At 42.0% G+C, this 142825-nt stretch overlaps 9 protein-coding genes and 1 pseudogene across 15 annotated transcripts; 5 read left to right on the top strand and 5 right to left on the bottom strand.

Annotated features, from left to right (window-relative positions):
- Positions 1–7758: 7758 nt before the first annotated feature.
- On the bottom strand, positions 7759–19361 carry slc22a17 (solute carrier family 22 member 17). Its single transcript, XM_029755674.1, has 10 exons — positions 18830–19361; positions 17404–17925; positions 15161–15264; positions 14544–14698; positions 12511–12676; positions 11747–11862; positions 11514–11619; positions 10665–10888; positions 10041–10152; positions 7759–9835 (listed from the first exon to the last, which is right to left on the bottom strand). The coding sequence occupies exons 2-10, from the start codon at positions 17863–17865 to the stop codon at positions 9559–9561; spliced, it is 1722 nt and encodes a 573-aa protein (XP_029611534.1). The 5' UTR covers positions 17866–17925; positions 18830–19361; the 3' UTR covers positions 7759–9558.
- Positions 19362–25662: 6301 nt separating this feature from the next.
- Positions 25663–27297, bottom strand: cebp1 (CCAAT/enhancer binding protein (C/EBP) 1). 2 transcript variants are annotated; one of them, XM_029755672.1, is made up of 3 exons: positions 27177–27297; positions 26616–26933; positions 25663–26450 (listed from the first exon to the last, which is right to left on the bottom strand). In XM_029755672.1, the coding sequence occupies exons 2-3, from the start codon at positions 26931–26933 to the stop codon at positions 26133–26135; spliced, it is 636 nt and encodes a 211-aa protein (XP_029611532.1). In that variant the 5' UTR covers positions 27177–27297; the 3' UTR covers positions 25663–26132. The 2 variants fall into 2 exon arrangements, with proteins under 2 accessions (XP_029611532.1, XP_029611533.1); XM_029755673.1 differs by having other exon boundaries at positions 26616–26908; positions 27177–27296.
- Positions 27298–33120: 5823 nt separating this feature from the next.
- On the top strand, positions 33121–39452 carry ngdn (neuroguidin, EIF4E binding protein). Its single transcript, XM_029755667.1, has 11 exons — positions 33121–33197; positions 33497–33556; positions 34267–34338; positions 34462–34599; positions 34801–34885; positions 34994–35046; positions 35545–35665; positions 35847–36021; positions 36166–36316; positions 36578–36644; positions 38293–39452. Exons 1-11 carry the CDS (start codon positions 33174–33176, stop codon positions 38304–38306), a joined length of 960 nt encoding a protein of 319 aa, XP_029611527.1. The 5' UTR covers positions 33121–33173; the 3' UTR covers positions 38307–39452.
- Positions 39453–42840: 3388 nt separating this feature from the next.
- Positions 42841–61507, bottom strand: LOC115195616 (polyadenylate-binding protein 2-B). Of its 3 annotated transcripts, none has more exons than XM_029755668.1 (7): positions 61011–61507; positions 59230–59338; positions 57433–57500; positions 57072–57178; positions 56116–56203; positions 55354–55508; positions 42841–43403 (listed from the first exon to the last, which is right to left on the bottom strand). In XM_029755668.1, exons 1-7 carry the CDS (start codon positions 61155–61157, stop codon positions 43217–43219), a joined length of 861 nt encoding a protein of 286 aa, XP_029611528.1. In that variant the 5' UTR covers positions 61158–61507; the 3' UTR covers positions 42841–43216. The 3 variants fall into 3 exon arrangements, with proteins under 3 accessions (XP_029611528.1, XP_029611530.1, XP_029611531.1); XM_029755670.1 differs by having other exon boundaries at positions 42841–44305; positions 61011–61500; XM_029755671.1 differs by lacking the exon at positions 61011–61507 and adding an exon at positions 60630–60761.
- Positions 61508–68748: 7241 nt separating this feature from the next.
- zfhx2 (zinc finger homeobox 2) lies at positions 68749–81884 on the bottom strand. Its single transcript, XM_029755665.1, has 5 exons — positions 81742–81884; positions 79665–79823; positions 76383–76437; positions 71908–76106; positions 68749–71613 (listed from the first exon to the last, which is right to left on the bottom strand). The coding sequence occupies exons 1-5, from the start codon at positions 81745–81747 to the stop codon at positions 71212–71214; spliced, it is 4821 nt and encodes a 1606-aa protein (XP_029611525.1). The 5' UTR covers positions 81748–81884; the 3' UTR covers positions 68749–71211.
- A 752-nt stretch (positions 81885–82636) lies between these two features.
- Positions 82637–84760, top strand: thtpa (thiamine triphosphatase). The gene is made up of 4 exons (XM_029755666.1): positions 82637–82762; positions 82987–83062; positions 83454–84008; positions 84530–84760. Exons 1-4 carry the CDS (start codon positions 82757–82759, stop codon positions 84628–84630), a joined length of 738 nt encoding a protein of 245 aa, XP_029611526.1. The 5' UTR covers positions 82637–82756; the 3' UTR covers positions 84631–84760.
- A 4738-nt stretch (positions 84761–89498) lies between these two features.
- On the top strand, positions 89499–106445 carry dcaf11 (ddb1 and cul4 associated factor 11). Of its 4 annotated transcripts, none has more exons than XM_029755661.1 (15): positions 89499–89656; positions 91961–92183; positions 92498–92625; positions 92894–93012; positions 93101–93165; positions 93380–93480; positions 93641–93787; positions 94145–94199; positions 94742–94810; positions 94943–95000; positions 95240–95425; positions 98653–98806; positions 104472–104624; positions 104839–104945; positions 105169–106445. In XM_029755661.1, exons 2-15 carry the CDS (start codon positions 91972–91974, stop codon positions 105238–105240), a joined length of 1626 nt encoding a protein of 541 aa, XP_029611521.1. In that variant the 5' UTR covers positions 89499–89656; positions 91961–91971; the 3' UTR covers positions 105241–106445. The 4 variants fall into 4 exon arrangements, with proteins under 4 accessions (XP_029611521.1, XP_029611522.1, XP_029611524.1 ...); XM_029755662.1 differs by having other exon boundaries at positions 91936–92183; XM_029755664.1 differs by lacking the exon at positions 89499–89656 and adding an exon at positions 89677–89949.
- A 1344-nt stretch (positions 106446–107789) lies between these two features.
- Positions 107790–108916, top strand: LOC115195280 (fat storage-inducing transmembrane protein 1-like; annotated as a pseudogene).
- Positions 108917–109189: 273 nt separating this feature from the next.
- On the bottom strand, positions 109190–113233 carry LOC115195611 (proteasome activator complex subunit 1). Its single transcript, XM_029755659.1, has 11 exons — positions 112988–113233; positions 112654–112686; positions 112490–112552; positions 112233–112334; positions 112033–112090; positions 110686–110783; positions 110453–110521; positions 110240–110307; positions 110046–110100; positions 109848–109934; positions 109190–109511 (listed from the first exon to the last, which is right to left on the bottom strand). The coding sequence occupies exons 1-11, from the start codon at positions 113024–113026 to the stop codon at positions 109431–109433; spliced, it is 753 nt and encodes a 250-aa protein (XP_029611519.1). The 5' UTR covers positions 113027–113233; the 3' UTR covers positions 109190–109430.
- An 11162-nt stretch (positions 113234–124395) lies between these two features.
- LOC115195610 (phosphoenolpyruvate carboxykinase, cytosolic [GTP]) lies at positions 124396–139197 on the top strand. Its single transcript, XM_029755658.1, has 10 exons — positions 124396–124427; positions 131807–132019; positions 132371–132555; positions 133046–133252; positions 134920–135107; positions 135487–135649; positions 136226–136441; positions 137261–137398; positions 137695–137790; positions 138007–139197. Exons 1-10 carry the CDS (start codon positions 124396–124398, stop codon positions 138483–138485), a joined length of 1917 nt encoding a protein of 638 aa, XP_029611518.1. The 3' UTR covers positions 138486–139197.
- Positions 139198–142825: the final 3628 nt, after the last annotated feature.

Raw genomic sequence — 142825 nt, 5'->3', positions numbered from 1 at the left:
TCGAGTCTCATAGCAAAGGATCTGAATACTTATGTAAATAAGGTATCTCTGTTTTTTATCTTTAATACATTTCTAAAATTTAGAAATACCTGTTTTTGCTTTGTCATTATGGGGTATTGTGAGGGGGAAAAAAACGTTCATTTAATCCATTTTAGAATAAGGCTGTAACTTAACAATAGAATTGAGACGAAATATAGAACAGAGAAAAAAATATTTTTTTCCTACATATACATTACCGTTCAAAAGTTTGGGGTCACTTAGAAATGTCCTTGTTTTTGAAAGAAAAACAAATTTTTTTGTCCTTTAAAATAACATCAAATTGATCAGAAATACAGTGTAGACATTGTTAATGTTGTAAATGACTATTGTAGCTGGAAACAGCTGATTTTTAAAGGAATATCTACATAGGCGTACAGAGGCCCATTATAAGTAACCATCACTCCTGTGTTCCAATGGCAAGTTGTGTTAGCTAATCCAAGTTTATCATTTTAAAAGGCTAATTGATCATTAGAAAACCCTTTTGCAATTATGTTAGCACATCTGAAAACTGTTGTTTTGATTGAAGAAGCAATAAAACTGGCCTTCTTTAGACTAGTTGAGTATCTAGAGCATCAGCATTTGTGGGTTCGATTACAGGCTCAAAATGGCCAGAAACAAAGAACTTTCTTCTGAAACTTGTCAGTCGAATCTTGTTCTGAAAAATTGCGAGAAATTGTCAAGAAACTGAAGATCTCGTCCACGCTGTGTACTACTCCCTTCAAGGACAAAGCAAACTGGTTCTAATCAGAATAGAAAGAGGAGTGGGAGGCCCCGGTGCACAACTGAGCAAGAATACAAGTACATTAGAGTATCTAGTTTGAGAAACAGATGCTTCACAAGTACTCAACTGGCAGCTTCATTAAATAGTACCCGCAAAACATCAGTATCATCGTCAACAGTGAAGAGGCGACTCCGGGATGCTGGCCTTCTTGGCAGAGTTCCTCTGTCCAGTGTCTGTGTTCTTTTGCCCATCTTAATCTTTTCTTTTTATTGGCCAGTCTGCCTAGGCCAGCATCTTCACTGTTGATGTTGAGAGTGGTGTTTTGCGGGTACTATTTAATGAAGCTGCCAGTTGAGGACTTGTGAGGCGTCTGTTTCTCAAACAAGACACTCTAATGTACTTGTCCTCTTGCTCAGTTGTGCACCGTGGCCTCCCACTCCTCTTTCTATTCTGGTTATAGCCAGTTTGCACTGTTCTGTGAAGGGAGTAGTACACAGTGTTGTACGAGATATTCAGTTTCTTTGCAATTTCTTGCATGGAATAGCCTTAATTTCTCAGAACAAGAGTAGACTGACGAGTTTCAGAAGAAAGTTCTTTGTTTTTGGCCATTTTGAGCCTGTAATCGAACCCACAAATGTTTAAAAAATATATATTTCACCTTTATTTAACCAGGTAGGCTAGTTGAGAACAAGTTCTCATTTACAACTGCGACCTGGCCAAGATAAAACAAAGCAGTGCGACACAAACAACAACACAGAGTTACACATGGAGTAAACAAACATACAGTCAATAACACAATAGAGAAAAAGTATATATACAGTGTGTGCAAATGAGGCAAGATAAGGGAGGTAAGGCAATAAATAGGCCATAGTGGCGAAATAATTACAATTTAGCAATTAAACACTGGAGTGATAGATGTGCAGAAGATGAATGTGCAAGTAGTGATGCTGGGGTGCAAAGGAGCAACTAAAAAGGAATAACAGTATGGGGATGAGGTAGTTGGATGGGCTATTTACGGATGGGCTATGTACAGGTGCAGTGATCTGTGAGCTGCTCTGACAGCTGGTGCTTAAAGTTAGTGAGGGAGATATGGGTCTCCAGCTTCAGTGATTTTTGCAATTCGTTCCAGTCATTGGCAGCAGAGAACTGGAAGGAAAGGCGGCCAAAGGAGGAATTGGCTTTGGGGGTGACCAGTGAAATATACCTGCTGGAGCGTGAGCTACGGGTGGGTGTTGCTATGGTGACAAGTGAGCTGAGATAAGGCGGGGCTTCACCTAGCAAAGTCTTATAGATGACCTGGAGCCAGTGGGTTTGGCGACGAATATGAAGCGAGGGCCAGCCAACGAGAGCATACAGGTCGCAGTGGTGGGTAGTATATAGGGCTTTGGTGACAAAACGGATGGCACTGTGGTAGACTGCATCCAATTTGCTGAGTAGAGTGTTGAAGGCTATTTTGTAAATGACATCGCCGAAGTCAAGGATCGGCAGGATAGTCAGTTTTACGAGGGTAAGTTTGGCAGCATGAGTGAAGGATGCTTTGTTACAAAATAGGAAGCCGATTCTAGATTTAATTTTGGATTGGAGATGCTTAATGTGAGTCTGAAAGGAGAGTTTACAGTCTAACCAGACCTAGGTATTTGTAGTTGTCCACATATTCTAAGTCAGAACCGTCCATAGTAGTGATGCTGGACGGGCGGGCAGGTGCGGGCAGCGATCGGTTGAAGAGCATGCGTTTAGTTTTACTTGCATTTAAGAACAGTTTGAGGCCACGGAAGGAGAGTTGTATGGCATTGAAGCAGGTCTGGAGGTTAGTTAACACAGTGTCCAAAGAAGGGCCAGAAGTATACAGAATGGTGTCATCTGCGTAGAGGTGGATCAGAGAATCACCAGCAGCAAGAGCAACATCATTGATGTATACAGAGAAAAGAGTCGGCCCAAGAATTGAATCCTGTGGCACCCCCATAGAGACTGCACCCCCATCTGATTTGACACACTAAACTGTCTGAGAAGTAGTTGGTGAACCAGGCGAGGCAGTCATTTGAGAAACCAAGGCTGTTGAGTCTGCCGATAAGAATGTGGTGATTGACAGAGTCGAAAGCCTTGGCCAGGTTGATGAAAACAGCTGCACAGTATTGTCTCTTATTGATGGCGGTTATGATATCCTTTAGGACCTTGAGTGTGGCTGAGGTGCACCCATGACCAGCTCGGAAACCAGATTGCATAGCGGAGAAGGTACGGTGGGATTCGAAATGGTCGGTGATCTGCCTTAGAAAGGCAGGGTAGGATAGATATAGGTCTGTAGCAGTTTGGGTCTAGAGTGTCTCCCCCTTTGAAGAGGGGGGTGACCCCGGCAGCTTTCCAATCTTTGGGGATCTCAGACGATATGAAAGAGAGGTTGAACAGGCTAGTAATAGGGTTTGCAGCAATTTGGGCTGATAATTTTAGAAAGAGAGGGTCCAGATTGTCTAGCCCTGCTGATTTGTAGGGGTCCAGATTTTGCAGCTCTTTCAGAACATCAGCTATCTAGATTTGGGTAAAGGAGAAATGGGGGAGGCTTGGGCAAGTTTCTGTGGGGGGTGGAGGGCTGTTGACCAGGGTAGGGGTGGCCAGGTGGAAACCATGGCCAGCCGTAGAGAAATGCTTATTGAAATTCTCAATTATAGTGGATTTATCGGTGGTGACAGTGTTTCCTAGCCTCAATGCAGTGGGCAGCTGAGAGGAGGTGCTCTTATTCTCCATGGACTTTACAGTGTCCCAGAACTTTTTGGAGTTTGTGCTGCAGGATGCAAATTTCTGTTTGAAAAAGCTAGACTTTTCTTTCCTAACTTCCTGTGTATATTTGTTCCTAACTTCCCTGAAAAGTTGCATATCGTGGGGGCTATTTGATGCTAATGCCATACGCCACAGGATGATTTTGTGCTGGTCAAGGGCAGTCAGGTCTGGAGTGAACCACGGGCTATATCTGTTCCTGGTTCTTCATTTTTTAAATGGGGCATGCTTATTTAAGATTGTGAGGAAAGCACTTTTAAAGAATAACCAAGCATCTTCTACTGACGGAATGAGGTCAATATCCTTCCAGGATACCAGGTCGATTAGAAAGGCCTGCTCGCTGAAGTGTTTTAGGGAGCATTTGACAGTGATGAGGGGTGGTCGTTTGACCCGAAGACCCATTACGTACGCAAGTAATGAGGCAGTGATCACTGAGATCCTGGTTGAAGACAGCAGAGGTGTATTTGGAGGGCAGGTTGGTTAGGATGATATCTATGAGGGTGCCTGAGTTTATGGATTTGGGGTTGTACCTGGTAGGTTCATTAATAATTTGTGTGAGATTGAGGGCATCAAGCTTAGGTCACCTAACAGCACGAGCGTTGAAGACAGATGGGGGGCAATCAATTCACATATGGTGTTCAGGGCACAGCTGGGGACAGAAGGTGACGGTAAGAGACTTGTTTCTGAAAAGGTGGATTTTTAAAAGTAGAAGCTCAAATTGTTTGGGCACAAATACTCATGCTCCAGATACTCAACTAGTCTAAAGAAGGCCAGTTTTATTGGTTCTTTAATCAATACAACAGTTTTCAGCTGTGCTAACATAATTGCAAAAGGGTTTTCTAATGAACAATTAGCCTTTTAAAATGATCAACTTGGATTAGCTAACACAACGTGCCATTGGATCACAGGAGTGATGGTTGCTGATAATGGGTCTCTGTTCGCCTATGTAGATATTCCATTAAAAAATCTGCCGTTTCCTGCTTCAATAGTCATTTACAACATTAACAATGTCTACACTGTATTTCTGATCAATTTGATGTTATTTTAATGGGCAAAAAATGTGCTTTTCTTTCAAAAACAAGGAAATGTCTAAGTGACCCCAAACTTTAAAACGGTAGTGTACATACAACATTCCATACCCCTAGACACCCAGTAACAGTTAACAATGCAATTACAACACAATATGAGCCCCATACACTCTTAGAAAATAAGGTGGTAACTAGAACCATAAATGGTTCTTCAATTGTCCCCATAAGATAACCCTCTGAAAATAATTACTTTTGTTCCATGTAGAATCCTTTCACTAATAAAAGGTTTAACATGGAACTGTTTCACCACTAAAGGATTTTAAGTAGAATATTGTTAAGTACCAAAGGCTTCTACCTGGAATCAAAAAGGGTTCTCCTAGGGGAACAAACGAAGAACCCTTTTGTTCTAAGAGTGTGTTACAGGAATTACTCCATATGAAAGACACAGATGCTGAACCACTGACCTTTCCATTCTGTCTCTGTCCTCACAGTGTTCCCATGGTAGTAGAGCCCAGACGTACTGGAACTCCCGAGTCAGCAGGAGATCCACACAACAGGTTACGGGATGATGTTTACATTTCAGCTAGTATTACTCCAAATAAAGAAACGCTAACTGGGAAGTTCTCTTGTTGAAGTAGCTTTAGGTTACCCTGTTTAAACCATAGAGCCTGATCCATATGTTTTGTCAGGGCTTTCTCTGGAAAACACGACAGACGTAGCAATACATGCTAGATGACAGTAATGTGCCAGTGATTGACTAGTAGATGGATGGATGAAGGGAGAGTTTGACAGACATAGCGTTGAGTGACCTCTGTAAAGGGAGGGAGATAAGGGCAAATAATGAGACAGTGATGAAGGTGAAATGATAGGCACATGCAATGGGGCAGGCAAGACATGCTAACATCCAGTACTCATCCCAGATCCAGAGGAGGCTGTTAGATGTGACACATGGTAGAGGTCAGATTTATACCCCTAGCTGCCCAGCCCTACAAGGCCAAGGACACAGTAGCCATTGCCCCTGCCTAACCCCTAAATCCATTGGATTACCCTTTCATCCATCCATTCATCCATTAGCCAAAGGGGCCATTCCTGGGCCATGGACTGACTATTCCCAAAGTGTGTTGTGACTAGTATCTGGGACAGTGTCCAGGAATGCAGGATATTTTCTGTGTCATTTGCCTTATCTGGGTCGGATGTAGACCACAGGACATTGGTGGCACCTGAATTGGGGAGGACGAGCTCGTGGTAATGGCTGGAGCGGAATAGGTGGAATGGTATCAATTAAAGTCAAAGAAAAAGCAGAACATGTTTTACCCAATACTCATCATTGGGGAAGGCATTTAAGGATATTATTAGGAAGCACTGGTACATTATTGATACTGACCCACAATTGAAACCCATTTTTAAATATCCCCCATGTATGGTATTTAAAAGACCCCCAAACAAGGGAGATATTGTGGTTAAATCTGATTACCCACCAGAGAAAAGGGAAACTTTTTTTGGACAAGGTTCCAGAGGGTAATTACAAATGTGGCCAATGTGCTCAATGCAGATTCACGTACAAATGCAACTAATTTACCCACCCCCACACAGGACAAAGATTTAAGATCAAAGGCATGATTACCTGCATGTCTACCAATGTTATTTACATTTCGAAATGTCTTACATAGGGAAAATCCGTAGAAGCCTTAAGACACGGATCAGTGAGCACCGCTGCAATATAAGGACAGGTGAGACAAAACATCTGGTTGTTGTTCATTTTGTACAAGCTGGACATCCCATTAGTTCTCTGAGATACATTGGATTAGAAATGGTCAAGATGTCATGCATGGGAGAGGACATTGAGAGGAAACTTCTTCAAAGGGAATCTTTCTGGATCCACAGGCTCAACACACACTCTCCTCTTGGCCTTAATGGGAAGTTTGACTTGAAACCATTTTATAGTTTCAATATGTCCAAATTGTGTTTTTTTTTTATATCGTAATTGAATATTGTATGTGTATGTATAATACGGTAAAGGTTGATCACATTTCCTGTGTATATATATTTTGATACATTGAATGTTAATATTGTGAAACTATGTTATACATTTTTTACTTCCTGTTTCAAGAAGTGATGTCACTGAGTACTGCCCCTATATATAGGACCTTCCACCCCCGCCTGGGATATGGATGCCTGATGAAGACCTAAGGGTGGAAATGTTGTTGTAAATAAATATCACCTGGGAGCATGAGCAGCAGTGTGCAGCGTTTTCCTTTCTGTTTTCCATGAGTTTGCCTACAACTCCAGCACATACGGAAAGTACCTGGATGTGTGTATGTTCTTCAGCTTTTGTACACCAAATACATCAAACACACGGTTTGATTCCATTCACCCCATTCCAGCCATTATAATGAGCTGTCCTCCCCTCAGCAGCCTCCACTGATTGTAGACAAATAAAAGTCTCTACTTTTATCCAATGTAAAAAACACAATTTCAAATGTTGCTACATAAGACCGATTTGAGCTGGTCGTCACATATTTTATTTACGTTTTCCTTTTTTTAGTGCAAGAAAAAAATTAAACATGCCACCTGGTGGCAGACAAGCCACACAACATCCATAAACAACAGATTCATACAATAAGAAGTAAAACGCTAACATACAATTGACAGCTTAAGAAGGAGCAATAATAGTGATACAGTTGATTCGGGTCCTTTACGACACCAGCTAGGTTGTGATTGTGAGCTTGGGTTAGGACACAAGTGTGACGCATATGCTGTATATATTAGAAGCCTGTACACGTCCGGAACGATGCACCCATTTAATTTAGTTTTCCTAACCCAAGCTCACAATCACAACCTAGCTGGTGTCGTAAAGTACCCGAATCAACTGTATCACTATTATTGCTCCTTCTTAAGCTGTCAATTGTATGTTAGCGTTTTACTTCTTATTGTATGAATATGTTGTTTATGGATGTTGTGTGGCTTGTCTGCCACCAGGTGGCATGTTTAATTTTTTTCTTGCACTAAAAAAAGGAAAACGTAAATAAAATATGTGACGACCAGCTCAAATCGGTCTTATGTAGCAACATTTGAAATTGTGTTTTTTACAAAACAAAAAGTCAATGATACAATGTTAAAGGCCATGTACAAGATCAATATGATGTGGGGCTGTTAGCTTTCTGACGACATCAATACACAGACAAGACACATAACAGCCCATTGTTTACTTAACATTTTATTTTCAATTAAATCAGGTTAAAGTTATTTACATAATTACATTGCTGGATTACTTAACAGATAATCTTAAGCAAACAGCATTGTCTAACATTTTATTACTATTGTCAAGTTATTAATAGTTATTTTCATCATCAATAATATCAATATTAATAATCTAATTGTGGTGTGCATTGTAAAGAAACTACCCATGACCGGCAGAGGGAGGTGTTTCGGTAGGTAAGTGTATTTTTCCCTCCCTAACTTCAAACCCCATCCTGCCTAGCCCACACCTCTGCCCTCCGCTCAGAGAAGGCTGTGGAATAGATCCAGCGAAAGTCACTATACATTATCTACCATTCATTTCTATTGGGTACAACATAATCCGAAAACACAACCAAAACAAACTGCAAATGCATCCAACAAGTTTGTATAGTTATCAGCTCGATGTATTCATTGCGTGCTACAAATATGGGGTCAAATACTAAACCTTTGACTAAATGTAATGCACTATAAGTTAATTTGTCCAAATACCTATGACACCTTCATATGGGGGGGACTAGTTTTAATTTCTAAACGGTAAAACAGACATGTATGAAAATAACCTTAAATAAAAGGTGACATTATCTACTATCGCCTCATATGAAACATTTGATCTCAAAATTCTGGAGTATAAAGCCAATTGAAAAGTTTTAGCTTCACTGTCTAAATAAAAACATAGGGGAGTGTAAAGGTGTGTCCATCCATTCTCTACCATACATGTCTATTTACACAAGGTTTTCAGCTCTGAATGCACAGGCACTCTTTCTATCATCTCTTCCTATGTCTTCAGAGGAGCCTACAGTAAGGTGGGTCTGAGAGCCCAGACCAGACCATCAAGATTAATGACCCATAAACAGTATTGGCTCCAGGCCACATCTGAAAATGTCATTCATATAATTTTAGCACATCCAATCAAGTTTGAGGAACTACAGTACATTAAAATGTAATTTTCTCTCTTTTTTATCAACTGATTGTAGGAGGGCAACTATTACAATTTATTTGATGCAAGCTCACAAAGTTTCCTCTAACTACCCTCAATTATAACGTTACTCAATTCATCTTTAATCAATCAATGTTATTTCCCCAATTGCCTTTAAGAGCAGTAGACAGATGTGCTCTATCATCTTGGCTAAGTGCCATGCTTTTGCACAGTACAAAAGCACTCTTCCAAGATCCAGCACTATGTAACAAAACTCCTGTTTTTTATCAACAGATAAGCCAGCATTCATTAAGTTAAAGAAACTAGGTTTATGGTATTTACAGGACAGTAGATCTGCCTCTGTGAGCTGTGTGTGATGCCATGCTCTGTCAGATCATACACACATCAAAGGTGGGTGTTCTGGAGCATGAGCACGAAGCAGCTGATGCCCTTCCCTGACACAGGCCTTATAGGAACGGTGGAGGGGACAGGTCACTGCATGACGAGCACTCTCCACGCCGCCATCCGACCAGGGCCACACATACGCGTGCGCATACACACATTCACGTACACACACACACACTCACTTCATTGGCAGAAATGGAGACAGACGAACAACGTATGGCCGCCCCACCCACACTCCTGTGTTAGGAATGAGTAGAAAATGATATGTTAGGAAGAGTAGAGTGTGTGGTTGATTCTACCATCTCCCTTCACTGGCTCTACACAACCATCTTAACCAGACAGCACTTCTCCCTCTTCATTTTCACCCATCTTCCTTTCTGCAGCATGGACCTGGTGACACTCTGGGCTGGCGTTATGACTGATGTGTGACGTTTGGGCGGCTAGGTCTCTGGGTTGGGGGTGGCCAGCAGGGGAACGTTGTCCCTCCTCCTCCGGCCCAGCGGGGGGCGTCGGTACTGCTCCCCATCGGCCAGCGTTTGGGGCAGCGCTTTCCTCTTGCTCTCGGGCAGCAGCAGGATGGAGAGCACGGCCAGCAGGGCCAGGGAGGAGTACACCACGTGGTGCAGGAAGTAGCCGTAGTGGTTGCGCAGGTCCATGAGGGGCGAGGTGAGGCGGCCCACGCAGCCCAGGGCCAACACCATGCCCACGCCACTGCCCCTGGACAAGAGGGTAAGGTCAAAGGTCAGTGATCTCCAAAAGAGGAAGGGCCAGGGAAGAGAGATAATACGAGAACCAAGCCTGAAATGACACCCATTGACATTGAAGTCTAGCATGCCTTTAAGGCCTAATAATACGCCTAATACAAAGAACAAGCCTAGATCAGGAAGACTCATATGACAGTCAATGAGTTGTTGGTCCTTACCTGATGATGGTGGGCATAATCTCTGCAGTGAAGAGGACACAGAGAGAGGCAGCCGCCTGGGAGGAGAAAAGTCCCATCACTGAGAACACAGTGATGGCTGCCTCACTTAGATCTAATAGAGAGACAGGAGGGAGAGTTAACTTAGCACTGAACTCCCCAGACTCTGACTGGCTTGTGATTACAGCTGAAACTGAGACATGGCTTTGACTTTACTGCCATTGCAGTGTCCTACATGAACTGATATACCACCATTCAGCCACAAGGTGACACCATGCAAAGAGGATCTGTGCTTCCAGTAATGAATTTCCATTGAAAACTTACGGAGTCGTAACTATACTGAACAAAAATATAAACGCAAGATGTAAAGTGTTGGTCCCATGTTTCATGAGCTGAAATAAAAGAGCCCAGAAATATTACATACGCACAAAAAGCTTATTTCTCTCAAATTTTGTGCACACATTTTTTCCATCCCTGTTAGTGAGCATTTTTCTTTTGCCAAAATAATCCATCCACCTGACAGATGTGGCATATCAAGAAGCTGATTAAACAGCATGATCATTACACTGGTGCTCCTTGGTGCTGGGGAATTATTAAAGGCAACTTCCACCTTGAGCACCAACTTACACTCCATCAGTCCGAGGAGAATCAGAGATGCCAGCCCTGTCATTGTCATGGCGAGGAGCAGGATACCACGGCGACCACACCTGTTCACGGTTGCCCATAACAACAGCCAGGCCCCTCCTCCCGCACAGACGGACAGCAGATAGGTCCAATAGAAGCTGGGGGCAGTGCCTCTGACATCACCCCGAAATGAGCTGTAACAATGACTAATGCCATGGGAAATGAACCTGACAGACAACAGGAGAGAGATGGAGATGGAAAATCATGGTCTGTTTGGCAACTACTATAATCCTATGTGTGCTTACCAGTACAATGTTGATAGAAGCAAGGGCAAACCTTTACATTAGGTTGTTTGTATGTAATACATACGCTATATGTGGCATACATACTGATACTACTATGTTTGGTTACCAGAATGTTGTTACTACTTGAAATGAGTTACCGGTGCAGTTACTGAGTAGTTACATGTAATTAAACAAAGAAGTTAAACTTTCATGTAACACCTGTAGTACTACTAATACTACTATGCGTGCAACTATTTAAGGCTAAAATCATAAATTGAAACAATAACAAAGCAGCATGTGTGTTGGTAAAAAGCTAAGGGATGTGCCTGGGGAAATGTAACCACTCTCAAATTCATAGACGGAGCTATGGATGCAAGGACTGACCATCCATGACATCAAAATTATAGTTGGAACCATCTTTTGAGACTACACCATGTTTGTTTACATACATTTTGTTTGCAATTAATTTATAAGTCCTAAAATGGACGTTGCAACTAAGGATTCCAGCTTTAAAGTGTGACCAAACAGTGTGAGGGCTAACTTCAAACGACACAGTTAGGTGACTTACGAGGTGAAGCCGAGCACACACATGTTTTTCCAGATGTTCCTGCTGTGTACAAGCTCTGCGAAGGACAGGTGGGGGTAAGTAGAGGGAGACGGCTCCGAGTCCAACTCTGCAATAATGACAACAATGTCACACCACCATGTCACATTGGAGGCATCAGCGGAGACGTTTTCAAACAACAGAAAGCAAATCTCATGAAAAGACTGATGCAGAAAGAGAAAATGGTTCCCACACACCCGTGAAGCTCTCGTCATCTCTCTCTCTATCTCTTCTTTCACTGAAGGAATTCAGATCAGCTGATCTCTCAGAGAGAAGGAGCCAGCGAGGAGACTCAGGAAATACTCCTGGAATACTGAAACAAAACAGACATATTCATGTAAATTCCTAGCTTACATATTACTATATTCTCTCTCCTGAAACGGCAATGTTGTTATATTACAATGAAAAAAAAAAGAATATGCCACTTAAAGGACGCTTTTATCTGACTTTTACAGTCACGCGTGCCCACTACAGAATCGAACCCACTATCCTGGCGTTGCAAGCACCATGCTCTACCAACTGACAGACTGCATTTTATTTTCTCTGTGTTAAATTTGCTATTCGCAATAAAAAGAAATGCTGTTAAACAAAAGGTGGCAGGTAGCCTAGTGGTTAAGAGCGTTGAGCTAGTAACAGAAAGGTTGCTGGTTTGAATCCCCGAGCCAACTAGGTGAAAAATCTGCCGAAATGCCCTTAAGCAAGGCAATTAACCCTAATTGCTCCTGTAAGTCACTCTGGATAAGAGTGTCTGCTAAAATGTAAATGTAAGGAACACTGCACCTTGAAGACAAATGCTAATGTATTCTGACTTGAGCTAATTGCTGAATGAAACATGGGGCTTTAAATCAATACAATTCTCTCAACAAGTTAGTTTGCATTTAGGTCTTTAATCAAATTACTACCATATTCCCCATTCCCTTGTGCATAGGGTTCTGTCCTCCAACACAGCACACACACTCACCCATAGGTGAGGAACAGAGAGAGTGGTGCAGCCCCAGCTCCGAGTAAGCCCCTCCAGGACTGGCAAGACAGAGCAACACCCAGCAACAGCAGCTCCCCAGAAACCGTAGTGAGTCCTGCCACCATGGTGACTAGCAGACGTAGTGAGGGATCACAGAGTTCAAGACCTGTCAATCAAACAAACAGAACAATGAATGATTACAGACACAACAATGTTGTACAATTAGTAGGTTTGACCTTTGGTCAATTCTCAAAATAGTGTACTATGGCAGGGGTTCCCAAACATTCACTCGCGGGCCCCCCCATGGGGTGCAAATACAATTTTGCAGTTTTAAAGCTCATTTTCTTGCAATTCTATACATTTCAACATGTCTAATGTGTAGTCGTGATATTTGAGTGACAAAAAAATGATCTACGGGCTAAAAAAACGAGCTGACATGGGCTAGTTGATCTGGATATTTCTGACAAGTTATGAATAGCTCTCTAAGGTACAGTGCCTTTGGAAAGTATTCAGACCTCTTGACTTTTCCACATTTTGTTATGTAACAGTGTTATTCTAAAATGGATTAAATAAAAACCTCAGTAATCTACACACAATACCCGATAATAACAAAGCGAAAACGTATTTATTAAAAATAAAACACAGAAATACCTTATTTACATACGTCTCGAAATTGAGTTCAGGTGCATCCTGTTTCCATTGATCATACTTGAGATGTTTTTACAAATTGATTGGACATGATTTGGAAAGGCACACACCTGTCAAAATAAGGTCCCACAGTTGACAGTGCATGTCAGAGCAAAAACCAAGCCATGAGGTCGAAAGAATTGTCCGTAAAGCTCAGAGACAGGATTGTATCAAGGCACAGATCTGGGGAAGGTTACCAAAACATTTCTGCAGCATTGAAGATCCCCAAGAACACAGTGGCCTCCATCATTCTTAAATGGAAGAAGTTTGGAACCACCAAGACTCTTCCTAGAGCTGGCCACCCGGCCAACCTGAGCAATCGGGGAGAAGGGCCTTGGTCAGGGAGGTGACCAAGAACCTGATGGTCACTCTGACAGAGCTCTAGAGTTCCTCTGTGGAGATGGGAGAACCTTCCTGGAAGGACAACCATCTCTGCAGCACTCCACCAATCAGGCCTTTATGGTAGAATGGCCAGACAGAAGCCACTCCTCAGTAAAAGGCACATGACAGCCCGCTTGGAGTTTGCCAAAAGGCACCTAAAGACTCTCAGATGATGAGACGCAAGATTCTCTGTTCTGATGAAACCAAGATTGAACTCTTTGGCCTGAATGCCAAGCGTCACTTCTGGAGGAAACCTGGCACCATCCCCACAGCATCCCCCATGCTGTGGGGATGTTTTTCAGCGGCGGGAACTGGAAGACTAGTCAGGATCGAGGCAAAGATGAACAGAGCAAAGTACAGAGAGATCCTTGATGAAAACCTGCTCCAGACCGCTCGGGACCTCAGACTGGGGCGAAGGTTCACCTTCCAACAGGACAACAACCCTAAGCACACAGCCAAGACAACACAGGAGTGGCTTCGGGACAAATCTCATACCCAAGAAGACTCGAGGCTGTAATCGCTGCCAAAGGTGCTTCAACAAAGTACTGAGTAAAGGGTCTGAATACTTATGTAAATGTGATATTTCCTTATTTATTTATTATTATTATTTATTTTTAATTCTAAATCCAGTTTTTTCTTTGTCATTATAGAGTATGGTGTGTAGATTGATGAGGGGGAAAAAATTATTTAATACATTTTAGATTAAGGCTGTACTGTAACAAAATGTGGAAAAAGTCAAGGGGTCTGAATACTTTGTGAAGGCACTGAATGCAATGACTTACATGACAAGAAGAACTATCCAATTTTGAAATCGCACCTTGTGCATTCTACTACTCCAACTTTCAAGAGTACATTTAAAGCCGGACTGAGTTCCTTTGGGGGGGAGGCCCGCACCCCCCTCTTCCGACCCTTCGCGCAGTTTGGGAACCACTGTACTATGGCATCAGTATCTGGATAGTACTCACGTGTGATGTAAAGCGTGAGGTAGACACCAGCACTAGCGGCAGCCAGGCAAAAGCGCATGACAATAAAGATAGGGGGGGAGGTAGAGACGCACACAAGCACGCCAAATACCACCGAGAGGGTTAGCGAGGTGAGCAGTGTCTTCAACCTGCCCAGTCTGAGAAAAAAACAAAGAAGAGAAAATACAAAGATCTTAGGGCATAAGCAGAGGCCTCCGAACACCATGGGCCGGTTTCATTTAAATTAAAGCCAGGAGTAGGCCTCGTAAACATTCCTGGATTAAGCTAGTAATGAACCAGGGTCATTTTAGATGAAATGTTTTGTAATGACCATGTAAAAACATAGTAAAATACATATTATGGACACCTATTGTATATTCCCAGACTTTATCATGACTGAGACTACAAATATCCTCAAACCATGTTCATTCCACCACATTTTCAAGGTTCATTGTCTGGATTCAAGTGCAGTCTAGGCCTGAGTCGGTGAAACTGTCGCCGAAAGCGTCATTCTTGTTTTTTTTTATTCAATTGGCTTCATCTGACTCTCAATCCTCAAGAGGTCTCACCCCCCTAGTCTAACCCTCACCTTTTCCTCTGTATTTCTAGTATCATCTTACCTGTCAGCAGCAAAGCCCAGTCCCAGGCATCCTGTCAGAACACCCAGGATGAAGGACACCTCCTCGACTGGGACCAGCCAGTACTGACCACACACCAAATCCCACTGGGAGAGGAGAGAGAAGGAAGGAGGTGGAGAACCAACAAAAGATTACAGAAAGAGAAGAGAGGGAGGTAGACATATGTTTTGTTACGCACAATCATTCCATCAATAGGACACTGTTCCAGGTAATACAAAACAACTAATTTCAACCAAACTACACTATATTGAAATGTTATTTCAATCATTTCCATTTTGTTAGAAATAACTTGAGCATGGCTTTGTTATTACATCTGAAGTGCTCCGTTGGTGCATTTGCTACTGTTGAAAGTTAAGTGATTACAATGAGATAGCATCGTTTCTGGGCAGAGTCAGGAAGCTGCTGCTAACAATACCTTATGTAATAGGACCCTATGCAGGGACGCATGAAGAGCCTGTCACATACTATCACTCATCCTATCCCTGGTTCGGCATGGCTGAACTATATACACTGAACAAAAATATAAACGCAACACGTAAAGTTCTGGTCCCTTGTTTCAAGACCCCAGAAATGTTCCATACGCACAAAAAGCTTATTTTTCTCAAATGTTGTGCACAAATTTGTTTACATCCCTGTTAGTGAGCATTTTATCCTTTGTCAAGATAATCTATCCACCTGACAGGTGTGGTATATCAAGAAGCTGATTAAACGGCATGATTATTACACAGGTGCACTTTGTGCTGGGGACAATAAAATGGCACTCTAAAATATGCAGTTTTGTCACACAACACAATTCCACAGATGTCTCAAGTTTTGAGGGAGTGTGCAATTAGCATGCTGACTGCAGGAATGTCCACCAGAGCTGTTTCCAGTTAATTTAATGTTAATTTCTCTACCATAAGCCGCCTCCAACATCGTTTTAGAGAATTTGTCAGTATGTCCAACCGGCCTCACAACCGCAGACCACGTGTAACCATGCCAGCCCAGGACTATTTCTGTCTGCAATAAAGCCCTTTTTTGGGAAAAACTCATTCTGATTGGCTGGGCCTATGCCCTCCCAGGCCCACCCATGACTGCACCCCTGCCCAGTCATATGAAATCCATAGAGGGGCATAATTTATTTATTTAAATTGACTGATTTCCTATTATGAACTGTAATTTAGCAAAATCTTTGAAAATGTTGCATGTTGCATTTATATTTTTGTTCAGTATAGTTACCTCACAAATGAGAGCACGGTCGGTAGCATTCATATGGATGACGTGCTTGGAAAAAATAAGAAATGCCAAACTTGCACACAAACAAGTTCATAAACTGCCCAAACCAGTTAGGAACATGAATCAAAAGCATTATAATACCCTTGGCCCGAGACCTATGCCTTCCATTTCTTCCCTCTTATACTAAAACCTCAATGTCAAAGGAGCATATAGACGTCTGCCCTGACAATTCTACTACAAAATGGTGTTACAAGGCATTTGCTTAAAGATGTTTAGTTCAGTATTTCTACTGAAGCCTTATTGATTAATGGTGGAGACTGGTCAGGGCTGTTCTGGCTTCTGTGAGAAGTTGCTGAAGCAGCATAGTGGCGTTATACTGGTCGATCATGACTAAAGGTAAAAATACACTCTGAAATCAACCGCTGAATCGAGCCTTCTGTCTATGAACAGAGAGACTGGATGATATTCCTGCTGTCTACAAGCACATGGTAAAACCGCTGCAGTAGTCTGCCTCTTAAATTACAATGACTCCTTGAGACCGGTGTATGTCTAGCTAACCACAGAGGGCAACAGGCCGACAGAACAGCTTACAGAAGCACCAGGTTTCCCACCCACGTCACGCATGGAATTCAAAACAAATAGAGAGAGAGTCCACAGTGAGCCAAGTGAGAGCTAAAGCCCTCCATGGACAATTGTGGGTGTGGTGGACAACAGTTCTGCTAAAGACATTAGGCCTGAAGCGTCATAAGACATTTTATAATAAGTACACACATCATTACTGCTGCAAAGCATTGGATCATGTTTTCTGACACTGAGAGTGCTGTGACTGTTTATGACATTTTTAATCAAAGCAGTGGTAATGGCGAAGGCATGTTTTACCGTGTAAGGGTAGCAGTGCTTCACTTCTTATCAGAATCTACTCAGTAATGCATTATGTCATTTGGATTCTGAGACCGGGAAATACAAACTAATCAAGAAAACAATGAGACCGACAAAGTTCCTTGAGGTACCTCAGTAACAATGTTAATTCTCAATCCTTCTGTGACATTGTAGTCCCAGCCAGCCTCACAGTTCTCCACCTCGGACTGGGTACCGTTGATATACTGCTTGCACTGAGACAGCCCCCCGCTGTCCCCAACTCTGCCCCCTTTCTCCCAGGGCAGGGAGGCGTTGAGGACCTGCGGGGCAGGCGAAGGTCCCGGGAGGCGGCAGTGGTGGGGCGAGGCGAGGGTGAGCAGGGGATCCGAGGAGAGAAGGAAGGCCAGGAAGAGATTGGGCAAGAGGGAGAGACAGATGAGCATCCTCTGTTTCTTCCTCCCTAGGGCCAGGACCATCACCTCCCCCGTGGGAGGCAGGGAAGGGGGAAGCGGGAGGGAGGAGGAGGGAGCGGGAGATGAGGGAGTGGGAGAAGAGGGGAGGGGGGGAGGCGGACAGGGGGAAGGGGAGGGTAGGGGGGACTCAGGGGATGTCATGACTGAGGGTCAGAGAGGTTGTGGTCAATCCTCAGATGGAGTGGGAAATATGGGAAATATCTGTGGAGGGAAAACATTTAAAAAATAATGACACTGACCATGACTACTTTCTCCCAAATATATTATTAGCTACCGTGCTGCAGAATATGATGAAATAACAACAATTGTTCAGTGAGTGAATGGATCTTCATTCTTATTTATTTACAGACTTAAACAGTCCTTTTTTTTTTTTTTTACTTTTATAGTGCATAATCATAAACCCTGGCAAATTACATCTCCAATCCCATAATAGAGGGAGCACATTAAATCATGTTAAGCTTATTATTACATTGGTGGATATACACATTCTATTGCTGGGTGAATCACACAGGTAGTGTTTATTTGTAGCATGGCTATACACGTGTAGGGAATAGTTATACAGCTGTATCCTATTGCCCAAGATCTAAACAAGGTATTTGGACATGTTGTTTGATGACAGCACTATCAGCCACAAGTGCACATGGTCCATTATGTTAATGTTCTAGGCTGCTACAAGGCCAGGAAGTTCTGCTAAAGGAATTCCAGTTACATAAGAGGCTTTTCAGACAGGGAACAGTACTGCATGGAAGGAAAAGAGCAAACGCATATTTTAATAGAGGTAACATAGAGCAACACACAAACCACCAGAAAAATAACATTCAGGTAACAATGTACGATCCCACTGGGCAAAGACGTCAATTCAACGTCTATTACACGTTGGTTCAACGTAATTTCATTAAAATGAGGTGGAAACAACGTTGATTCAACCTGTGGGATGAATAAATGACAAGCCTACACTGAAATGGTGGTGTCACATTAGGTCACTGACACAAGTGCACGCACGCACCTGCCTAGGGGAGACAGACAGCAAAACACATTATTCTGTAAATATACAATATTGTCACAGTTTGTGTGGCATGGGGACAGTAGCAGCAAAATGACTTACCCCTTTCCAGTATTATTATAGTCGTCAGATATTATAACACATCCGGTAGGTTAACGATTGCCTACTGTCACTTTCAAACGTCCGTTTTGGTAAAGCCAAAACATTGCAGGGGATAAAGGGAACAGTGTTCCGAATTGAGTTGGATTTTCACCGCATTCCCTTTACTCTTCCTATGCGTCTTCTCTCTGTCGGCTGTCGATTATTCCATCCTCCTGTGGCATAGGCTACTGTCCCAGGGTAGTATTGTATGAAGAAGCACTGGAAACTAAAGTCATGTCAGAGAAGAAAACGCAGTTTCAACATAGACACCTAATGAAGCAATTTTTGGGCTATATTGTCATGCTCGACTTCTATGGTCCCTGATTTCTAATGTTGTTGCGCGACCCAAGTGTATGTCCGCCGACATGAAAGAAAGTGTTAAGTAATTAAATAATACATTATTATTTCCGACACCATCTTAAAGGGGAAGGGTGACAGCCATAGTCGAACCGATCCTCTCTGGGACAAAGGGGGTGGAAAACTGCAATGGGGAAGCGACATTCAGACTCGTGAGAAATCGGGTGAAATCGTTGAGGAGACGTCCCCTCTTTCACTGTAAATTAAGCCATCTGCCGCATGGTGGGGCCATAAATCATAGATTATTCTCAAGGTTGAAAAAGCGCACATTATGAGTTGTACTACACTGAATAAAAATATAAACGCAACATGTAAAGTGTTGGTCCCATGTTTCATGAGCTGAAATTAAAAATCCCAGAAATGTTTCATAAGCACAAAAATACTCTAAAATGTTGAGCACAAAATTGTTTCCATCCCTGTTAGTGAACATTTCTCATTTGCCAAGATAATCCATCCACTTGACAGGTTTGGCATATCAAGAAGCTGATTAAACAGCATGATCATTACACAGATGCTGGGGACAATAAAAGGCCACTTTAAAATGTGCAGTTTTGTCACACAACACAATTCCAGAATGTAATCTTGTTTTAAAGAATTTGGCAGTACATCCAACCGGCCTCAAAACCGCAGACCAGTGGTGTAAAGTACTTAAGGAAAAATACTTGAAAGTACTACTTAAAACGTTTTTTGGGGGTATCTGTACTTTACTTTACTATTTATATATTCGACGACTTTTACTTTCACTTCACTACATTCCTAAAGAAAATTATGTACTTTTTACTCCATATATTTTCCCTGACACCCAAAAGTATTCGTTACATTTTGAATGCTTAGCAGGACAGGAAAATTGTCTAATTCACACACTTATCAAGTGCACATTCCCGGTCATCCCTACTGCCTCTGATCTGGCGGACTCACTAAACACATGCTTCATTCGTAGATGATGTCTGAGTGTTGGAGCGTGCCCATGGCTATTCGTAAATTTAAAAAATACAAAAATGTATGGTGACGTCTGGTTTGCTTAATATAAGGAATTTGAAATGATTTATACTTTTACTTTTGATACTTAAGTATATTTTAGCAATTACATTTACTTTTGATACTTAAGTATATGTAAAACCAAATCCTTTTAGACTTCTACTCAAGTAGGATTTTACTGGGCGACTTTCACTTTAGTCATTTTCTATGAAGGTATCTTTACTTTTACTCAAGTATGACACAATTGGGTACTTTTTCCACCACTGCCTCAGACCACGTGTATGGTGTCATATGGGCGAGCTGTTTGCCGATGTCAACATTGTAAACAGAGTGCCCCATGGTGGCGGTCGGGTTATGGTATGCGCAGGCATGCATTTCGAACAATGAACACAACTGTATTTTATCAATGTCAATTTGAAACCACAGAGATACCGTGCCATTCATCTGCCACAATCACCTGATGTTTCACCATGATAATGCACGGCCCCATGTCGCAAGGATCTGTAAACAATTACTGGATGCTGAAAATATCCCAGTTCTTCCATGGCCTGCATACTCTGTAACAGGCTGCAGGGTTAAATATAACACTGGTCATAGTCCCCTGCTCAGTCGTTTGCATGCATCAACTAATGGTTGCGTGCCACATCATCAACTGTGCCATTGGTTACCAGATTGCGGTTAGCTGATATGTAAAATACCTATCCAGGCATTTTAAGATCTGGCAGGGGTCAGCAACATCTAAGCAGAGGAACACGCCAAAAGTCTTCACTGGTAAAGATGAGGGGTAACTGAAAATTATTTGAATCTGATATTTGGATGAAAATACACTACATTAGGGCCCTCGCTAGTGGTGCAGCTGTCTAAGGCACTGCATCGCAGTGTTGCGGCATCACTACAGCCTGGGGTTCAATCTTGGGCTGTGTCACAACCGTCCGTGACCGGGAGTCCCATAGGGCGGTGCACAATTGGCCCAGCATCATCCGGGTTAGGGGAAGGTTTGGCCGTGGGGGCTTTACTTGGCTCATCGCGCTCTAGCGATTCCTTGTGGTGGGCCTGGCACCTGCAGGCTGACTCTGGTCATCAGTTGAACAGTGTTTCCTCTGACACATTGGTGAAGCTGGCTTCTGGGTTAAGCGAGTGGGTGTTAAGAAGCGCGGCTTCATGTTTCGGGAGGACACATGACTCGACCTTCGCCTCTCCCGAGCCCGTTGGGGAGTTGCAGCGATGAGACAAGATTGTAATCACGAAATTCGTGGGAAAAAGGGGTAAAATAAAATAAAAGCAATACTCTAAATTATCCAAAAATGTTTTCATTTGCATGCCCCCAAAAGTGTTGGAAAACAATTGGTGACATAAAGTGGTTTAACATTATTATTCAGAAAAAAATTGATCTAATATTTCATAATTTAAAAAAAGTGATGTATATTATAATCTAATTAAGTTAGATCTATAATTTTTTCAATATATACAATTAGGGGAGCCTAAAGAAAAATAATACACTTGTTTAGAGATAGAATTTGAAAACAGTCTTTACAGTTTTTCTAATTGCTGAGGCACTATCTTTGAAACTAGGATATTTTTGCAAAACTCTACACACCTTAACCAAACCTTAACCAAACCAGCAAAACATTATATATCTCTTGCAAAAGCAAATAATTCTTGCAAAACTCTTCAAACTATTTAAAAAAATTGTGTTTTTGTGTCAATACAGTACACACAAACTATCATTTGAATAAGCACACGAAGCACCAACTACGCACTGATAGTATAAATGAAAAACATTTGTGGCTTTTGCTTGTTCTGTGTGCAGGGCATAGCAGTTTGCAATAAAGTTGTGTCATACATGTAGTAAACACACATACACACAAGTATCCAAATGTGTAAAGTATGGATGTGTATTCCCGAACATAACACACTATCAATACAAATAAGGGGGGGGAAGTTTTTTGTTTTTTCTCAAAATGTTCTAACACTCCTCAAACAACAAAAGCGCAGTAGAAGAAAATCAAAACGGTGCTAGAAAAAAAATGAACAGATTTTTTTTGGGGCTACATCTCGCCTTCTTTGTGTCTATTAGACTTCATCCAAATCACATGCTATGTTGTCTTGAACTAGGCAGCGTGGAAAGTATCGCCTGGAGTGCCGTATCCAGGCCTGGCATGACCCCTGATCGATGTCTCCACAAGCCTCATCTATTGCCTGTAGAAGGGGTATGCGTTGGTGGGGCTGGCGATCATACATCTTCCAAAGCCATGCAGAGAATAATTCTTCAATAGGATTTAAGTACGGAGAGTATGAGGGAGATTGATTACAATGAAAAGTGGGTGACCTGTGAACCAATTGCTTACCACAGCAGCCCGGTGGAAACAAACATTGTCCCATAGCGGATCAGATTTGGTTGAACCCGTTGCCCAGCCTCCCTCATGCTCATCCCATGGTTGACAACATGGTCAACCACAGTCGCTCTGATTTCATCAGTTATTGTGTTCCTGACTCCTCTTCCTCTTCCACGTCCTCTCCTTCTCCCCGTCCTACTTCACCTCTTCCTCCTCCTCCTCCTCTTACTTATTCACTTCCTTGTCCTCGTCTTCCTTGTCCTCCTCGTCCTCCTCTAGTTCTCACCCCTCTTACTCTCTACAGTTTTGCTAGAAGTGTGTTATTAAATTGCAAACTGAGTGTAGAGCATTGAGTTGTGTTTACAGTTTTGCAAAAGTGTGTTATAAAATTACAACCTGAGTGTAAACCAGAGAACGGGCATTCAGTTTGGCACACTTGGTAAATGCATTGGCTACAAGTGTTAATGGTTTAGTGTTAAGATTTAAGGTGAGTGTGTTGGGGACAACTGAAAAGAAAAGTGACTAGGCAATCGGGATATATAATAAACAGAGTAGCAGCAGTGAAATTGTGTCAATGTGTGAGTGTGTGTGTGGCATCAATATATATATATATGTGTGTGTGTGTGTGTGTGTGTGTGTGTGTGTGTGTGTGTGTGTGTGTGTGTGTGTGTGTGTGTGTGTGTGTGTGTGTGTGTGTGTGTGTGTGTGTGTGTGTGTGTGTGTGTGTGTTGGAGTGTCAGTGTAGTATGGGTATAGTCTAGTGAGTGTGCATACAGCCAGTGCAAGGGAGTCAGTGCAAAATAATTAAGATAAATAAATAATAAAGGGGGTCAATGTCAATTTTACAGGTAGCCATTTGATTAACTGTTCAGCAGTCTTGTGGCTTGGGGATAGAAGCTGTTCAGGTGCCTTTTAAGTCACAGACTTGGCGCTTCTGTACCACTTGTCCTGCGGTAGCAGAGTCAGTCTATGACTTGGGTGGCTGGAGTTTTTTTCAATTTTTGGGGCCTTCCTCTGACACCGCCTGGTATAGAGGTCATGGGTGGCAGGGAGGTCGGCCCCAGTGACGTACTGGTCCGTAGTCATATGATTAGATGTGCATCTTTTAATCGTCTACACCTGTTTGAAAATGTGGGCACAATCAGAATATAGACAAGATCAGGACAAAGGATGCATGTTAGAACCGGGTATAAACAGGGCTTAAGAGGTCTGAACCTCTTGAAGATGTCGCAAGGTGTGTTCACTATGTCGCCTAATTACCCCGTTCCTTCGTGAAAGCATGTCCCCCGCTACATTCTAACAAGTGTCTTCTAACAAGTCGCTTTTAATGGATGCTCTGGGGCGCCATCCCAATTCTGACACCAATGTAGACTGTCAATACACCAAAAGGTTCGAACATCTTGACGTGGTTGCTAGGTATTGTAGGCCTACTAAGGTTGCTGCAATATATAGAAATATGGCAAATGAATTTGTGTGCCACTAATCAACCATTTTAAAACCTAATTCTGTTTTTTAAAGCCACACTAAGATGTACATTTTACAGCAAAGAGTACTGGGACACCAATACAAATGTAATGGAGCGATGCACATCGTGAGATTTTCACATGCAAATAGCACTTGGTTTTTGTTGACAACTCATGGGTCTGAATAACTTTGTAACAACAGGCTTTTTGAATGTTAAAGGGGAAATCAGTGATTCAAAGAAAAAAAACAAGCAGGTGCTTGCTTTGGTAAACAGCTGATGGAGGGGCTGGAGAAATGTAACCACTCAAATTCAGACAGAGCTATGGATGCAATGACTGGCCAACAGTGTGATAAAAATCTTAGTTTAAAACTACAACGACAATGACAAACGATATTAAAACAGGCTTATGGCCGTGATTCAATCAGAAAACGCATTGTGGTGCGCTTGACATTTAGAGGTATTTTCAGAGTAAGCTGATATCTGCAGAGTTTACCGTTTATTGAGATCTCCGCGAACGCGGGAATATTGCTTTTAAAAGCTGCATTGTCTGCAGCACTCTAACAATTGATTTATGGCCTTTATTCTGGGGCTTGATGTGGTACGACAGTTTAACTTAGTTCATGTGGCGATTATACGTGAAATTATTCAATAATCAATGGCTATTTCATTCATTTAAAAGTCAAGAAATGGATGTGCCAATCCCAGATTGCCCCTTTAAGCTTTGTCTATGATGTTCAATATGACAATAAGTGCTTGAAAATCGTCTGTTAATTTCCTGTTGCAAAATACCCCCTCCATTTATTTTCTAGTTGTGGGTTTATATATCTTTTTCTAACATGCTTGCTGTTGAGTAACTTGGGATGAGGTGAAATACTGTCTTTCCTCATTCTGTGGAGACATTGCAGCAGTCCTGGGACCACAGATTGCCCCACAGAGACATTGAGGGTAATTTCAACACACACATGCACTCTCATAGCCATTGCATGCACCAGCATCAGTATACAGCTAACTATGCATTGTCTTACTCCCTCTTTAACAAACATAACACTTCCTAGAGGTAAAAAAAAGAAGACTGTGAGCACATGTCATGGTACTTTATCAAAGATGTGTGGCCCCCCAAAAATTGTTCCTATCTATCTGTCCCTTGACTGCAATCGCTGCCACAGGAAGGCTCACTCCTGTGTGCTGATGCTATCTTTTTTGGTTTTCTGTCCTGTGCTGTGTTGAAATATTACCCGTCCCACAAAGGCCGGCCCAGCTTTCTACCCATAAAACGACCATGTCATTGTGTTTTTTTTAACGGCCTTTGTGAACAGAGTGAAGGGGGGGCATCTCTATATGTGCCCTTACATAAAATACTACACTGGAGAAGAAAAACAGCAGGAGATACCTGGGTTTAGGCAAAGCCATTACTATAGCCATTTTAGATGCAATACAATCACTTGGAGGAGATCTGGCTATAGTGGAATTGTTATTATATTGGGATGCGTTATGTTATATTATCAGCTATTAGGAGAAATGGCATATGCCTGGATTAATTTACTCATTTTCATTTCAAGCAGTAGTGGTCACAAATGTTTAGTGTTGTTCCCAAAATACTATTTTGGTCCCTTTTTGTACCTTAATTTTACTGTAAGTCAGCTAACACAGACAGTTGAGAAAGAGCTATAAAATATTTTTTATTAAAAAAATGTTTGAATTGCACAATTACATAACTTTTGCCTGATATCTAACATTTCTTGACAACTGCCTTATTCTTAGTGGTGCTTCATTCAATGAATCTTTTTGAAACCATAAAAGGTATTGGGTAATCAGATTGGGTAATCATTCTTGCCATGTAATTTCAGAGAAAAGGTAGTGGAGGTAGAAAGTGTACTGAAATCTGTGTCATCTAACTAAAGACAAAAGGCTTTTAAAGTACTTGGAACTTTGTGTTCTTTGACTCACAGCCTTTGTTGACTAAGGCACTAACCCTGCATTATATCAACATTTGGGATACTCCCAGATGAAAGCACTTATGTGATTGTTTTATAACAATGTACAATTTCCACCAATGTAACAAAAGAGCATATTTTCATACAGAACCACACATAGTTGCTGTCATTCTCTACAACACTCCCCAACACACTCAACAGCCATCTTCCCTGGCTGCATTCTCACCCCTGGGCTGTAGGTGACGCTGTGACAAGATGTGTTTGAGAGTGTCCAATTCATGTGTGAGTTGCCCTATGAGAATCTGCAGCCGGTGGTTCTCCTCATGCAGCTGCAGAGCCCTTTGGTGGGTGAGCTGTATGCGCCGCCTGGCCTTGTCTCGGCTCTTCCTCACGGCAATATTGTTCCTCTCCCGCCGCAGTCGATACTCCATGGTGTCCTTGGTCAGGCCCTTCTTCTGCAGGGGGCTTCGCAGGGGGCCGGGAGGAAGGGGGAGGAGGAAGGGAGAAAAATCCTGTAGGACAGGGAGGAGGGATGTAGAGGGTTTGGAAGGAAGAGATAACTTTGAAATTTAAAAAGACAAAATGGATGCAAGAAAGAAATGTAACATTGAACTACATGCTAATTGCAACATTATGCATTCTCATGAACACAGAACCCAAGCGGCATATCCATATACCTGTTGTAGCATGTGACTCTGTTGGCCGACATTCTCTGTGGAAGGTGTGCTGTGACAAGGTGCGTAGGACAGGTATGACAATCCCATCATCTGCTCTGTCATTCTGTTACTGCCCGTCCTGACCAATCCCTGAGCCCCCATCGACTGGCTGTATGGAATCCCGTCCATCTGAGTCATATCATTGGTAAAGGGTGCCGGGGTCGATGGGTCAGGGTTCAAGGCCACGGTTGTAGAAGCGTGGGTGGGAGTCTGACTGAAGGTTGTGAATGTGGCAGAAACTGGAGGGCTATACTCTTGAATCACAGAACACTGAGACATCTGTTAGGGTTCAGACACATTCATTATCACGTCCATTGTTAATTAATTACATGATAACTATAGGACTATTGTAGTGTTTTAAATTGTATAACAACATTCTAGTACTAACATTGTCAAGATTTATTTCCATCTATGATGAAATTCTCTTTTTGCACAACACGTAGCCTACAGTACATAACTGTCGGTTTGGTACGCGCTTCAATATATCATGAGCATTTCCCACCAGGATATTGACTGACTTACCTCTGAATTTGTTTATCGTCGTACTGCCTTTTCTGTTTTGTGAGTTCCTCCCTCAATGTTCTGCTCATAAACACTGTAAAGACAGGTACTCATCTGATTATCACACCATCACTTCCTCTAAGTTAAACACCACCTCTCTCTCGCTCTCGCTCTCTCTCTCTCTCTCTCTCTCTCTCTCTCTCATCACCCATGGGCTTGTTTTTTCTTATCTCCTTGTTTCTTGCCTTTAATTTACTTCTCCTTTTTTAGCATCGCATCCTGGCATTATTGGGGTTTTTTTACATTTAAAAAATGTATATGTGGCTGTACATGGGCATCTTTAAAGAAACATTCTGGGATATTTATTTACAGTTTTTTCTGAATGCTTAAACACTAACAGTGATTCTTGAAGTACTATCTCTGAAACCATTAACACTTGTAGCCAATGCATTTACCAAGTGTGCCAAACTGAATGCATGTTCTCTGGTTTACACTCATACTGCAATTTAATAACACACTTCTAGCAGAAATTTAAACATTGGTCTCTGCATTGCTACACTATTTCGCCAATTGATTTTCCACATTGACACTTTTAGATAATGAGTTCACTTACAAATCAGAGCTTGAGCACTATAAATAGGCCACAGGTAAACATTTGGTTTGGACAACAATGGAGGCCAATATTGGACAGAGAATAAGAGGGGTGAGAACTAGAGGAGGACGAGGAGGAGGAAGAGGAGGACGAGGAGGTGAAGAAGTAAGAGGAGGAGGAGAAGGAAGAGGTGAAGTAGGACGGGGAGAAGGAGAGGACGTGGAAGAGGAAGGGGAGTCAGGAACACAATAACTGATGAAATCAGAGCGACTGTGGTTGACCATGTTGTCAACCATGGGATGAGCATGAGGGAGGCTGGGCAACGGGTTCAACCAAATCTGAGCCGCTATACTGTTGCAGGTATCATCCGGATATTTCAAAATGAGAAACGGTAAGTAACTGCAAGTGCTGTAGTCTTACTGGTACAGTAATATGTTCTGTACTTTCATAATCACTAAAACCATTCATATGTTTTTACAGAACTGCAAGAAAACCAGTACTGTTCACCTCACAGCAGGAGACCTACATTGTAAATATAGTCACTTCAAATAACTGCATCACTCAGAACTGCAGGACCACATAATGGCAGATAACACCATCTTCCAAAACGTCTACAGAGTGAGTCTCTCTGCACTGTCTCGTCTACTGAAACACAATAGAATTTGGATGAAGCAGCTGTACAGAGTCCCTTTCGAAAGAAACTCAGACCGTGTAAAACAACTGCGATATGAATATGTGCAGGTAAGCTATACTATCCTATCATTGGTACTGGATCTGGAAGTGTATGGTGCTACATCATATTGACTGATCCCTGTCTTTTCCTACTGTGCTACATTGTTTTGTCTTGTCTCTTTGAGAGAGTCATGGAGCTAGAAGCAGATGCAGTGCATCATGAGCTAATATATGTGAACAAGGCAGGTTTCAACCTTGCAAAAACAAGGGGCCGCGGCAAAAATATCATCGGGCACCGTGCCATCATCAACGTCCCGGGGCAACGTGGTGGCAACATAACAATGTGTGTGGCTATTAGTCAAAACGGCGTCCTTCACCATCATGCAATCCTAGGCCCATACAACACTGCACACATTATCACATTTCTGGACACCCTCCACAACAGACTAATCCCTAATGACCAGGGGCCAGAGCAGCCCAGGTACGTTATCATCTGGGACAATGTTTGTTTCCACCGGGCTGCTGTGGTCCGCAATTGGTTCACAGGTCACCCAGTTTTCATTGCGCTCAAACTCCTCCCATACTCGCCGTTCTTGAATCCTATTGAAGAATTATTCTCTGCATGGCTTTGGAAGATGTATGATCGCCAGCCCCACCAACGCATACCCCTTCTACAGGCAATAGATGAGGCTTGTGGAGACATCGATCAGGGGTCATGCCAGGTCTGGATACGGCCCTCCAGGCGATACTTTCCACGCTGCCTAGCTCAAGACAACATCGCATGTGATGTGGATGAAGTCTTAAGGCCAGACCCACAAAGAAGGCGAGATGTAGCCTAATTTGTTTCTGTTCTTTTTTTTCTAGCACAAATGTTTTTGTTTTCTTCTACTGCGCTTTTGTTGTTTGAGGAGTGTTGGAACATTTTGAGAAAAAAACAAAAAAACTTTTCCCCCTTATTTGTATTGATAGTGTCCATACATCCATACTTTACACATTTGGATACCTGTGTGTATGTGTGTTTACTACATGTATGACACAACTTTCTTGCAAACTGCTATGCCCTGCACACTGAAAAAGAAAAAAACACAAGTGCTTTTCATTTATACTATCAGTGCGTAGTTGGTGCTTCGTGTGCTTATTCAAATGATAGTTTGTGTGAACTGTATTGACGCAAAAACACAATTTTTAAAAATAGTTTGAAGAGTTTTGAAAGAATTGTTTGCTTTGCAAGAGATGTATAATGTTTTGCTGGTTTGGTGTAAGGTTTTGTGGTTAGTGTGTAGAGTTCTGCAAAAATAGCCAAGTTTCAAAGATAGTGCCTCAGCAATCAGAAAATTTTTATGGTCAATAATATATAACCATTCATTATTTAAAAATATAACCTATAAATGCCGCATGAACTTAGTACATCTCAACTGTCTTATCTATAGAAGTACATCGCCTACAACATCATTGGTCTTGTACTACACCAGTGTACAAAATTGCAACAATTTCTAAAATCATGTTTTCACTTTGTCATTATGGGGTATTGTGTGTAGATGGGTGAGAATGTTTTTTAAATTCAGGCTGTAACACAACAAAATGTGTAATAAGTCAAGGGGTATGTATACTTTATGAAGGTACTGTATGTGTATTTGTGTGGATATACAGTATGTGTTATGCACAATGAATGTTCAAAACATTAGGAACCCTACTCTTTCCATGACATAGACTGACCAGGTGAAAGCTATGAACCCTTGTTGATGTCACTTGTTAAATCCACTTTAATCAGTGTAGATGAAGGGGATGAGACCGGTTAAAGAATGATTTTTAAGCTTTGATACAATTGAGAAATTAATTTTGTATGTACCATTCGGAGGGTGAATGGGCAAGACAAAATATTTAAATGCTTTTGAATGGGGTATGGTAGCAAGTGCCAGGCGCACCGGTATGACTGTGTCAAGAACTGCAATGCTGCTGGGTTTTTCACACTCAACAGTTTCCTGTGTGTATCAAGAATGGTCCACCACCCAAAGGTAATCCAGCCTACTTGACACAACTGTGGGAAGCATTGGAGTCAACATGGGCCAGCATCCCTGTGGAACGCTTTCGACACCTTGTAGAGTCCATGCCCGATGAATTGAGGCTGTTCTGAGGGCAAAAGGGGGTGTAACTCAATATTAGGAAGGTGTTCTTAATCTTTGTACACTCAGTGTATAAGTATACATTATACCCTTACCAAATCAAATCAAAGTTTATTGGTCGTGTACACATATATCAAATCAAACTTTATTTGTCACATGCGCCGAATACGACAAGTGTAGACCTTACTGTGAAATGCTTACTTACAAGCCCTTAACCAACAGTGCAGTTCAAGAAGAGTTAAGAAAATATTTACCAAATAAACTAAAGTAAAAACTTATGAAAAGTAACACAGTGTGCAGGTTAGAAGTAATTTGTACACGTAGGTAGGGGTGAAGTGACTATGCATAGATAGTAAACAGTGAGTAGAAGCAGAGTAGAAAGACAAATGGGGGGGGGGGGTCAGTGTAAGTACGGTGGCCATTTGATTAGTTGTTCAGCAGTCTTATGGCTTGAGGGTAGAAGCTGTTAAGGACCCTTCTGGTCCTAGACTTGGTGCTCCGGTACCGCTTGCCGTGCGGTAGCAGAGAAAGTCTATGTCTTGGGTGACTGGAGTCTCTGACAATTTAATGGACTTTCCTCTGACACTGCCTATTATATAGGTCCTGGATTGCAGGAAGCTTGACCCCAGTGATGTACTGGGCCGTACGCACTACCCTCTGTAGCGGCTTACGGTCAGATGCCGAGCAGTTGCCATACCAGGCAGTGATGCAACCGGTCAGGATGCTCTCGGTGGTGCTGCTGTAGAACTTTTTGAGGTTCTGGGGACCCATTCCAAATCTTTTCAGTCTCCTGAGGGTGAAAAGGTTTTGCAGTGCCCTCTTCACGACTGTCTTGATGTGTTTGGACCATGATAGATCGTTGGTGATGTGGACACCAAGGAACTTGAAACTCTTGACCCACTCCACTACAGCCCCGTTGATGTTAATGGGAGTCTGTTCGCCTTTTCCTGTAGTCCACAATCAGTTCCTTTGTCTTGCTCACATTGAGGGTGAGGTTGTTGTCCTAGCACCACACTGCCAGTTCTCCGACCTCCTCCCTATAGGCTGTCTCATCATTGTTGTCCTAGCAAACTTAATGATGGTGTTGGAGTCGTGTTTGGCCATGCAGTCGTGGATGAACAGGGAGTACAGGAGGGGACTAAGTACACACCCCTGAGGGGCCCCAGTGTTGAGGATGAGCGTGGCAGACGTGTTGTTGCCTACCCTTCCCACCTGGGTGCGGCCCGTCATGAAGTCCAGGATCCAGTTGCAGAGGGAGGTGTTTAGTCCCAGAGTCCTCAGCTTAGTGATGAGCTTCGTGGGCACTATGGTGTTGAACGCTGAGCTGTAATCAATGAACAGCATTCTCACATAGGTGTTCCTTTTGTCCAGGTGGGAAAGGGCAGTGTGGAGTGCAATTGAGATTGTGTCATCTGTGGATCTGTTGGGGCGGTATGCAAATTGGAGTGAGTCTAGGGTATCCGGGAGGATTCTGTTGATGTGAGCCATGACCAGCCTTTCAAAGCACTTCATGGCTACAGACATGAGTGCTACGGGGTGGTAATCATTTAGGCAGGTTAACTTCGCTTCCTTGGGCACAGGGACTATGGTAGTCTGCTTGAAACATGTAGGTCTTACAGACTCAGTCAAGGAGAGGTTGAAAATGTTAGTGAAGACACTTGCCAGTTGGTCCGCGCATGCTTTGAGTACACGTCCTGGTAATCCATCTGGCCCCGCGGCTTTGTGAGTGTTGACCTGTTTAAAGGTCTTGCTCACATGTTATTGCAGGTGCAGCGAAATGCTTATGTTTCTAGCTCCAATAGTGCAGCAATATCTAGCAACACAATAATAATACACACATAATCCAAAAAGTTTACAAATATTAGAAATATCAGAAGAGCAATATCAGAGTCCAGATATAGTTGTATAGGATGAGCCATGACTACAATACAGTATATACATATAAAGTGGGTAAAACAGTGTGTAAACATTGTTAAAGTGACTAGTGTTCAATGACTCTATATACAGTGCCTTCGAAAAATATTCAGACCCCTTGAGTTTTTCCAAATTTTGTTACGTTACAGCCTTATTCTAAACTTGATTTAATAAATAACAATCCTCAGTAATCCACACACGATACCCCATAATGACAAAGTGGAAACAGATTTTTACCCCGAGACTTGCTGTAATTGCTGTCAAAGGTGCTTCAACAAAGTACAGAGTAAAAGGTCTGAATACTTATGTAAATGTCATATCAGTTTTTTATTTTTAATAAATTAGCCCCAAAAAAAAGTAAAACCTGTTTTTGCTTTGTCATTATGGTGTAACGTGTGTAGACTGATGACGGGTAAAAACAATTTAATCAATTTTAGAATAAGGCTGTAATGTAACAAAATGTGGAAAAAGTCAAGGGGTCTGAATACTTCCCGAATGCACTGTACATGGGGCAGCACTCGTCCATAACCCAAAATATGAGGTTATTATGTTGTGTTAGTTGTTTATGTTTTTTAGTTTTATTCACCATGGGCATTTTGCATAAGTGCATTTTCCATAATTCTTTGGACATGTAGTCAACGTGATACGAATTACGAAACTCTTTCTTGCGATTCCACTGTCCCTTAGCAATTTCCGTACGTGCAACTTTCAATCAAAATGGCGGCTTCTTATAGCGAAAACGTGAGTTGAGCTTTATGTTTTTCGTTTTATGTCAAGATTTTGGATATTTCTTTAAACGTTTCAAGATTATTAACCTTATTGCTGCCATATCTCATGATTGAAAAGACCGCAATTATCCAGCCACTTCACACAGAGTGTTACATAGCTAACTAACTATTAGCTTAGCTAGTAACGTTAGCTAAATCCTGTAGCTAGCTAACGTTAGCTGTACTAGTTAACTATGGGACAGTGTTTGCCTGGGCTTACCAACTTTGAAAGCAGTACTTATTGTAATATTTTGATTTGCTATTTTCTTTCAGGATTTGATTGACAGTGATGGACCCAATGCTGTGCGGCTGTTGAACAGTCTTACTGAACAGGTTAGGTTCAGAATACAGTTAGCTACAGATTTGACACCAGATAATGAGATATAACCAAAGATTTGTGGCATCCATTACTGAGCGTTAACGTTACAGGTTTGCCTATGCCAAACGACCTATACTAAACGTCTAAAATGTCTGACCAGTTGCAGGTGGTTCTTTTACATTTCGAAAAGGCTCCATTATTAAAATGCAAATTTTGCTTCAAGAAATAATCCAACAATGTGTACACCGCCATCTTGTCTATTTCAAATCTTCTCTCATTGATTGAGGCAGTTGGGTCCACCCCAAAGTGCTGCATGTCATGATGACACTCCCCTGTCTCGATCAATGACAGATTTAAAATTGACAAGATGTCTGCGTACACGTTGGATTACTTCATGGAGCAAACATTTTTTTAAATTTTAAAACCACCTGCAACTGGACACAGACATTTTAGAAGATTCAGTTGAAAAATCTATGACAACGTTTTGTATAGGCAAACCTGTAACGTCCAGTAATTGATACCAAAAATATTTGCTTATATCACATTATCTGGTGTACGATCTGTAGTTAGAATTCAGCCAGCTGTTTGTCTTCTGTAGCTTCCTTGCTAATGATGTGACATAGCTATGGTTGTGTTGTTTATCAGTCATATCTATTACTACTTACTCAGATCTATTACCAGTCACTCAGATGTTTAAGGTCTGTCTGTACACATTCAATCCTAGGTGGCATCAGTTACAGGGCAGGTTCGAGATTTGTTAAAGAGGGTCCAAGGTGGAAAATTCCAAACATCCAAGGTAAGTACTATAATAGGATTCACACAAAGGGGTGTTGAGAGTTCACATTGGCATGGACTCAAACAGGCAGCATTGTCTCGCTCAAATTATTTATGCAAATGTACATTTCCCACTCTCTTGTAGGGTTTGTCTTTCCTTGACCTTAGATATCAGCTGCTGCTGTTTTACCTGCAAGATGTCACTCACCTGATCAGTCTTAAATCAGAGGGTGGTAGTGTGAAAGACAGTGGCGCCCTTCACAGACTGGTCACCGTCAGAACAGTAAGATGCCATTCATTGCTGGTCACTACATGTTGTACCACTCAGTGTGTGGGGCTGTACATGGTCAACCTCTCCCATTTTCATCATCCCAAATTCAAATTACTGTTGACTTCTTGCATAATCTTCTTGGTCTTGTTTGGGCTCATGAATGCCATCTTGGACCTCTGTTGCTATATTCTAACTATTGTGTTGCTCTACTAGGTTCTGGAGAAGATGCGCCCTCTGGACCAGAAACTGAGATATCAGATTGATAAATTGGTGCGCACAGCAGTGACTGGGAGCTTAGGTGAGATGTGATATTGAGGAAAGGAAGCAAGTCTTTAATTGTTATGAAAAATGTATGTGATATACATTCCTTGATTGTATTGTAAATTGTTTATTTTATATTTTGTAGGGGAAAATGACCCATTGCATTTCCGTCCCAATCCGGATAACCTTGTTAGCAAAGTAAGCACTTCTCATCTCTTGGCATCCCTCAATCTATGTAAGATGAATACAATTATAAACCGGGTAGTTTGACTCCTGGATGCTGATTGGCTGAAAGTCATGGTATATCAGACATAATAAACTAGGTGGTTCGAGCCCTGAATGCTGATTGGCTGACAGCCGTGGTATATCAGACCATATACCACAGGTATGACAAAAGATGTATTGTTACTGTTCTAATTACGTTGGTAACCAGTTCATAATAGCAATAAGGCACCTTGGGGGTTTGTGGTATATGGCCATTATTCCACTGCTAAGTGCTGTATCCAGGCACTCTGCGTTGTGCATAAGAGCAGCCCTTAGCCATGGTATGTTGGCCATATACCACATCCCCTCGGGCCTTATTGCTTAATTATATTATTATTATTCATTGTGTTCTTTGTTCCCTATCACAGAATGAAATCTGGTTTGCACAACAGCTTATGAATGTCTTTAAAAAATGTTTTTTAAATTCCATAGCTAAGTGAATCAGAAGACTCAGGGGATGAAGATGGTGGAGAGAAGGCTGAAGGCGCTGAGAAAAAAGTGCCATCTAGTGGCAAGAAATATGTTCCCCCCAAGATTGTCCCAATGCACTATGGTAATGTCAAATATAAGTTTTTTTTTTTTTTATCTTCCTCTCTGTTGAATCGTATGTACACATCTCCCCCCCCCCCCCCCCCCCCCCATTAAAAATGCACCCAAAGCTGTCTTATTTCTGTGATGGATGATTTTACAAAACCATGGCTGTGATATATAAGACCTCTTTACTTGATCAACAGAGGGAGACCTGACCGATGCAGACAAAAAGAAGGAGCTGGCGGACAAGCAGAGGCGTGCCGCCCTCCGCAGCTCTGTGATCCAGGAGCTCCGGCAGCAGTACAGCGACGCTCCCGAGGAGATCCGCGAGCACAGGGACTTCCAGACGGATAGACAGAGCCGAGAGCAGCTGCACAGGTCCGTGCTGTCATCATCAGACACATTGATCACACAATCATCAATTAGATTATTGATTTGTGACTCATTTAACTGTGTATTACTACAGCCGTTTGAGCCCTCATTTGGAGGGAGTCCCTTCATGTATTTATTTTCTTCCTTTAGGAAAAACTTTGAGGAGTCGATGATGGTGCGTCTGCAAGTGCCCCGAAATGAGAGAAGTGCAAAGAAGAGAGGAATGCTGGGAATGTCTGGTCAGCTGAGCGGCATCACACGGTTCAGTGACATCACAGCCCTGACGGGCGGAGAGGGACAGGTGAGTTGGACACATTTACGTGACACACACCAGTCTTCTACAGGTCACACTCCTTGCTGACATGCAGTGATTGATCATATAAGATACATATGCCATTTCGCAGCTGCTTTTATCCAAAGCGACTTAGTCACGCTTGCATAAGATTTTACATACAGGTGGTCCCAGGAATAATGGGCACACTTCAGATTTATTCTCCACTGCTGTGTTATGATATTAATATATGATAGTGTTGATATAAACATTCTCTGTCCCTCCCTTCAGGACACGGATAACCCGGGGCCCAAGAAGAAGAAGAAGAAACTAATGAAGAAGAAAACTAAAAGAAAAGGTGAGCCTGAGTTTTGTTGACATCATTGAATATGTTTACATGCACAGTAATAATTCAATATTAATATGACTATGGCAGTAGGCAGATTATGCAATAGTCATGTAAACACCTTACTCTGCTTATCTTAATATGTGTACGGTCAAAAACGAAGTAAGCATACACCGATTGTTTTAATCTTTCGAATTATTAAGACACGTAAACACCTTTATCGGCAGTCCAGCGGTGTATTTGATCTGCGCGTGTGCTAGCACTAGCTGAGCTAGCCTCCCTCTTTAGACGCGAGTGAAGTGTTTGGAACAATTGAATGCATGTGTTTTAGAAGTAGTTTTCGCATACAAACGTTATATGTCCGAACTCAGAATCAAATATGCTTCCCAAACATAACATGGACGCGGTGGTAGAACATTTATTTTGGTTGGCTATTTTATGCATTTATCAAGAGTGCCATCAAATTAAAATTGAAACATTTTTTATTGATTGCATACACATATTTAGCAGATATTGCGGGTGTAGTGAAATGCTTGTGTTCCTAGCTCCAACAGCGCAGTAGTATCTAACAATTCACAACAATACACACAAATATAAAAGTAAAAGAATGCAATTAAGAAATATATAAATATTAGGACAAGCAATGTCAGTGGAATGGACTTGTATACAGTATATACATATAAAATGAGTAAAACAGTATGTAAACACTTTAAGTGGCCAGTGTTCCATGTCTATGTACATAGGGCAGCAGTCTCGAAGGTGTAGAGTTGAGTAACCAGGTGGTAGCCGGCTACTGACAGTGACTAAGTTCAGGGCAGGGTACTGGGTGGAGGCTGGCTAGTGATGGCTGTTTTTCAGTCTCTCGGTCACAGCTTTGCTGCACTGACCTCGCCCTCTGGATGATTTTTATTTAACCGTTATTTTACCAGGTAAGTTGACTGAGAACACATTCTCATTTACAGCAACGACCTGGGGAATAGTTTCAGGGGAGAGGAGGGGATGAATGAGCCAAATATAAGCTGGGGATGATTAGGTGGCCGTGATGGTATGAGGGCCAGATTGGGAATTTAGCCAGGACACCAGGGTTAACACCCCTACTCTTACGATAAGTGCAATGGGATCTTTAATGACCTCATAGAGTCAGGACACCCGTTTAATGTCCCATCCAAAAGACGGCAGTGTCTGGGGCATTGGGATATTTTTTAGACCAGAGGAAAGAGTGCCTCCTACTGGGCCTCCAACACCACTCCCAGCAGCATCTGGTCTCCCATCCAGGGACTGACCAGGACCAACCCTGCTTAGCTTCAGAAGCAAGCCAGCAGTGGGATGCAGGGTGGTATGCTGCTGGCATGATATGGGGGTGTACAGGCCGTGGCTTGGGTGGTTGATGTCCTTGATGATCAGTAGCCTGATTTCAGACGTGTCCATGTAAACAGGATTATTAGGGAACTCGGTTTTTCTTGCAAAGCATGTAAACGTTAATTGAACTACTACTAATCTGACAATCAAATTGTGTGCATTGCATTTAACAGTACTCATTGTCAGGCCATCAGTGATTTATTTTGTATTCAATTGATTCTCAATGTTAGACCATTTTACAATGACTTGGAGTGCAGTGATTATGCATTGTTAGTTAATCAACATTGTTCTTTGCCTGCAGCTTTCAGAAGATAGGATCACGAATGGAATCCTAAAACCACAAAGCAGGATGATGGGACAATTCACTTGGAATAGCTTTTCAGGATTGTTTTGTGATTGTAGGTGCTCAAACCATGTGTATTATAAAGGAGAATTTCACCCAATGTTTATTTTTTTCTTCGATATTATCATTAGTCCTTGTTTGACAGTCAGTCCTGTGTGCATTTCAAGATGATGCTCCAAAACAATTTGAATATGCAAATTCCCCCTATTTGGAATTCACATGGCAGATATGTTTTCGTTATTGGGCATCAATGGTGACTGGTTAAGCCACACTTTCTGGACAAGGGATTTATATTTAAAACAATGCAATTTAAGGACAATCAAACATGGTCTAATAGAATATGGTTAAACATTTATCCATACTGAATTCACTCTTGCTCAAATTCAAGTGTATTGTTGAATTACATTAACTCATTGTCTACCGCCCATATTCTGTAATGTAAGGGCCTATTGGATAGATTGTTTTATTTTTTTCAATTTAAAATTGTTCATTTATTTAACAAACATAACACAATCCACAGTCACTGATGTGGCAGACAAAATACAAATAAAAAAGTTTCATTTTTTGCAGCAGCAGCACTATCAGTAATTGCATTAAATATTTCCAGTTTTAGCGGAGACAACTAGCAAATTAGTTTCACAGCACCTTACATGTATACATACACGTCCTTAGTCACCCTATTCACTCTGTCCAGTTTGAAATATAGTTGAGTAGTGGAGCCCATCGAACCTGGGCTTTCTGTTAGAGGTCATAGGTGAGCTTTTCACGAGGAAGAAAGTCAACCCACATTTTAAATGTAGGAGAGGAATTAAAGCCCACAGTAGGAGAATACATTTTTTGGCATAGTATGTGATAGTCAAACACTTTCTCCCACATTTTCATTAAGAAGATCGAGACACGGGATCATATCAAACTGTACATCAAAGTATTTTCTGTGCAGCAGTATGTATAGATTGCCAAAATTGGGTCATCTCTACAACTCAAATACATGCATATAAGTTCCACTTTGAGGTACGTAATTTACAATCATGAGAAATTTCGAATTTTATGGAGTCTTTACTTCCAAGTATTTCATTGTTTCTTCCTAAGCTAATAAAAACTCATTCACTGCTTTAATACATACAGCCAGGTTTATTTTACATATAACACGTACATGGTATGCTCCACAAATACATAAACGCAATTTGCCTTGAAGTAAAATGTGTAAATTGTCATTCCAACTCTGAGGGTGTTAGGCAGCTGCATCTTAATAAGAGCGCTGGAAAAGATCAAGGCCACTGTTTCTTGTCTGTCCTATCCATGTTCACGAAGCATAGTCCTGCCTTTTAGGAAGAAGCTAGCGATTTAAAAAACGGCAGCACGCCAACTTTACCTTCTCAAAAGAACTGTAATTGTAATGTCAAAATGAAGATTTCAGCCTAAATAGACATATGATAAATAATTAATATTGTATGAGGGCCATAAACAATACCTAGTAATGCTTATTTATACTGCCAGAAATATTAAAATAAGGGCACACGTACACAGTACAAATATAACTTTTTAAAAAAATGTTTTCCCCTTTTCAACAGAAGTGGTGGAATAGGGCTTGAAATGCTTTCCTAAATATAGTAAGCAAATTAAACAATTTACTATATTTAACCCTAACTGTAAAATACATCATACTGAATGACAGTACAAAATTGGCACCATTTCATAACAGAAGACTGATCATTTTTTATGGAGCTAGATAGCTGCCAAAAGGTTTAACGTACATATCGTTAGGATTGTAAGAAAAGCCATGCGTGAAACAGACGTGAAATGTAATCTGTGAACGTACAAACACCATGTTACGATTATGGACTAACATTTTAGGCTTGAACAAATCTTGTTGCAATTCTGACATATAATAATACCTAGTTTGGGAAGTTTCCTCTCGCCAACAACGTACACCAAACGGCCCGTGATGAGTGCTACTCGAGTGAGCATAACACGGAAGTCAAGGAAACAGGAAAGAGGTATCCTGCACGTTTTCAAGTTAAAAGTCTTGTTTCTCTAATAGTCCTCAGTTGAGTTTACTCCACATTTAGGTCACTAATGTAATAGATTTGTTTGCCAGCACAAGTCCAGATAGCGCTAGCTGTATTATGCCTACAACAGTGAAGTTCCAGTCCGCTAGGTGTATCTCTACAGCATGGTCATATCTCTGGGTGACGTAGACATCCCCATGCATGCGCTTTATCAAAATATGACAAATTCAATATCTCACCATCCCATTCTCTGGGCTCTGTCTGCAATCATAACCAGTAGTATATACCAGAAATAATGAAACATTCACTAAACATCCATTATTCATCTATGAATTATGACCACTGGCATCTTTGCCACTCAAAATATTTTTTAATAGAATATTTAAAAATGTATTTCATTGTTCAATCTTGCCAAAGCATATTAGGATAGGATTTAATATGAATTTAAAATATTTTGACTTATATGGATCAGGTCATGAACATCTGGACTTTGAAATGAGGGAGAGGTTAAACATAGGCTAAATCTGGCATAGGCTTATTCCCACACTTTACAATACCTCTGTTGCAGTGGTTTTAGGTAGTCTCCGTATTTGCTTTTTCCTCCATCGCAACACTGCTTCCCAGTTGAAGAGCTTGTGATTTCTATGCAGCAACATGCGCCTTCCAAAAAGCACCCCTCAGCTTCAGAAGATGCTCTTCTGGAGGCATGCAGCCAGAGTCATTACACTCTAGTTTAGGCCCATTTGCCTACTAGCCAAATAAAGTGCAGAGCATGCATGATGTGTGCAACATATCACTCCAACATATTTGAACATTTAATTATTCCTTCATTCAAGTCAGTCAGTATGGCATCCATTCTGTCATGTGTCTGAATGACAATAGGAACGAAATCAAAGAGAATGGAAGTTATTCATGTTTATTGAAATCCATGTATGTATTAAAAATTATCCAAAGTTCTTTAGTCTATCACTTTAATAATTCAATGTTTAATTTAGGCCTATTCAACAACAAAAAAGAATTGTAGGCATTGCAATTCTGCTATCATTTTGGGTACTGGTGTCTTGCTGAATAATTTTAGAACTCCATTCATGTTTAACTTATTATTATAGACCCTAGCTCACAGGCCTCTAAATACTTATGAAAAACAGTTGAAAAAGGCATATGCAGTGGCTGATAGGGAAAACAGATCTGGCAATAAGAATAGGTTATAGATCGTCTTGACCATTTGTGACCGCTTGGCTATTTAGCTCAGGTCAGGTTATAGCCAAGACTTAATATTTTGTTTTCTCATGTATTGATATAGCCTCTGCATGATGGGGTTGTGCAATGCAAGTGGCTATAACATGCCCACATAGTGGAATTCACAAATACAAAATGCCTAATTTAAGCCCTACAATTTTTGCTCCCAAATACTGGAAAACATGTGATTCATTAGGTTACATGATCACCACAGCAATAAAATGATGCAATTATATGGCCATTAACAGCATGGCATATTTATATAGTGGAATAGGTTTAGCCTAAATCATATTTACTTTCTATTTTGCAGCTCAGGCGGTTATTCTAGACAAGGCTCTTCTGTCTTAATAGTATCATTCTCATAGGTAACTTGCTTAAGACCCAAGCCTATACTACGCCATCTACTGGTATAACGTCGTTATTCAATGTCGTTCTAAAACAAGCTCTAGCCTTATTTTGAAAATGAAACCGGAAGCTGCAAAGCAACTAGCTTCTACGATAAAGTTTCTTGATTAGCTAACTTCGCCTAGCTACGTTCGGTTCATGTCATTTGCAGATGCCACATTCCTGACACGTTTGTACGTATAATAATTCTATAAACGAGTAAAGGGAGATGTAAAGTAATAATTGAACGTGTAAAACCAAAATGTTCATTCGTTTACAGATCCAATTTAACGGTTACGTTTCACGCATTGATTTTCTTACGCGCCTAACAATTTCGGTATTTTCAATTTTTGGCAGCTATCTGGCACCATCATGTTCTGCCCAAAGTCCTCTGAGCGATATATACGCTATTCAAATGCCTGGCGACTCGTTACGACTTCAGTTTTATGCACGAAATGATTATAATTCTTGTGTAACCAACAAAAGGCGGTATTATTGTATTTTTTTCATGTTGAGAGACCTAAATCCATCCGAGAACATCACAGCGAGATTATACTACTTTGGCTACAATCGCTAGGGTCTCCCGTTTCATATGCGGTATTGTAAACGGAGTGGCGAGGATCACAGACAGAGGAAATTGATCCTTTGTCTGGATACGACGTGACGCATTGCAAATGTAATTTCACATGCTGCATCTCAGATTAAAGCGGAGAACGGCATGTGAAGCGGAACAACCAGGGCCTTAACGGAGAGCACAGAAATTGATGTTGCGCCATTCAGATCGCCCTGTACACAAAAATGTTGCTCTGAACCGGTCTTGAACCGCTTAAGTTTACCAAAATGCTTTGCAACTCTTGGACAAAAATCAAACATGTCATTTTTTACAGTCTTTATTTTTTTTTTCTAATTACAGACTTATGGGTTAAAAATAAAAAAAGCTAAACTTTTTTTTTTAAACCCACTCCCGTTTCCAAAAACCAAACCCCTCCACACAAACCCACCCCCCTTAAAATAAAAGCTCCACTCTTTTTAATTAATTACTTTAGCCCCTGTGCCACTGTCTGAGACAGGGCCAGGGCCCTGGTACCCCCTCCCCCCCTTCTCTGGTCCCATCTTTCTCACTCTCCCAACTAAAACAGCTGCTGCCATCTTGACATTAGCTCTCTATAAATGTGTGTGGTGGTTGGTTGTGTAGTGTCTGCAAAGTGTGTTGGCCTAGTGTGTGTGTGTGTGTGTGTGTGTAAGACAGCTCAACGCTTGTTGTAGTAAATGCCCCCTGCGGTAGCCCTGTGATCGCCCTGACCCCCTCCCCCCCACACAGACAGGATGGGGTGAGTGTGCATAGCAGGAGCAGAGAGAGAGAGAGACCCTGCCGAGACATTGGGGGGCGCCGCGGCCACCGGAGCAGGGGTTGTCAGCCTCCACTGGTCCTGAAACCTGAAACGACAAGAAGTGGTCTAATATACAGAGAGAGGAGAAAGAAGAGAGGGACATGGAGAGGAAGTGAAGGACATGGAGATGACAGACAAATGGGAGGAGAAGCAGCACAGAAAGGCAGAGGGGTGCAAGGAGAAAAAAAAAGTACCAGACCCACAAAAAAAAAAAGTAAAGTTGGCAGAGCTCTGGCCATGCTTTCTTGGGATGAATGCCATGGGCTAAAAGGAGATTACATTTATTCACCCACTGAAAGGCAATCGCTGTCAGAATGACCAATGCTGGAAGATACTGAAAACAAGAGAGCATGGGATGGAACCAAAGGGAGATGGTAACAAAAGTGTTGAGTTAAAGGATGGGGCAGGGTAAGTGGCAACTGGTCAGAGAACAGAGAGACAAGGGAATATGAGAACTCCAATACTACAACCTAAAAAATAAACAACATTTTTGCTATTGGAAGTTTCACATGTACGGTACATAAAAAAAAGCAAAAAAGATTGACTTATCCTCGATGTTTGCTTTTCGAATGTAAGCATTTGGGGCTGTGTTGGCTGTGACCCTCACACCCAGACAAAGGAGGCACATCTGCAGCCTGAGATAACATCTTCTCAAAAGATATGCCACCAAATCTCCCCAACGGCCATCATATACCTTACCAGGGTGACCGCACCAACTCCGCACACGCACGCTCACACACAATCGCACACTGCGGCCAGTTTGTCTGTCCAGGATATATTTATATATATTTTTTTGTCTTTTTTTTGTCTTTTTTCTTCTCAGGGTTCCTTCCTTTATTGGGGGACTTTTTTTCATTCTTTTTTTTTGTATGGGGACAAGGAGGTGATAGTAAGGGGGTTTGGGGGTATTAGTAAGGGGAATACCACGATGTTGTTCGCCCTCGGCCCCTGGAAAAGAGAGAGAAAAAGAGGGTGAGTTTCTTGGCTTAAAAAGACAGACACTAATTTTTAGGTGTGAAGTGTGTATGTGTGCAGGTAGAAAGGGGGCCTGGTGAGATCTCAATCCTTCAGGTAGACTGGGGGGGGGTCATAAAGATTTTAATGTATACCATCTTAATGGCATTGTGCCTTTGATAAGGGTTGAATTACCACAATTTCAATTAAGAATAATTGACAGTACAGAAAGAAGCCGAAACCAGCTTTGTCAACAGTAAAATGTGTAATTCTCAGATTATACAGGACTATAAAAATAATAGTAGGGGTGTGGGGACAGTGAGGCACTCGCTCTCCCTCTTTCTCTCTCTCCTCTTTCTCTCTGTGAGAGCAGCTCCTGAGGTCGCTGTTGGGAGAGAACCTGAGAACAGCAGCCTCGAACCCACCCCACAAACCCTCCCAACAGAATGACAGACACACTTGAACAGTCATTCACATGCTATAGGACAGGACACATACATACATACAGCTCCAGCATGCAGACAAACAGACTTGACTGACCCATTCTCCTGACAACCTGAACTGGACCATCTCAAAACAGACACACAGCCAGCATCAAAATCAAATCACACATTGCTTTTCCATTCTCGCGCATCACCACCACCACCACCACCACCGTCAGACCCAGGCATCCAGTGCCCACAAACACAGGGGTCACACTAAAGCAGAAACCACTGGTTAGAATGCTGAAGTCAAAATCAGGCTGCAGGAATGAACCCTCCATTCCGGAAGTGAAGGCAGTGGGTGGGACTACCTGGCCAAGTGGCCATCTAGCCTATGTATTTGATGCACCAATGTGTAGATAACAATCAAGTTGGTTTTAGCAACAAGACAAAGCACCTGCACTCTCCCCATAGTAGGCAAACCACTCCTAGGTTAGCCCATCTCTGGGTAATATGTATGAGCCCAACCTGGTCTCAGAAAATTTCTTATTATTCTGTACATAAATTCAAGTTGCTCCATTTAGTATGATATGTTTCGTATATATTAAATTTGTGGATGTTCTTCACCCATTTCGTATGATGTAATTCGAAACATACAGTGCCAGTCGAAAGTTAACACCTACTCATTCCAGGGTTTTCCTTAAATTGTTTATTATTCTACAATGTAGAAAATAGTAAAGACATCAAAACTATAAAATAACACATGGAATCATGTAGTAACCAAAAAAAGTGTTAAATCAAAATATATTTTATATTTGAGATTCTTCAAAGTAGACACCCTTTGCCTTGACAGCCTCTCAACCAGCAAATATATGATATTACGAATTCTAGCTAGTGGCTAACGTTAGCTAGCTGGATACTGTTAGCTAGGCTAGGGGTTAAGTTTAGGAGTTAGGTTAAAGGGTTAAGGTCAGCTAAAACAGTTAAAGTTATAGCTAACATGCTAAGTAGTTGAAAAGTTGCTAATTAGCTAAAATGATCTGTGATGAGATTTGAACTCGCAACCTATGGGTTGCTAGACTTTTGCGATTTATGTATTATGTAACCATATTAAAAATGTAATATATCATACTAATTTGAGTGTCCCGGTTTTACATTTACTATATTATGTGTAGTCTATGAGACCAGGCTGATGAGCCATCCAGCAGTGTGCATGGGGCATGAGATTCTGACTAGACCAAAATCATTTCCAATCACGTCATTCTACTAATTGTCTTAAATAGGACTTTGCAGATAGCATATTTTAGCAGGGCAATTTTTTTTTAAATCAGTGATTGTTGATTGACAATCATATCAGCAGCTCCCACAGAGGGGCCAAATAAGGTACAACAGATGACCAACTGATACCATTAGTCTAGGTGAATGGAAAGGTTGGTCCATTGGTCAGAATCTCATTGCATGTCAGTTGGTAAGGATGCTCATTTTGATTGCTCTGCAGCACTCAGTCTCTCAGCAATACATATCGAACAGGACATGGGCCCAGAGACAGAGCTCCACCGTGAGGCCCACTGTGAGCGCTCAATGAGTCATCATGGGAACCCCCCTCTCACCTCACACTGAGAGACACAGCAGGACACACACTCCAGGGAGACACACCAGACTCCCAGTGCACAGCGCTTTGATCCACTCCAGGTTTTACATACATAGGGGGTAGGCTTTTGTATGGATTGAAAACAAATACAGATTGCAGGGATGTTGCTTTGGAAAGGTCACAGGCCAAAGACGGCTCTGGAGCAGCTGCACCAGGTGAACACACAGGATGGATATATTATATTACTCTTAACACAGTGCACCTGTCTCCTATCAGTGAATCATTAGAACAACATCTAGTTGAGCTGAGCGGAAGAGTACAGCAGGAAAACTAATACTATATAAATATACACACACACCAATTAATGTTTAAGCAACAATGCTAACATGTCTACCTAGAGAACTTATAGAAGCCATCCATGGTACACTAAAGACACCCAATTGCATTTAAAACTTACATGGCATCTTAACTGTCCTTATGGTCGAGTCAACATTCTAAAATGGAATCCAACCATTAACACTGAACAAATGAAAACTAAATCTGACAAGTCACTCTTTGCCTGTCACCTTTTTAAGCATTAATGACCAGCACTGTGGGAGAGATGCTCACTCACAGTCAGTATGTATACGTACGTAATGCATGTCCAAGTCGTACAAAGAGCCTGCCACTCATACATGTACAGCCTGGGAGGATCGCACTGCCGTGCACTGAGAGTTTGGCTGCCTCCTCTGAAACGGTTGTAAGTGGTGCATGCAACAAGACCGCTCCACACTGACTGACCCATCTGACTCCCTCCACCAGTCTCGCTTACCTTTCCACTCACCATAACCCCACTCTAAAAGGGAACCTCTCCTCCACTGTGCTCTGGATACACACCTTCACTGATATTGCTGGAATGTTGTTCAGCAGTGCTAGCCAACGCTTCAGTCCCCTCCCACTACAGGCAGGCTTATAGACGTTCAATGCCTATAGAAAAAGTCTATACCCCCCCTTGGATTTCTTCACATTTTATTGTGTTACAAAGTGGGATTAACATATTTTTGGATTATCATTTGTCAATCTACACAATATACCGTGTCAAAAAGCAAAATTATAACTTTTAAAAGATGAAAAATAAAACACTAATATACCTTGAAATGGACAACACCTTTGGCAGCGATTACAGCTGGGTACATTTTAGTCATTTAGCAGACACTTATCGAGAGTGACTTACAGGAGAAATTATGGTTGTGCCTTGCTCAAGGGCACAGATTTTTCACCTAGTCGGCTTGGGGATTCAAACCAGCAACCTTTCAGTTACTTGCCAACCCTCTTAATCACAAGGCTACCTGGTTAAGTCTCATAAGAGCTTTGCTGTATTGTGCAATATTTACCCATTATTCTTTTTTTTTTGATTCTTCAAGCTCAGTCAAGGTGTTGAGGATCATGGCTGGCCATAGACTTTCACAAGCAGATTTAAGTCTAACTCAGCTACTCAGGAAGAGTCACGCTTCTTGGTAAGCAACTCCAGTATAGATCTGGCTTTGTGTTGTAGGTTATGGTCATGCTGAAAGGTGAATTCCTCTCCCAGTGTCTGGTGTAAAACAGACTGAACCAGGTTTTCCTCTAGCATTTTGCCTGTGCTTACCTCCATTAGGTTTCTTTTCATTCTGCAAAACTCCCGTGTCTTTGCCAATGTCAAAATATCCATACCATGATGCAGCCACCACCATGTTTAAAAATAAGGCATTTACTCAGTGATGTGTTGCGTTGCATTTGCAGTTAAGCCAAAAAGTGTATTACTTTGCTGTGTTTCTGCAGTATTACTTTAGTGCCTAGTTGCAAACATATGCATGTTTTGGAATATTTCACTCTCATTTAGGTCATTATTGTGGAGTCACTACAATGTTGATTCATCCTCAGTTTTCTCCCATCACAGCCATTGAAATCTGTAGCTCTTAAAAATCAACAATGGCCTCATGGTGACAACCCTAAGCAGTTTCCTTCCTATCCTGCAGCTCAGTTTAGAAGAACGACTGTGTCTGGGTGGTTTAATACAGCTTAATGATTAACTTGACCATGCTTAAAGAGATAATAAATGTCTGATTTGTTATTGTTACCCATCTACCAATCACTGCCTTTCTTTAGGAGGCTTTCGAAAAAGCTCACTGCTCTTTGTAGTTAAATCTGTGCTTGAAATTCAATACTTGACATAAGCCTTACAGATTTATTGGGGACAGAGGAAGGGGTAGTCATTTAATTGTCAGCCCCTATTATTTCACAGTGAGTCCATCTAACTTATGTGATTTGTTAAAGGTGCTACATATGATCTATAATATTTTTTGTATTGTAATTTCAGAAAATTTCCATAATATACTGTATCTGCAATAATAGTGGAATGATAGACAATCACAACGCTGTGAATCACTGATGTTCTCCTATTGATTTCTCCCGCCGGAGCAGCGACAGTTGTCAAAATGTGAAAACTGACCCAACTTTATGTTATCTAGTGGAAATCGTCCTGTCATTTCCTGGTTGCAAAAATAAAATGCTCAAATTTATCCCGGCACTGAGTACATTTCAGGTCTGCTGAGCGCAAACTTGAACATTGTGAAAATTCTATGCAACTTCCGCTGTGCATTTACTGTGAAAACTTAGGCTGTACCCACTTTAAGTTACAGTTTTAACAGTGGCCAAGTAGTCTACTGGATCATAATGTAAGCCTACAAGAGTGGCCTACAATTTTAAAAAAAGAACAGAAAATTGCATCCCATAACATTTTAACACGGAAATAGCTGTTTTATCACTCAGCCTACAGTAGCAGCCAATGTGTGGTGTTCAATGTAGGCCCACATTCCATGAGATGTGGAAAACATTTTTAAAAAATGCAGGGCTTGATATTACCCTGTTTATCCACTTGTCCTTCAGACAAGGTGACTGAAAATGTGTTGTTTGAGGCAAGAAACCACTTTGCAAGGGCTCCAGTAGCGCAGCGGTCTAAGGCACTGCATCTCAGTGCAAGAGGTGTCACTACAGTCCCTGTTTCGAATCTAGGCTGAATCACATCCGGCCGTGATTGGGAGTCCCATAGGGCGGCACACAATCGGCCCGGGGTAGGCCGTGTTGTAAATAAGAATATTGTTAACTGACTTGCCTAGTTAAATAAATAAAATGCATTATTATTATTATTATTATTCCCATACCATTATTATAGAGAATCAGACAAACTATGCTACCCTTTGCCATTGGCTACTTCGCTTTTACAAGACAGTCTCAAAATACAACAGTGCCCTTTTAAGAGTTACAAAAAAGCTCTCTACCTGACTCGCTTCTCAAAGATGGCTAGAAATGTAAAAATGTTGTGCTCTTGAAGGAATCAACCATTCCCCATTGTTGACTAGAAATTGGCTATAACTGGGCTAATATCTCACTGACTAGTAAAGGATATGAACAAAACGTGCACAGGTGGCTACATGCAGCGCATGCTTTGATCTCAAAACAAGCGCATCAACTCATGACCGCTCATGCTGTAAACACAGTCCAGTTCAAAGTGAATGGGACAGGTCCATATATGGCCCTTTGCATATAGGCCTACTGCAGGTCTGGTTATGGCGCACCGGTCTGTGTAGAGTATGGGCCTGCGTCGAGCCTGTCCACTGGATATCATAAGGTGAATGCACCAATTTGTAAGTCGCTCTGGATAAGAGCGTCTGCTAAATGACTTAAATGTAAATGTAATGCAATAGAATCCATATATTAATTTAAATATATATTTTATTCACCCCAATTTTGTGATATCAAATTGGTAGTGAGTCTTGTCCCGTCGCTGCAACTCCCCTACGGGAGAGGTGAAGGTCGAGAGCCATGTGTCCTAAAACACAACCCTGCCAAGCTGCACTGCTTCTTGACACACTGCTCGCTTAACCCGGAAGCCAGCCACACCAATGTGTCGGAGGAAACATTATCCAGCTTGCAGGCGACCGGCCCGCCACAAGGAGTCGCTAGAGTGGCAAGCCTTTCTTTCCACAAGGAGTCGATAGAGTAGCAAGCCTTTCTAATCGACCTGGCCCTGGTATCCTGGAAGGATATGGACCTCATCCCGTCAGTAGAGGATGCCTGGTTATTTTTTAAAAATGCCTTCCTCTCCATCTTAAATAAGCATGCCCCTTTCAAGAAATTTAGAACCAGGAACAGATACAGTCCTTGGTTCTCCCCAGACCTGACTGCCCTTAACCAACACAAAAATATCCTGTGGCGTTCTGCATTAGCATCGAACTGCCCCCGCGATATGCAACTTTTTAGGGAAGTTAGAAACCAATACACACAGGCAGTTAGAAACGCCAAGGCTAGCTTTTTCAAACAGAAATTTGCTTCGTGCAACTCCAACTCTAAAAAGTTCTGGGACATTGTAAAGTCCATGGAGAATAAGAACACCTCCTCCCAACTGCCCACTGCACTGAGGATAGGAAACTCTGTCACCACCGATAAACCCACTATAATTGAGAATTTCAATAAGCATTTTTCTACGGCTGGCCATGCTTTCCACCTAACTACCCCTACTGCATTCAATAGCACTGCACCCCCCACAGCTACTCGCCCAAGCCTCCCCCATTTCTCCTTCTCCCAAATCCATTCAGCTGATGTTCTGAAAGAGCTGCAAAATCTGGACCCCTACAAATCAGCTGGGCTTGACAATCTGGACCCTTTCTTTCTAAAATTATCTGCCGAAATTATTGCAACCCCTATTACTAGCCTGTTCAACCTCTCTTTCGTGTCGTCTGAGATTCCCATAGATTGGAAAGCAGCTGCTGTCATCCCCCTCTTCAAAGGAGGTGACACTCTTGACCCAAATTGCTACAGACCTATATCCATCCTACCCTGCCTTTCTAAGGTCTTCGAAAGCCAAGTCAACAAACAGATTACCGACTATTTCAAATCCCACCGCACCCTCTCTGCTATGCAATCTGGTTTCAGAGCTGGTCATGGGTGCACCTCAGCCACGCTCAAGGTCCTAAACGACATCGTAACCGCCATCGATAAGAAACAATACTGTGCTGCCGTATTCATTGACCTGGCCAAAGCTTTTGACTCTGTTAATCACCACATCCTCATCGGCAGACTCAGTAGCCTTGGTTTCTCAAACGATTGCGTCGCCTGGTTCACCAACTACTTCTCTGACAGAGTTCAGTGTGTCAAATCGGAGGGCCTACTCTCTGGACCTCTGGCAGTCTCTATGGGGGTACTACAGGGTTCAATTCTTGGGCCAACTCTTTTCTCTGTATACATCAATGATGTCTCTCTTGCTGCTGGTGAATCTTTGATCCACCTCTACGCAGACGACACCATTCTGTATACTTCTGGCCCTTCTTTGGACACTGTGTTAACAACCCTCCAGACGAGCTTCAATGCCATACAATTCTCCTTCCGTGGTCTCCAACTGCTCCTAAACACAAGTAAAACTAAATGCATGCTCTTCAACCGATCGCTGCCTGCACCTGCCCGCCCGTCCAGCATAACTTCTCTGGACGGTTCTAACTTAGAATTTGTGGACAACTACAAATACCTAGGTGTCTGGTTAGACTGTAAACTCTCCTTCCAGACTCACATCAATCATCTCCAATCCAAAGTGAAATCTAGAATTGGCTTCCTATTTCGCAACAAAGCATCCTTCACTCATGCTGCCAAACATACCCTCGTAAAACTGACCATCCTACCCATCCTCGACTTCGGCGATGTCATTTACAAAATAGCCTCCAATACCCTACTCAACAAGCTGGATGCAGTCTATCACAGTGCCATTTGTTTTGTCACCAAAGCCCCATATACTACCCACCACTGCGACCTGTACGCTCTCGTTGGCTGGCCTTCGCTTCATAATCGTCGCCAAACACATTGGCTCCAGGTCATCTACAAGACCCTGCTAGGTAAAGTCCCCCCTTATCTCCGCTCACTGGTCACCATAGCAGCACCCACCTGTAACACGCGCTCCAGCAGGTATATCTCTCTGGTCACCCCTAAAGCCAACTCCTCCTTTGGTCGTCTCTCCTTCCAGTTCTCTGCTGCAAATGACTGGAACGAACTACAAAAATCTCTGAATCTGGAAACACTTATCTCCCTCACTAGCTTTAAGCACCAGCTGTCAGAGCAGCTCACAGATCACTGCACCTGTACATAGCCCATCTATAATTTAGCCCAAACTACTACCTCTTCCCCTACTGTATTTATTTATTTTGCTCCTTTGCACCATATTATTTATATTTTAACTTTGAACTTTCTTCAAACTACAAATCTACCATTCCAGTGTTTTCTTGCTATACTTTATTTACTTTGCCACCATGGCATTTTTTTGCCTTTACCTCCCTTATCTCACATCATTTGCTCACATTGTATATAGTCTTATTTTTTTCTACTGCATCATTGATTGTATGTTGTTTTACTCCATGTGTAACTCTGTGTTGTTGTATGTAGTCTAACTGCTTTGCTTTATCTTGGCCAGGTCGCAATTGTAAATGAGAACTTGTTCTTAACTTGCCTACCTGGTTAAATAAAGGTGAAATAAAAAAAAAAAATAAATAAAGAGTGCGATGGGACAAGTAAATCCCGGCAGGCCAAACCCTCCCCTAACCCGGACGAAGCTGAGCCAATTGTGCGCCACCTCATGGGTCTCCTGGTTACAGCTGGCTGTGACACAGCCTGGGATCAAACCCAGGTCTGTAGTGACGCCTCAAGCACTGCAGTGCCTAAGACCACTGCGCCACTTGGGAGTCCCTTGCAATAGAATCCTACTCCAATACACTCTACTTACAAGAAAATCTCTTGCACAGATAGTTTTGCATACTAACTCTTGCATAGTTCGTTTTGTTTCGGTATGTTAGATCGAAAGTGGCTAATATTGGGGCCTCCCGAGTCAAGCACAATTCCCACAGAGCAAAACGTTGATAGTGTTAAGGGTAAAACTCTAAAAAGTTGAGTAGTTCTATCTCGGGCTGATTACTTCTGCGCAGCAGTCTGTGGGGAGTTGCGCACCCATTGCTGTTTGCTCAATTTCAGTTTGTGACAAAACAAGCACTGAATAGTGTTGGGAATCATTGCACCATCTAATTCACTATGAAAAAAAATATATATATATTTTTTTTAAACAGCTCTCTGAAACTAGTGGCCCAAACAGCAATTTTTAGTTTTGTTCCACCAGCTTCAAAACACTAATAATTATATTTTTTGTCATTGAAAATATATTTCACAGCCATTCAGGGCTAGTTCTCTCACAATCTGAAATTGAGTGAACAGTGTAGAATTTTAGAAACCAGGAAATGACAGAGCCGTTTCCTCTAGATAACACAGCCACAAAGTCAGAACATCTTGACAACACCTGCTGCTCTGGCGGGAGAAATCAATAGCCGAATACCACAGCCAGTCACAACACTGGTGGGTAAGTAACACTATGAAACACTATCCTTCCACTATTAGCAGCAGATATTATGGAAATTTTCTGAAATTACAACGCAAAAATTCCAAAAGCCGTGTGGCTCAGTTGGTTGAGCATGGCGCTTGCAAAGCCAGGGTTGTGGGTTTGATTCCCACGGGGGCCAGTACAAAAAATAAATGTATGAAAAATGTATGCGCTCAATACTGTAACATGCTGACCACACCGCTCGTGTCGCGTGCGCTGCAAAATAAATGTACACATACATGTTATTCAATCATTGCACCCACACTGCTCACGAGCGTCTGCATGGCCAGGTGCTAAAATACAACTATGTTCTATTTGTTGCGCTTAGCAAGTCCTGCCTCTCCCATTTCCTCATTGGTTTTTAGGAGCATATACCCACATGGGTGATTGAAAGATGGACTGAAGTCCACATTCAGTTCATCTTTGTGGTAATGCGCCGTAAAGTTGGTTGCCAACCGCCATATAAAGTCCAAAGAAGAAAAAGAAGCCTGGAGGAGAGATGACAAAAAACTAAAAATTGGGTTTACCGTTTTATCTGTGGATGAATTGTCTGAGTAGAGGACCTTGTGCATTTCAGGTATAATAAAACAACCCAATGTTTATATCCTAGGACAAATTAGCTAGTAACAGCTAGCTAAATTGCCATAAATGTTTAATGCTTTTCGACCTGTCCCCAAATGAATACAATTGGTTCAGAGTTTGTTTTTATATTTCAACCTGCGTGTCCTGATTGCTTCTGGTGTGGTGGGACAAAATCACCATGCGGGTGTGCATGCGGTTTGGTCAGCATATAAGTCGCTCTTGATAAGCGCATCTGCTAAAGGACTAAAATATAAACATTTAAAAATGTTTATAAAAATCATGTGTAGCACCTTCAAGTAAAATTTTAATTCTGAACTAATTTAGGTTTGCCTAAACAAAGGGGGTGATTAGTTCTGCAATTACTATATTTTTGTCATTTAATTTTTATTCCTTTGTAAAAGTGAAGAATTTTATTTTCACTGACATTATGGAGTATTGTGTAGATCAATGAAATGTTTTTATTAAATCTATTTCAAACCCACTTTGTAACACAACAAAATGTGAAAAGATTAGACCGGTGTAGACTTTCTACAGGCACTGTACCTTCTCAATGATTCTCTACACGCCCAATTTCAACCACCAGCCCATAGACACCGGATGGCCCCACTGAGTCTAGGGCAGGAGCATGTTTAGAATTGAGCATACTCTCTCCTCAGTACTCTCTCCTCAGTACTCTCTCCTCAGTACTCTCTCTTCACTGCACATTCTGAAGCCAGGTCAGAAAACCTACACTAGCACCTGCCCCTTCAGTGTTTGCGCAACCAAATTGCTTACACCTATTCAGTGCTTTAAGATCTGCAAACAGTGTGGGGGGGGGGGGTTTGGCTTCAGGCTTTACGGTGTCCTCACTGCCCACCATCTCCCTCTCTGCTCATCCTCACTTCCTCCATAATCTCACTCAGCACTCATTCTACTGCCCTTCAACTCACTCTCCCTCACTTTTCCATACTATTCCCCTCCCCCAGGTAATGGCCAGCTGTCTCTCAGTCTCAGGGTATGAGTGTCCCGGGGTGCTCACCTGAAGGCCCGTCCTCTGCCTCTGGGCGGTGTGTAGCCACTGTAGTAACGTGCGCGCGACGGGTTAAAGTTCCCTCCTCGTGAGCGGAAGCGGGCCCGAGGAAACCCGCGGTCTGTGGTGCTGATACCTGGCCTGTTTGTTCTCTTCACACCCACCTGGCAGGATCAAGACAGGGGAAACAGGAAACCACAGGTTAGACAATAGCACAGGGGCCAGAGTTCAGAAGGGCACAGGGGTCAGTCCCATTTAACGCCCAGTTAATGTAGGAAATGAAACTGAAATTCGGTTCATACAGATAAATTGCTCAGAATTTAGATTTTCCCCATTTCTTTCGTTTATTTGAAACGGAATTGACTGTGACAGTAGCTAGGTTTCCATCCAATATTCTAAAATCTGCATAAAAACAATATACGCAAATCAGAGATTTGTTTCCATCAAACTGACTTGTTGCGGACAAAAAAGGCTGCGCGTGATGATGTCGTGCAAAGGCGCATCAAACTCCTCACCATGCACTTTCACCACCCTGGGAAGTTCATAACTTAATTCATCTGTAACCTAATAAACTGTAGTCAGAGGGAGGACCACACAGCATATCACGTGACTCCCAAGTTTACTTCAATATGATGGTTATTATATCAATATTTGCACATAAATATCTGTAGTTGCCATGGCAGGCGGAAATGTTTCCCCCAACATGTACTTTACTTGCATAAAAAAGGTTGGGATGGAAACCTGGTTTATGAAACAGTGTTGCGTCCTCACCTTAATCTGCCTTCCTCTGAACAGAGACTCGTCCAATGCCATGGCCGTCCTCACAGACTCCTTGTCTGAAAACTCAATATAGGCAAACCTGCAACAGCAGCAGAAATATAATATCGTCACGAAGCACTAAAATCACAGTGCACAATTCAAATGAGAATAAAATGTTTGATGAGCAACAGTTTAGCAACCTGATCATCATCATCATCCTCCTCCTCCTTACTGGTTTCTCTCATACACAAATACAAGCTTCAGAAAATAACTCCAGGCTATTAGAATAAGCAGTTACTTTCAATTAACACTACTGAGACCTGAATCAAACAGAATAATATTAGCTAGTTTTATTGCATTACTTCAAGTGGAAAGGGAATGATAAAAGCTTTTATACTAGTCATGAATTGTACACCTGTGCGCTTGGCTATAAAATGGACATGGGCACTTGAGTGAGCTAGACTACCATATCAGTGAAGAAATCCTCTGTGATGCAGTCCGAGTCATCTCTATAGAAAGTTAAGGCAATGCGGTTTCAGTCTTCCGAGAGTGCCACTTTCTCCTCCTTAGCTGTTGCTAAGTGATAGACACTTCTGCATTGTGCTGTTTATTTCTGATCGCTTTTCGAAAACCTATGAAGATGTCAAGTGAATGCAGATATGCAATTTGTTGACAACATCCCCCCTGCTGAAAGTCTTAACTCTAGATGACTAGGACAATGTATTTACGTACCTGTGAATAAAAGAGCACTACTTCTCTAACCCGCACATGGAATGTAGGCAATTACCCTCTGGGATGCCGAGAGGGTATAGCTAGTAAAATGGTGTCTACACAATCTTTAGGGTGGAGGCTGTAAACGTCTTATTTACTCTAGATGACTGATAGAAGAACGCTGCATAGTGTACTCACAGGTCTGTAAGTGAAAGAGCACTACTGCACATGGAGGGAATGAGGGTGTAGGCATTTACCCTTTGGGATGCCCTGTGAACTTGTCACACAGGATAGTGACTCTGTTGACGGAGCCGCAACCGTGGAAGTGGGCTTCTAGCTCCTCCGCCGTGGCGCCGTAATCAACCTGTCCAGAGAGGGAGAACGGTGAGATACCGCTGACACAGTGCCTAGTCAATTCCGCATACAGAATCAACTCAGAGCCAAACCCCAAATTGAGGTTTTTGCATTCAAAGTAGTGTGAAATCATGCATGATGTCAATTTGAAACTCTGCTACACTCGTCATATGATAGGTGTTCAAGGTGATTCTAACCAGGTGAATTCCACATACACCCAAAATAGAAACACCATCTGAGGTTAAGGAGGGGGTGAAGCCTTACGTTTCCAACATAGATAGATCTCGCGTCGGCTTCCATTTTCTCCTCGATGGACATGATGACGGGACCGGCTAGAGAGAGCAAAATTGAGACAAATTTATATACACTACTGTTCAAAAGTTTGGGGTCACTTAGAAATGTTCTTGTTTTCCATGAAAACATACATGAAATGAGTTGCAAAATGAATAGGAAATAGTCAAGACGTTGACAAGGTTATAAATAATGATTTTTAATTGAAATAATTGTGTCCTTCAAACTTTGCTTTCGTCAAAGAATCCTGCATTTGCAGCAATTACAGCCATGCAGACCTTTGGCATTCTAGTTGTCAATTTGTTGAGGTAATCTGAAGAGATTTCACCCTATACTTCTTGAAGCACCTCCCACAAGTTGGATTGGCATGATGGGCACTTCTTACATACCATACGGTCAAACTGCTCCCACAACAGCTCAATAGGGTTGAGATCCGGTGACTGTGCTGGCCAGTCCATTATAGACAGAATACCAGCTGACAGCTTCTTCCCCAAATAGTTCTTGCATAGTTTGGAGCTGTGCTTTGGGTCATTGTCCTGTCGTAGGAGGAAATTGTCTCCAATTAAGCACCATCCACAGGGTAAATGGAGTGATAGCCTTCCTTCTTCAAGACCCCTTTTATCCTGTACAAATCTCACACTGTACCACCACCAAAGCACCCCCAGACCATCACATTGCCTCCACCATGCTAGACAGATGGCATCAAGCACTCCTCCAGCATCTTTTCAATGTCTCACGAATGTTCTTTGTGATCCTAACACCTCAAACTTAGATTTGTCTGTCCATAACACTTTTCCCCCCAATTTTCCTCTGTCCAGTGTCTGTGTTCTTTTGCCCATCTTAATCTTTTCATTGGCCAGTCTGAGATATGGCTCTTTTTTTTTGCACCTCTGCCTAGAAGGCCAGCATCCCAGAGTCTCCTCTTCACTGTTGACGTTGAAACTGGTGTTTTGCGGGTTCTATTTAATGAAGCTGCCAGTTGAGGTCTTGTGAGGCATCTGTTTCTCAAACTACACACTAATGTACTTGTCCTCTTGCTCAGTTGTGCACCGGGGCCTCCCACTCTTTTTATTCTGGTTAGAGCCAGTTTGCGCTGTTCTGTGAAGGTAGTAGTACACAGCATTGTACGAGATCTTCAGTTTCTTGGCAATTTCTCGTATAGAATTGCCTTCATTTCTCAGAACAACAGACTGACGAGTTCCAGAAGAAAGTTCTTTGTTGTTGGCCATTTTGAGCCTGTAATCGAACCCACAAATGCTGATGCTCCAGATACTCAACTAGTCTATTGAAGGCCAGTTTTATTGCTTCTTTAAATCAGCACAACAGTTTTCAGCTGTGCCAACATAATTACAAAAGGGTTTTCTAATGATCAATTAGCCTTTTAAAATGATAAACTTGGATTAGCAAACACAACCGTGCCATTGGAACACAGGCGTGATGGTTACATAGGCCTCTGTAGATTTTCCTTTTTATTATTTTAACCTGCCGTTTCCAGCTACAATAGTCATTTACAACATTTAAACTGCATTTCTGATCAATATGATGTTATTTTAATAGGCAAAATTTTTAGCTTTTCTTTCAAAAACAAGTGACCCCAAACGTTTGAACAGTAGTGTATATTTGGCAGGGTCTGATATTAAATTAATCTCTGTCTTGTAGCTGCTCTGGAAACTTCTGTCAAATACAAAAATAATTCAGTCTTCTCAAACAGTCATTTTGGGAGACATGTTCCAAGGCACCTTATCACTCTTTCTTCCCAAATAAACTCACCTGGTGGAGGGCTAAGATTCATCTGTTTCTCCACCTCGTTCTGTAACTCCTTCAGCTTTTCTGCTTCCTCCTCCATCTCTCGCACCCGAGCTTTGATCGCCTCCAGCTCCTGAAAATAAATAAATAAATAATCAATACTCAGCAATTGAAACACACACCACACTAGTCGGCAGCCTTGACAGACATCATGGGAAGAAAACAAGAAAAATGTATCAAAGGAATGATTTCATTGTATTCATCCATGCCGTGCAAGCGCATGACACACGGCAGTTCAGTAGCCTAAGATGACCCTGTTCCTGCACTGGCTGCTGAGTGGAACAGGCTCGCAGCACATGACCATCGGCCCGGGGTCTTTGTATCAGGCTTCACCATTCATTTCACAGACTGCTCGCTCAGCAAGAATCCCCACCGCCCCAGTGATGGCCAATAAGACGGTGGTGCCATACATCCTGTTAGGTGGGATCCCTTATTGGGTTCTGGCCTCCTTGACATTGCTGCATTGCAGCGCAATGGGAGTTGCTCCAAATCCATCCTGGACTACTGACACTATTTGCATTGCAGGTTAATCCATTCCAGGTCTTGGGGATGTTTACATGGCCCCATTGATCATAACTAATAGACAAATTCAACAGCTTCGACAGGCTTCAAGAAGAAACCGTGAAATCCCTGGAAATACATGGCTTATTTGATTCGGTGATGACTGGCTGCATTTTGTCGCATATTTACTGTAGTCTCTTCCCTCCTGAAAATATCGAAGGATGCAAGCCCAGCCCTAAAAATACCGCACCCCCAGTCTCGTGCTGACAGAATTGCTTTCGAACACATTCTATGCCAAAAACCACGATCACACATGCATATACAAATCAGAAACATTGTAGATAACATTTAAATGCAAGCCAACAGCTTTAATTTGAATATTTTCAATCTGCATCTTTGCACACTACCACAGTAATATCCATAACCCACTCATTTAATCAAGCGATAATACCTAATCATAATACTCAAAATTACATGTTTAAAAATGCTTGCGTTTCGCAAGTCACTCAATGCCTTTAGTGGGAGAATAAACATGCCTGTCAGGTGCATGTCTGCAACATCCCAATTATTAGCTAGCTAACTAGCCAGCCAACTACCATTAACTCGTCGGCTCCCTCCCACTAACGTTATATCCAGCCCAAATATCAATATCCATTAATCCCTACTACAACAGAGCAAGTGCCGCATACTTTTCTGCTAGCATTTTAGCTATATAACAGTTAGATAGTAACTCAAAACATTAAAGCTTTTTTACTAGTCATCACTTAAATTTTCACGGAGTTGAGGATCATGTTCCGTATGCGCATCAGCGCTTCCATTACAGCAGCTGTCAGCGTATGAGAAAAGAAAGGAGGCGTGTTTACCGTGAGCTCTCGCAGTGTCTACGGATGGACTCGCAATCCGGCGGCTAATGGCGGCCTGTCCTACCCTCGCCCCTGTCTACATCTCCGTCTTGCATTTTTGCGACGAATATTTTTTCCCCACTAGGTCGACAGCACTGGCGCAGAGAAACTACCAACGCTGCTGCGCCAACATGGCCGCCAAAATCACGCATGTCACCACACATTTCTACTGAGCCTCAATGTCGGATACCAACCAAGAGATAAAACAATAAAAAAACACCACCGGGAATAAAAAAATATATAGCTGATTGCAGCTTAAAATAACCTGTTCACACCCGCAATCTCTATCGTATTGTTTCAACTTGAGTGAGGTTTTGGGCATAAACTATGCCCTTCACTTACCGGGTCCTCGATCGCGGCCTCTCCCTCCTCTAATCCAGGTTCCTCATCGCCAACACCCGGGTCTTCTAGTTCTGGGTGCCCTGGGTCTGAGTCCAGCAGGGATTCTTCCGTCATCCCGGAGTCCATTCCGTTACCGAACTCCGCCATCTCCCAATTCCGGTTTATCCGACGCGCCTCGTGGCTTAAACCAACGTTACAGGCCCCTACTCACACAGCGGGAGAGTGAGTGGGGCGAAAGAAAAAAAACGGCGGAAACCGCCGCTTAGGAAAGTTAAAACGTGAAATAAAAGGCCAGCTTCGACTCTAGCCACTGTCCGAACGGGTTCCTACTACAATTGCAAAGGCTACTTCAGTTGTGTGTGTGTATCGAAGTTTCAGCGGAGAGCCTAACGTTACAGTTTATTTACATTAAGAAATATACATAACATAAAAGAGTCTCTTCGCGAGTGCTGTGTCCTCAGTTCAGAAATGGAAGTCGGGGGTGGAGTTACGTACTGCGGGCGTAAACTCGCAATCTTATTACTCAATTAAGCATTGTAGACACACCTTCTACCGTCATTCGTTGTCGTCTATTGGATATATGGCAGCACATTTATGCCTTCTTACCAATTTCGCCTTACACTTCAAACTCGGATTCGATTAGAAGTATGTCAATCACAAAGCCCACCCAATTTGTCTTTCGACCTATGACTGTATTTTCATTAATTCTCCGCTACTCCACTAGCACAGATAGAACAATGAGACAGATATTTCACCGGATGTATACATGTGAAGCATCCGCTTGGCATTTGCACAAACTACCAAATCTGGTATTGAGGAAAAACCCAGTGGCCGGCAACGGGAAAGATGGAACATTCTGCAAAATTTCTCATCGATTAAACGTTTGATCTCAATACAGTTTTCTGTTACCAAAACTATAATATGTTATGAACAGAGTGGACAAAGTCTTGTACACTTTACCCTTTGCCAATATTTTGTTTTAAATCACGTTAATTAGAAGGAGTGCAAAGGCGAATTGAGTTATTGCACACGCGCACTTCACAGAGTAGGTGTTCCCTAACGGAAATAAACCGACGCATGCTAGAACGGGCCAAAAGGCTCTCGTTTGCTCGTGCTTGGCTCTTCCCACCTCCTTGCTTGTTCTGCCCACTGTGACTAATTCTTTCCCATTGGAAACGACAGGCTGTGGTCTATCTTGGTTTAGTTATATAAATATTTGCTGCTAGCGTGACACCTTCGAGTCAGGTAAATCCACCTCAATCAATGACCTATCTTTAACAGCAATACACACTTTCAATATTAAAATAATAAAAATGACAAAAATTCTCAGAAATGGTGGGGATTGATGTTACTGCAAGAAAAGTGTAGTGAGATAAAGTGTTGTGAATAAAGCACAGCTAAATGTTTACCATGTAATTTATACAGTTTGTTTTTATTAAACTACCAGATCAGGTTGGGTTACAGATTAGGTTGTAATCTAGAAAATAAATGGCTGGATGTGTAATAACTGTAAATATCTAACTGCTGACGACCAATGTATATTGAGAGCTCCTCACAGACGCAGTAGAACTATCATCAGTTTATGCTACTGCATCCATGTGCCCAGACCCCACAGGCCTATCCAAATTATTTTTCACAAAGGCCCTATAGGTATTTCACCTCTGCCACCAGTGTAGCCGACTGATGTACACATAAATACTGTAGTTGGGTGCTATCGTACTATCCTGCGGTCCAGAGAGGAGAGCTCTACCATCCACACCAACAGCCCAGGGGCCTCATTTATCAATCATGCGTAGACACAAATCTGTGCGTAAACCATGCGTGGGATAATTTCCAAGCAAAATGTGAGATTGATCAATATGACCGTTTGCTTGTGTGTGCATACATTTACGCACAGCCATGACCATGTGTATGCACAGTGCCAAGTGGTGAAACTGTTTGTCAAACATAGAATGGGGAAAAGGTGTTGAAAATGTGTGAAATTGTGAGAGTAGGCCTAATAATTAAATAATTTTTAGATTTGTGAATTCATGCAACATACTGTATCTTAACAGGCTATGTATAATTTGACCCCATCAGTACATTTGTTAAGATAATAATCCATATAAAGTAAAGTATTTTGTTCAATTAGAAAAGGTATTCCCAAACTGGGGTTCGCGTAACCCAGGGGTACGAGCAATGCCGTCAGGGGTACGCCAAATAAAAATGTTATTCAGAAAACTGACTTTTTTTCCCCCACATTTTCAAACTGTCTATTTATATTTTCCAACAGGGCTATACATTTGGGTGAGGTTTTTTTCTCGCCTGAATAGCCTCGTTTCACTGCCAAAAATAAAATGAAACCATCTAGCGTTCAGCGAAATAAAAACACAATGTTAAATACAGGTAGCCTAGTCAAATAATTAACATCCAATCACATTAACCGTTACTCTCTCGTGGGAATTCCACTAATGTATGTAGCCAAAAGTAGCTGCTGCTCATTCTGTTTGCTCTAAAATTGATAAATGGTTAAAAAAAGTAAGGCCCGCGTCCATAGAGACACATACCAGCTCTACTGATAGTACTGCTACTACCAGCAGTACTACTACACCTGCACCTGTTGACGACACAAGTTGTTCTGCTTCCATGAACACATCCAATGCTAGCATCAGTAATTCTACATTTGTTGTTAGCCCAGCTAGCATGGACACTGACAGTTGTGAATCTGATGCAGCCGAAGAGCTACTGCCCCCTTACCCGGGAAAGCACCGAACAACAGACAGGGACGTTGGATCATCGAAGAGGCGCAAATATGATGAGAACTACAATGATTTGGGGTTCACTTATATTGGGAGTAATGCCTTTCCTCAGTGCCAGTGTGTTATATGTGCAAAAGTACTATCTCACAACTCGATGAAACCTTCACTCTTGCGCAGACATTTAGAAACAAAACATGCCAATTTGAAAAATAAGCCACAGGAGTTTTTTGAGCAAGAATTAAGACGACTTTCAAGTAATTAGACAAATATAAAAGCAACAGATACCATTAATAAGAAGGGGCTAGAAGCGTCTTATATGGTGAGCTACCGAGTGGCTAGGACAGGCAAGCCCCATACTATTGTGGAGGACTTAATTTGTCCTGCTGCCACGGATATGGCTGGGACAATGCTGGGGGAAAAGGCCAAAAAAACTATACAGACAATGTCTTCATCAAATAAAACTGTTTCACGATGCATCAGTGACAAGGCAGGAGATGTTTCGAAACAATTACTGCTTCACATACAAGCCAGTGAATTCTATGCATTACAGCTGGATGAGTCAACAGACGTGGCGGGCCTGGCACAGCTCCTGATATACTCTATGTCTGTTACGTTTATGGGGGGTCAATTAAGGAAGACATCCTCTTCTGCAAACCACTGGAGAGGATATTTTTAAGGTACTGGACAGCTTTGTGACATAAAATGGACTTTGGTGGTCAAGATGTGTTGGTATCTGTACTGATGGCGCAAAACCCATGACAGGGAGACATAGTGGAGTGGTAACACCTATGCAAGCAGTTGCTTCTGACGCCACTTGGGTACATTGCAGCATCCACCAAGAGGCTGTTGCTGCCAGGGGAATGCCTGACAGCTTGAAAGACGTTTTAGACATGACAGTGAAAATGGCAAACTTTGTTAAAGCAAGGCCCCTGAACTCTCGTGTATTTTCTGCACTATGCAATGATATGGGCAGCGACCATGTAACGCTTTTACAACATACAGAAGTGCGCTGGTTATCAAGAGGCAAAGTATTGACATGTTTTTTTTAACTGAGGAACGAGCTTAAAGTTTTCTTTACTGACCATCATTTTCACTTGTCTGACTGCTTGCATGATGACGAGTTTCTCACACGACTGGCCTATCTGGGTGATTTTTTCTCTCGCCTGAATGATTTAAATCTAGGATTACAGGGACTCACCACATTTATATTCAATTTGAGGGACAAAATTGAGGCTATGATTAAGAAGTTGGAGCTCTTCTCTGTTTTCACTAACAGAGACAACACACAGGTCTTTTATGATTTTTTGTGTGCAAATTAATTTACGGACAATGTCAAATGTGATATAGCGAAGCACCTGAGGTACTTTCCAGAAACATATGACACAAACAACTAGATTCATTATCCCTTTCATGCACTGCCTCCAGTCCACTTATCGATATCTGAACAAGAGAGGCTCATCGAAATTGCAACAAGCAGTTCTGTGAAAATGTAATTGAATCAGAAGCCACTGCCAGATTTCTGGATTGGGCTGCGCTAAGAGTATCCTGCCTTGGCAAATCGTGCTGTTAAAACACTCATGAACTTTTGCAACCACGTACCTATGTGAGAATCGTACCTATGTGAGAGTGGATTATCGGCCCTCACAAGCATGAAAACGAAATACAGGCACAGACTGTGTGTGGAAAATTATTTAAGACTGATACTCTCCAATACAACCCAACATTGCAGATGTATGTGCATCCTTTCAAGCACACCCTTCTCATTAACCTGTGGTGAGTTATTCACAATTTTTGATGAACAAATAAGGTTTTATATAAAAAGATGGTTAAATAAAGATTGAGTATTATTATATTGTTATTTGTGCCCTGGTCCTATAAGAGCTCTTTGTCACTTCCTACGAGCCGGGTTGTAACAAAAACTCATTATTGTGTTTAATACATTTATCGTATGTGGCAGGCTTACAATGATGGCAAAAAAAACATTTGAGAGTGCACTGACCCTGGTGTTAGAGGGGGTACGCAGCTGGAGGTTGAATGTTTGAAGGGGTACGGAACTATAAAAAGTTTGGGAACCACTGAATTAGAGGCATGTGTGAAAGTGAAACCATTTTTAAAGACTGAGATAATGGGAAATAGAATGCGAGATGGCTGGATCTTGCTTTCTTGGAAGATTTGGCACACGCTACATTTAGCAGAGAGCGCGTTTTTGGAGACAGGTGGGGCTTTTTTTGTAGTACAGATTGGCTCATCAGATATCGTTTGCCAAAACCAATCTTATAAGATATTTCCGAAGATTTAAGACCTACTATAGACAGGCAAACACATGCCATTCCGGTGCACATTAAAGTGCTATCCAGTGGTGGAAAAAGTACCCAATTGTCATACTTGAGTAAAAGTAAAGATACCTTACTAGAAAATTACTCACGTAAAAGTGAGTCACCCACTAAAAGTATTTGGTTTAAAATGTACTTAAGTATCAAAAGTAAATGTAATCGCTAAAATATACTTAACTACCAAAAGTAAAAGTACATGTATAAATGATTTAAAATTCCTTCTATTAAACAAACCAGACAGCACGATTTTCTTGTTTTTTACATTTACGGATAGCCAGGGGCACACTTCAAAACTCAGACGTCATTTACAAACGAAGAATTTGTGTTTAGTGTGTCTGCCAAATCAGAGGCAGTAAGGATGACCAGGGATGATCTCTTGATAAGTGTGTGAATTAGACAATTTTCCTGTCCTGCTAAGCATAAAAAAATGTATCTAGTACTTTTGGGAGTCAGGGAAAATGTAAGAAGTAAAAATACATTATTTTCATTAGGAATGTAGTGAAGTAAAAATAAAAGTTGTCAAAAATATAAGTAGTAAAGTAAGGTACAGATACCCCCAAAAACGACTTAGTACTTTAAAGTATTTTTTACTTAAGTACTTTACACCACTGGTGCTATCCATCCAAGGGCTTTTGGCAACGACACTTTTCAGCGGGAGCTAAAAAACATCCCTCGATGATCCAATGTTTCGGATGCAATCATCAGCAAAGCGAACTGTAACATGCCATTTTTATACACCATAGCACAACAGGTTTAATTAAGTCAAGAGGGGATCAATGGGTTCCCAAATATGAATGGAGCAATAGACAGCACCTACATCGCCATAAAAGCACCATCCCAAAACGAGTTTAACTATGTGAATAGAAAAGGCTTCCACTCTTTATGTGCAGGTGATAGGTTATGTGATGCGCAAAAGACGCTGCTGAATGAGGTGGCAAGGTGGAACGCACGACTCGTTCATTCTGCAGAACAGCAACGTTGACCTATACACCTACAGGAGGTAGCTGTTGGAGATGGATGCTTATTGATGAGTGGTGCCTAGTCATTTGAAGTATATTTGCCAAAGCAACTTAATTGTCCTAATGGTCCACCTGGATGTGCACCGGAGTGGCATGTGTTTGCCTTCTTAAAGTAGGTCTACCCTATTAGATTGGTTTCTGGAAATTATATCTAATGAGCAAATCTGTACTTTCTGCAGAAAAAGTCCCACCTGTCTCTTAAAACATGCTCTCTGCGAAATGCAGCGTGTGCCAAATCAAGCAAGATCTGCCATCTCTCATTCAACTTCCCATTATCTCAGTCTTTCGTAGTATTGTAGTATGGATTATCGTAACAAATGCACTGATGTGATCAAATTATACCGAACAAAAATATAAACGCAACATGTGAAGTGTTGGTCCCATGTTTCATGACCTGAAACAAAATATCCCAGAAAATTTCCATACACACAAAAAGCTTATTTCTCTCAAATTCTGTGCACAAATTTGTTTACATTCTTGTTAGGGAGCATTACTCCTTTTCCAAGATAATCCATCCACCTGACATGTGAGGCATATCAAGTAGCTGATTAAACAGCATGACCAATACATAGATGCACCTTGTGCTGGGGACAATAAATGGCCACTTTAAAATGTGCAGTTCCGTCACACAACACAATGCCACACGTCTCAAGTTAAGGGTGTGCAATTGGCATGCTGATTACAGGAATGTCAACCAGAGATGTTGCCAGAGAATTTAATGTTCTACCATAAACTGCATCCAATGTCGTGTTAGAGAATTTGGCAGTATGTCCAACTGGCCTCACAACCTCAGACCACGTGTAATCATGCCAGCCCAGGACCTCCACATCCGGCTTCTTCACCTGCGGGATCATCTGAAGGGGGACGGGTGCTGAGGAGTATTTATGACTGTAAAAAAGCCCTTTTGTGGGGAAAAAAAAACGTATTCTGACTGGCTGGGCGTTGCTGCCAAGTAGGTGGGCCTATGCCCTCCAAGGCTCACCCATGGCAACACCCCTGCCCAGTAATGTGAAAACCATTCATTAAGGCCTATTGAATTTATTTCAATTGATCGATATCCTTATATGAACTGTAACTCAAGTAAAATCTTTGAAATTGATGCATGTGCGTTTATATTTTTGTTCAGTATATATAGCATGTCAAAGATGCATTGCATTCACAATGAAAAAACAATGACATCAAAAAAATTGAATTACTCCTCCCAATTTCACACATTTTAAACATATTTTCCCCATTCTACGCTTGACAAGCAGTTCCCTTCATCCTACACTTGGCAATGTGCTAACAAATGGTCATGGCGATGTGTACATTTACGTACACTCAAGCCAAAGTTCATAGAGAAATTTCACTGCTTGGAAATTATCCAACGCATGGTTTATGCAGATTTGTGCCTACATATTATTGATTAATGAGGCACCAGGTTCCTGATGGAGACAGAACTCTCATTACCATATAACTAGTCACACCTTACATGCAGCAGAGTACAACCATGGCAAAAAGTCAGCTATGCTATACTTTCATCATGAATTTACAAATACATCAACTCTTTTGGCTATGATAACATGTAGCCTATTACAAGACACTAGTGAAATTAATTTACCAAGCAATGAACCTGGTTGACATACCCATAACATGCTAAGTAGACTGGTTTTGTTGTTCAATTTATTTTATTTGTTTTCTGTATACCAAAAGAAAACAGAATGGGAGATCCAACACAAAATGAAAGTACAAGTGAGGAAAAATATAAGCTTCGTCAATATTCTAAACATCTTTTAAAACACACTGCCACCATTATTGTTCAATATTCATACCAATACCATCTTTCTTGTGAAAAGAGGCATCATTAAAACCGTTATGGTTCAATAATAATCAAAACCGTGATGAGAGTAATGATAACAATAGCAGAAGTAGTACAGTTATAACAATTGTGATAATCAAGTGACAATGAAAAATGATTAGAATAAAAAGCAGATCTCCATAAAACTTATCTACCTTGGACAATGCAACATTGGGTAATCCCATACTTGAAGCCCTGCAACCCAGTCCTTGTTTTAGACAAATGCTACAGCTCCACACCATTAAAAAATGATTAGTAATTATGGAGGACATTTGAAAACTTTTAGTCGTTGAGCCTAATAAAAGTGCCTTCCTCATGTTGTGAAGGCTGAAATGCATTAATCTGTAGCTCATGGTAAAAATGTTGGACTGGCTCAAGTGTCAAGCCATGGGAGTTACTTTACAGTTTGCATGAAGAACATCTCTCCTGCTCTCTGCCAACCTCAAGATTGCTTTTTGGTTTTTTTAAATGACAGAAAGCAAAAGGAAGGGTAACTTTGGAATATCAGTTTTTCGTAATATATTTCTTTTAAAAAAATCATTTAGTTTAGCATTTTGTTAAAACTATTAATAGTAACATTAATAACAATAATATACAACATAAAACCGAAGGGAAACATATTTAGTAGTTTATGTGTCCTTCAAAACAGCACCTTCTTTGTTAGCTCCGTCTTGACATTTTGTATGTCCCTATTGCTTACAAAAGGTGACTGGAGTACCAAACTGACTCCCTTCTCTTGGTTTCTGGGCAAGTTGCATTATTTCTACCCAGTACAAAGATGACGAGTATTAGCTTGCAACCACATACGTTTCAAGACAAAAAAAATACATAAATTAAACCTCCAAAATTCAAACCCTGTTCTTTTCTTAGTCAAGTCTTTTTCATTTGACCTCCACAGGAAGTTGATGTATATTGACGGTTATAAGCAATAGCACTTGTTCCAATCTTATGCAATGATCCGTTGTGGATATTTTCATTGACCAAATAAGAAAAAAAGGGAGGAAACATACAATTTTCTTGCTCCACATACTCATTCAATAGATCTTGCACACCAGTAATGAATTAATAGATTGGAAATAATTTAACAATAGTGACTGGACTAAGACTCTCCTTGCACGGCATTAAGGTCTGATCCATTTTTTGTTTGGAGTTTAATAAGCCAAAACATACCTTTTTTGACAGACTGCAACAAAACAATGTTTCAATTTAATTAATGTGACTCACCATAAGACATCCAACATGCGCATATTTCATTAAGTAAAAATACGCTCTGCATAAGAATGCTTAAGAATAAAAACGTTTCATACAATGTGAAACGCATCAAAGTGCTGTATAATGAGAGTCTGCCCTCTTCAGCCTCTTCTCCCCCCGTCTGTAGAGGATTGTCATGAAAACAGAGTGGGTTGGTCTCTAGTCCCATAGGGATCTAGTCAAAAGTAGTGCACTATATAGGGAATATGATACCATTTCAGCTGCAGGCAATGTGCTAACAGGAGGGGATAATAATCTGTTCAGTTTAACAGGCCAATTCTAGTCACAACCAGTTAAAAGTACCTTTAAAATCCAAGTAAAAGTGAAATACACCATCTGACTGAACACACTCCACCTGTATCCTAACAAAAAGTTGGGGATACAGATAAAATCAAGACCGCTTTCATTCAAAGCCACTAAAACAGAGCTACTTCTCATTTGTTCTGGTCAAATCTATCCATGTACAGTCAATCCCAGCAGTCCCAGTCTTATGGGATGCAGTTGGACTAACATGACTTGGGAAGGAGTATACTGTGGGAAATGTAATATCAGACCCAGTCTCAAACACAAGTGCCTGGTCCACTATTAAAACTTCAATTTCTAGGAGCACTTATGAGGATAAGAATCTTGCAGTCAGTCATATAATGGCCTAATCGTTTTGCATAAGCAGTCTTCAGGGGATAATACACAAGTATTGTAAGAGTAATTTTAAGGACAAGGATGAGACAAGGATTATAACTGCAGACCAGGAAAATATCAAAGGGGACTGGTACATGTTCATCAGTCATTTGATAACTTTTGATTAAGCGTGAAGCAGTGTAACAATAGTGTATCCAAATGAGTCCAGTTTGGAAACAAGAACTCGGCAGAAAGACATCCAAGGAGAGGGAGAAAGGGCAACCGGGCCTTTCCAAACATCGGAAACCAAAGAATATTAGCTTGGAAGACCAGTGCCCAATTTTTGTTTCTTAAAATGTAAGGAGCCCAATGGGTCCCGAGTCTCTACCAGCACCGACGGGTGCCTTAGCTGGTGCTGCTGGCTGGGGGTGGGGTTGGGGAAGCTGGAGGGTCCTCTACAACAGACCCTAAGGCGGAGACAGAACTGGACCCGGTATCAGATCCGTTGTTGATGACGGTCGCCGGCTGGCCAAAGTTAGTGGTTCTCAGAGTGGCTAGATGTCGAGGGGAGAAGACATGGGATCTTGCTGCTGCTCTGGACTCAAAGCCTGCATTGCAGGCCTCGCACCTGCCTCTCAGCATCTCTCGACCTGCTGGCTGGCCCCTGGCTGGGGGAGAAGATGGCTCCAGGACCGTCAGCTGAACCGGTTTGGGAAGGATAGGACGGTGGGCTCGCAGAGCATTATACTGCAGATAGCTGCCTGAGCTCATGTCAACCTTCTTGGAGGGATCTGACGACACTGGAGACTAGAAGAGGGAGAGAGAGGGACAGAGAGACAAAGACATTACTCCAACAAAAAAGGTTACTGGTGAGTTACCTCAATGTACATATACACACTTCTAGACAAGGAGCAAAGTTTTAGGGACGGTTGCCCAGACACAGATTAAGCCTAGTCCTAGAACAAAAATCCTGCACAGTGGAGATCTCTATTGAAATATCTTTTTAATCCAAAACTAGGCTTAATCTGTGTCAACTAGCCTTTAAAGTAAAAATAACTTCACACACCAATGCATAGCATACTGTACAGTCAAATGTCTCACCAGTTTCTCCTGCTGCAGCCTCCAGCGTTTCTCCTTGGCGCGGGTATTCTGGAACCAGATCTGCACCACCTTGAGTGGCAGCCCCAGCTCCGTCCCTACTGCCTCACATTCCAGCGCGTTAGGGTGGGCGCACGTCTCATAGCAAGACTGCAGGATGGACAGCTGCAGACAGGACAGGTGTGTGCGCGGCCTGCGGGTGGTGGAGTGGTGCAGGAAGCTTCCCTCCGACGGAGCAGTCTTGGCGATGGTGACAATGCTGACAGTGGTCTGAGGGCTTGCGCTTGCTGTTGTGGTGGTGGTTGCTACGGTAGAGGCAGCAGCAGAAATATTGAGAGCAGTGGTGGCAGCAGTGGCGCCAACAACTGTGGGAGCACGGGGGGTTGACAGACCCAACTGTTCCCTAGAAAGCTTGTTGATCTTAAAGGGGCCTTTGGCCGACCAGTAGTTGAGCCCATTTTGTTTTTGAGATGTCGCAGCAAGGGACTTGCTAATTGGAGTGGAGGGCATTTTTGGTACCATGCGGTTAGTGGATCCAGGCCCTGCTAGTGGCTTCTCTTGGTTATGTTCATCCACTTCTTCATCAGAGTCATTTTCCCCAACATCCTCTTCAGGTGCATATTTGGGAGGGGGGCAAGGCGGGGTAGGACGGGTCTCCTTGGGTACGACAGGGAGAGATAGAGCGATGCTTTTGGGGGCAATTTTGACCATTGTGACATTGTTTGTCACCTCCATTTTGGTCTTTGGCACTGCAGACACACTGCTGCTCACGGAGGAAATGGAAGAGGCCACCTCCTTGGGCCTGTTAGGAACTTGGTTTTTGATTTTGACAATTTCCTCTTTCACCTCAGTCTTTGGGAGGGCCCGTACTGGATTGGCTACAGTTGAGACGCTACTGTTGGTGTTTGATTTCGGGGTGCTGGAGAAGATGGGTTGTGACAGTGGCCAGGTGAACTTGATGAGCGGTTTGCCCACTGCTGCCAGAGTGCCATCACTGACGAAGCGAACCTCACCCTTGCGCTCCCTAGCCCGCATGTTCTGGAACCAGATCTGTACAACTTTCTTTGGGAGATGGACCCACTCTGATATCTGCTCAAACTCATGTTTCCCAGGATTTGGATCTTTGAAATAGCAGCCATAAAGCACATCGAGCTGCTCAGCCTGGATGATGGTCCTGGAACGTCTCATGTCCCTGTACCGTCGTGCTTTGGGCCTGCCTTTCTGGTCCCTCTCCTTCTCTTTTTCCCTCTCCCGCTCCTTTTCTCTCTCAATGATGGAGGTGTTCAACCTCTCTGCTGCCCGCATGTAAACAGTGCTGGCCTTAGCCATGTTATTGCCACGGGCAAAGCCACTGCTGTTGGACGCTGCTTGCTCAGGTTTGAACTTGACCACACCGAGTCTCCCTTCCTCAGGTAACCCAAAAGCTGTGGGCCTTAGACCTAGCCCGTCAAGCAGACGGCCCTTTTGTGCTGAAGTCTTGTCACCCATGAGAGAGGTGGAAGAAGCAGATGTTGAGCTGTGGCTTTTCCTGATGCTGAGATCTAAAGCAGCCTCACAGTCTCCACCATTAGACATGTAGTGGGAGGTGTGGGTATGAAGGGAGAGTGGTGATGTAATGAGAGGGTCAGAGAACCGGGTGATGTTAGGAGGGTTTGGAAAGGCAGGTACTTTGCCTCCATCTCCTTCTGCAACTCCAAGCCCAACCACTGAGGGAGGGAGAGAGAGAACATAGGGGCTAAGGAATTGAGTAGAGAATGGAGCCAGGGACAAAGACAGAGGGAGGGAGTGTAGAATGCCACTTGGAAGCCCTCGATGGTCAATGGCGATGGAAAGTTGGGAAGGAGGATCAGCTTGGGCCTCTAGTTCCAAATCCACGTCGGGGTCTAATCTCTCCTTCTTGACCTCCACCTCCTCCCGCTCCAACTCCCTCTTTCTCTTTCTTCTCTTTGCTCTCTGAGATGCAGCCTCCTCGTCATCATCGTCATCCTCGGCATCTGAGAGAAACACAGTGGTGGAGCGCAGCACCTTTCCTCCTCCCGAGCCCTTGTCTCCTGCCAGTTCTACCAGAGCCTCCTCTTTAGCAGGGCTGCCTGGCCCCTCCCTCATGGAGCCACTCAGGCTGTCCTCCTCACTCACGATGACAGAGGTGTAGAATTCTTCATTGTCTGAATCAGAGGCCAGACACGAGTCCCCTTGGCTCTCCCTCCCCAACTCTTTCCTCCTTCCTCCACTATTGGACAGATCCATTGCGTGACTGCCAGAGGCCTCACCGCTGTCCCTTCCCTCAAGCATATTTATTGTAAGGGCACCTTCCTCCTCTTCGTTATCGAGACGGTTGTATCTTTTACCGTAGGCTGCAATGCTGCGCATGTGCCCTGCGCCCCTAGCTTTCTGCTTTTCTTTGGCACGTCGGGCATCAGTGAGCCACTTGTGTACCTCCGCCTCGGTGAGCCCCACCTCCCTGCCCAACGACTCACAGTCATCACGGGGAGGACTGGCTGCGTCAGCCCCACTACGCGACTCCAGAAACGCACGCAGAACCTGTATCTGGAACTCTGACAGTATCGGGGGCCCTGGGGAGAAGTGCCGAGCCCTCAAATTAGCATGGGGATGAGTTGGATCTGATGAGTTGGAATTTAAGGCGCGTTTAAAGGGGCTCAATTTTGGTGACAAGACAGAGGCACAAGGACTTGTGCCAACTTGAGATTTTTGAAGGGTACAATCAGGGATAAGCATAAGATTTAAAGTGGTAGGACTTAGGCTTGAGTTGCTGGTAACAGACGGTGAGCGGTCAATACACTTGTCAATGTCCTCCCCTTTTCCATCTGCAGAGTTCCCTTCGTATGTTGTGCCATCTTTCATTTCATTATCTCCATCTATCCTACATGACTCAACCCTGTTATTTTTCCTTACTAAGGCGCTGATGAGCTCTTGTGCATATCCTTCACTATCCTCCTCACAAATCTCTCTTTCTCCATCACATTCCAAGGGCCAATTTTTCCCCTTCTCAGCCTTAAGTGACCTTTTCTCCTCAATTGTCATCTCATTCGTCTCTTCCTTCAATTTGCTCTTGTTTGTTTGGTTGTCTTCTGAACAGGTTTGTGTGGTTGCTTGGAGGCCGACAGCTGGCCACTGGTTCTGTAAGCTACTGAGTCTTTGGGCCAGGATAGCTTGCTGGGCAGCATTGAGACCTAGAAGGGGAACAGACTGTGTCAAAAGCTCTGGGTTTAGACTCTGGCTTTGTGTTTGGAGCCCATTCACGATAAAGGGCATGAGCATCTGATGCTGGGGTATGAGCTGAGGTGTGGCTGTGGCAGGGGACGACCCAGCCGCAAACAGAGAGGGGAGGAGGGAGTGCGAGAGAGAGCTTGGGCTGGACGTGAGGAGGGTGAGAAAGGCAGAGACTGCCTGAGCAGAGGCTACAGGGGAGGAAAGCAGCGAGGGAGCCGGCTGAGTTTGAATAGGTTCTCCGTCTTTGGTAGTCATTGCTGCTGCTGTCAGGCTTGCCGGGATGACACAATTGCTGCTGGTGGTGCAAACCAACTGTGCAGTGCTGCCCCCAGAGGTAACAACTAAGTTAGTAGCCATGTTGTTAGTTCCCGAATTTCCAGTTCCACTGTTGGCAGAGACTCCTGCATTTCTGCTGCGGGTCTGATGCAAAACAGATTTCAAATGACTCTCCAGGGTAATGGCATGGTTGTAAGAGACTCGACACACAGCGCACTGGTAGGGCTTGTTTGATAAATATGGCCGAGACAGAAAAGGGACTGAGGGAGCAGGGGTGTCATTTTCGCCACCCTGTTTTAGGGATCCTGTTCTCATCCGTTGCACATGGGATGCAGAGTTGTAGTGAACACACAATGTGGTCCTGGTAGGAAAAGCCTCTAAGCACGCATTACATTTGAATGGACGGCTGTCATCGCCATCAGCCATTACACCATTTTTTCCTGTGGACTTTTCATTGTCGACAGGTGTTTGTGTGGACTGATCTATCTCCTGATCCGACTCCAAGACAACTCCACCTCCCTCCGGGTCTTTCACTCCGACTTCCTTATCCATCTCTTTATCCTTGTTGCCAGACCCAATGAGAGTGTGCCTACTGTTGTAATTCTGCTGGGGTCCTTCAGAGTTCTCATTATTTTGACATGTGTCTGAGAGGGAGGCTGAAACTTCTAAAAGCTTCAGTTGTAATGATGCAGCATCTGATGTGAAGCAGAAAGACAAGATATTTCAGCAGATGTTTTGGTCCATGGAACCCTGACAGATCCTGATTAACTGACAACACAAATACAGTCATAGCATATTGATACTTTAAGGTCTAAACCTTCAAGGGACAGGCGTTTACAATGAACACAAGCTAATTGTTTAGGCTACTCAATATGTCAATGTGCTTGTATCTATTCAAAAAATGCATAACTCAAATTCATAAAGACAGTGCAAAACCATAGGTAGTGCTGTTAATCAGAGGACAAACTCACCTGCATCATGCTTAACATCGGTGTCCACTCCACTCGCCCCCTGTTTGGGAGCAGCCTGGTAAAAGAGAGAAGAAAACTAACATTTTACCTTAAGACTCAATTTTGCTGACACAGGAACCCACTAAGCCACTGCTTAGTGCTGCAGTCCAACAAGAGAGCATCTTGGTATAAATTGGTGACTCATTCTATGATTCTATGACCTGCCAACCCTGTCCAACTTTTTAGAGTACCAGACGTGCGCGGCAAATTGGAGATTCAACTTGCGGCACAGAATGCGCCGAATTGGGGTTCTCTTTCCCCCAGCACGCTCGTGCGCACGCGGTTTGAGTCTGATCGCAATTTTAGAATTGTACCAAATCAAGTCTACAAAAGGTTGGAATACTTTGACAGCATTCCATTTACACAGATGGTAAAAATCACTAACAAGATCTAATTAGAAAGAACACAAAAGGCCTTTATTCTTTGAGTTTTTTTATTTTATTAAACAAATAAGTTAGTCTCATGTTGCATGATCCTCGTAATGTTGTGGAAAATACAACTAATGGGACGCAAAATGAAATGTATATCACACTCGCAAATGCAACAAGTTATTATTCGTATTTGAATTTAATTTCTTTCACTAGCAAATGCGAGTGAAGTGCTGGCACTTTAGAGCCCACTGAATGTCCATCTTATGTTTGCTTGAAACAATTAGTGTTTACCTTTCCACAACACATGGAGTCGAAAAGAGATTTGTCCATGTGTTTACATACAGCTGACAGTCGGCAAACTCAGCATCACAACAAACAGGAGGGGCAGACACGGGGTAGCTACGTCCAATAATGATGTATTCATCTCCATTGACAAACTCTGTACGTGTGTTGCCACTCGAGAAACGGGATGTTAAATTTACTCAGTGATACATTTTCTGTTTTAATGAAGAAAAAAAACAGGCCCTATTCATTACTTTTAACTCAGATCTCGTACCTGCGTACATGGACAGAGAATTGCGTAGTAGGTACGCAAAATGCGTGCATGTTGGAAGGTCTGTATAATAATGCACTAAATAAAGATTTGGCACATTGCACACGTTACATATCATGAAATACAGTACCAGTCAAAAGTTTAGCAACACCTACTCATTCAAGGGGTTTTTCTTTATTTTCACTACTTTTGACATTATTATTCTACAATGAAGACATCAAAACTATGAAATAACACATTTGGAATCATGTAGTAAACAAAAAAGTGTTATATTTTACATTTCAAATTCTTCAAAGTAGCCACCCTTCGCCTTGACAGCTTTGCACAGTCTTGGCATGCTCTCATCCAGCTTCATGAGGTAGTCACCTGGAATGCATTTCAATTAACAGGTGTGCCTTGTTAAAAGTTAATTTGTGGAATTTCTTTCCTTCTTAATGTGTTTGAGCCAGTCAGTTGTGTTGTGACAAGGTAGGGGTGGTATACAGACGATAGCCCTATATGGTAAAAGACCAAGTTCATATTATGTCAAGAACACCTCAAATAAGCAAAGAGAAACAGTTCATTACTTTAAGACATGGTCAGTCAAACCGGAAAATTTCTAAACTTTTACACTTCCTTCAAGTGCAGTCGCAAAAACCATCAAGCGCTATGATGAAACTGGCTCTCATGAGGACCGCCACAGGAAAGGAAGACCCAGAGTTACCTATGCTGCAGAGGATAAGTTCATTGGAGTTACCAGCCTCAGAAATTGCAGCCCAAATAAATGCTTCACCGAGTTCAAGTAACTGACATCTCAACATCAACTGTTCAGAGGAGACTGCTTGAGTCAGACCTTGATGGTCAAATTGCTGCAAAGAAACCACTACTAAAGGACACCAATAAGAAGAAGAGACTTCCTTGGGCCAAGAAACCCAAGCAATGGACATTAGACCAGTGGAAATCTGTCCTTCGGTCTGATGAGTCCACAATTGAGATTTTTGGTTCCAACCGCCGTGTCTTTGTGAGCAGATGATTACGCACGTGTAGTTCCCACTGTGAAGCATGAAAGTGGTGTGATGGTGCTTTGCTGGTGACACTGTCAGTGATTTATTTAGAATTCAAGGCACACTTAACCAGCATGGCTACCACAGAATTCTGCAGTGATAAGCCATCCCATCTGGTTTGTGCTTAGTGGGACTATCATTTGTTTTTCAACAGGACAATGACCCAACACACCTCCAGGCTGTGTAAGGACTATTTTACCAAGAAGGAGAGTGATGGAGTGCTGCATCAGATGACCTGGCCTCCACAATCACCCAACCTCAACCCAATTGAGATGGTTTGGGATGAGTTGGACTGCAGAGTGAAGGAAACTCATCCAACAAGTGCTCAGCATATGTGGGAACTTCAAGACTGTTGGAAAAGCATTCCAGGTGAAGCTGGTTGAGAGAATGCCAGGAGTGTGCAAAGCTGTCATCTAGGCAAAGGGTGGCTACTTTGAAAAACTCAAATATATTGATTTGTTCAACACTTTTGGTTACTACATGATTCCATATGGTGTTACTTCATAGTTTTGATGTCTTCACTATTATTCTACAATGTAGAAAAGAGTAAAAATAAAGAAAAACTCTTTAATGAGTAAGTGTCCAAACTTTTGACTGGTACTGTATATTGAGGCAAAATTAGAAAGTAGCAAAATATAACTCAATTGAATGAACATTAAATGCTTTTAAATATTCTTGAATGATATAGGTCTAAATAGCTTATACTGTAGGCTATTTATCTTTTAATGCAGTCATCTTGGTTTCCTTTGAAGCATATTTTTATCCTTTGCTTGTTTGTAACAGTTAAAGACATTTGCAACTTCGTTGTGAAGTTAACAGTCAGAGACAGAAACATCTTGATTCTATGTTTAGTGGAGATCTGTGTATAAAGTGGCGCGGTACACAAAAAAAAACTGCTTATGATGCAATTAGCTGTTCTACGAGTGGTCTAAGGCAGTCTGTAAATAACAAGCGTTTTCAAATGCAGCTTTAGTAACGATGGTTTTGGGAAACAGATCGAAGATTTAACAATGTTCTTACAAAGATTGTAAGTTAGTTAAACTTATTCTTAAGAGGCTTTTGGGAAACGTTCTAAAATCCTACAATAACATATACAAACAACGCATGTACAATAATTGATAATGTATTATGTTTGACGTCATCCAAGAATTATTAATTAAATACATCAACATAAAGACACAAAAGTCAAGTTTTGTTGACTCGTGCGATGTAGTCTACATGGGTAAAAAAAAAAGAGAAACACTCGTCCAGAATGAACTTGCATTGCGCTACTTACAATGTCCAGCAGCTTGTCTACACAGTTAGGAAGCACACTATGCCCATCATTCAGGTGCAGAGCAAGGGAGCCCCTGTCTGGTAACCCTTGTTGACACAGGGGGCACAACCACACCGCCACTCTGTTGCTGTCACCGCACACTGTCTCACCAGACTCCTCCTGCAAGATCAAAATGTATTTTAGTGGTATTAAAAATATTGCTTTTAAATCATGACCATGTCCAGGGGTGTTTCTCGGTAGAACCAAAATAAAATAATCTATACAGTACAAATGTTTTCAGTAAGTATGTTGGAAATAAAAATAAACCTAAACAGAAAGTAATCCAAGTTCAGCCTCAATATAGATAATTAAGTATTAGATAACAGAAATAGATAGCCTAATTGTTTAGGCTACATTAGACCTACCCAAAATAGTATCAATTAAACTTGGTCCAAATCAATTAATAAACTTCAAATTAAATTCCTCTGAGGACTACCAATTAACAAATTAACAGAGTGCAATAAAAATACTTTATATTTCTGACATGTAATTGCAATGTCATGTGACACGAAGAAACATTTAAACCAGTTCAATTAAAATGTAAGTGAATGGCCTGATTATTGACCTTGACCAGCATAAACTGTCAGCGACTAGCATGATATTTAGGGTCATGCAAAACATATGTCGCTTTATAACTAATAAGCGAATAATGGCCATTTGAACATCATACACACACTAACGTTAACAAAATAGCCTAATGGCCAACATACCTCACCATGAGAACTCAATGCAGTATTGTCCTTTTCCAATGCTACTCGGCAGAAATTGAATTTTGTGATTAGGTTTAACGACTTACATTGTCGCTATTATTAAGATCTAAATTTGAATACTACTAAATTAATCGAGGCGCGATAAAAACAAAAACAAATCCCAAATACCAACACTTGTATTTGCCCACTTCCGTCCTCACCAATTATCTAGCCGTGCCCAGAAAATATCGTTTTACCAGCAAGGTTGCATGATTATTATAGTTGAGAAAGTGCAGTGAGTAATAAAACATAGTTTAAGGCTTTATATAACAACGGTGTGGATAAAAATGCCCAAATGCTCGTGATTCTTTAGCTAATTAACGTCCAACCTAATTAGCTACGCCGAAGTGTTGAATCAATTAGCTAGCAAGCTAGCTAACGTTAGTTAGCCAAGCTATCAACGTCGCAATAGTTGTTTCTAGCTTATGTTATGAAATGCAAGAAACACACCAACTCTGTCCTGCAATTATAAAGACGGTTAAAAACAGAGACTCGAAACTACGTACCGCATTGTCTATTCATTAACGTTGCGAAATTAAACAAAAGGACCAAAATAACAGTCGTGGCACTTAGCCTACTAGCTAACAAGAACTTAACCCGTCGCTGTCAACCTTCCTCAACTAGTCTGAAAAAAAAAAATAAGCCCAGGTGTACATGGCTACACATTCGGAAGTATACCGATCTACTACAAATATATACACTGTAGGCTTTAGTTATTCCGTCCAAAACATCGGCCTCGAGTGCTTCCTTTATCCCTCGGATTGTGGGCTGCCAATCGGGGATCCAGTATTACACCACCCGCTGCCTGCTCAACAGCGCAAATTGAGGCCTACATGGACTAAGCTATTTAATTAATGAATATGGGTTCCCTTTACAGATGTGTAAAAAACGGCGCGCCCCCTACTCCCCCACCATTCCACAAAACCTTGATAACACATTTTAATGATCTACTTCATTATACAAAATATTTAGTATTCATGAACATCTTAACAACCATTTTAGATGGCTTCGTGAAATAATTGACAAAAGAATCAAATGCTAAGCTACTTGAAACAGACTACTTGCACACTGCGCACAGCAAAAGGGGTGGTGGGGTGAAGAGAAACGGACGGAGGTTGAAAAGTTTGGAATTTAATGTTCGAATCCGGTGAATAGAACCATTGGATATACAACATTCATCGCTCGATTGAAACTATCATTTGCACAGCAATCTTTCAAACACACAATCGCAATTAAGCAAACGCCAATATCGTTTAATTAACTTCCGAGCAATTAGCTAATGCATTTACCTGCATGGTCGTCGCTCCAGCGCACGCTTCCTCTCGCTCTTTAAAACTGAAAAGTTTTCTCTTGCTCGCCCTCCCTCGCCTGTTCTCTCCCTCACTCAGTCGCCCTCTCTCTTTCCCCTCTTCCCTCTAGTAAACACACGACAGCTCCCCCCAAGGCTGATTTCAGACATTCAGCAGGGAAGAATACATTTGGCGTCAATATAAAACCTTTATGTAACAATATTAGTTGATTCAAATAGCCTAATATTTGTCTCGTCGAGCCAGTTCTGCAGTTTAATGTAATGAAGCATGATGAGAGGGCTTCTCCAGAGTCATGTCCCTTGATCTGAAAAAGCATTTGTAGAATTCAATCAGCCAGATTGAATCAGAATGCATACCCAAAATCCTGATCCTCTATGGGGTCATCAGATTAGGATGAAAATAAACAAGCTGGGCGAACAGCCTACAGATTGAAATGTTAAACAATCACAACATGTATAGGACATGTATCTAGACAAACCGTTGCGTAAAGTTTTACATTTACTTATAATCATGGTGAGACAATATATGTCTTTGATTAGAGCTATTTGGTCTCTGGTAAATTTCTCAGTCCATCAATAGGTTATTGAATGAGATTGGCATTTTCCAATTAGGCCTAATAGGACCCCTGTCCAATTAGGACACTTGTTACAGTATGTTCACCAAGCCCTTTTATATTACTGTACATCTTATTGTGTAGTACTGCATGACAATAGTTTAATTATTCACGAAATATGGGGGATTACGGTTATAACAAAGATACAAATAGTATAGATTATAGGTTTAAAAACGGTACTACAGTGGTTTTCCAATTTATGTAAAGTAATTGTTCTGCGTTATTATGACGGGCTATGATGCTCGGGAATGCAGTAAGCACCTAGGTGTCCACACTGCGCCTGTCTAAAATACTTGCGGCTGTCAGTGATTTAGTGAAAGCTCAAGCAACAATCTTGAACCTATTTTACATGACTGTTGAATCGGTAATAGCGGTCGTTAAATGGAGGTGAGGGGTAGCCTATATGAAATGTATAACGCTAACGTACTAGTCTAGTGTTACTTCTGCACGCGCTCTGTATTTATTACAGATCGTAGCTACGTTTCCACACGGCAGCAAGGCCAATATTGGGACCATATACTATTTCCCAAATGGAATTTATCATGTGTAGTTGTTAGATTAATTTATTTCACAGTGAGCATTTTGATGCTGATAAATTTGTGTCATTACAGAGTACAATGAGTGTGGAAGTGGAGAGGAAATTTGTCTGTGACGATGACATTCAGAAACAATTGGAAGAGATAGGAGGTGTGTAGCCTCCAAGTTGTACCATTGTGCCCAGAGGGCATCTCCATAACTACATTTTATATTAAAAACACAAAAAAATATGATTGATGTAGGCTACTTACAATATAGAATACACCATTTTAATGTATAATGTGGGCTAACTACTAGATTAATTATAGTGGAATGCTGCTGATGAAGGTTGGTAAAGAAAGCTCAAATGTAGACTACAATGTTAATTTAGTTTTATCGGGACAGATTTTATTTTTAATACTTACTTGATATCATTTCTCAGTATACTTACAAATTAAAAACAAAATTGCATCCTTTTCAGCAGTGAAAATTTTCATTCAAACAATATGTAATACATTTTCTCTGCACCCTTCCCTCTTTCTTGCAACTTTTCTCTCACCAGCGGTGTGTATTGGTCAGAAACAATTCCAAGACAAGTATTTTGACACCCCAGACTTCCTTCTCACCTTGAGAGATGTGTGGTTGCGTTGTCGCCAGGGATGTTGGGAACTCAAATGCGCCACAGTTACGAAGGCAGAAGACAGAGTGGGTGAGCCTCAGAAGGCAGAACTGTGTTCACGCTATCAGGAGATAACCAATCTGTCCCAAATTCAGTTGAAAGTGAGAGAGGTCATGAAAGAAGGTAATGGGGAGAAAAAAACTGCCAACCAGACGCACCCAGTGGTCGATCAAGACACACCCAAAACTGAAGGTGCAAAGAATTGCCCCACAGGGAATGAATCCTGGCTGATGGAGCTGAATCTGGTTTGCTTTGCAGAGTTTACAACACAGAGGTGTTCATTCACTTTTGGGGGGGAAGGAGATGAAAGTGGAGTGCGTGTAGACCTTGACCAGGCCGACTTTGGCTATTGTGTTGGGGAAATTGAGGTTCTCGTGCCAAAGGGAGAAGATATTCAGTCTGCACTGAGGAAGATTGAAAAGACTGCCCAAAGACTGGGTGAGCAGGGGATGCTGGGTATCAGTCATTTATGCACTTTATGCACATTTATGCATTATTCTTTCTCTTTTAATTTTCATGGTAATGGTTGTTTCTGCCAGAAAGCATGCATCATACAGATTGATGGCATATATGTATTGTACTAATGTCTTCTTAAAGATAATTTGGTAACACTTTATGTTACAGCATGGAATAAAATGGTAATAACATGGTAATAGTAAAAGATGGTTGGAAAAAGGGCTCTGTATATTGTTACCCCTTATACTATGGCACAAAGTATGTGGTGTAACCCTAAAATAAGAATATAATTATACTGAAATTACGGGGTATCTGGGCAAATAACGTTTCAATGTGAGTAACTATAACTTGTTACCATATCATTACCATGTTATTACAACTTTATTCTGTGCTGTAATGTCACATCTTACTGTTCATTTTGTATTTATATGTTATATTTATGTTAGAAATATTTAATATTTTCTTTATTTTTCCCTATTTCACCCTCTCCCCCTCATCTTTAGGTCTGTCTGGCGATCAGAGGGTTCAAGGAAAAATGGATGTGTACCTGCAAAGATACTGCCCAGAACACTATGCAAAATTACTAAGTGCACATATATTGTAAGAAATAGTAGCTGGAAGGTAGCTGACTTATGTAATTGAAAATTCTGCATGTCCTTAACTTTATCTAATTCAAGTGGTTAACACAAAAATGATGGTCTATTTTTGTTATTACAATAAACAATGAAAAGTTATTATGGTTGGTGCCCTTGATTTTGCTTTCACAAGACTTCATAATTTCATAATCTCATATGTCCTGCTATGCTGTTTGGGTGTCACTAAGATCCTAGATCTTAGTGCCGCTTTTGATACCATCGATCACCACATTCTTTTGGAGAGATTGGAAACCCAAATTGGTCTACATGGACAAGTTCTGGCCTGGTTTAGATCTTATCTGTCGGAAAGATATCAGTTTGTCTCTGTGAATGGTTCGTCCTCTGACAAATCAATTGTAAATTTCGGTGTTCCTCAAGGTTCCGTTCTAGGACCACTATTGTTTTCACTATATATTTTACCTCTTGGGGATGTCATTCGAAAACATAATGTTAAATTTCACTGCTATGCGGACGACACACAGCTGTACATTTCAATTAAACATGGTGAAGCCCCAAAATTGCCCTCGCTAGAAGCCTGTGTTTCAGACATAAGGAAGTGGATGGCTGCAAATTTTCTACTTTTAAACTCGGACAAAACAGAGATGCTTGTCCTAGGTCCCAAGAAACAAAGAGATCTTCTGTTGAATCTGACAATTAATCTGGATGGTTGTACAGTCGTCTCAAATAAAACTGTGAAGGACCTCGGCGTTACTCTGGACCCTGATCTCTCTTTTGAAGAACATATCAAGACTGCTTCAAGGACAGCTTTTTTCCATCTACGTAACATTGCAAAAATCAGAAACTTTCTGTCCAAAAATGACGCAGAAAAATTAATCCATGCTTTTGTTACTTCTAGGCTCGACTACTGCAATGCTCTACTTTCCGGCTACCCGGATAAAGCACTAAACAAACTTCAGTTAGTGCTAAATACGGCTGCTAGAATCCTGACTAGAACCAAAAAATTTGATCATATTACTCCAGTGCTAGCTTCCCTACACTGGCTTCCTGTTAAGGCAAGGGCTGATTTCAAGGTTTTACTGCTAACCTACAAAGCATTACATGGGCTTGCTCCTACCTATCTTTCCGATTTGGTCCTGCCGTACATACCTACACGTACGCTACGGTCACAAGACGCAGGCCTCCTAATTGTCCCTAGAATTTCTAAGCAAACGGCTGGAGGTAGGGCTTTCTCCTATAGAGCTCCATTTTTATGGAATGGTCTGCCTACCCATGTGAGAGACGCAGACTCAGTCTCAACCTTTAAGTCTTTACTGAAGACTTATCTCTTCAGTAGGTCCTATGATTAAGTATAGTCTGGCCCAGGAGTGTGAAGGTGAACGGAAAGGCTGGAGCAACGAACCGCCCTTGCTGTCTCTGCCTTGTCGGTTCCCCTCTTCCCACTGGGATTCTCTGCCTCTAACCCTTTTACAGGGGCTGAGTCACTGACTTACTGGTGTTCTTCCATGCCGTCCATGGGAGGGGTGCGTCACTTGAGTAGGTTGAGCCACTGATGTGGTCTTCCTGTCTGGGTTGGCGCCCCCCCCTTGGGTTGTGCCGTGGCGGACATCTTTGTGGGCTATACTCGGCCTTGTCTTCGGACGGTAAGTTGGTGGTTGTAGATATCCCTCTAGTGGTGTGGGGGCTGTGCTTTGGCAAAGTGGGTGGGGTTATATCCTGCCTGTTTGGCCCTGTCCGGGGGTATCATCGGATGGGGCCACAGTGTCTTCTGATCCCTCCTGTCTCAGCCTCCAGTATTTATGCTGCAGTAGTTTATGTGTCAGGGGGCTAGGGTCAGTCTGTTACATCTGGAGTATTCTCTTGTCTTATCCAGTGTCCTGTGTGAATGTAAATATGCTCTCTCTAATTCTCTCTTTCTTTCTTTCTTTCTTTCTTTCTCTCCTTCTCTCGGAGGACCTGAGCCCTAGGACTACCTGGCATGATGACTCCTTGCTGTCCCCAGTCCACCTGGCCATGCTGCTGCTCCAGTTTCAACTGTTCTGCCTGCGGCTACGGAACCCTGACCTGTTCACCGGACGTGCTTGTTGCACCCTCGACAATTACTATGATTATTATTATTTGACCATGCTGGTCATTTACGAACATTTTAACATCTTGACCATGTTCTGTTATAATATCCACCCGGCACAGCCAGAAGAGGACTGGCCACCCCTCATAGCCTGGTTCCTCTCTAGGTTTCTTCCTAGGTTTTTGGCCTTTCTCAGGAGTTTTTCCTAGGGAGTTTTTCCCAGCCACCGTGCTTCTTTCACATGCATTGCTTGCTGTTTGGGGTTTTAGGCTGGGTTTCTGTACAGCACTTTGAGATTTCAGCTGATGTACGAAGGGCTATATAAATAAATTTGATTTGATTTGATTTGATAGGCCTAGTACATGGTATTCAACCACTTCTAAAGAATAATGAACTACCACCCTGTCCACTTGCAGAGTCACTGAATGATAATCACATCTGCCATTCAGCATGTTTTGGATCCACTTTTGCTGGAGACATAGGATGATTGGGAATGGGAATGTCTTCCAACCTCTTATCACCATAGGGTGTGGTTGGTCTTCTCCTGCTTACCAACCTTGAAAAAAACAAATAAACTAATACCATTGAGTTAGTATAGTATATAATTCCCTTGCAAAAATGAAATACAAGACATATTTATAAAAAAAAAGATCATCTGTGCAATCATACATTTAAGATAGTTGTGTACCTACAGTTGAAGTAGGTCGGTTAGGACATCTACAATGTGCATGAAACAAGTACTTTTTCCAACAATTGTTTACAGACAAATGATTTGACTTATAATTCACTGTATCACAATTCAGGTGGGTCAAAAGTTAGCATACATTAAGTTGACTGTGCCTTTAAACAGCTTTGAAAATTCCAGAAAATGATGTCATGCTCTAGAAGCTTCTGATTGGCTAATTGACATCATTTGAGTCAATTGGAGGTGTACCTGTGGATGTATTTCAAGGCCTACCTTCAAACTCAGTGCCTCTTTGCTTGACATCATGGGAAAATCAAAAGAAATCAGCCAAGACCTCAGAAAAAAAACTTGGAGACCTCCACAACTCTGGTTCATCCTTGGGAGCAATTTCCAAACGCCTGAAGGTACCACGTTCATCTGTACAAACAATAGTACGCAAGTATAAACACCATGGGACCACGCAGCCGTCATACCGCTCAGGAAGGAGACCCGTTCTGTCTCCTAGAGATGAACGTACTTTGGTGTGAAAACTGTAAATCAATCCCAGAACAACAGCAAAGGACTTTGTGAAGATGCTGGAGGAAACAGGTACAAAAGTATATTTTTCCACAGTAAAACGTGTCCTATATCAACATAACCTGAAAGGCCGCTCAGCAAGGAAGAAGCCACTGCTCCAAAACCGCCATAAAAAAAGCCAGACTATGGTTTGCAACTGCACATGGGGACAAAGCTCGTACATTTTGGAGAAATGTCCTCTAGTCTGATGAAACAAAAATAGAACTGTTTGGCCATAATGACCATCGTTATGTTTGGAGGAAAAAGGGGGAGGCTTGTAAGCCGAAGAACACCATTCCAACCGTGAAGCACGGGGGTGGCAGCATCATTTTGTGGGGGTGCTTTGCTACAGGAGGGACTGGTGCACTTCACAAAATAGATGGCATCATGAGGGAGAAAAATTATGTGGATATACTGAATCAACATCTCAAGACATCAGTCAGGAAGTTAAAGCTTGGTCGCAAATGGGTCTTTCAAATGGACAATGACAAAATGGCTTAAGGACAACAAAGTCAAGCTATTGGAGTGGCCATCACAAAGCCCTGACCTCAATCCTATAGAAAATTTGTGGGCAGAACTGAAGAAGTGTGTGCGAGCAAGGAGGCCCACGAACCTGACTCAGTTACACCAGCTCTGTCAGGAGGAATGGGCCAAAATTCACCCAACTTATTGTGGGAAGCTTGTGGAAGGCTACCCAAAATGTTTGACCCAAGTTAAACAATTTAAAGGCAATGCTACCAAATACTAATTGAGTGTATGTGAACTTCTGACCCACTAAGAATGTGATGAAAGAAATAAAAGCTGAAATGAATCATTCTCTACTATTATTCTGACATTTCACATTCTTAAAATAAAGTGGTGATCCTAACTGACCTGACAGGGAATTTTTACCGGGATTAAATGTCAGGAATTGTGAAAAACTGAGTTTAAATGTATTTGGTTAAGGTGTATGGAAACTTCTGACTTTTAACTGTATATCTATAATAAACTAAAAATATATATTTTTAAGAAATATTATCAAAAACAAATGTATAGCAGCCATATGAGATTATGAAATCAAAATGTTATCCTAAAACTAGCATATTTCCAGTTTTGTAACAATGACCTGACAATTCTTCAGCTCATGTCAGAAAATACAGTACATTTTTTAGATATAAAAATAATTCGATTTTATAATTTTCTTGCTTATATACCTGTTTGAAATCGTCACCGTTTTTGTATTATTTGGTTATTTGCACATGGTTTGAAACAAGTCAATACTAGTCATCACAGTTGGCTAGCAAAGGGGAAGTGCTAGGTGAAGTGCTAAACCTTATGTCATCCCTATAATGTGTTGCTATCCCTGCGGTTTTATGGATGTCCTCATTGCAGAGTTTTCCTGTGGAGAATGCCATCCATGTGTAGAGTTTTGTAGGCATGAGGTGAATTTTCGACACATCCAAGTTTCGACATGTCTTGTCAATTTTCACTGGCACAAATTGACTGACTTGGTAGCTTGTTCTCGCGGGAGAAGGTCATGTGACACCAAAAGGGCTGGGGTTCTCGCGCAGGTTGCTCCAGTATTGTAAACCATAGAAAAAATAATGAGTTTCTATGTTGTAAACAACATGGCGCATCACGGACTTCGCAACTTCGGTCTGGTATTATCTTGAAAACATCGGCAGCGAAAACGGCGTATCATCCACAGATAAAAACCGTTTTCTTAAACGGACTCGTGACAACATTACTGGCAAGTTATTTAGCTTAATATACAGCAACAAATAACTGTCAAGCGCGTGTAACCTTATACTTAGAACAGTGTAGGTATCTTTAGGCTAGGCTAGCTGTATTAGCTAACTAGCTAGCTAGTCAGACAATTCATGCGATGGTTAGCTCGTTTTTTGTAACGACCGTTAGAGCAAGTCGCTTGATGATTTTTGCCATTGCATTTTTTTTAGCTAGCTAAGTCTTTGATAGTAGTTGTATGTCTGTGTCAAGAAGACACGGTCAATCTCTTACACGTCAGGCAGCTCACCCATACAGGTGAACAGATTTAATGTTAAAGTAACTATCCTGTGTTTCCAGATTGTTATGAAATATTACTTATAATTAATTACAACATGAGTTAAATAGTTTACCTTCCACAAAATGTTAATTAAAGCAGCTATATGTAACTTTTTGGGGCGACACGACCAAATTCACATTGAAAAGCTATTTCACAGCGGTTTTGACAATATTTGTTGACATCAACGTTACTTGTTTTGTCACATAAACTGATATTAGATGAACTATTAGAATTTTAAAAACCAGCATATGGCGGAGCAATTTCTGCATGTTTTACCTTTTTAAGTAACTATGTTAATAAGCAGCTTTTCTGTGTTGGAATGGTGTGGGATGTAACCCAACTACAGAATGGTGTGGTTTTATTTCATGAAAAATATTCATGCGAGTAGACAGCTGATTTGCCAGTTCATTCTCCATAGGAGGATGACATCCTTTATGAGGAATTGGCAAGCATCAGAGCCATATACACTGAGTGTACAAAACATTAGGAACAACTTCCTAATATTGAGTTGCACCGCCTTTTTTTCGTGCAGCGTTGGAGTTCTTGACACACTCAAAGGCACGTAAATCTTTTGTCTTGCCCGTTCACCCTCTGAATGGCAAACATGTTTTATTTGCCTCCAGGCTTACAGCTGTAATATGTCACTTTTTGTGTTATAGATCTGTCATAAAAATTTCTGGGGGGTATTATTTTTTTTGTTGTACACCTTTTTTCTCCCCGATTTCGTGGTATCCAATTGGAAGTAGTTACAGTCTTGTCTCATCGCTGCAACTCCCATACGGACTCGGGAGAGGCGAAGGTCGAGAGCCATGCGTCCTCCAAAACACAACCCAACCAAGCCGCACTGCTTCTTGACACAATGCACATCCAACCTGGAAGCCAGCTGCACCAATGTGCCGGAGGAAACACAGTACACCTGGCGACCTGGTCAGCGTGCACTGAGCACGGCCAGCCACAGGAGTCGCTAGTGCGCGATGAGACAAGGATATCCCTGCCGGCCAAACCCTCCCTAACCCGGACGACGCTGGGCCAATTGTGCACCGCCCCATGGGCCTCCCGGTCACAGCCGGCTGCGACAGAGCCTGGGCTCAAACCCAGAATCTCTGGTGGCACAGCTAGCACTGCGATGCAGTGCCTTAGACCACTGCGCTGCCTGGGGGTGGTTATTACCCCTTTTTCTGACCAATTTCGTAATATCCAATTGGTAGTTACATTCTTGTCCCATCGCTGCAACTCCCGTACGGACTTGGGAGAGGTGAAGGTCGAGAGTCATGTGTCCTCCGAAACACACTGATCGCTTGACCCAAAAGCCAGCCCCACCAATGTGTCGGAGGAAACACCGTACAGCTGGCGACCGAAGTCAGCGTGGTTGTGCCTGGCCGCCACAAGGAGTTGCTAAAGCGAGATGGGACAAGGACATCCCAGCCGGCCAACCCTCCCCTAACCCGGACAACGCTGGGCCAATTGTGTGCCGCCTCATGGGTCTCCCGGTCGCGGCCGGCTACGACACAGCCCTGTATCGAACCCGGATCTGTAGTGACTACTTTAGCACTGCGCCTTAGACCGCTGTGCAACTCGGAAGGCTCGATCTGTCATTTTCATTGGAAGCAAGTCTAAGAAGCGGTAGATCTGTCCTATGTACACTATTTCTATGCTTCCTGTTCTTAAGTTTAGTTTTTGCGTATTTTATTTTCAGTTTTGTACACCAGCTTCAAACAGATGAGAAAACAATATTTTTGGCTATGGAAAAGATATTTCACAGTGTTAGAGAAACTGAAATGAATCGAACTATGTGACAAAACAAGTATAGTGTATGGAATCCTTGTACTATCAGAATTTTTGCAACTAGGCAATGGCGGAGCGATTTCGTCTTAGTGTGGGAAATATATATAAAACACAGGAAATCACGTTTTTCACTGCACTGGGCCTTTAAAGCATTTGTCATCATTATTCACTTCTCATAGACAACATCATTGACTTCCCTGGCAGGCTCTCGGTATATGGGCTCTCAGTCTAGTTCTGGGATGTCCGGCGGTCGGGGCTCCAGCGGCAACCCTGACCAGTCTGAAGCGGAATCCAACCAGAGCAGCAGCAGTAATAACAGTAACAGCAGTAGAAGTCGCAGATCGGCTGAGGGGCAGCAGGGTGACAGGCAGTCAACAGCAGAGGAGGACGTCGATTTAGCTCAAGTGCTGGCTTACCTATTGAGGAGGTAAGTTGAAGCTGGGACTGGGAGACAGTCTGACCATAGCCTATACAGTAGCCAAAGAGTAGACCTAGCACTAAAGAAGTTCACTCTGCTCCAAGTTTAAATAAATACTCAACACAAACTCACATTACTGCTTCTCAGCAAAGGGGAAAACTTTCGTTTTTCCTTCATCATTGCACTTATATGGAAATCATGCCAATGCAGAATGGAGTGCTTTCTCCACTGGAGTTGTGTCCTATGTGTAGCCTAGTTCTAGTTCATGTCAATGAGCACAAGTGTTTCCCCATCCCTCTCCTCATCTTTGTGTGTACATGAAGGGGCCAGGTGAGGCTGGTCCATGGGAGTGGAGCAACAGGCCTGCAGCTCGTCCAGTCGTATTCAGATTCTGACGAGGACAGCGATGGGGCTTGGGAGGGGCGTCTAGGAGACCGTTACAACCCTCCCGGTAAACCAAGCTGGGTTTCATTGTGTGCACTAGTCACATTTAATCCTACTTTTTACTTTGTGTGCAAGCAATGGAAGAAAAATGACCAAAAAACATAACGCTATTCCTTCTATCTGATATAGTGCTATTCATATAGATATTCCAATGCACTTGACATCACAGTTAAAATACAAAGTATTGGCATATTTGTTACACAAGTGTGTTTACAAATGTATACCTACTTGCATGCCTCACTGGTCTCTTGCTCACTGCTCCTGTGTCTTGTCAGTGGACTCCCAGCCAGACACTCAGGAGTTGGACCGGAGTGAAATCCGGACTCGGATCCTCCTGACCACGGCCTCATCTGACTTGAAAGGCAGGCAAAGCTTCACCCACATGCTAACAGAGGTGAGGGCAAGCATTGTTGGGCAAGCATGTTGGGTCTACTGTGTTCCTCAGGTCTAGAGGGTGATTCTGATTTGTGTTACTCTCTCAGAGGGAACAAGGCCGATGTCGAGGCTCCAGTTTTTCTCACGGAGAGTGTAGTCGCATTCGCTCACAGTGAGTATTACCAAAACGCCTCACATCCACACACTAAAACTAAGCACCGTAAACTCATTGCAGAAACAAGTGAAAGGGGATGTGTTATGAATTGTTCCACTTAAAAGCTGTAATGAATAAAGCCTTATTTATCGGACCATTAACCTGAATGTTGACAGATGAGGAGCCTGTTGTTGCTGAAATCCATTGGTGTTCCGTTTGCACTTCTCCTCAGTTTCCTGCCCAATCATGTGACACACAAGGACACATACCAGCAGAAAGCGTTCTGTGGTGTGTACAGTGACGATGGCAACATGTTCCTCTCTGCCTGCCAAGGTAAGGACGTGAACACAACCGTTACAGTAGACTGGGGAAATGATTGAAATTCCTTTAGTTCTTAACCACATCGCTGTGTTTACATGTACAAACAATTTCACATTTTTATTTGTAGTGACCACTGATTTCTAAAACACGCATCCTTCCCTGGCTTTCCTAGACCAGAACATCCGTTTGTATGACACCAGTAGCGGGCGCTTTAACCTGAAGCAGACTGTGAAGGCCAGGGACGTGGGCTGGAGCGTGCTGGACGTATGCTTCACCCCCGACTCCTACAACGTGCTCTACTCCAGCTGGTCTGATTACAGTAAGGCTAGGCCACCAGAGCAAAGATACCACCCACACTGGGGGGTGCTGCTATTTTAGTCACCCTGACCTTACCATAGATGAAGGAATGGGTAGGATTATAACTTAATTTGAAGATAGTGAGGTGGAAGGACGGCGCTTCAACCAACATGAGACGAGGCGCAGTCGGTAATCACAGCTATGTCGATCTAATATAAAAGAACTCAACTCTAACTCATTTTGAAATAAATGATTTCTAAACATTAAAACGGATGTTTTTTTGCCATCACGATCTTCACCAGAATATATCTATTTTGGGCTTCTTGTCATGTCACTGGGTGTATTTTGTACTGATGTGTGCTCTCTTGTACCCCTCTAGTTCATGTCTGCAGTGTAGATGGAGACAGTGAAACCCATACCGCCCTGGACCTCAAGTTAGTGTTTCCCCTCATAGTACTTATAGCTTAACCAATCGGGTAATAAGCTGTTCTACCGGCAATCCTCTTCATTCACAAGGATGCCTGACCTTGGAACTAACTATCATTTCAACCAGCCATTGTTCATTTTGTGTGCCACTCTAATGGAGCAACAGGAACCATTTAAATTAGATGAGTTCATAATGTATTACATGAAAAGCTGAGGGACTCCATTTATGTGATTTCCCCCCCCCCCCCCCCCCCCCCCCCCCCCACTTATTTCCTGCTGTTTGGGCTAAATCCTAACTTCTTTGTAATTTCAACATTTACTTAAATTATATGAATTAATGTAAAAGGGGTTCACTGCATCAGGGTGGCTCGTGAGGCTACACTTGCACTGAACTTTGAGATACGCGCATGTTTCTCTGAAGCTAGGATTCAACTTTTTGAGAGCAGCACCATTTTAGGCCAATTATTTCCATGGATTGTAGATGATGTTCCATAATTGGAGATGTGTCTCAGTGGAGGAGGCTGGTTAATGTTCTGTTCTTCCCTCTTAGCCCAGACGAGAGGAGGTTCTGTGTCTTCTCTCTGGCTGCCTCCACAGACGGAAAAGAGATCCTTGGAGGGTTAGTGCACCCAATTTCTTCATCCCAATTGTACATTTTCAGATCAATTTCTAATATATTTTAGTTGGTTAGGGCCACGTTTAATAGCCTACAGTGCATATCTCACTCTCCGTTTCTTTATTTTCTTCACAGAGCAAATGATGGCTGCCTCTACGTCTTTGATCGTGAACAGAATAGGAGAACCCTTAAGGTCTGTGTGTGTGTCTGCTTATAGACCATATTTGCTGTTGACATTGGCACTGCGAGTATTTAGTTACACCCTGGTCACCCTCTGTCTGCCCACCAAGCTTCACACTATCCCTCTTATCTTGGAACCCCTCTGTGTATATTACAACCCACCTCACTCTTGACCTCTGCTATCTCTTTCCTCCTCACTCTTTTACACACTCTTTCTCCCCCCCTTCTCTTCCCTCCTCCCCTTCTCCTTAGATTGATGCTCACGAGGATGACGTGAATGCGGTGGCTTTTGCTGACAGCTCGTCCCAGCTGCTGTTCTCAGGCAGCGACGACGCGCTCTGCAAGGTGTGGGACAGGCGGACGCTGCGGGAGGACAGACCCCAGCCCGTGGGCCAGCTGTCTGGACACAGAGATGGCATCACCTTCATACACAGCAAGGTAATAGAAAAAAACACTAGCTGCGTGTGTATGTGTCCAGCATTTGTAATCACCCTCTACACATTAGGATACAGTGTATGTGATCATCCATATCAAAGCACAATTTGAATACGTACAGTGCCCACAGAAAGTATTCATACCCCTTGACTTATTCCACATTTTATGTTACAGCCTGAATTCAACACGGATTACATATTTCTTTTCTCATCTACACACAATACCCCATAATGAGAAAGTGAAAACATGTTTTTCTAAATTTATTGAAAATTAATTACAGAAATATCTAATTGACATACATGTTCACACCCCTGAGTCAATACTTTGTAAAAGCACCTTTGGCAGCGATTAAAGCTTTGAGTCGTCTTCAAATCTGGATTTGGGATTTTCTCCCATTCTTCTTTGCAGATTTTCTAAAGTTCTGTTAAGTTAGATGGGGAGTGGCAGTGAACAGCAATGGGATTTTCAATGGGATTCAAGTCTGGGCTTTGGCTGGGCCACTCAAGGACTTTTTTTGTTCTGAAGCCTTTCCAGAGTTGGTTTGGCTGTATGCTTGGGTCATTGTCATGTTGGAATGTAAATCTTTGCCCCAGTCCAAGGTCGTTTGCATTCTGAAGCAGGTTCTCATCAAGGGTTTGCCTGTATTTGGCTCCATTCATTGTTCCCTCTATCCTTACCAATCACCCAGTCCCTGCTGCTGAAAAGCATCCCCATAGCATGATGCTGCCACCACCAGGCTTCACGGTAGGGATGGTGTTAGGCGGGTGATGAGCTGTGCCTGGTTTTCTCCAGGCATAGCGTTATGCATTCAGACCAAAGAGTAACATTTTTCTAATCAGACCACAGAATATTTTGACTTATGTTCTGTCTTTCACATTCCTTTTTTCAAACTCCAGGTGTGATGTTGTGCCTTTTTCTCAGGAGTGGCTTCTGTCTGGCCACTCTCCCATAAAGCCCAGATTGGTGACATGCTGTAGAGACTGTTGTCCTTCTGGCAGGTTCTCCCATCTCAGCCAAGGAACTCTGTAGTTCTGTCAGAGTGGTCATTGGGTTCTTGGTTACCTCCCTGACCAAGGTTCTTCTTGCCCGGTTGCAGAGTTTGGTCAGATGGCCAATGTTGGAGACCACTGTGCTCTTGGAAACTTTCAACACTCTAAAAATAGTTTTTTACCCTCACGAGATATAAGGGGATATCCAGTCAGTTGCACAACTGAATGCATTCAACCGAAATGTGTCTTCCACATTTAACTCAACCCCTCTGAATTGTACATTTACATTTGAGTCATTTATCAGATGCTTTTATCCAGAGTGACTTACCAGTGCATACATTTTTATACTTTTTATTTTGTACTGGTCCCCCGTGGGAATCGAGCCCACATCATTGGCGTTGCAAGCACCATGCTCTACCAACTGAGCCACATGGGACCATATCTGAATCAGATATATGCCGCCTCCACAATTCTATCTAGGAGATCTACGAACATTTCCTTGGACTTCATCATTTCTGCTCTGACATGCACTGTCAACTGTAGGACCTTATATATAGACAGTTGTTAATTTCTAAATCATGTCCAAACAATTGAATTGGCCGCAGGTGTACTCCAATCAAGTTGTAATGACACCTCAACGATGATCAAAAGAAATTTGATGCACCGGAGCTCAATTTGGAGTGTCATAGCAAAGGGGTGTGAATACTTACAGTTCCAGTCAAAAGTTTTGACACACCTATTCATTCCAGGGTTTTTCTTTATTTGTACTATTTTGTACATTGTAGAATAATAGTGAAGAAATCAAAAACATGAAATAACACATGGAATCATGTAGTAACCAAAACATTTTATATTTGAGATTCGTCAAAGTAGCCACCCTTTGCCTTGATGACAGCTTTGTACAGTCTTGGCATTCTCTCAACCAGCTTCATGAGGTAGTCACCTGGAATGCATTTCAATTAACAGGTGTGCCTTGTTAAAAGTTAATTTATGGAATTTCTTTCCTTAATGTGTTTGAGCCAGTCAGTTGTGTTGTGACAAGTTAGGGGTGGTATACAGAAGATAGCCCTATTTGGTAAAATACCAAGTCCATATTATGGCAAGAACAGCTTAAATGACAAAGAGAAACGACAGTCCATTACTTTAAGACATGAAGGTCAGTCAATACGGAACATTTCAAAACTTTGAAAGTTTCTTCAAGTGCAGTCGCAAAAAAACATCAAGCGCTATGATGAAACTGGCTCTCATGAGGACCACCACAGGAAGGGAAGACCCAGAGTTCCAACTGCCGTGTCTTTGTGAGACACAGAGTAGGTGAACGGATGATCTCTGCATGTGTGGTTCCCACCGTGAAGCATGGAGGAGAAGGTGTGATGGTGTGGGGGTGCTTTGCCGTCTGTGATATATTTAGATTTCAAGGCACACTTAACCAGCATGGCTACCACAGCATTCAGCAGCGATACACCATCCCATCTGGTTTGTGCTTAGTGGGACGATCATTTGTTTTTCAACAGGACAATGACCCAAAACACACCTCCAGGCTGTATAAGGGCTAAGAGAGTGATGGAGTACTGCATCAGATGACCTGGCCTCCACAATCACCCGACCACCCAATTGAGATGGTTTGGGAGGAGTTGACCCGCGGAGTGAAGGAAAAGCAGCCAACAAGTGCTCAGCATGTGTGGTAACTCTTTCAAGACTGTTGGAAAAGCATTCTTCATGAACCTGGTTGAGAGAATAAAAAGCTGTCATTCTACAATGTAGAAAATAGCGAAAAAATTAAGAAAAACCCTTGAATGAGTAGGTGTCAACTTTTGACTGGTACTGTATGTGTAAATTAGACATTTCTGTACTTCAAAAAAACATTTCTAAAAACATGTGATTATGGGGTATTGTGTGTAGGTAGGTGAGAGAGAAAAAAACGATTGAATCCATTTTGATTTCAGGCCGTAACACAACAAAATGTGGAATAAGTCGAGGGGTGTGAATACTTTCTGAAGGCACTGTACATGGTAAAATGTATTTTTTATAGACAACTGGACAGGTCAAAGCTATGCAGTGCTGTTTCACCAATCAGAAAGGGTTTCGATCAGTGAGGAAGGATGTATTAGTATTTTTACCCTCATTCTGTGGTAACAACAACTTCTGTGTGTCCGTTGACTGCACAAATCACCCGCAGGGACAACTATTTCTGTCAGGAAGATACACATCTATCATTAATCTGCCCTCTCCATCTGGCAGGGCGATGCACGTTATCTGATCAGTAACTCCAAGGACCAGTCCATCAAGCTGTGGGACGTGAGGAAGTTCTCCCCCAAGGAGGGCCTGGCGGCCTCGCGGCTGGCCGTTACCCAGCAGAACTGGGACTACCGCTGGCAGCAGGTGCCCCAGAGAGGTGAGAGGCCTGGGGAAGGGGGGAAGGGTGTTAGGGACGTTTGAGGCAAAAAGGTTGTTATACATTACTGGTTCCTCTTCTAGCTTGCACATTAGATAGCAAGTGGGCCACTCCAATTGCAATCTTCAATCATAAGATACTATGCAAGTATACATGATTAAATCGATCCAACCATTTTGTTTCTATTTATTACACAGTTGAAGTCGGAAGTTTACATGCACTTAGGTTGGAGTCATTAAAACTCTTTTTTTCAACACAAATTTCGTGCTAACAAACTATAGTTTTGGCAAGTCGGTTAGGACATCTACTTTGTGCATGACACAAGTCATTTTTCCAACAATTGTTTAGACAGATTATTTCACTTATAATTCACTGTATCACAATTCTAGCGGGTCAGAAGTTTACATACGCTAAGTTGACTCTGCCTTTAAACAGCTTTGAAAATTCCTGAAAATGTCATGGCTTTAGTAGGTTCTGATAGGCTAATTAACATTATTTGAGTCAATTGGAAGTGTACCTGTGGATGTATTTCAAGGCCTACCTTCAAACTCAGTGCCTCTTTGCTTGACATCATGGGAAAATTAACAGAAATCAGCCAAGACCTCAAAGTCTGGTTCATCTTTGGGAGCAATTTCTAAACGCCTGAAGGTACCACGTTCATCTGTACAAACAATAGTACGCAAGTATAAACACCATGGGACCACGCAGCTGTCATACCGCTCAGGAAGGAGACGATAAACGTACTTTGGTGCGAGAAGTGCAAATCAATCCCAGAACAGCAGCAAATTACCTTGTGAAGATGCCGGAGGAAACCAGTAGAAAAGTATCTATATCCACAGTAAAACGAGTCCTATATCAACATAACCTGAAAGGCCGCTCAGCAAGGAAGAAGCCACTGCTCCAAAACCGCAATAAAAAAGCCAGACTACGGTTTGCAACTGCACATGGGGACAAAGATCGTACTTTTTGGAGAAATGTCCTCTGGTCTGATGAAACAAAAATAGAACTGTTTGGCCATAATGACCATCGTTATGTTTGGAGGAAAAAGGGGGAGGCTTGCAAGCCGAAGAACACCATCCCAACCGTGAAGCACGGGGGTGTACTTCACAAAATAGATGGCATCATGAGGTAGGAAAATTATGTGGATATATTGAATCAACATCTCAAGACATCAGTCAGGAAGTTAAAGCTTGGTCGCAAATGGGTCTTCCAAATGGACAATGACCACAAGCGTACTTCCAAAGTTGTGGCAAAATGGCTTAAGGGCAACAAAGTCAAGGTATTGGAGTGGCCATCACAAAGCCCTGACCTCAATCCCACTAGAAAAATAGTGGGCAGAACTGAAAAAGCGTGTGTGAGCAAGGAGGCCTACAAACCTGACTCCGTTACACCAGCTCTGTCAGGAGGAATTGGGCCAAAATTCACCCAACTTATTGTTGGAAGCTTGTGGAAGGCTACCTGAAACGTTTGACCCAAGTTAAACAATTTAAAGGCAATGCTATCAAATGCTAATTGAGTGTATGTAAACTTCTGACCCACTGGGAATGTGATGAAAGAAATAAAAGCTGAAATAAATCATTCTCTCTACTATTATTCTGACATTTCACATTCTTAAAATAAAGTGGTGATGCAAAATGGAATTTTTCCTATGATTAAATGTCAGGAATTGTGCAGAACTGAGTTTAAATGTATTTGGCTATGGTGTGTGTAAACTTCTGACTTCAAGTGTGTATTTATTATTTATATATATATTACTTTTTGTTACTTTTTACCCCAATTTCGTGATATCAAATTGGTAGTTTAGTCTTGTCTCATCGCTGCAACTCCCATAAGTACTTGGGAGAGGTGAAGGTTGAGAGCCATGCGTCCTCCGAAACACGACCCTGCCAAGCCGCACTGCTTCTTGACACACAACTCTTATATCCCGGAAACTAGCCGCATCAATGTGTCGGAGGAAACACTGTACAGCTGGTGACCGAAGTCAGCGTGCCCGTCCCCGCCACGTAGAGTCGCTAGAGCATGATGAGACAAGGACATCCCGGTCAGCCAAACCCTCTCCTAACCCAGACGACGCTGGGCCAATTGTGCACCACCTCATGGGTCTCCCGGTTGGCTGTGACACAGCCTGGGATCGAACCCGGGTGTGTAGTGATGCCTCAAGCACTTCGATGCAGTGCCTTAGACCGCTGTACCACTCGGGAGGCTGATCTAACCATTATTGCAAAATTTCTTAGAGGATTTGTAGACTAAGTTAGCAGTGGCTTTTGGGCTAGGTTTGGCAACCAGGCTCCCATCACTGGTCTAGATTTAACATTTGCTTTCAGAACATCTCATAGTTGCTGTATCAAGTATTGAAGACATGGGTCTACCTACAGTTAGGGCAAGGAATTGCCAGGGACCTCTCTATATGATATCAAGATACTTAGGTGTATTGCGATTCTATACGTATCACAATTCTATATGTTTTGCTATTTCATTCAGTGATTTTTATTGCGATTCAATGTTCCATACATATTGCTCATTATATGTCTGCTGCAGAGTGACAAGACAAAGTCATAACAACATGTTTTGGGGAGGTAAAAGTGCTCAACATGTTGGCTCACCATTAAAAAAAAAAAAATGTAAAGCTGAAATCCTTAAGCGACGTCCATTTGCGGTGTAATAACAACAAAGAAGTTAGTGCAAACAGCAGTAACATCATTGCACGTGCGATAGAAGAGCACAATATGTGCTGTAATTTATTTTACCATGCTGCACAACACTCCTCAGCTCTGCAACAAAAACGACGGTGATAGGTCGGCCAGTGGCGCTGTTTCCCCCTACTGCAGATTCCATCTTTAAAAAGAAGATAGTTAGAGGACACAACATTGTATATGTCCCATTATGGTGTCTGTGAGCGCATGGGCAGCGCCATTGAGGCCATCTCCATTTTGAAGTAGTCCGTTTTCTTCTACTACTTCTATGAGATGGTAACAAACTGAAAAGGCGCAGACTGCCACATGGAGTGTGTTATTTGAACAGGTATAATGACAAGGTTGATGATTTACTGCCACCTGCAGTTATGAAATGTTTGCTCACGAGTATAATTTATTGGCTGATCCCTCCTGATGACCTGGAGGGAATTATGTGATCCTTCCTTAACCCATAGGAAGTCTCACCCAGTTGACTACTTGAAAATGGTGAAAGTCCTCTGTGGCGCTGCCCATGCTATAACAGGTTTTTGGGCACAAGAGTCCTCTATCGCTATGCTATAAGGTGCTAAATACCAGCGTTTTGGCGCAGGTATAGCCGAATACCACTAGCTAACGTTAACCAAGCAAAAATAAGTAAAGAAATGCGATAGTTGGAGTCACAGTATCAATATAAAATGGCCAAAAATAATATTGTAATACTCTACTGTATACATTCCCCCCCATCCCTACCTACAGTCAATGTTCACTCTAAGTTGCGCGTGTGCGCAGTAGCCCCGGGACTGCCGTGCAGAAATATCAGCCCACAGACAGACAGTTTGAACTTCACTCAACTTTCTAGAGCAGTGGTCACCAACAGGTCGATCACAACTGGTCGATCTCCAAGGCATTCCTAGTCGATTGCTCAGATTGTCTGCAGAAACGTAGCGGGCATAAACGAAAGCTACAGTAAAGTTGTTACTGTGAGATTTAAAAACTTTAAAACCATGACTAGAGAGAGACTGTCAACGAATACAGTAAAGAGCTGCTGTTTTTGAGTTCAAGTTCTTACTCAGCACTCTCAACACTTTGTATTCAACACTTTTATGAGCCATAAAATGCACTTTCTTCCTATTTACACTGGGCGCTATAAAAAAGCAGTGCAGCAGTAATGAATTAGTAGGGAAGTGTATCTATAGGCTTGTGTTGTTATTATTAGCGGCTAGAATCTTTTTTAATATCGAGGAATATTTCACGTACTCTGTTCATAGGAGTAACAACATGAATTTGTGCATGAGGCAGGAATAATGCAGTGCGACTCGTGTTGCGCCATCAGCTGGAAGACTGACCCTTTTTGGTCAGGGAGAGCGAAGGGATGTTGAGAGGCGGACCTTCAGTCTTCTGCTCTCTCCCTCCGCTGATACTGACCATCAGATGCAGGCACCATCAGCCCAGTAAAATAAAAAGCTAATTATTTAAATGTATGCTCACTCAGATGTGCCTCATAAGTAATACAACAACAGATCTATTACCGGTGTGATCATATAGCCTACCATAAATGTTTAAATATAATGGCACAAACATCAATGCGTTGGCAGGGCAATTCAAGCAAAGCTAATATGCGGTGATAATGTATTAGGCCAATAGCTTACTGCACAAACCTCATTGCTACAGTACTTTTAATTTTTATTTTAATTGGTTAATGTTGCATAGGCTTATGTTTTTTAAGTCAAATCTGAGCGGTTGATCTTGGCTTGCATTTTGACTCTGTGATCTTGACTCAGAAAAGGTTGGTGACCACTGTTCTAGAGTGTTCCCTGTTAACACTATCAACATTTCCCTTTGCTGTGGAAATTGTGATCGAAACAACGCAATATTAGCTACTTCCAATGCAACATCCCGAAACAAAATTATCTATGCAAGAAATGCAGAACGCATCGGAGTAGGATTCTATTGCATTGACATGCACTACACAGCCCATACTCTATGCCGCACCGCTCTGTGTAAAAATCTGAGCTGCAGTAGGCCTATATGCAAATAGACCATTGCCATATACGGATCTGTGCCATTTACTTTTAACTGGACAGTGTTTTACAGCATGAGCGGTCGTGAGTAGATGCAGTTGTTTTGAGATCAAAGCGAGAGCTGCATGTAGCCACGTGCACATTTTGTTCTTATCCTTTGCTAGTTAGTAAGTTATTAGCCCAGTTATAGATCATTTGTGGTCAGCAATGGGGGAGTGATTGCTTCCTACGAGAGGACAAAACGTGTATTTCTAGACACCTTTGAAAAGCGAGTCAGGTGATCAGCTTTTTTTTTTGTCTTAATAAAGGGGCAGTGTTGTAATTTTGAGACAGGCTTGAAAAAGCTAAGTAGCCAATATGCAGAGGGTAGCATAATTTGTCTGATTCTCTGTAATAATGGTATGGGAATAATAATGCATTTTATTTAGTAAAGTGGTTTCCTGCATCAAACAACACAACATTTTCAGTCACCTCTTTGTCTGAAGAACAAGTGGATAAACAGGTTAATGTCAAGCCCTGCGTGTTGTTTTCAAAAGTCTCATGGAATGTAGGCCTACATTGAACACCACACGCAGTCTGCTACTGTAGGCTGAATGATAGAACAGCTATTTCCATGTTAAAATGTTATGAGATACATTTTCTCCATTGTTTTTCATGGTAGTCCACTCTGGTAGGCCTACATTATGATCAAATAGCCACAGTAGCCCACGTGGCCACTGTTAACAGTAACTTTAAAGCAGGTACAGCCTCAGTGTTCATAGTAAACACGCGCTGGAAGACCTGAAAATCTGCTCAGTGCCGGGAACAATTAGAGGGAACATTGCCTACAGTATCTTTTGAGCATTCATCCTCTACTACATGTCCTATTGTGAATCTTTGGCCATAAGGCAGCTGTATTTGACTGTGTAAATAGAAGGCGGTGTTGACTGACCTGTCGTTTGCCTGCTGTGCGTCTATCGCCTGTCCTCCCAGCCCTGAAGAGACACAAGCTGACCGGCGACACCTCGGTGATGACCTACAGGGGTCACGGTGTTCTGCACACCCTCATACGCTGCCGTTTCTCCCCGGAGTTCACCACCGGACAGAGGTTCATCTACACCGGCTGCTCCACTGGGAAGATCATTGGTGGGTCACTATGCCTGGGTGTGGATGTGTGTGTGTTGAAGAGAGAAATATAGTTTGATTCGGTTTGTGTAGAATGTAAAGTGTGTACGTGTGTTGGTCTGTATTTGTGGGAGAGAGAAATATTGTGTGTGTGACTGTGTTTGCCAACACGTGTGCTAGAGGGAGTCAAAAGCATTGTAAAGGGGTATAAAGGACTGTGTGTCTGTGTGTCCAGTCTATGACGTGCTGACGGGCAGCGTGGTGACCAGACTCTCTGAGCATGACGCGTGTGTGAGGGATGTCAGCTGGCATCCCTACCAGGACAACATCATCAGCAGCTCCGTAAGTCTCTAGCTGGCTCTGCTCCACTCCACTGAGGGGTTGGCATCAATTCAGGAAGTTAATTTAGACCATTCAGAATACCTATCTCATTATCAATGTGCTTGTAAGTTCTCTTATCTTTCCTGTCATTTAACATATTGTTCCTTTTCTTCCCTCTAATTCCCACTTCCCTCTTTATTTTTCTCTATTTCTCTCCCTCAATCTTTCTTTTTTTTCTTCACAGTGGGACGGAGCAGTGCGTGTTTGGGAGCACAGGCAGACCCACCCACTGGATGAGGAGAGGGAGAGGGACTGAAAGAAGGACTGGAAGTGATGATGTCATAGGTATGGGATAGCCTGACCGTGTCAGTCAGTGACATCACTCTGGGGAGAGGCGGAACCATAAGAGGGAGAGAGCGAAACAACAAGCTCAGAGCGAACCGTGAAATCTCATTGATTCAATGCTGGATAACAATAATTATAGTGTGATTGTGAAGTGTTAATCTCCCAATTCTACCTTCTTACTTCTCTGTGTTGGTGCAGAAGCCATTATTACCCCCCGTATTCGCCAATCTGCAGAGAACGGCAAAATTTTAGCGAGACAGTTGAGGCATTGTCTTCTGACAGGTGGTGTTATTCCTACACAGCACTAGTCCATCCACCGACAGTGCAGACGGAACCATGCTATCTAACTTTAAGACCATGACAGTTAAGGAGAGTTGATGTCTCTTCTCATGCAAGTATAGGCTAAAGAAGGCTAACGCCTTTTCTAAGTTGGGCTGGAGTCTTTTATGCAGAACCTATTAAAGCTCAAAGCTAACTAAATGCTTGCTCCGAGAGCCCCCAACAAGCCTCTTAACAACAGTATGTTTTTGTTGCTTTGAGTAAAAAGCATCACCCAAATAATGTATACTGTATGTAGATGAAAACAATGTTATAAATTATAGGCGAATTGTGAACAGCCACCAAGACTTATGACAATTCTGTATAAGATATAATACTTTAACGGTATTAATGTCCATGGGTAAGAATAACTTATTTTGGAGTCCAACAATTCCAATTCAAATATTTGAATGTGTGAATAATGTGTGTTGGGGTTTAAGACACAGTGAAGGGTTGGGGGATGTGTGTGTGTGCACGTGTGGATACCCACTGGGCAAAAACTGGTTGAAACAACATTGTTTCCGCATAATAAAAAATGTTAAACAATTTATGTGAAGTTGAATCAACGTAGAAAACTGATTGGAATTACAAAAAGTCATCAACCTAAGGGAATTTAATATTGTTTTCACCAAACTTTTAACCTAAATCCAATGATGAAATGCTTTGATTTCACGTTGAATTCACATTTGCAGACAACTCAACCAATTGTAAATCAAAACTAGACGGTAAAGCTAGACGTCTGCCCAGTGGGTACACGCATATTAATGTGTGTATGTTGTTTGACTGTGTGTTTATATCGATGTTCATGTTCCAATCTCAATTGTTTTACAATATCAATAAAACATTTATTTGAACATATTCACTGGAGTTATTTTGTAGAAGTACATAACCTGCCAAATACAGTCGTCAGAAATAATATGAAGGGAATTGCCAGATTGATATCAGGAAAAGTTATCTGATAACAACTGTAATTGTTACTACTTTAGCCACCTGTCTTTGCAGTAATTTGCTTTACAGGTGGATTTTCACAAAAGTCGCTGCTTGAGCAATAAGAAGCAAGAGGGGATTTTTTGTTGTTGAACACAACAGCTTTAAATTAGTGCATAGCCAACCACAGCTAACAGACAATTAGTTGCTATAGAGCCACATCATAGTTCCATGGGGGGGGTATTGTAACGGCATGAATGTTGTTTATACTTTAATATTAGAGTCAGATTTCTTGGCACTCTCAGAGAGCGAGGGAGGAGAACGAGTGAACAATTAACACAAATATAGGATGGGAGCTGTCTGGAGACTGGCCTCTGAGGCTATTAGTAAGTATCTCTGTGATAAACCACCAGGGGCTCGTATCTGAATGAATACAGGCAGATGTTAAGTGGTGGGATACATGTTAAGTGGTGGAATGAGTTTTAGAGAACGCTCTGTGAGGCATGTGTTGCTTGTGACAAACACAGACAACAGGGATGGATTCAAATAAGCTTTGACATCGACATCTGAGCCTTTGAATGGAGGGCCTAGAAAAGAGGACTTGGCCAAAAAAAGACTGGCTTTTACTCTAAATGTATTAACAATTTTATATGGTAATTTGTGACATATGACACAATTATACTTACTTCACAATACTGGTGTATGAAGAGTATTGTATTGCATTAGTAATGTACCAACTCTGGTTGGAAACATTTCACAATCTATTAGGCTGCTCCTGTGTGCAGGGCCAGATTAAGAAATCATAGGCCCAGGCACACCACCATTTTCTGTAAACAAATCTGTGCACCAAGATGCAATTCAATGCGTGGTAAAATGTACTGTTGAAGAGAAAGGCACTTTATAATAAAGCCATAATAACATTTGCAATGTGGCATAGGCTACAGTTGAGCAGAGGCATTTTTAGGATTTCTGAGTTTAAATGTATAGCGATAAAGTAGAGGGAACACTGAAACACCAAGGATAGGAGTGTACAGCACAGCACTGAACAGATAAAGCTGCAGTACATATTCCATAACAGAGTACACTCGGCCAACAAGAAGAGGTAGGAAGAGGATGATAAAAAAATGAAAGAATATTAAGATGTGACTGAAGAAAAGTGAATAGAAACAACGGACCGAAAGATTGAAAACAAAATCAAATGGAATTTTTGAAAATGAACATAGGTAAACTACACCAGTGGCTAAGGAACAGAGCCGACCAGGGAAGCTCGTCATGATGTTCCTCAACACAGTTCTGGTGGTTGTGACAGACCTTTGGGCTGGACTGCTTGGTAGTGCCATATTCAGACACCATTTTCACCTCCTGTTGTCAGGCGTGGTTCTGTTTGTACCAGCGCTGAGTCTGTGGGTGTCCAAGTACAGCATCTTTGCAAACAGAAACCACTACCTCTGCAGGTGAGAAGACTGTCGTGACATAGACCAACACCCAACAGTATTATGGGGATTAAATGGGCATGATATAGAATATTGGAGAGAATACATAAAAGTTACATTCTTTCTCTCTTACTGTTGCTTTGTGATAATGAATGTGTTGTTTATGCTACCTGATTTCACACAGATAATATTCACCCAGTATCTATACCATCTAGTTCTGTCCCGAGCTATATGGCCATCTTACATTAACTGTAGAAGTCTGCTTTGGATTCTCTCAGGATGTTCCTGTGATCGTGCTGGGGTTGGGCCTGTGTCTTCACGGGCTCCTTCATCTTCCTCTTCTCCATCCGTCGATCCCCCTCTCTCCCTTCGCCACCTCTCACGGATAGCTGTCATGTGAGTGCTGTGGTGGTGCTATCACCATCTTCTGACTGCTGGAGAATGCAAGCCAATGCCTGCTACCCTGGATGGGGGCCTGAATCTGGGCCAGGGAACCAGTGTCCCAGGGCAGTCTTTACTCTTGCTCCATGAGGGCAAGGCCTCATGCCTGGAAGCGGGCATGCTGTTACGAGGCTGGGAGGTCTCCGAGGACACCCTCCTCCTCTGCCTCTGCTGCCTGCTCCTGGCTGAAGAGACTGCCATATTGTGGCCCTACCTGGCCCAAGGAGGTCCCTCAGGGGGCCCCACGGTGCCTGCTCTTCCTGCTCTGTGTCTCCTTGCTGGGCTTGTGGCTGATCATGCTGCTCTGACTGCTGGCTCACTTACCATAGGTTCCCCTCCCAGCTGCTGGGGGGAGCTCTAGGATATCTGGTCTGGAGGGGACTGTACCAGGGCTGGTATCGTTTGCAACCCAGCTGATGCTGTCCTGGGTGGCCTGGAGAGGGACTACTCACCACCACTCAGAGAGCAGTGAGAGAGATGTCCATGACATGTGGAGGCACTGACCAAAAAATGTATGTCTTCAGATAAGAATGGTTGACACTCCACAGCAAAAAAAAAGGCTCTGCTTGATATTTTATAAAAACTGTAAGTTATCATTTTTGTTTGCGCTTTTCTGGTGCTTTATATTCAATGGGATAACTCCTAACACCAATAAGATCGAATTGGATGATAACAGGACGATGACATACATTACCACAGGATTGAGTGAAGTCTCAAACTTTTCACATCATGTTTCCTAAACAAAATATTTAAATACTTTCAAATCTCACCTTGAGGCAAAAAAGCACAACTCACTTCATGTTATGTCAGTTATCACTGCTTTATTTTGAAATCTGAATAAAAATGATTGTGTAATACAGCAGGGTTATTTTTATCATTGATGAAAATGAAAACGTTTTTAAATGAACTGTCTGAATGTATTCAGTTACCCAACAAGCATCTTAACATGTTACACTACACGATTTGTATCATAACCAGTGAATGGTTGAGTAGGAGTAGGTGTATTGCCGTCTCCAGTGCACATACAACAGTCAGTTGATCATCAGTAGATGAGGGCTTTGCAGTCCCCTCTGGGCTTCTTGATCTTGTCATAGTTCTTGTTAATTATGTCCAACAGCACAGCCTGGTGAGTGGGTGACAGAAATAGCAGGGTAATTACATCACTGAAATATTTCATCATCATCACTTACACCATCCTTTCATGACAAGGGCATCAAACAGTGGAAGATGTCAGGGTAGGTAAGTACAATGAAAATAGCAGGAGAGGCATTGTAATTATCGAATCAATCAATTTCTTAACAGGGTAAGGTTTCCAATGACAACTTGAGGTCTCTTGAGGTTAATACTTGTTCACACTGGTAAATGTTATTCAACTCTGATTTGAACATTATGGGGATGCTGAGCACTTGAACTCTAATGAAGGGAAAAAAGGAATGATACATAAGGCATCTTGGCTTACATAAGTGTTGCGGATCTCCAGAACCACGATGCGCAGCTCACAGTACTGGTACTGGTCCAGCTCATGCACCAGCTGCCTGTAGTCTCCCTTGAGTTATAAGTATACACAATATGGTTAACACACACACACACACACCAATGAAAGTGAGCATGTGCATGCACGCACACACACACACACAAAACACAGAGTTATACTAACCACATGTGGCTCTTTTGAGGCCTTGTCAACAGCATCCCCTCTCTCACTGTAGTACCTGACAACACATCAAATAATGAAGGTGTGTGTTAGTCACATTAACACATTGATTACATAACTAATTAGATAGTATGTAGGTAAAGAGTAATTACACAACTAATTGAAATCATTTTGATATTTTGGTCTAAGTCTCTTACTTTGAGATCTGTGTCTGGAATCCCTCAATCTTTGTGCGAGTGTTGGTCAACAATTCAAACACTTTTTCCTGTGGAAAAACATTCATGAATATAGGCCTGCACAGGTAACAAACATAATATAACTGATGAATGGCTATAATATATATATATATATATATATATAACAGATATGACAATAATATCTTATTCATCTCAGAAAGTCATAAGACTGACCTGCACAGCTACCCCAAAGTTGTTCCCATCTTCAATTTTGGGAATCTGAAGTTGCACCCACATTGACACCTGCCAGAGCAAGAGATTATAGAATGTATGTATTTCTATACACACTTGCCTTGCAATTACACATGCCTTCTCACCTATTTAGCAATAGAGATGTGCTAGTGAATCTTAGATGTAAAATAACAGTTTGGCCAATACAGAGTAACAGAGACAAAAGGCTGACTGACGGTGTTGAGTTTCTCCTTCAGTATCTGGATCTGAGGCTTGATCTCCTTCAGAAGACTTTCCACTCTCTCGTTGCAGGGGATCGGACCACAGGCAGGCCCTAGGGAAAAACACCATCAGAAAACCCAGAGTAGGACGAAGCTATCCCAATGCACTGATCTAAGATTTGATTTGTGTGTCCCCTCTAATGGTTAAAAGTTCAGACGCAGCTACTTTAAACTGAGCATACAAAACATTAAGAACTCTTTCCATGACATAGACTGACTAGGTGAATACAGGTGAAAGCTATGATCCATTATTGATGTCACTTGTTAAATTCACTTCAATCAGTACATGAAGGGGAGGAGACAGGTTAAAGAAGGATTTTTAAGACTCGAGACGATTGAGACATGGTTTGTCTATGTGTGCCATTTAGAGGGTGAATGGGTAAGGCAAAATATTTAAGTGCCTTTGAACGGGGCATGGTAGTAGGTGCCAGGCACACCGGTTTGTGTCAAGACTGCAACGCTGCTGGGTTTTTCACGCTCAACAGTTTCCTGTGTGTATCAAGAATGGTCCACCACCCAAAGGACATCCAGCCAATGACACAACTGTGGGAAGCAGGGGCATGGGAAGCATTGGAGTCAACATGGGCCAGCATGCCTGTGGAACGCTTTCGACACCTTATAGAGTCCATGCCCCGACGAATTGAGGCTGTTCTGAGGGTATAAGGGGGGGTGCAACTTAATATTAGGAAGGTGTTCCTAATGTTTGGTGTATCTCAATATCAAACCATTTCTGGGTAACAATTAAGTACCTTACTGTGATTGTTTTACATTAAAATGGTCAAAAATACACAAAAGTAGCTTCTTAGCAAAAAGCTATTTCTCAAGAAAGAATTTTGCTAGGACCGTCTGGCAGTGGTCTGAAGAGGGAGGGGAAAACTAGCTGTTATTGGCAGAGAGGTTTGTAACTCTTTCTTATTGGTCTATTCCCAAATTTACCACCTGATGATATCACCAAGCAGGCCAAAAGTCCATCCCACCAAAACAGGCTGAAATTATTTCAACCTATGTGTGGAATTATATATAAAACACGGGTAAAACACATTGTTGACTGCATTGGGCCTTTAAAGTGTCACTCTAGTCTAATTTTCACCTCATTTAACCTGATTTACTTAATAAAATGTATATCTCAAAAGATGGTCAAGGTTTGTCATGACATAGCACAAGTGGGGATATCGCTTTTCAACAGTAAATGTAAAAAAACCTCTGGAGGACATTTTTTAAATTAGGAGATGATCCCAGATCTGTGCATACGGCAATTTAACATCTAACTGCGGTGGTACATCAGTGGTATTGTGTCTTTACCTGCATCTTCATCTTCTTTATCACTGTCCTTCTCTTTCTTTCCTTCCTTTGCTTCTTTCTGACAAAAAAAGTGAAAAGAGGAATGGGGTAAAGGATTTGCAAGATTCATCAATTTGCATGGTTGACACTACTTTGAATGATTCCAGTGTTATCCAAGGGGTTAATCATGATATAATGCTGAATTAGTGAAACGTCTGTACCTCCTCTTTCTTCTTTCTCTTTGCCTCTTCTTTTGCTGGGTCTGGCATTGGGATGTCCAGAGGTGACTTTAGAGCTGCCAGGCCATCAGTGCTAAAGGATTTCTGGGGTCCATTTCAAGGGGTATGAATTATAAACAAAGCATTGACAAACAGCTCGTATTTGCCAACTTACAATAGCATTGTGTCAATGTATCTGGACTGAAATCGAAAGGTGTTTTTTCGAAAGGTGTTTTTTCATAGTCAACATCTGTCCATACCTTCAATAGCATCTCCATCTCTGCAATCTTCTGAGGGAAGAATGATGTGACCAGGGTCTCTGCCTATAACGCGCAGGAAATACATCAGTTACCAACGTTGGACATAGTCATGATTACCATCTAAAATGTGCTTATTAGACTATCAAAATAAATATGTCAGTTACCTCTTTAGTGAGCCGAGTGCAGAAGTCATCGACCTAGGAAATTGAAACCAAAGAAATACGATTTATTTATTTTTGTAAATGAAACTGTATGCAAGGCACAGCAGCAAACCCAACTCCCACTGTCTCTACTTTACACCTGACTACGATAGCCGGAGTAAGGTCACCTGATGTGGCCTCACCTGGATCTACTGTTGGTCTAATTATCAAAACGCCTTGAAGATTATCAGGGCTGGTGAGTTATCTAAACACACATATTGGTAGGCTACAGCCATGAATGATTATAGGTTACATTTGGCTTCTGTTTGTTATTACACAATTTAAATTGACAACCTACCATCTTCTTGGACTCCGGGCGAATGTCTATGGAAGTCATCTTGTGTGATGGGAATATATTTATTTGATAGTCAAAAAAGTACCCGTTTCAATGCAATAATAGGCAAGAATTAAATAGTTGACAGAATACGCGATTATCCTAAATGTCTAATAGTACACAACGCGGAAAACAGTCGCAGTTAGTCAGCACAAAAAGTGAAAATGAAAGTAGGTAAACACTTTTCAGTGTTCCGTACTTTCCAGTTTTGAAGCTCAAGATGCAGCATCGTGGGATTTGTAGTTTAATTGTGGCTTTAATAACCTGCAGACACTAGGCCCTCCATTTAATGAGTTTGACACCCCTGCTATAGAAAGCAATAGTAATGGCGTCTTTTTGTAGACTCGTTGGCAAAAAGGCTATGGGGAAATGAAACGGAGGACCACTGGGCTGTTGAGGTCAACACCTTGAATGGCACTTCGGTGCTCACACATTCTAGTGTGTAACTCCCTTGAGGTCTCTCCGACACAAAATAACCCGCACTGGCAGATCGCAATGCGAGAATATCAATTTATGGTAATTTAGATTTTTATGGATTTGATCCAGCAACCTTTCGGTTACTGGCCCAACACTCTAACCACTAGGCTAACTGCCGTACTTTAAAGTACTACATAAGTAATTTTGAGGGGTATATGTACTTTACTATTTATATTTTTGACAACTTTTACTTTACTACATTCCTAAAGAAAATAATGTACTTTTTACTCCATACATTTTCCCTGACAACCAAAAGTACATTTTTAATTTTTAGCAGTAGAAAAGGGGGAAATTCACGCACTTATCAAGAGAACATGTGAAATGGTGCCGTCTGCTTTGCTTAATATAAGGAATTTGAAATGATTTACACTTACTTTTGATACTTAAGTATATTTTAGCAATTACATTTACTTATGATACTTAAGTACAGTTGAAATCAGAAGTTTACATACACCTTAGCCAAATACATTTAAACTCAGTTTTTCGCAATTCCTGACATTTAATCCCAGTAAAAATTCCCTGTCTTAGGTCAGCTAGGATCACCACTTTATTTTCAGAATGTGAAATGTCAGAATAATAGTAGAGAGAATAATTTATTTCAGCTTTTATTTCTTTCATCACATTCCCAGTGGGTCAGAAGTTTACATGCACTCAATTAGCATTTGATAGCATTGCCTTTAAATTGTTTAACTTGGGTCAAACGTGTCAGGTAGCCTTCCACAAGCTTCCAACAATAAGTTGGGTGTATTTTGGCCCAATTCCTCCTGACAGAGCTGGTGTAACGGAGTCAGGTTTGTAGGCCTCCTTGCTCACACACGCTTTTTCAGTTCTCCCCGCATATTATCTAATGGAATTGATGTCAGGGCTTTGTGATGGCCACTCCAATACCTTGACTTTGTTGTCCTTAAGCCATTTTGCTACAACTTTGGAAGTATGCTTGGGGTCATTGTCCATTTGGAAGACCCATTTGCGACCAAGCTTTTAACTTCCTGACTGATGTCTTGAGATGTTGCTTCAATATATCCACATCATTTTCCTCCCTCATGAAGCCATCTATTTTGTGAAGTGCACCAGTCCCTCCTGCAGTAAAGCACCCCCACAAAATGATGCTGCCACCTCCGTGCTTCACGTTTAGGTTGGTGTTCTTCGGCTTGCAAGCCTCCCCCTTTTTCCTTCAATCATAACGATGGTCATTATGGCCAAACAGTTCTATTTTTGTTTCATCAGACCAGAGGACATTTCTCCAAAAAGTACGATCTTTGTCCCCATGTGCAGTTGCAAACCGTAGTCTGGCTTTTTTATGGCGGTTTTGGAGCAGTGGCTTTTTCCTTGCCGAGCGGCCTTTCAGGTTATGTCGATATAGGACTCGTTTTACTGTGGATATAGATACTTTTGTACCTGTTTCCTCCAGCATCTTCACAAGGTCCTTTGCTGTTGTTCTGGGATTGATTTGCACTTTTCGCACCAAAATACATTAATCTCTAGGAGATAGAACACGTCTCCTTCCTGAGCGGTATGACGGCTGCGTGGTTCCATGGTGTTTATACTTGCGTACTATTGTTTTTTTACAGAGGAACGTGGTACCTTCAGGCGTTTGGAAATTGCTCCCAAGGATAAACCAGACTTGTGGAGGTCTCCAATTTTTTTTCTGAGGTCATGGCTGATTTCTTTTGATTTTCCCATGATGTCAAGCAAAGAGGCACTGAGTTTGAAGGTAGGCCTTGAAATACATCCACAGGTACACCTCCAATTGATTCAAATGATATCAATTAGCCTACCAGAAGCTTCTAAAGCCATGACATAATTTTATGGAATTTTCCAAGCTGTTTAAAGGCACAGTCAATTTAGTGTATGTAAACTTCTGACCCACTGGAATTGTGATACAGTGAATTATAAGTGAAATAATCTGTCTGTAAACAATTGTTGGAAAAATGACTTGTGTCATGCACAAAGTAGATGTCCTAACCAACTTGCCAAAACTATAGTTTGTTAACAAGAAATTTGTGGAGTGGTTGAAAAACGAGTTTTAATGACTCCAATCTAAGTGTATGTAAACTTCCGACTTCAACTGTATATTTTAGCAATTACATTTACTTTTGATACTTAAGTCTATTTTAAGCCAAATACTTTCAGACTTTTACTCAAGTAGTATTTTACTGAGTGACTTTCACTTTTACTTGAGTAACTTTCTATTACTTTTATTCAACTATGACTTTTGGGTACTTTTTCCGCCAGTGCGAGAAACTTTTCATACATTTGGTGTACTGGCATTGGGTACAATTGCCACAATTGCCAGGGTGGATAAGCAGGAACCTGGTCTTGTTTGAGCTTTGGCTGACATTGGATCTGACGACACTGTCCAACCTGGTCTCAGAGCATTTCGTATTACTCTGTACGTAAATCCGTGCCTGTCCATTTAGTATATGTTACGTTTCGTATGGTATGTATTAATTTGTGGATGTCCATCACCCATTTCATTTGATATGTTACAAATTACAATTAGTATTATACACTGAACAAAAATCTAAACTCAACATGCAACAATTTCAAACATTTTACAGAGTTACTGTTCATATAAGTAAGTCAGTCAATTAAAATAAATTCATTAGGTTCTAAGCTATGGATTTCACATGACTGGGAATACAGATATGCATCTGTTGGTCACAGACACCACGGTCTTGCAGTCAGGTCAAGAACGTGGTGAGGACGATGAGCACGCAGATGAGCTTACTTGAGATGGTTTCTGACAGTTTGTGCAGAAATTCTTCAGTTGTGCAAACCCACAGTTTCATCAGATGTTCGGGTGGCTGGTCTCAGACGATCCAACAGGTGAAGAACACAGATGTGGAGATCCTGGACTGGCATGGTTACACTTGGTCTGCGGTTGTGAGGCCACTTGAACATACTGCCAAATTCTCTAAAACAACATTGGAGGTGGCTTATGGTAAAGAAATTAACATTCAATTATCTGGCAACAGCTCTGGTGGACATTCCAGCAGTTAGCATGCCAATTGCATGCTCCTTCAAAAGTTGAGACATCTGTGGCGTGTTGTGTGACAAACGTCACATTTTAGAGTGGCCTTTTATTGTCCCCAGCACAAGGTGCACCTGTGTTTAATCAGCTTCTTGATATGTCACACCTGTCAGATGGATGGATTATCTTGGCAAAGGATAAATGCTTACTAACAGGGATGTAAACAAATGTGTGCACAACATTTGAGAGAAAAAATGTTTTTTGTGGATATGGAAAATGTCTGAGACCTTTAATTTCAGCTCATGAAACATGGGACCAACACTTTAAATGTTGCGTTTATATTTTTGTTCAGTATATGTTACAAATTTTCAAAACGTAGGATATGTTACGAATTCTAGCTAGGTGGCTAACGTTAGCGCTAGCTAGGCTAGGAGTTAGGGGTTAGGGTTAAGTTTAGGAATTAGGTTAAGGTTAGGGTTAGGGGAAACGTTAGCTAAAAGGGTTAGGGGAAGGGTTAGATAACAACATGCTAAGTAGTGGCAAAGTACCTAAAAAGTAGTAAGTAGCTGAAAAGTTGCTAATTAGCTAAAATCTTAAATGGAGTGTCTTGGATTTATGTACAGAATAGTAAGAAATGCTCTGAAACCAGGCTGCACTGTCTTTAATGTTTTTAGCTCTACAGTAAGCACTGCAGGAGGCTGCTGAAATGTATTAACTAGAGCTGGGTCTGAGCGTAGAATATCCCAATGTTTTTGATGATGCCTAGTAGTTCTGGATTTTGCAGGGTGTAGGTAGTGAACAGTTGAATGGAGGGTCTAGCTCTAGGGCTTCTGGGCTTGCTCAGTAGTTGTGCTCTAGGAACATCTTTGAGATGGTTATAAAAAAGGGTTCTATGTTTGCTTCATATTTGGCACCCCTTACGGTTCTAGAACTGAAATTGGTTCCATATAGAACCCTTTATGGAACCCAAGGGTACCATATATGAAGCAACATAGAACCACTTTTCCAGAACCTTTTTTTCTAAGAATGTAGTTACAATTGTTATTGACAAAAAAGTGTTATCTAGAACCTAAAAGGGTTATGAGGCTGTCCACATAGGAGAACACCTTGGAGAACCCTTTTTGGTTTCAGGTAGAACCCTTTTGGGTTCCATGTACAACCCTTTTCACTGAGAGTTCTACATTGAACCCAAAAGGGTTCTCCTATGGGGACAGCTGAAGAACCCTTTCGGAACCATTTTTTCTAAGAGTGTATTCAAACATGTTTGTGGAAGCATATCAGTTTTGCAGACATCCAGTATTTACCCTACAGAACGATGAGACAAGACCAGAAATGTATACCAGGCAACAGTGATTACGACCCCCTCTCTGCTCCAGGCCTCCAATAAAGCATCAGCAGCTTATCATATAGGACTGTATTGGCTGAGGGTCCTTGTTTTGCTATGGTGTGTTACAATGATTGAATTATCTAATTTGGCTGACATTCATAATCAATTTCAGTCAAAGGAGAAAGATGCAAACCATTACAAGCAGAATTTTCTCTTGGTTATGTACTTAACGTCTACACTGAGTGTACAAAACATTAGGAACACCTTCCTAATATTGAGTTGCAACCCCTTTTGACCTCAGAACAGCCTCAATTCGTTGGGGCATGGACTCTACAAGGTGTCAAAATCATTCCAAAGGGATGCTGGCCCATGTTGACTCCAATGCTTCCCACATTTCGAGGCTCCGAGTGGCGCAGCGGTCTAAGGCACTGCATCTCAGTGCTAGAGGCGTCACTACAGACCCTGGTTTGATCCCGTGCTGTATCACAACTGGCCGTGATTGGGAGTCCCATAGGGCGGCGCACAATTGGCCCAGTGTCGACCAGGTAAGGGGAGGATTTTGTCGGGGTTGGCCGTCATTGTAAAATAAGAATTTGTTCTTGCCTAGTTAAATAAATAATAATAACTGTGTCAAGTTGGCTGGATGTCCTTTGGGTGGTGGCCCATTCTTAATACACACTGGAAACTGTTGAGCGTGAAAAACCCAGCAGCGTTGCAGTTCTTGACATAGTCAAACCGGTGCGCCTGGCACCTACTACCATACCCTGTTCAAAGACATTTAAGTATTTTGTCTTACCCATTCACCCTCTGAATTCCACACATATACAATCCATGTCTCAATTGTCTCAAGGCTTAAAAATACTTTTTTAACCTGTCTCCTCCCCTTCATCTACACTGATTGAAGTGGATTTAACAAGTGACATCAATAAGGGATCATAGCTTTCACCTGGTTATTCTGTCATTGAAAGAGCAGGTGTTCCTAATGTTCTGTACACTCAGTGTATCTCCTTTCCTTTCCTGGGCCAGAACATTTTGTTAGACTTTGTGATGCATTTAATCCAAAGGGCAAAAGTCACCTTGAAGTGTTTGCGAAACCATTAATTATTGATTGATGTGATTGAGTGAGTGATTCAAACTTGAGTTGTTTTTCACTTTTGCCTAATTGCGAAATATACTGACCAAAGGTCTTTCCTCAATGGATGACAGATGAGAAAGGGGAGGGGAGCATTTAGGAGAGAAACAAAGGAGAGTGGCAAAGGTTGACTGACATGTTAATTTAATAGAAGTTGTGTTCTGTACCATAAACGTGTTCAATGAAATAGTATACCTTCAAACAAAAAATGCAATTCTGAATCAAGTTTAATTATTGACACATTAGTCACGTTATGAAAGTACAAGCATCAAGAATTATTGTTTGATCCTCAGCCCAATATTTTTCCTTTTGGTTCAAAACAAAAGGCAAACATGAAAAAAATATTTCAACCAAACCAGATTCATAATAGCATTCTCTGCCTTCTCTCTTTGAATGTGTATTTGAAGATGACATTTGAGTTTCTTTCCTGGTTCTGTGACCTGGTTTGAGAATGCAAACAAATGAACAACAGACATTCCTTGGCCTCACCAGGGTCTGGTTGAGACTTTACTTGTTGCAGTTGTTGATCCCATATCAGCCTACATGTAACCTCCTATGATGGGCCTCTTTAGGCCTCGCTCATGGACTCTCAATGTAAGATAAGAGGAGTGTATTAGCCCACACTGCAACCATTACTTCAGCTTCAAATGCCTTTTTTCTTGCCAGCAGCAGCATTTCTGAATGTTCTCTTTGATAACTGAGGACTGCATCTGTGGGCGGTTGAGTGAGTGCATTAATTAAAAATGTGCGTGGTGTTCTCCACGTGCCTGAAAAGCATATGGCTGCTGATTCTGCAGGCCATTTCACTGTTTACAGGCTGCAGTTTAACCAGAGGCACTGTGGACTTATCTTACTTTGACCCCTGTCTACCCACCTGTCAGTCTCTCTCTCTTTGTCCATACAATGTCCCCTCCCCCTTCATGTTTTCCTATCTCCTTCTGTCTCTAACTTGGAAACATTAACAGGAAATGTGCAATTTGCATCATTCTCAGACAATGCATTGCAGATTCTGAAAAAGGAGACAATACTTTTGTGGACAGAACTGGTTGCAGTTCAGGCCTACTACACTTTGAAAAAAAAAAAAACATAATGGTATAACGGATATAAATTCCCTGAAGATGAATCTCATGTACAGTGCCTTCGGAAAGTATTCAGACCCCTTGACTTTTTCCACATTTTGTTAGATTACAGCCTTATTTTAAAATGGATTAAATGTTTTTCCCCCCTCATCAATCTACACACAATACCCCATGATGACAAAGCAAAAACAGGATTTTAGAAATGTTTGCTAATTTAATAAGAAACTGAAATATCACATTTACATAAGTATTCAGACCCTTTACTCAGTACTTTGTTGAAGCACCTTTGAGTGAGATTACAGCCTCAAGTCTTCTTGGGCATAAAAATAGGGTTTGAGATCATTTTGTTCAAAAACTATTTCAAATAGTTTTCATTGTTAGACATAAAAGACTAAAATCACCAGGAATACAGCTCAAAGTGATTTTCCCAAGTATTCCCATGCATAAATAGGGGCACATGTGACTTCTTATCCCAATCTGGGGCGGCAGGTAGCCTAGTGGTTAGAGCGTTGGTCTAGGAACTGAAAGGTTGCAAGATCGCATCCCTGAGCTGACAAGGTGAAAAGCTGTCGTTCTTCCCCTGAACAAGGCAGTTAACCCACTGGCCGTCATTGAAAATAAGTATTTGTTCTTAACTGACTTCAATAGTTAAATAAAGATTAAACAAAAATGTAATCAAAGTTTGAAATTATTCTGTTATGTCAAATACTAAACTCAGAAAAAAAAGAAACGTCCCTTTTTCAAAACCCTGTCTTTCAAAGATAATTCGTAAAAATCCAAATAACTTCACAGATCTTCATTGTAAAGGGTTTAAACACTGTTTCCCATGCTTGTTCAATGAACCATAAACAATTAATGAACATGCACCTGTGGAACGGTCATTAAGACACTAACAGCGTACAGACGGTAGGCAATTAAGGTCACAGTTATGAAAACTTAGGACACTAAAGAGGCCTTTCTACTGACTGAAAAACACCAAAAGAAAGATGCCCAGGGTCCCTGCTTATCTGTGTGAACGTGCCTTAGGCATGCTGCAAGGAGGCATGAGGACTGTAGATGTGGCCAGGGTAATAAAATGCAATGTCCGTACTGTGAGACGCCTAAGACAGCGCTACAGGGAGACAGGACAGACAGCTGATCATCCTCGCAGTGGCAGACCATGTGTAACAACACCTGCACAGGATCGGTACATCCGAACATCACACCTTCGGGACAGGTACAGGAGGTGCTCAGAATTGCAAAAGGGTTTTCTAATGATCAATTAGCCTTTTGATAAACTTGGATTAGCTAACACAAGGTGCCATTGGAACACAGGAGTGATGGTTGCTGATAATGGGAATCTGTACGCCTATGTAGATATTCCATAAAAAAGCTGCTGTTTCCAGCTACAATAGTAATTTACAACATTAACAATGTCTACACTGTATTTCTGATACATTTTATGTTATTTTAATAGACAAAAAAATGGCTTTTCTTTCAGAAACAAGGACATTTCTAAGTGACCCCAAACTTTTGAACGGTAGTGTATGTTCCGGCCTTAAGGAAAAATCGTCCGACAGCTGAATGTAATTTGGGACCCCTGGTCTATATGAATGCAGCTGCCACTGTATTGAAACCATTGGACGCGGTTTATCATAGCGCATTGCTCTTTATTATGGGCAATAGGCTCAGCACACATCATTGCATTCTGTAACAGAAAGTAGGCTGGCCCTCATTGAAGTCTCGTAGATCGATGCACTGCGCTCTTTTTGTCTATAACGCCCTAGGTTAATAAAGCCCTGTTGCATAAACTTCCACCATACCTTACAGTACCTCATTGTTAACCTTCAGATGTATAAATTACCAGAACCGGACTCAGGGATCGCTAACCTTGGAGATCCATTCAATCTCCACCCAGTTAGGTAAATCTGCTTGAAGTCTTTTTGCGCCTCATGGGGAAACGATCTCCTAAAGTCCTTAAAGTTGGTGCCTCTAGGGTAATTCCGGTGGATGTTAGAGGGCCTTTTTACTGAAGAATATGTTTATTTCATATGATTGTGTTTTGCTTTTCGTGTTTTGTTTTTCATGTATAGTGTAATTGTTGTTTATTGATGTGTTCATGCAGGGCTCATCTGCTAAAGAGACCGTGGTCTCCGCATGACCCCCTGCTGTAATTAAAGGTTAACAATAACAAAAAAGATTGGTTATGCCGTTATCTGTCCATAACTCAGGTGTCAATCATGATGGCATAGCCTAGGTAATTTGTTAGGCCTATTTATCCTACAGGTAGGCATATGCAGTGCTTCATTTGTAAATCGGTTTGTTGCCGGAACAAAAAGTGAGCGTGAGAGGGGGATGACATTGGGAGCTCTGAGGTACCGGAACCGTTATACTAAAGCATTGCATGCATATCATCACATTGGCGTAGTTGAAACCTTTTCTGTGACCTTGGGTCCGGGAAATGTTTGGCCTTTTATAAACGCATTTCATGCAATTCTACGTCATTTTACATGACTGAAGACTTCGGCATAATCTTGTTTTAATGCTGGCAAAACAACTGGGAACTCGGAGCTGTGAAATCTCCAACTTCTGATTTTACTGCGTTCAAGACGACTGGGAAATAACGAGCTCTGACTGGGAAAATTGATTTTGAACGGTCATCCAACTCGGATTTCCAAGTGGGGAACTCTGGCCTCTTTCTAGAGCTCCGACTTTCCGACCAGTTGTCTTGAAAGCACCATAATACTGCATGATCGTAAATGACAGGCTACTTTGACACTGACAAACTGAGAATCTGAGCTCAATGAAAACGACCTTGTCTTGAATCCATCAATAGCCTAGGTGTGTGGAGACGTATTAAATGCTACAATATGAGGAGGAAATTATAATCCTAAAAATGCTTTCTAGTTTCACTGACTCACCCAATGATGCACATCTCACTGCCTAGTGACGGCATATGTGCTCCGTTCTGCGCCACACTCCTCTTACACTCTCTCTCTCTTGTTTTACTTTGTAAAACAATATTTGGAAGTTGATCAACTGTTTTGGTAGCCTACAGCTGACAGATTAGACTGAGAGTCTTCTCAGCAGGAGCCATTTGCTTTCCAACCTGAGTTTTCCCGCGATTATAGACTATTTGAAATATTGCGAAAGGGCCGTTTTTTCTGCATGCTGTTTGTTCACTGAGATATTTTCCGCGCGTTTATGACTGCAGGCCTTACGGTGTTATTGGGTTACTCTCCACAGCTAGCCATTTTTTTCAATAAATTCTTTATCCTCAGTGGCTAAATGTTATGCTTTCTCATAGGGGGGGGGGGGGGGGGGGGGGGGGGGGTTAACGAAGAGGCAACTCGAATGAACTTTGATTGCGTTTATTATAATCTACTTTACATTGCAAAAAGTTATAATAATTTTTCATGCCACGAGAGGTACCGGTTCCGGAACGAAACAGGCCAAAACAGAGAGGTGGATGATCCTGTTCGGACAGAATCCTGCTAAACCTAAGCACTGGATATGTCGCGGGTGTAATAACGCAGGTAGGCCTACTATTTTATGCCCATTATAAATAACACTTTTGGATTGCCCGCATCTAGACCATCTGGGTCAAGAGAATTTCAATAGCCAGTTGTCATCATGAGACATCCTACCGCTGTACTACTTTTTCAACGACTTTGCATTTATTCAGCTGACTCTTCACGTCCCTTTCGAGCATAACCCAAAAGTGGACAACTATCTTCCAAAACATTTGATTCTCCATCCATATGCGGTACGTGCCAGTCACCACGGTGGCTGTTCTGTCTTGGCTGATACAGAAACGTCAGAACTTGCATCAGCCGGTAGAGGCGTTTTTGTTGCATGGGCTGTAAACAGTGGATATGTACAGTAGGAGCAGGGACAGGATAAGATAGTTGTATGAAATGATCTACTTTGTTTTTCCTATTTGCAGTGTTATAGAAAACAAACAAGTTTAACATGAGAGACACCACTCAGACCTTCTATTTGTTTTCAGACAGTTCTGTTTAATAGCCTAACCTTTGCTGAACGGACAGCGTTATCAATAGCCAAGACTACTGCTGTATTACTTGACGAAAGAAATATACATTTAGCTTGGTGTATATATGCAATCGGTAGGCTATTTGTTTGCATTGAAGTTATCAGGCATCGTCAATAGGCTGCTGTTTGGAGAACGAAGCGCAGAACCTGGATCAAGGCGTATGCCTCTCCGATAAGTTACACGTGTTGCAAAGTACAAGGTTCTCTCGTTGCTCATTAGCCTACACCAGGTTACCTCAACATTGGAGTTCTTTTTCATAGGCCAATCCGATATGAGTTGTGGTTGGTCCTAAAGCGCACACGTCTCTCCTCTTTTTGTAAAGATATCTATTTAATTTTATATTTTACAAGATGTCGTGTCTTTTGCTTGGAGTTATCAGAAGGCGAGTATCTAGCATATTGCAATTTGAAACATATTATTTCCGTATTGACTAACCATGGCGCACAGTATCCTGTACATAGTGTATTCGATGTCTATTTGAACTGTTCCCAGCCTTGCTACATTTAAAATGTTGCAACTGCAGTAGGCAAATTATGAAATGGTGATGATGGTATAAAATGAGTTGTCATGAATTAGTAATATCACTATAGTGGATAGGATACTTTTACCAGTTATCTCAATTTCGCTCATGATATGGCTGTTGGCAGCAATCCTATGTAAACATCCTTATGATGATAGGGTATACATTTATGATGGAAAACTCAGGGAATATCAGAGATGCATTGTAACCAAATGTTAAGGACACATAAACTAGAGATTACATCTCGGTAAAGTTAGGATTAAATATCCTCATTGTTGAATGGAAAGTCATATTGAAGACTATGCAAGGCACTGCCATTCATCATCTCCAACTTGATTGTCAATTGTTGTTAAATTGATAGTCAATTGTTGTTAAATTGACAGTCTTGTTTTAAAATGATCAGAGGAAAGAATAAGTCCAAGCTAGCCAATGAGTAGTCATTCCACCTCAAAAAGCACAAGAAAGAGGATTTCGACACACACCATCTCAGATCTCAGGCTTTTGACCATTTTATTGGATTCCTCATGTCTTACTCAATGGTAGGATTAAATTTGTTGAATATTATGTGAATCCTATAAATTCAAAGGTACAATTTGAGTGCCATCAAATAGTTTATTTCTCATAAATCAAATAAAATTTCAACAAAATAATGGTTCAGGAATGCTAATCTTATCTGTTTCTAACTGCAGAAATGATTTCAAAACAATCTGAGATGGTGGGTGTAACGGCTTGCTGAAATGACATGGAATGACCCCAATGTCACTGAACTATAAAGAAAGATCTTAATAGAAAATGCCACAGACATATAGCACAGCACACACAACTTTGTGTGTCTTGGTTTGTGTCTGACCGATTTGGCAGTACACAAACCTGACCGGACAGATTTCAAAAGTTGTTCGCCTCTGAGATAGAAAATGACGGACAGAATTTCAAGATCCTATTGCTTTGAATCTCTGTCATTCCATTTTCTCTTCACCACTCTTTCCCTAGGCTGTTTGGTGACGTCACACAGAGACTAACAAGTATGTGAGCAGTCTTGAGTGCATCTTGCCTTACTTTTCAGAGTGAACTGCATGACACTGTCAGTCTTACAAACTTGAGAGGGTTCTATGTGTGTGTGTGTGTGTGTGTGTGTGTGTGTGTGTGTTGAAACAGCATCATAGTGAATTCGAGATTGTCAGGATTTGTGTAGCCGCCTAATTGACATAGAAGTTTCAATGCCTTACTTCTGCATGTCTATGTGTTATGAAATATTTTTTTCTGTATGTAGGTTGCATGTGATATGTGCATTTCTGCTCAGTTCCTGAAAATGCACTATGGACCAAGTTATTAACATTCAATTTGGGGGGAGTGTGGGTGTGACTGTGTGTGGTGCACAGTGATTGGTCTACATTTTTGGAGGTGTGTTGCATTGTCCTTGTGGAAATGAGACTAAGCAAAGCCCAGCTGGAACCCAAAGAGAGGGCCACAGGGGTTGAGAAATTATACATTTTCATGGCTATCTTTGTTCTCGCATTTCTCCCTGACTAGGCCCTATTCCCACTACGAGATCTGAAGGAGAGTCTGAGGAGCGTGGTGGCTAAAGATAATTCTACTTTTCAATTCACATTACATCCTTGCCTTACCTTTAGTTTTCGCTGGCAAAGCAACATTCTTGGTCCACAGCTCAAATTGACTGTAAATATCACAGTAGTCACAAGCAATGTTCCCTCTTTTTTTTGTCACTGAGCAAACTTCCGTTCTGCTGAGTGCAAACTTGAACGTTGTGAGAATTCTGTGCAACTTCCGGGGCACATTTACTGTGAACACTGAGGCTGTACCCGCTTTAAGTAATTTTTAACAGTGTTCAAGTAGGCTACTGTGGCTATTTGATCATAATGTAGGCCTACCAGAGTGGCCTACCATAAAAAACTATGGAGAAAATGCGGCCCATAACATTTTAACATGGAAATAGTTGTTCTATCGTTCAGCCTACAGAGCCGGCCAATGCGTGGTGTTCAATGTAGGCCTACATTCCATGCGAATTTTGAAAAAACATGCAGGGCGTGACATTAACTTGTTTATCCACTTGTCATTCAGACAAGGATGTGACTGAAAATATTGTTTCAAAATAAAATGCATAAATATTCTCATACCATTATTACAGAGAATCAGCCAAATTATGCTACCCTCTGCCTATTGGCTACTTAGCTTATTTTAGCCTGTCTCAAAATACAACACTGCCCCTTTAAGACAAAAAAAGCTCTTTACCTGACTCGCTTTTCAAAGATGTCAAGAAATGCACATTTTTTGTGCTCATGTTTTGTGCCATTGCTGACTACAAATTAGCTATAACTGGGCTAATAACTCACTAACTAGCAAAGGAAATGTACAAATGTGCACAAGTCACAACATGTACACTACCGTTCAAAAGTTTGGGGTCACTTAGAAATGTCCTTGTTTTTGAAAGAAAAGCACATGTTTGGCCCATTAAATTAACATCAAATTGATCAGAAATCCAGTGTAGACATTGTTAATGTTGTAAATTACTATTGTAGCTGGAAATGGCTGACTTTTAATGGAATATCTACAGGCTATTCCATGCAAGAAATTTAATGAAGCTGCCAGTTGAGGACTTGTTTCTCAAACCAGACACTCTAATGTACTTGTCCTCTTGCTCAGTTGTGCACCGGGGCCTCCCACTCCTCTTTATATTCTGGTTAGAGCCAGTTTGCGCTGTTCTGTAATGGGAGTAGTATACACCGTTGTACGAGATCTTCAGTTTCTTGCCAATTTCTCGCATGGAATAGCCTTCATTTCTCAGAACAAAAATAGACTCACGAGTTTCAGAAGAAAGGTCTTTGTTTCTGGCCATTTTGAGCCTGTAATCAAACCCACAAATGCTGATGCTCCAGATACTCAACTAGTTTAAGAAGGCCAGTTTTATTGCTTCTTTAATCAGGACAACAGATTTCTTTGTTTAATTGCAAAAGGGTTTTCTAATGATCAGTTAGCCTTTTAAAATGATAAACTTGGATTAGCTAAAACAACATGCCATTGGAACACAGGTGTGATGGTTACTGATAATGGGCCTCTGTACGCCTATGTAGATATTCCATAAAAAATCAGCCGTTTCCAGCTACAATAGTCATTTACAACATTAACAATGTCTATACTGGATTTCTGATCAATCTGAAGTTATTTTAATGGACAATTTTTTTTTGCTTTTCTTTCAAAAACAAGCACATTTCTAAGTGACCCCACACTTTTGAACGGTAGTGTAGCTCTTGCTTTTATCTTAAAACAAGCTCATCTACTCACGACCGCTCATGCTGTAAACACAGTCAAGTTCAAAGTGAATGGCAGTGATGTAAAAAGTATCCAATTACCATACTTGAGTAAAAGTTAAGATACCTTAATAGAAAATGGCTTAAGTGAAAGTCACCCAGTAAAATACTACTTGAATAAAAGTCTAAAAGTATTTGGTTTTAAATATACTTAAGTATCGAAAGTAAATGTACTTGCTAAAATATACTTAAGTATCAAAAGTAAAAGTATAACTAATTTCACATTCCTTATATTAAGCAAACCAGACAGCACAGTTTTCTTGTTTTAAAATGTACAGATAGCCAGGGGCACTCTCCAACACTCCGACATCATTTACAAACAAAGCATTTATGTTTAGTGAGTCTGCCAGATCAGAGGCAGTAGGGGTGACCAGGGATGTTCTCTTGATAAGTGTGTGAATTGGACCATTTTCCTGTTCTGCTAAGCATTCAAAATGTAACAAGTACTTTTGGGTCTCAGGAAAAATGTATGGAGTAAAAAGTACATTCTTTTCTTTAGGAATGTTGTGGAGTAAAAGTTGGCAAAAATATAAATAGTAAAGTAAAGTACAAATACCCCAAAAAACGACTTAAGTAGTACTTTAAAGTATTTGTACTTAAGTACTTTACACCACTGGTGAATGGTACAAATCCATATATGGCAATGGTCTGTTTGCATATAGGCCTACTGCAGCTCTGATTGGCTTTGACACACTTGTCTGTGTAGAGTATGGGCCTGAGTCGCCTGTCAATGCAATAGAATCCTACTCCGATGCGTTTTGCCTAGAACAAAACCTCTTGCATAGTTAGTTTTGCATACTAAATATTGTATAGTTTGTTTTGTTTCGGTATGTTGCATTGAAAGTGGCTAATATTGCGTTGATTCGATCACAATTCCCACAGTAAAGGGAAACATTGATAGTGTTAACTAACGGGGAAAACTCTAGAAAGTTGAGTGAAGTTCAATCTAATGCAACCAAACCATATTACACTCTTGAATAATGCAACAATTCACAAGCATGTGTGTGCAGACAGTTAAAGGGTTTATTTTCTTGTCTGTAGGCTACACTCGTTACATTTTAGTTTCAAGGCAAAAGCACAGAGTTGCTATAACAGCATGTCTTCATCAAGTAACGTTAGCCTATCAAAAATGAACTATTAACCCTTTCATACGAATATAAAAGTGCATTAGGCCTATCTAACAACATTTCAACAAACCACGCTTCATTTTTATTAATATCATGCAAGTCATTTTATGTGGTATAAGCAAATTGTGACTGAAAACTTGGGTATAAGTGAATTCGCCCAAAGAGGTGTTTTATATTGAAGCACATACCAACACCCAAATGTTTTTTATAAAATGCAATTCGTAACATATCATACATAGGTATGGTGAGCTACATTGAAAAATGACACAAGCAGATTTGTACAGAAGTGCTGCTATGGTACTTGTAGTGGAAGCTGGGACTTTTGCCATACCCTTAAATGGAAACATGTTGCGCTTATACAATGCATACGAGCACATGTTATATGTTGAGCACAGTCCTCCCTTTACCTTACACATCTACCATGGCAATCTGTCAAAAGTGGGGGATGGATAAAGAGGACTGATGGGGCGGCAGAGAGAGAGAGGGCAGGAGGATGAAATAAGCTATCAAAGGTCAAAGGTGAAACGGAGGAGAGGGAGACCTTTGAAGAGTAAGAAAAGAGGAAGAAAGTTTAAACCAGGGTTCCCCAACTGACAACACGTGTGCCGAATTTGGCCCACTGGTGGTTTTATTTGGCCCCCAAGTTTTCTGAGCAAAATTGTTATTTTATTCATTTTTATTTTCATTGTTGGACATACATAAAACACTGTAAAAACACCAGGAAATCAGCTCCAAGTTATTTACATTTTGAAAATCTGTTCTCAAGAATTCCCAAGCATTATAGCGAGAATGTATAGAAATGTAAGCAAGGTTTGAAATTATGACATTTTAGTCAAATATTATATCTGTTTGGGCTTCTTGCGGTCAATTTGCAGTCAACAAATTATTTGTAATTATGTTCCGGCCCCCCGACCATCTGCTCAAGAAAAGAAATCACCCCTTGGCTGAATCTAGTTGATGATCCCTGGTTTAATGGAAAAAGAGAAACCAAACTCCACTCACTCTTGGCTCCCTAATTCTTATTTACCGTGAGTTAAGTTATAGACAGACGCTCAAGTGATTACTCTAACAATTGGGCTCAACATGAAAGGACAAAAGCTCCTACAGTATGTACTCAATAGATGTTCAGTAGTCTGCTTGCAGTGACCTGTTCCTGAGAATGGCAATCTACACCGAGGAAAGGGTGGAAAGCCTAACAGTTCTCCTCTTATGGTTCATTTTTTTTTGCTTGCTCTCTCTTTTCCTGCTCAGTACTTTGTGGGCAAAAGGTCTCTCTCTCCTTCCCTCCCAGTCTGAAGTTTCTCAATACACACATCTGGTCGACTGCATGCAGAAATGAATCACTTATAATAGACTTCATAAACTGGAGAAGATCTAAGATGACTTCTCATCACATAAATGGTTAAACAGTGTTTAAACAATACTTGTTCCCTGTGACATTGGGCATTTTCCCATCAACAACAATCTATATTCTCAGTTTGCACCTAGGACACTGGGCAGCCTTTAACCCTTGCATTAGAAATGGCCGTTGTTTACACAGGAAGTTTAATGACACCCACAATGCAGCCAATTGGGACAGACTTTGTCAGCCCTTTTACCGGAACCTGTCTTTCACCTAGCTACCAAGGAAGAATAGTGTGATTTAAATTCTTAGCCAAATTAGTCAATAGACCTAGCCATGAGTTGGAATGCAAGTCAAATTATGATGCAGCTCCTAGAGACAAAGAGTTAGCCAAACCAGCTCCAGAGGTTCCTAGACAAGTCAGTATAAAGAGTTATTTTGTATTTTTTTTTAACAAAGTTTCAATTGAAGAGTGCATCTGAGCACACAGAATCCTCCTCAGACTTTTTTTAAAGTCAGACCATCAACCATCTCGCCTGGTGTTTCTAGTCAGCTAGCCAGAGGTCTCACACATGTTGTAACTGATTGTGTTTTGCCCTTGCTTGTGAACACTGTGCTGTTAACAAACAAAAGAAAGCCCCCCTACGTGCCACCACCATTATAAAGAGCTCTGAGCTAAAGTCTCAGGTTGCACTGCCCTTGGCTGTAGTTTGCATCCCAATGGCAACTTCCTGCTACTCAGTTATATAATTAAGGAGCCCAAGGAAGAGCAGGAAAGCCACGCTGGTTAGGGATATGTCAGGTCTGTCGATGGCCTGTCCTCTTAAAAGTAATCTGAGTTTTAGGTCATAGTGATGTCTGTCTCGTGCAGATGATTAAATAATAGTGAACATGTATGGGTATTATTTGTTTCTAACCATACACCTGATAATGAAATGTTATTCTAGACTATGTTCAGAAGTAACACATTCACAGTGCTTTCCGGGGTTTAGGTAAAACAAAATTCCCAAGAATGCGTTTGGAGAAGAACCCAAGTCTACTCCTCAGTGACACTACATTAGTCGATTACCCCATTGCATTATTTACCTGTGGATTGCTCTAATACTAGCACTAATAGTAAGAATGTAGTGACACATTTTCCTGTAATCTACTCTCAATAGAATTGCATCCCTGAAACCACACTGAAGGGGCTGATTGTGCGTCTTGCTACCCAGTATTTAAATGTTGTTCCTATTGTGTTGCCTATTTTAACACCAGATTTAAATTTGATATCCATTTGGGGCACATCTTGCGAGTTGCTAAATTATCATAGTATTGCTCGTCTTACAGCTGCTATCAGCCAGCAACCTAATATCATGTCTGTATGGTACAGTATGTTTGAATACAGTTCCTCCCCTGTAAACCTCTGTAACACACCCACTTCTACCTCCCTGTGTCTTGGTACAGACGGGTTGGCGTGGGGGCATCTGTGGGGGTCCGCTCCCTGGCCTCGATCCCCTCTCTGCCCCCAGCGGTGGCTGACTTTGTGAAGGGGGCAGTGGATGAGTGCAAGCCTGCCAATGTGTATGTGGTGACGGGGAGTGCAGAAGAGTCGGCCCACATCCTAGCTGGCCTGGAGAAGGAGGGCATGGTGAAGAAGCTACCGAAGTATGAGAACTGGTGAGTGCTGCTGTGATCACTGCTACACAGGTTTAGTAGGAATTTGGGTCTTAATGTCACAAAGCAGGTTAAGTTCACTAGTGATCTAAGTTAATGTAGAGCAGAATACATTAAAAATATTCTTAAATTGAATGTACGTTATTTAGAGTACTAAGTCTGTCAAACAAAGTTATCTGTCTGACTCTGTAATATTAACCTGAAACAATTTCAGTCATACATCAAAGAATCTCTTGGGTCACTTTTTCACTGTGGCCCTTGAGATCAACAAAAGACTCCAGGCCTGTTATATTCATTGCCATAAAGAATTATAAGATCATTAATAGTCTGTTTATGGCTTTTCTCTCTGGGCAGCTGGCTGGCACGCACAGACCCCAAGGATGTGGCTCGCGTGGAGAGTAAGACGGTGATCGTCACCAAGAACCAGAGGGACACCATCCCCATCCCCGGTGGGGGGGCTAAGAGCCAGCTGGGTAGCTGGATGAGTGAGGGTGACTTCCAGAAGGCCAGGAAGGACCGCTTCCCAGGCTGCATGGCAGGTACTGTACTGTACACACCGTTCTACTCTGGGGCTTTCAGACAAGAGGTTTAACACAACCTCTCCATAGTTTCAGCTGCCTGTATCAGTTGTCTGTAATGGACTGTCAGTCTTCATTCAAATTGGGTTTGTCACTTTTTTAAATGCCTATTTTTGCCTCACAGAAAACCGGCCTAAACCTCTAAAATAACTAGCTAAGGCGTCAGTGGCAAATGTTATAGTTGTCTATCAACGTTGTGTTATAATGTTACACTACTGAAGTTCAATTTGGACTAATTAGACTATTTAGACAGTAAGAGGGTCAAGAGTCATTAAATATCAAATGGTAGAGTTTAGGAATGAAGTGTGGGGTTTAATGAATCTCTGAAACAGTAACATTTTATTGAGACACCAAGGCTTTCAACTAGCCAACTGAGACTTGTCTGTAATGGGAAATAATGTCTAACACTCAATAAAAATGTTAATTACTTAATTTCCTCATTCTTCCTCAGGTCGAACCATGTATGTGATCCCTTTCAGTATGGGCCCGGTGGGCTCTCCGCTGTCTAAATTTGGCGTGCAGGTGACGGACTCGCCCTACGTGGTGGCCAGCATGGGCATAATGACACGCATGGGCACCCCAGTCATGGACAAGCTGTCACAGGGGGCAGAGTTTGTGCGCTGCCAGCACTCCCTCGGGCAACCTCTCCCACTGAAAGGTACCACTGCCCAGAGACTCTCTCTCTATCCCCATCTTGTAAGTTATATCATAAACTTGGAAAACAACAACATTGTTGCATATCACGTACAGTTGAAGTCGGAAGTTTACATACACTTAGGTTGGAGTCATTAAAACTCGTTTTTCAACCACTCCACAAATTTCTTGTTGACAAACTATAGTTTTGGCAAGTCGGTTAGGACATCTACTTTGTGCATGACACAAGTAATATTTCCAACAATTGTTTACAGACAGATTATTTCGCTTATAATTCACTGTATCACAATTCCAGTGGGTCAGAAGTTTACAAACACTAAATTGACTGTGCCTTTAAACAGCTCGGAAAATTCCAGAAAATGATGTCATGGCTTTAGAAGCTTCTGATAGGCTAATTGACATCATATGAGTCAATTGGAGGTGTACCTGTGGATGTATTTCAAGGCCTACCTTCAAACTCAGTGCCTCTTCACTTGACATCATGGGAAAATCAAAAGAAATCAGCCAAGACCTCAGAAAAAAAATTGGAGAACTCCACAAGTCTGGTTCATCCTTGGAAGCAATTTCCAAATGCCTGAAGGTACCACGTTCATCTGTACAAACAATAGTACGCAAGTATAAACACCATGGGACCACGTAGCAGTCATACCACTCAGGAAGGAGACGCGTTCTGTATCCTAGAGATGAATGTACTTTGGTGCGAGAAGTGCAAATCAATCCCTGAGCAACGGCAAAGGACCTTGTGAAGATGCTGGAGGAAACAGGTACAAAAGTATCTATATCCACAGTAAAACGAGTCCTATATCGACATAACCTGAAAGGCCACTCAGCAAGGAAGAAGCTACTGCTCCAAAACAGCCATAAAAAAGCCAGACTATGGTTTGCAACTGCACATGGGGACAAAGATTGTACTTTTTTGGAGAAATGTCCTCTGGTCTGATGAAACCAATATAAAAATGCTTGGCCATAAGGACCATCATTATGTTTGGAGGAAAAAGGGGGAGGCTTGGAAGCCGAAGAACACCATCCCAACCGTGAAGGACGGGGTGGCAGCATCATCTTTGCTGCAGGAGGGACTGGTGCACTTCACAAAATAGATTGCATCATGAGGATGGAAAATGATGTGGATATATTGAAGCAACATCTCAAGACATCAGTCAGGATGTTAAAGCTTGGTCGCAAATGGGTCTTCCAAATGGACAATGACTTATTGTGGGAAGCTTGTGGAAGGCTACCTGAAACGTTTGACCAAAGTTAAGCAATTTAAAGGCAATGCTACCAAATACTAATTGAGTGTATGTAAACTTCTGACCCACTGGGAATGTGATGAAAGAAATAAAAGCTGAAATAAATCATTCTCTCTACTATTATTCTGACATTTCACATTCTTAAAATAAAGTGGTGATCCTAACTGACCTAAGACAGGGAATGTTTACTGGGATTAAATGTCAGGAATTGGGAAACTGATTTTAAATGTATTTGGCTAACGTGTATGTAAACTTCTGACTTCAACTGTATCCTACATAATTATACATGTTCAGCAGTATGCCGTTCACCATTTGCCTCACCTCATTTTGTCTTTCTCCATCTATTCCATCCCTTGCTTTCAAATCCACCCCTCCATCACCATCTTCCTCCCATGCTCCCCACCTCCTCCTCCGCTCCTCCCAGCTCCCCTGGTCAACTCGTGGCCGTGCAACCCAGAGAAGGTGCTGATCTCCCACCTGCCAGACACCAGGCAGATCCTGTCTTTCGGCAGCGGCTACGGAGGCAACTCCCTGCTGGGCAAGAAGTGCTTCGCTCTGCGGATCGCCTCGCGCATCGCCAAGGATGAGGGCTGGCTGGCCGAACACATGCTGGTGAGAACAGAGACCTGGTAGGGGTGCACAGACAGGAATGTATTCCCTTTTTTTGAAGGGGTCCCAACAGGAATACTGTATCTTAGACATGAAGAGCAGACAGGGGTTGAAGACAGGGAACATAGTAATGAGTAAAAGAGTGAATTCTGTGAGTGAATTCTGCGTGAATTCTGCGATATCAGGAGATGGGTTTCCAGATTCAGATCTGAGCATACTGTATGTGACACAGTCAGTGCCTCATGCAGTAGCAGTGAGTAGTTAGTCCCTTCTGATGTTCCTAATTTACCGGAGAAACTGCCCAGTCAATGCAACACCTACCCTCTCTGAAAATATCTCCCTCTCTCTCGTTCTCTCTTTCCTGTCACTCCTCTCCCACTAGATCCTGGGCATCACCAATCCTCGGGGAGTGAAGCGTTACGTGGCGGCGGCGTTCCCAAGTGCTTGTGGGAAAACCAACCTGGCCATGATGAAGCCTGCGCTGCCTGGCTGGACTGTGGAGTGTGTGGGAGACGACATCGCCTGGATGAAGTTTGACAGCCAGGGTGAGGGGAGGGATGCACACTCAACACACACTCTGAGACTCCGAGCTTCTGTAGAGACAATGACAGACTAGTAAAGGCTCAAACAGTAACACACTAGAGCATTCACACTAGTAAAGGCTCAAACAGTAACACACTAGAGCATTCACACTAGTAAAGGCTCAAACAGTAACACACTAGAGCATTCACACTAGTAAAGGCTCAAACAGTAACACACTAGAGCATTCACACTAGTAAAGGCTCAAACAGTAACACACTAGAGCATTCACACTAGTAAAGGCTCAAACAGTAACACACTAGAGCATTCACACTAGTAAAGGCTCAAACAGTAACACACTAGAGCATTCACACTAGTAAAGGCTCAAACAGTAACACACTAGAGCATTCACACTCAAGTTATTCGTTTCATGGCCAGACAAATTGTACAACCCATTGCAACTATAACCAGCAACTCCCACTTGTCAAGTCCTTTCCCCTCCTTTTCTTAGAGAGGAAATGATTAAGTTGACTACATCACTTCCTTCAAGGAACAAATCCATTAATGTATGTCTGTGACTCACCTTGTCACTTTCTCCTCAGGTAAACTCAGGGCCATCAACCCAGAGAACGGTTTCTTCGGCGTGGCTCCTGGCACGTCCCTGAAGACCAACCCTCACGCCATGGCGACCATCGCCAAAAACACAGTGTTCACCAACGTGGGCGAGACCAGCAACGGAGGGGTATGGTGGGAGGGACTGGACCCCCCTGCTGCAGGGGTCTCCCTGACCGACTGGCACGGCAAATCCTGGAAAGCAGGTAGAGTTGACTGTAGTGTAGTGACTCACTGTAGTGGGGCGGCAGGTAGCCTAGTGGTTAGAGCGTTGGACTAGTAACCAAAAGGTTACAAGATCGAGTCCCCGAGCTGACAAGATGAAAATCTGTTGTTCTGAACAAGGCAGTTAACCCACTGTTCCTAGGCTGTCATTGAAAATAAGATTTTTTTCATAACTGACTTGCCTAGTTAAATAAAGGTAAAATAAAAAAGAACAGTGGACAGGTCGAGTTGACCCACTGTAGTGTTAACAGTGGACAGGTAGAGTTGACCCACTGTAGTGTTAACAGTGGACAGGTCGAGTTGACCCACTGTAGTGTTAACAGTGGACAGGTAGAGTTGACCCACTGCAGTGTTAACAGTGGACAGGTAGAGTTGACCCACTGTAGTGTTAACAGTGGACAGGTAGAGTTGACCCACTGCAGTGTTAACAGTGGACAGGTAGAGTTGACCCACTGTAGTGTTAACAGTGCCTCCTGTTAACACTACAGTGGGTCAACATGGTGTGACACTGTCCTTGTGTTGTCATTGGGTAGAAAGTACACAGTAACACTTCAGTAGAATGTCTGCTCATAAACTACTTATAGTTAGCCATTAGTAAACTCTTTGTAAATCACTACATAGCAATTATCTATGAATCTAGTAGCATTAAGAACAATGTATTCATGTTTCTATGTTATTTATATGCATACCATCAAATCAAATGGTGTAGAAATGTTCATGTACTAGTACCCTCTAATTTCTATACAGTCATAATGTTTTATTCTGTTAATAGTATTCACCCTCTTTCTCTTCTTCCACAGGAGACTCTGCCCCGTGTGCCCACCCCAACTCCAGGTTCTGTACCCCGGCGGCCCAGTGTCCCATCATCGACCCCCAGTGGGAGAGTGACGAGGGCGTGCCCATCGATGCCATCATCTTTGGGGGCAGGAGGCCAGAGGGTGAGTGGCCTCTACTGATCCAATGACTGAAACACTGGTTTAGGAACTCATATACCACAGGAATAATATTAGATTGTCATTGTATTCATGTAGTAGACACTCCTAATCAGCAAGCCTCTGGTGGTATATCCAGTGTTCCAATTATACCGTTTGGTTAATGTAACTGGAAAATAGATTATTCTGTATTGTAACTGTTTTGAAATTGTATGTTCTAAAGTTCTTGCTCCCAGTGTGTCACTGTGGGACACTGTCACACTGTTGGCTATGTCCTGACCCCTGACCTCTCTGTTTCCCAGGTGTCCCACTGGTGTATGAGTCGTTTAGCTGGCGTCACGGTGTGTTTGTGGGAGCCTCTATGAGGTCTGAGGCCACAGCAGCTGCTGAGTACAAAGGTACAGTACCCCATAAACCTCATTAAAGAGCTTGTCATAGAATTACATTTTTTTGTTTGTAATTTAAGTGAATATGAGCTGTCTATAAGGTGCAATGTAAAATTATAGAATAGAACAGGAAAAACATATCTCGGACTAATATCCCCTGATTCCTCTCCAGCAGTGTCAATGTATAAAGCAATGACCTTTTGATTAAAACTATTTTCTTCTCCCCAGGCAAAGTTATCATGCATGACCCCTTCGCCATGCGCCCCTTCTTCGGCTACAACTTCGGTGACTACCTGGCCCACTGGCTCAGCATGGAGACCCGCAAGTCCCCCACCCACCTGCCCAAGATCTTCCATGTCAACTGGTTCCGTAAGGACCCCACGTCGGGCTCCTTCCTCTGGCCAGGCTTCGGGGACAATGCCCGCGTGCTGGAGTGGATCTTCAAGCGTTGCGGCCGCGAGAGGGAGGACGAGGCAGCAAAGAAGAGCTTGGTGGGCTGGGTGCCACAGGAGGGAGCCATCAACCTGCAGGGCCTGGGCAGCAAGGTGGACATGGGGGCCCTCTTCGACCTGCCCAAGGCCTTCTGGGAGAAGGAGACCCAGGAGCTGCGGGCGTACTTTACCCAGCAGGTGGGAGCCGACCTCCCCCAACAGGTGGAGGGAGAGCTGAAGGCTCTGGAGGACAGGGTCAGGAATGGAGACGCATAGACCCAGATGAGTCGAAGAGAGAAAGTTTAGACTATTGGACATTACACTACACTTATGTTGCAATATGGTGGGGATGGGTAGGGTGGGGGGGTAAGAAAAAGTGACTGACAAACTGATTGCAGCTTGGGGGAAACTGCATTTAGTATATGTGGGTAGATGTAAAGCAAAGGTTCTAAATTGTAAGACAATACAATAATATGATACGACTGCATCACTAATGAATGCAGTTCAGTCGCCACTCACTGTCAATGGATATTTGAGTAGAATCAATGTGTAGTACTGCCTTACTGACATCTTGCAATGAAGTACAAAGGCATTGGATGTTTGTTTACAAGCTATTTGCCCAAATAATCATCTCTTATCATAACAAGGTTTAATATCCATATACATTTGAACATTTTGCAGAATATTAACGACATCTTTTGAAATGCACTGCTGGTCTCTCACTAGTCACTGAGATTACTGAATGGCCATTGGCTTGGAACATGTGGAGGAATTACATCTGATTGGCTCAGGGAAACCAAAACATTTTAACTGAATTCCATTGGGTGAAAGATTCGCAATTTTTGGCAACTTGTATTGTCTTCAATAAAAATGCATGATTATGATATAATGTTTACGTTATGTTCAATATTGGACCAATAATACATTCAATGGAAATTTTATTTAAATGTTTTTATTTCAATGCAATTAATAAACAACCTCAATCTGCCTTAATTGTGTCTTTTGATCAACACTCAACATAAAAATGGACATGATAACTCCTAAAAAGATACATGGACTGTATATAATATTATAAAGATAACTGTATTAAAGAAAAGGGAAACGGTGACCAATAGATTTGATCATCAGTCAGGCTATTTACACTTACTTCACCAACTTCCTGTCTTGATTCAAACCACTTTCTCCAGCTCATTTTGTGTCTCTCCTCAAGCAATCAACCATTTAAATGTATTTATAGAGCCCTTTTTACAACAGCAGTTGTCACAAAGTGCTTATACAGAAACCGAGCCTAAAACCCCAGAGAGCAAGCACTGCAGTCATAGTTGACTTTATGTGGCTTTAAACAGCCTTCAGTTGCACAATCAGGTGAATCCGCTATAGCTTGTGGAACCCACACTTTTAATCAGTTAAGCACTTTTCACACCAGAAAATTCAACATATATGCAAATAATTGAGTTGCACAAAGTTAGAAATAAAAAATCTGCCAATAGAAAACAAATACTCAATACATACTGTACATACCAAAAATACTTAAAAATTACTTTTCTTATCCCCTTGTGCGTAAACCCTATCTAGGTCGTTAACTGGAGGTTCCTGGGCCCCTCTCCCGGTCACACTGACTTCAGCATACTCACTCTCCTGCCCCTGTTCCCTGTCCAGGGCTGCAGCTGGGGTCTCTTTGAGCCGAAGTTTGGAGAAGTCAATCTCACCGTAGTGGATCTCCTCAGGCTGGTCTTCTGCAGGTTCCTCTGGTTCCTCGCCATAGTGGATCTACTCAGGCTGGTCTTCTGCTGGTTCCTCTTCGGCCGTCGCCTGGTTAGTGTGCACCGTCCCAAACAGGGAGTTCTGTGGAGAGAACACATAGAGAGGAACAGGTGTAAAGCTCTAAGGTCCTTACAGCAGATTAAACAACACATGCTGAAGATATGCTAATACAAATGTCTTCTATAGGTTCAGGAGAAGCAGAGAATTACATTATTGACTGGCATTTTGTAAATAAATGAGCTACAATCTAAATGCTTAGTAATCAAAGAAGATACAGCATAGCTGTACTTATTTTCCACCATAATTTGCAAATACATTCATTAAAAATCCTACAATGTGATTTTCTGGATTTTTTTTTCTCATTTTGTCTGTCATAGTTGAAGTGTACCTATGATGAAAATTACAGGCCTCTCTCATCTTTTTAAGTGGGAGAACTTGCACAATTGGTGGCTGACTAAATACTTTTTTGCCCCACTGTACAAAGCACAAACACAACATAAATAAATAATTTTGCATTGAGGCCAGGAATATCCTTTACCACCCAGGCTGCCAAGCAAAAAGAACCCAAAAGTTTCTGCTACAATCCCAAAAACCATTAGGTAAACAGACTCTTCTTGCCCTGAAAATACAGCACACATTTATTACAAAAAGATCTCTAAAGTATATCTAACCAAAGATTGTGCCCTATGGGCCCCTTTTTTACCTTCAATACTCTCAATGCTGTGATCATCTCTTGCTTCACAGTAGTACAGCCCTCCATCACCAACAGTCACATTGAGGGTGTAGGTCTGTCCAGATGCTACCCAGGCTGGTTTACCCCCACTGATCTGGAACCAGGTAAAGTTTGTCACAGGATGTTTGGCTGTAGTTCAGATTCACACAACTGCCCACTGATACTGGATCAGTTGTACTGCGGTAGACTGAGGTGTCCTTAAGAGAGACTGGGGGAGAGGTGTTAATTAAGAGTGCATCTGGTATATTGAATTGTCTGATCAATACCAGTCTATGACATAATCATAGATTTACAGGCCCCAAATATTAGATTTTTATTTAACTAGGCAAGTCAGTTAAGAACTAATTCTTATTTACAATGACAGCCTAGGAACAGTGGGTTCACTGCCTTGTTCAGGGGCAGAATGACAGATTTTTACCTTGTCAGCTCGGGGATTCGATCTAGCAACCTTTCAGTTACTGGCCCAATGCTCTAACCACTAGGCTACCTGCCGCTCTAAAACATTAAGTGTTGTGATATGGTCAGATGTCTTGTAGCTTACTGGATAGACTGCAGTAAAAGTTATGTTTTTTTTCCTGATGAAGGTGTGAAGGTCATCGTGAATAGAACTGATTTGGTTTGGTCTGGATTCTCTTGTTGTTGTTTCTTAGGTGTGGACTTTGTTGGGAGAGTCCATTTCAGCTCAGCAGGAGGTTGGACTGAGGCTGAAGCTGGAGGGTGGGCTGAGGCTGGAGCTGGAGGTTGGGTTGAGGCTAGAGCTGGAGGGTGGGCTGAAGCTGGAGGGTGGGCTGAGACTGGAGGGTGGGCTGAGGCTGGAGGGTGGGCTGAGGCTGGAGCTGGAGGTTGGGTTGAGGCTAGAGCTGGAGGGTGGGCTGAAGCTGGAGGGTGGGCTGAGACTGGAGGGTGGGCTGAGGCTGGAGGGTGGGCTGAGGCTGGAGCTGGAGGTTTGGCTGAAGCTGGAGGGTGGGCTGAGACTGGAGCTGGAGGTTGAGCTGCATCAGGACCTGTGTCTTATTCCCCGGTTGGTAATAATATATGCATGTACACTGAGTATACAAAACATTAAGGACACCTGCTCTTTTCATGTCATAGACTGACCAGGTGAATACAGGTGAAAGCTATGATCCCTCATTGATGTCACATGTTAAATCCACTTCAATCAGTGTAGATGAAGGGGAGGAGACCAGTTAAAGAAGGATTTCTAAGCCTTGAGACAATTGAGACTTGGATTGTGTATGTCATTCAGAGGGTGAATGGGCAAGACACATTATTTAAGTGCCTTTGTACAGGGTATGGTAGTAGGTGTCAGGAGCACCGTTTTGTGCCAAAAATGACAATGCTGCTGGGTTTTTCACACTCAACACTCCCAGGCAAACTAAACAACTTCTTTGCTCGCTTTGAGGACAATACAGTGCCACTGACACGGCCCGCTACCAAAACCTGCAGGCTCTCCTTCACTGTAGCCAACGTGAGTAAAACATTTAAACGTGTTAACCCTCGCAAGGCTGCCGGCCCAGACAGCATCCCCAGCCACGTCCTCAGAGCATGCACAGACCAGCTGGCTGGTGTGTTTACAGACATATTCAATCAATCCTTATCCCAGTCTGCTGTCCCCACATGCTTCAAGAGGGCCACCATTGTTCTTGTTCCCAAGCAAGTTAAGGTAACTGAGCTAAATGACTATTGCCCCGTAGCACTCACTTCCGTCATCATGAAGTGCTTTGAGAGACTAGTCAAGGACCATATCACCTCCACCCTACCTGACACCCTAGACCCACTCCAATTTGCTTACCGCCCCAATAGATCCACAGACGACACAGTCGCAATCACACTGCACACTGCCCTATCCCATCTGGACAAGAGGGATACCTATGTGAGAATGCTGTTCATCGACTACAGCTCAGCATTTAACACCATAGTACCCTCCAAACTCGTCATTAAGCTCGAGACCCTGGGTCTCAACCCCGCCCTGTGCAACTGGGTCCTGGACTTCCTGACGGGCCGCCCCCAGGTGGTGAGGGAAGGTAACAACATCTCCACCGCACTGATCCTCAACACTGGGGCCCCACAAGGGTGCATTCTCAGCCCTCTCCTGTACTCCCTGTTCACCCATGACTGC

The sequence above is a fragment of the Salmo trutta genome, chromosome 6, assembly GCF_901001165.1.
Source record: "Salmo trutta chromosome 6, fSalTru1.1, whole genome shotgun sequence".
Lineage (NCBI taxonomy): Eukaryota > Metazoa > Chordata > Actinopteri > Salmoniformes > Salmonidae > Salmo > Salmo trutta.
The sequence above is the reverse complement of the archived record's forward strand: the minus strand, read 5'-3'. Positions and strand labels throughout refer to the sequence as shown.

Excerpts from the sequence above, each read along its gene's own strand:
- ngdn (XM_029755667.1), top strand. The coding sequence starts at position 33,174 with ATGGCGGCTTCTTATAGCGAAAAC. Across the intron at positions 33,198-33,496 it reads CGGCTTCTTATAGCGAAAAC|GATTTGATTGACAGTGATGG; the intron begins GTGAGTTGAGCT and ends ATTTTCTTTCAG. Across the intron at positions 33,557-34,266 it reads TGAACAGTCTTACTGAACAG|GTGGCATCAGTTACAGGGCA; the intron begins GTTAGGTTCAGA and ends ATTCAATCCTAG.
- zfhx2 (XM_029755665.1), bottom strand. Across the intron at positions 76,438-79,664 it reads TAGACAAGCTGCTGGACATT|GCTGCTCCCAAACAGGGGGC; the intron begins GTAAGTAGCGCA and ends CTCTTTTACCAG. Across the intron at positions 76,107-76,382 it reads CGATGTTAAGCATGATGCAG|ATGCTGCATCATTACAACTG; the intron begins GTGAGTTTGTCC and ends GCTTCACATCAG.
- cebp1 (XM_029755672.1), bottom strand. The coding sequence starts at position 26,933 with ATGTCTCAGTGTTCTGTGATTCAAGAGTATAGCCCTCCAGTTTCTGCC. Across the intron at positions 26,451-26,615 it reads AGAGTCACATGCTACAACAG|GATTTTTCTCCCTTCCTCCT; the intron begins GTATATGGATAT and ends CCTGTCCTACAG.
- LOC115195610 (XM_029755658.1), top strand. The coding sequence starts at position 124,396 with ATGTCGTGTCTTTTGCTTGGAGTTATCAGAAG. Across the intron at positions 133,253-134,919 it reads GCAACCTCTCCCACTGAAAG|CTCCCCTGGTCAACTCGTGG; the intron begins GTACCACTGCCC and ends CGCTCCTCCCAG. Across the intron at positions 137,399-137,694 it reads TGGGGGCAGGAGGCCAGAGG|GTGTCCCACTGGTGTATGAG; the intron begins GTGAGTGGCCTC and ends TCTGTTTCCCAG.
- dcaf11 (XM_029755661.1), top strand. The coding sequence starts at position 91,972 with ATGGGCTCTCAGTCTAGTTCTGGGATGTCCGGCGGTCGGGGCTCCAGC. Across the intron at positions 93,788-94,144 it reads CTCCAGCTGGTCTGATTACA|TTCATGTCTGCAGTGTAGAT; the intron begins GTAAGGCTAGGC and ends GTACCCCTCTAG. Across the intron at positions 104,625-104,838 it reads CTCCACTGGGAAGATCATTG|TCTATGACGTGCTGACGGGC; the intron begins GTGGGTCACTAT and ends CTGTGTGTCCAG.
- slc22a17 (XM_029755674.1), bottom strand. The coding sequence starts at position 17,865 with ATGACATCCCCTGAGTCCCCCCTACCCTCCCCTTCCCCCTGTCCGCCT. Across the intron at positions 10,889-11,513 it reads TGTGTGCTCGGCTTCACCTC|GTTCATTTCCCATGGCATTA; the intron begins GTAAGTCACCTA and ends GTTGTCTGTCAG. Across the intron at positions 9,836-10,040 it reads ATTATGCCCACCATCATCAG|GGGCAGTGGCGTGGGCATGG; the intron begins GTAAGGACCAAC and ends CCTCTTGTCCAG.
- LOC115195616 (XM_029755668.1), bottom strand. The coding sequence starts at position 61,157 with ATGGCGGAGTTCGGTAACGGAATGGACTCCGGGATGACGGAAGAATCC. Across the intron at positions 57,501-59,229 it reads GAATCTTAGCCCTCCACCAG|CCGGTCCCGTCATCATGTCC; the intron begins GTGAGTTTATTT and ends TGCTCTCTCTAG. Across the intron at positions 57,179-57,432 it reads GATCTATCTATGTTGGAAAC|GTTGATTACGGCGCCACGGC; the intron begins GTAAGGCTTCAC and ends CTCTCTGGACAG.
- LOC115195611 (XM_029755659.1), bottom strand. The coding sequence starts at position 113,026 with ATGACTTCCATAGACATTCGCCCGGAGTCCAAGAAGATG. Across the intron at positions 110,784-112,032 it reads TAAAGAAGATGAAGATGCAG|GGCCTGCCTGTGGTCCGATC; the intron begins GTAAAGACACAA and ends GTTTTTCCCTAG. Across the intron at positions 110,101-110,239 it reads TTCCAGACACAGATCTCAAA|GTACTACAGTGAGAGAGGGG; the intron begins GTAAGAGACTTA and ends ATGTGTTGTCAG.
- thtpa (XM_029755666.1), top strand. Across the intron at positions 83,063-83,453 it reads ACAATTGGAAGAGATAGGAG|CGGTGTGTATTGGTCAGAAA; the intron begins GTGTGTAGCCTC and ends TTCTCTCACCAG. Across the intron at positions 84,009-84,529 it reads AAAGACTGCCCAAAGACTGG|GTCTGTCTGGCGATCAGAGG; the intron begins GTGAGCAGGGGA and ends CCTCATCTTTAG.